This window comes from Panthera leo, chromosome B2 (genome assembly GCF_018350215.1).
Source record: "Panthera leo isolate Ple1 chromosome B2, P.leo_Ple1_pat1.1, whole genome shotgun sequence".
NCBI classification, from domain to species: Eukaryota; Metazoa; Chordata; class Mammalia; order Carnivora; family Felidae; genus Panthera; species Panthera leo.
In genome coordinates this window covers 103,780,130-103,902,025 of record NC_056683.1, presented here as the reverse complement: position 1 = coordinate 103,902,025, position 121,896 = coordinate 103,780,130, and the positions used below count along the sequence as shown (strand labels likewise).

At 37.6% G+C, this 121,896-nt stretch overlaps 1 protein-coding gene across 1 annotated transcript; it reads left to right on the top strand.

Moving 5' to 3' along the window:
* Nucleotides 1-274: 274 nt before the first annotated feature.
* Nucleotides 275-105,408, top strand: FRK (fyn related Src family tyrosine kinase). The gene is made up of 8 exons (XM_042939652.1): nt 275-1,139; nt 49,906-50,027; nt 86,020-86,183; nt 87,856-88,024; nt 92,561-92,719; nt 102,457-102,638; nt 103,739-103,904; nt 104,293-105,408. Exons 1-8 carry the CDS (start codon nt 769-771, stop codon nt 104,502-104,504), a joined length of 1,545 nt encoding a protein of 514 aa, XP_042795586.1. The 5' UTR covers nt 275-768; the 3' UTR covers nt 104,505-105,408.
* Nucleotides 105,409-121,896: the final 16,488 nt, after the last annotated feature.

Sequence of the window (121,896 nt, the reverse complement as noted above, 5' to 3'; positions counted from 1 at the left end):
GGGAACATAGCAAGACAAAAACCTCCCTGGGCTAGTCTGTTTGTCCAAGAGTATGGATTTTGGCAGCTGCTTTAAGAGTTGGGCTCCCTGATGAGGGCGCTGGTCTCTTTTGGGTGTGGGAAAGGAGAGGTAGAGAGGCCGGGAATCTCTTTTAAATCACAGACGAAAGGAAACCAGGAAGTAAGGAGAAATTATTTCAGTCTGCTCATAGCTCAGGATGTTAAAGGCAGTAACCTCAGCTGGTTGGTTAATCATTAGCAAAAAGGAAAGAGCAGCGGAGGTCAGGACTGGCCAAACCACAGAGACGGACTTGAAGCAGGGAGAGAGCTCCTGGAAGAGGCAAGATGTGATCTTACCTGGTGTTAACCTCTTTCTTGTATTAACTTTTCCTTGGGACGTAAAGCAAGATGACTCTTTTCTGTTCCCAGACATTTGTCTAAATAAAGCCCTCTTAATTTTGTTTTTGCTGTGGGATTCCTAAGCAGACCAGAAGAAAAGGCATCTTCCCTGAGCGGCTGCCCAGCTCCTGCTCAGTTTTGCTCTAGGGCAGCTGCTCTGGCCACAAAAAGCAAGCAGGTGAGTGTCCCCAAGCGGGGCTCGCCGCAGGCAGATCTGCCCCATTGTTGTGAAACAGGGCTTTGCACGCTCTCCGCAGCCAGGGGAATTGGTGCTGACTTCCAAGTTGCCCCGTGGAAGAAGAGAAAGTGGATCTGCAGAGACTGAAAGGAGAGGGAGAAGCCCCTCTCCTCTCCTCCCTCCCAGGGCACCATGGGCAACATTTGTGTGAGGTTCTTGACGTACTTGAAGCCCTGTCTCCCATGCCTGTTCCAGGAGGCCGACAAGCCGGTGGTGATTGAGAACCCAGTGGCCCGCTGCTCCCCTGATGCTTGCAGGTCACAGAGTCAGGAGCTCAGGAGAAGCGGTGGTCACTACTTTGTGGCTCTGTTTGATTACCAGGCTCGGACTGCAGAGGACCTGAGCTTCCGCGCGGGCGACAAGCTCCAAGTCCTGGACACTTCCCAGGAGGGCTGGTGGTTCGCCAGGCACTTGGAGAAAAGGGTAGATAGCTCTGGCCAGCTGCTGCAGGGCTATATTCCTTCTAACTATGTGGCTGAGGACAGGAGCCTGCAGGCAGAGCCGTGAGTAGTACAAACCCATACTTTATTTCTCAACTCTCTGAGGGCGGGTAATGAGTTTTCCTTCTTATCTGCAACCCCCTAATTTCCAAAGAGCTACCCAGAAAGTATGAGGAAGTACTGGCAAGAACCTTTTAATTGAAACACACGTCTACTGTTAAGAGTGAAACTGGCAGGTAATTGTTGTTGAAATGACTTCTATTACCATATGTATACCCGTGGGCCCTGGGTGTTCATCAACATTAACAAACGGTGCATCTAATACTCTACCTTTTCTTTGGCTGTAAAATATGTCTGACTTTAAAAAGAGAACTGCATTTCATTTGTAGGTATATCATATATATAAATCACACCTTCAAATCTAAAGTTCAGCTCTCTCTCTTTTAAAACTTTTGAAGCATCAACGCCCAACTCTAACTCTAATTTTAATCCCTTTTCATTCTGTTAGACACACAGAGAGCCAATTAACATCAGGGTAGCATTTAGAAGGTGGTAATTTTTCACTGCATTTTCCCAGTGAAATAATGACTAGACGTTTTTCTTTGAGTTCCAGATATGGACTTAGGCTACCCAAATTGTGATAGTTTGGGGTTTTATTATGATTAGAAACTGACCAGCTATAGATATTTAGTAAGTTTTAACAACAACAAAAAAAATATAATGGCTGTATTTCCCCAGAGGAGGAGATAATGACTAATCTGATATTTGGAAAAAAAATTCTATGATTATGGTGGACCCACAGAGGAAAATTTTATATACACCCATCCATCCATCCATGCAAGTGCCAGGCACAGCAGAGGCATGGTAAGTGGAGGAGGGGTAGGTTATGCTAGTGGTGGTTGAACATAAAGTAGATAAAGCACAGTCTTGACAATGGATACTTGAGGTTTGGTGGGTTGAGAAGCAATTGGGGACTATTACTGGCCCTAACTTTGTTACTGCCTGGTTCCAGTGAAACCCAAGACTGGGAATGTCTCCCAGGACTTATTTTATGGAATGTATCTTGGTAGAGGAACCACTGAGGATGCACTTATTTTCTCATATGTTTCTCTTTTTTATGAGAATTGCAGCATCCTTTACTGACCTAAGGAATAAAATGGCAAGGAAGTGCCAATCAGGCAGTATTGCTGCATCCCAAACTCAAATACAAATACAAAAGGAAGGTTGGTAATTTTTGAGATTCTTTCCAACACTAGGAACCTATATGTGTTAAAAAAAAAGGGGGGGTCTTATTTTATGCCTAAATAGAAATGAATTGAAATCTAGACTTTTGATGAATGGAATTGATCAATTCTCAAATGAGAAAATCATCTGTTTGAACATGTATTTTCTGTGATAATCTATAGGAAATATCTTTATTTATTCACCAAATGCTTGCTTATGTGCATTTATGTTTTCACTACTATATGATTTATGGATATGGTATGATAATGTATGGTATTATGTATGTTTTAAATTCAGCAAAACATATGCATACTAGACAAATAAATACTAGAATATTAATACTAGAGCCTTGAATTCATAATCTAATATTTTTATCATTCTATTTGTTTATTTTTTTCATCATGATAAGTGGACTCTTTAATTCCCATCTCCTATTTCCCCCATCTCCCCATCCACCTCCCCTCTGGTAACAACCAGTTTGTTCTCTATAGTTAAGAGTCTGTTTCTTGGTTTGTCTTTCTCTTTTTTTCTTTGCTTTTCTCTTCTGTTTCATAAATTTCATATGAATGAGATCATATGGTACCTGTCTTCCTCTGACTGATTGCACTTACATTATACTCTCTAGCTCTATCCATGTTGCAAATGGCAAGATTTCATTCTTTTCATGGGTGAATAATATGCCATTATATAAATGTATGAGATATATGTATATATACATATGTACATGTACATATGTATATATATGCATATACATGTATATGTATATATATGTATATATATACATATATCTCAGATACATATATCATATCTTTATCCATTCATTTATTGATGGATACTTGGGCTGCTTCCATAGTTTGGCTATTATAAATAATGCTGCAATAAATAAAGGAGTGCATGTATCCCTTTGAATTAGTGTTTTTGTGTTTTTTGGGTAAGTACACAGTAGTATGATTACTACATTGTAGGATAGTTTTATTTTTAGTTATTTGAGGAAGCTCCATACTGTTTTCCCAGTGGCTTCACCAGTTTGCATTCCCACCAGCTCTGCAAAAGAGTTCCTTTTTCTCTACAACTAGGCCAACATTTGTTGTTTCTTGAGTTTTTGGTTTTATCCATTCTGACAGGTATGAGGTAATATCTCATTGTAGTTTTGATTTGCATTTTCCTGATGATGAGTGATGTTGAGCATCTTTTCATGTGTCTGTGGGCCATCTGTGTGTCTTTTTTGGAGAAATGTCTGTTCATGTTTTCTACCCATTTTTAATTGAATGATTTTTTTGGGGGGTACTGAGTTGTATCAATTCTTTGTATATTTTGGATACTAACCTTTTATCAGATATGTCATTTGCAAATATCTTCTCCCATTCACTAAGTTGCCTTTTAGTTTTGTTGATTTTTTCCTTTGCTGTGCAGAAACTTTTTATTTGATGTAGTCCTAATAGGTTATTTTTGCTTTTATTTCCCTTGCTTCAGGACACATATCTAGAAAAATGTTGCTAGGGCCAGTGTCAGAGAGATAACTACCTGTGGTCTTTTCTAGGATTTTTATGGTTTCAGGTCTCACATTTTGGTCTTTAATCCATTTTGAATTTATTTTTGTGTATGGTGAAAGAAAGTGGTCCAGTTTCATTCTTTTGCATGTGGCTGTCTAGTTTTTCCAACAATATTTGTTGAAGAGACTGTCTTTTTCCCATTGTATCTTCATTTCTCCTTTGTCAAAGGTTAATTGACCACATAAATGTGGGTTTATTTTTGGGTTTTCTATTTGATTCCAATGATTTATGTATCTGCTTTTTGCCAGTACCATATTATTTTAATTTTTGTTTTTCTTTTTCAAGACTTCTTTGGCTATTCGAGGTCTTTTTTGGTTCCATACAAATTTTAGAGTTGCTTGTTCTAGTTCTGTGAAAAATGCTGTTGGTATTTTGATAGGGGTTGCATTGTATGTGTAGACTGCTTTGGGTAGTAGAGATATTTTAACAACATTTGTTCTTCCAACCCATGAGCGTGGAATGCCTTTTCATTTCTACATGTCATCTTGGATTTCTTTTCTCAGTGTTTTATTGTTTTATATTTGCAAATGACATGATACTATATATAGAAAGCTCTAAAGACTCCACCAAAAAAACCCCACTAGAACTGATAAATGAATTCAGTAAGGTCGCAGGATACAAAATCAATGCATAGAAATCTGTTGCATTCCTATACACTAATAATGAAGCAGCAGAAGGTGAAATTAAGAAGACAATCCCATTTACAATTGCACCAAAAACAATAATATATCTAGAAATAAACTTAACCAAAGAGGTGAGAGACCCGTTCTCTGAAAACCATAATGTACTAATTTTACATACATTCAATTCATATTAATGCTTAGGTTCTCTGTTTGCTCATCTGTAAGGTCCCTGATTTCACACAGATCTCTGGATTCTCTGATTGTCTGGAAACATGAGTTTTTTTTTTTTTTTTTTTTTTTTGTGGAACATGAGCTCTTAATATTTCATATGTAGTGGTTTAGCTACATACTTGACAGACAATGCTGAGGAAAGCAAGTAAACTGAAATAAAATAAGCAATTCAAAAGTGATAACTTTCTGGGTAACAGGCTCAAACACAGTGTCCTTGCTTATTTGGATTCTATTTGCCTAACAAACACAAAATAAGACAACTAAAATATTGTGACTATTTTTTATTCTTATGGGCTATCTGTAACCAAGAATACTTTTCTTTGATGCACATAATTCCTGACCTCATTCCTCTTGGAATTTGTTCTCAGCAGTGTTCCAATGTGTCACTACCAACCTGTATCTTGGGATCTTCATCCACTGGAATAAAAACTTGTTGCCCAGATGTTGCCACTGGGCCTCCTGCTTAGTTCAGGCCATTTCTTTTCTTTCAAGTGTACACCATGGCCTTCATCTATGATCCTAGGTTGTTAATGAGGGTGCTTGCCACCAAAAGGCTAAATTCCTTCAATACTTTTAGTGCAGGGAGCTGTCACCTCTAGAATTCTAGTCCATTTCAGGTAGTGGTGATTTTAACTTAACAATTAAGCAGTTAACAGTCTTATGAGTGAAAGTGTCCGAGTGGCCCACACAGTGCCTTAATACTTGGGGAGTTGCACAAAGATGTCTTTTAATGTCTTTTTTCATTGAGTTTTTCAAAGTTATACTTCATTTTTTACTTTCAAATACTGTGGAAGTTAATGTAGGTTTTTTTGTTTTTTGTTTTTTTTTACGATGAGCTCAGAATATAGTATTAACATTATTATTTACATTTACATATGTGAGATTAGAGGCAATGGGAAACCAGTGAGAATTAAGTCATCTAATTTCTAATTAGATTAGTTAAACACAATGCCTATTAGTATTCATTTGTTTGTGTCTTTATTCTTGAGTTGTCATAATAAGAAAACAATGCAAATACTTTTGGAGTTATTAGTGTCAGGGCAAACCAGTTGAAAGTTTTAGCATTTGGCTTTTTTTTTTTTTTTTTTAATACTAAGAAGTAGAGATGTTAAAAAAAGAACTATAGTATTGTTAAAAGATAAACCAATTTAATACTTGGTTGTTATTCAACTTAGAAGTGCTTTACCTTTTCTGAATATCTTACGTTAAGTGATATAATAAACCCGTTCTTAATGACTTATTTTGTCTCTAGGAAGAATCATTGTATTTACCTCATCTTCAGTTTGAATTCCTATATTCTTTCATAGATGAGTGTTTTTCTTCAACATTTCAACATGGAATTTCTCAAAACCCTTACTCTTAGTGTCTGATTACTCAGAACTCCCTTTATATTTTTTATTCGCAGTGTTTTTAGAGATATAAAGTTCATCCAGAAAATAATGGTATGGAAATTACACATAAATCTTCAAGCCAAGAACAATGGCTTTAAGTTCTATGACTTTATTGTAAAAAAGTTTAATGCAATATAGTGATGAAAAGCAAAATAATCAGCAATTGTGTAATTTACACGTAGCATCATTTATCTACAGGGGGTTTAAAAAGTTGTTTGCCTGATTGTTAAGCGTATATAAAAGTGTGGGAAAGCATTTAGTGAAAAGTTTCTTCTCCTTCTATTATTGCCATGTAAAGGCAGATTATTTCCAGTTCCTCTCCTATTCATCATGCTATGAACTGCTTTGAAAAAAAATATTTGTAATTTATAATTTTGTTGGTAGTTTATGCTATGAAATAAAAGTGTTAGAATTTTATGAAGTATAAAGGTAAGAGAACTTCTTTCTATCCATTTAGGACATATTTTCCTAATTGTGCTCCTTTTTAATGTGTCAACTAGAGTTATGTCAAAATTTCATCTAACTTACGGTCATTGCCATTGTTTGGCTTGAAGAAAATACTAAGAAATAAAATGGTATGTTCTTAGGAAGAGAATTCTTTTACCCCACCATTTAAAAATAGAATTGGAGCCTCATTATTTGGTTATTTGAATACTGCTAAATTTAATAACTATCCAATACAAGTTGTACATAGTGTTCCTAGTTATTTTCAAACTAGGTATCCGTAGACTTCTTTCTCAGCTGAGAAATGAAGCCACCTTTTGATCTTGTTAGTTAAAGGTAGAGTAACAATGTGGTTTAAAAATTAAAATTATTATAAATAAATACATACATACATACATACATATATACATACATACATACATACATAAAGGCATCAGAATATATAGATTTTGAGTATAATTTGGCATACAATGTAACATTAGTTGCAGGTGTACAAGATAGTGATTGGACAAGTTTATATATTATGTTCTGTTGACCACAAGTGTAGCTACCATCTGTCCCCATATGTCCCCATTTTAATACCATTTACTATATTTTTATGCTGTGTCTTTTATCCCCGTTATTTATTCATTTCATCACCGGAAACCTGTATCTCCCACTCCCCTGCACCCATTTTGCCCAACCCCTATCTTCCTCCCCTCTGGCAGCCATCAGTGTGTTTTCTGTACTTATAGGTCTGATTCTGTTTTTTTATTTTTTCATTTGTTTTTCATTTTGTTTTGTTTAGATTTCACTTATGAGTGAAATCATGTGGTATTTGTCTGCTTAGTCTGACTTATTTCACTTAGCATAATACCTTCTAGGTCCATCCATGTTGTCTCAGATGGCAGGATCTCATCTTTTTATGACTGCATAATATTTCATTATATATATATATATACACACACACACACACACACACACACACACCCCATAATTCTTCTCTGTTCATCTATTGATGGACACTTAGATTGCTTCCATATCTTGGTTATTATAAATAATACTGCAATAAACATAGGGGTGCATATCTTTTCAAATTAGTGTTTTCATTTTCTTTGGGTAAATACCCATTAGTGGAATTTTTTGATAATACAATATTTATATTTTAATTTTTTGAGGAACTTCCATACTATTTTCCACAGTGGCTATACCAAAGGCATCGTAATATTCACAAACCAATCTGACATATCTACTTTGAGTAGTTTAAATCACTAGAAAATCACCGACAGGCAATTCATCCTATAATTGTTCTTTTTTCCAGATCATTTATTTCTTTCCCTTTGTGATAGTTTTCAGGGAAGACTAAATGGATATATGTGGAAAATGAAAATTATTCATTTTCAGTTTCTCCCCAATAAGACAAAATATATTTAAATACCATCCTTTTAGAAGCTAAGTGAAAAAGAGGCTTCCATATAAAAGTAAAATGCATTATAAGAATACATATAGCTGTTTATCAAAGTAAATGTTTCAGATAAATCCAAAATAAGAATTTTAGGACAAATAATTTAAGTTAATTAGAAAAATGTATTACTAAGTGACTGTATTACCAATAGAATTATGATGTTTTCTCTCCTAATCCTTTATTGTGAAATAAAAATATGGTGCCAAAATAATTAATTTATAAAACATTACATCTCAGATATAATATGGTTTTTCATGTTAGTATAACTATTATGTTTATGTTAACATAACTGTGTTTCTCATAATTTGTTATGTAACAAATTTTTATGTACATTGTCACCATTTCGGGGACGAATGATAGGTAACTGCTAAATTAAAATAAATTTTATAAGAATAATGGCAAAGTTATAGAAGTGAGGAAAAGAGGACCCAACTAAACTGCATTAAAATCACAAAATTTAAGTGTAATTAATAGTTTAAAGTAATTGATAGTAATATTTGATTACAGTATTTCAAGTTATCTTTGAGAAGTAATCAAGTGACATGATATGGAATCATTAAAGTTAATAGGAATAATTCTTAATCTTTTAGTTTCTTTTAATTTATTTTATTTATTATTATTTTTTTTTTTTTCAAGTAAGCTTTTTGCCCAGCCTGGAGCCCAGTGTGGGGCTTAGACTCATGACCCTGAGATCAAGACCTGAACTAAGATTGAGTTGGAGGCTTAACTAACTGAGCCACCTAGGCACCCAATTCTTAATCTTTTCTTTTATATAATATATATATTAAAAATTTTTTTAATGTTTATTCATTTTTGAGAGACAGAGAGACAGAGTGCAAGCGGGGGAGGGGCAGAGAGAGAGGGAGACACAGAGTCCAAAGCAGGCTCCAGGCTCTGAGCTGTTAGCACAGAGCCCCATGTGAGGCTTGAACCCACGAACCATGAGATCTTTACCAGAACTGAAGTCGGACCCTTAACCTACTGAGCCACCCAGGCGCTCCTTAATCCTTTCTAAGAAAATTGATAATACTTTGAAAGTTTCAATTGCAATATGCCATTCAAACTCTTTTCTAGTAACAGTATTGATTTTTCTTTTCAGGTTTTCAACAAGTTAATAATGATGGAAAAAATTTTATGTGAGTGAAATAACGCATAAGCTGCTATGCTTCAATCCTAAAGATTAGAACCTAGATTTCAACTTAATCAAATTCATTTTTTGAAAGAAAAATATTCTATTGGTTTTTCAAATTGGTTTTTGTTCAAGAGAATTTCTTCAAATGTTTAGTTTGTCTCTGTAGATACATCCTGATGTTGTTTTTATTTTATTTTATTTTTAATGTTTATTTACTTTTGAGAGAGGGAGAGAGAGAGAGAGAGAGAGAGAGAGAGTGGGGGAGGGGCAGAGAGAGAAGGAGACACAGAATCCAAAGCAGGCTCTGAGCTGTCATCACAGAGCCTGATGTGGGGCTCAAACCCACGAACCATGAGATCATGACCTGAGCTGAAGTAGGGTGTTTAACCAACTGAGCCACTTAGGTGCCCTTCCTGGTATTATTTTTTTGATAAATGAAGGTCAAGCTTCTCACCAAATTGACATTGTCAAGGTAGATACAAACTTCTATATAGTAAAGTAGGGCTAACTTTTGTTAAGCTGCTATTATGTCTTGTCCCCTAGGTCTTGAGGCTCCCAAGAGAAAAACAAACAAACAAACAAACAAACAAGGTTTTACTTCAACTAACTCTGCCTGATTATCAGCTCAGAAAATTCCCTTTGGGTTTTCCAACTCTCAGTACCACAATGAGATACCACTATGTCACAAATAAAAATCAGAGCAATCTTTGGACTTTTCTGCTGGATATTTTAACTAGGTCCAAATGTTAGTGGCACAGAGTTTCAACTGAAATATAATGTTAATTGCCCTTTTTATGTGCTTAAGAACACAGGCTGTGCAACCAGTTGATCTAGATTGGAGTTTGGCTCTGTCATGACTTGAGCAAATTATTTGACCCCTCTGCCTCAGATTTGTAAAATAGGAATGAAAATGACATCTATCTTGTAAGGTCATTATGTAACATAAATGAGATTATTTGTGCAAAAAGCATACACCACAGAGAACCTGACATATAATAAGGGCTTCATAAATGTTACCTATTATCGAATTGCATGGCTCCCCATTTACTTCTGTCTAAATAGATCATACTTTGTGCATCTCCACTCTAGCCTCAGGTCACAATATTCTTTCCCTAGAACAGGTTTCATATGCTGAACATCTTTTAGTCTTTTTTCCATACTTTCTATCACCTGCAATCTTGGGCTTCATCCACTGGTCAGACTTGTCCTGCCTGCAAACCTCTCCCTCCTCTTGTCCTGAGCAACTTTCACTCATCCTCAGTCTCACTCTGTTTGTCCTTCTCTCCCTGAAGCCTTTCTTGACGTGTTGAACTAGGTTTGGTGTTCCTGCTTAGAGCCTTTAACATTTATCATCATTGCTTATCCATTTTCTGCGAGACTATGCACTTTGGGTGTGGGAGGTGGAGAAAGGAGCCATTGCCCTGGGTCCCAGAGCTTAGTGTGGTACCTGTGCACAATAAGCACTCATGAACATTGGCTGGGTAAATGAATAATTAAATGAATGTTTGCTTATCTATAAATCTCAGATCTTTTAAAGAACAGCTGACAAAGCCAACTTTTTTTCTTAACAGTTGCTCTCTGAGTTGTTTTTTTACCTACCAGAAATATCTAATGAGTTTCCTCACTCATGCATTGGCATTTTGCTTTCTTTTCTCAATGAATTTTTCATGTCTCAATTTTTGGTTAGACTCATAGTCATAAGAGTATAATTTCCAGGTCCCAGAAATTAATGACTCTAATCTACTTCTGGGGGAAAAATACTTAGGGGTCACAAATTGATTTGAATATTGTCCATAGTGTAGAATGACTATCAAACCAGAAACAGATTATGAGTCTCATTGAAATGGTATTCTAAAATCACAGACATGCATATTAAACTATACTGTGGTTATATTTAGAGTAAAGGAATTATTGGCCTGAGCTCTTAAATGGATAGAAAACCAAAACCCAATTTACAAAATTAATGTTGTAGGGCCAGACTTATAATTTCAGTTTTTATGCTTAACATACATAATTTCAAATTATTATGTATATGAAATATTTTTCAGTTTGTGCATGCTGAAAGTTTGATGCTTTTACTGAATATTAATAGATTTTCTCTGTCACATTCTAAAACATTATCAAACGCAATAATTATATGTTCTTTTTACTGGTTTTCTTACTAATTAACTGCTGATTTCTCTGCAGCATTTTCTGATTCCCGTTTTTAATGGGAGTTCTTAACACTTGTTAGTACTGGAAAGATTGGACCAATTTTTCTGGGGGAAGATAGTTATGCAGATTGATAGTAGCTTGAATGCTATTTTAGACCTCCTTATGGAGCTATTTTCCTGAAGCCCATAACTTTAGTATTAGTTTATGTGGATTTTTTTTTGAAGATCAACCTAACAAGAATTTTGCTAAACTTATAGATATAAATGTAGATCATGTGATCTGTATTATACCCCTTCTTGCTTTTTTGACTAATTTCAGATTCCATATGGACTGTCTCTTGTGTGTGATCTTGTCATGATTTCATTTTATTCTCCAAAGGTTCTCAATTAGATTTATTTGCTATTTAAAAATTGAATTAATTTTAGTGTTAGATTATTTAGTGTTTTTAAAAAATATTTATTTATTTTAAGACACAGAGAGAGTCAAGCGAGGGAGGGGCAGAGAGAAAGGGGGAGAGAAAATCCCAAGCAGGCTCCATGTTGTCAGCACAGAGCCCCTTGTGGGGCTTGATCTCACAAACCGTGAGATTATGACCTGAGCGGAAATCAAGAGTTTGGCACTTAACTGACTGAGCCACCCAGATGCCCCAAATTCTTTAATGTTTTTACTTATGTCTCCTTTTTTATTTATATGGAATATTTTGTAGTACCTTTAAATTCAAACTAAATTTCTCAGTTGGAGATTTTTTTATGAATTATTTGCTTTTTGAAGGGCAAAATGAGAATGCAATTCAAGAAGTGCTGTAACTAAAAACTTTTGTAATTCAAGAAATGCTAATACTAAGAGCTTTTAAACTTTATATTAGGTATCTATTTTGAAAGGCATTTAAAATCTTATATCAAAATAAGTATTTCCATTAACACAAATGTTGCATACCACATTGGCAGCATGATTTGGGCGATTCGGAAGAATCCCATATGGTTCCTATGGAAAGCCAGTATTGTTGGTAGATTTAAAGTCACTTTAATGCTCTTCCAATCTCACATATATCTTTTTTCTATTTATGAATATTAATCAATTACGACATACCAAGATTCTCATTGCAAGAGGGACATCATCCTGCAAGCTCCAGAATTGTCCTGCTTGCAAAGTCGCTTCCAGGAAGTCATCTCTGGGGGATGCCTGTGTCATTTCTGTGAAGTAGGACTCAGAACATTTTCTCCAAAATCTTCTGAGCATTTCTAGTGATTGAGAAAGATGAGAATGTATAGTGCCCGTCAGCCAAAGACCACCAGGAATACACCTGTACTGGTTTATTACTCATTGCAGGGAAGGAGAACACAGCATGGACACCAGTGGAGCATCTCAGTAAGAGCATGTTAGGAAGGATACATTATAGAGTCTGGGGTGTAATTTTGGACAGAGTTTAAAGAAGCAGGGCTTTGCTCTGGATTGACTGCTGTCAGGAGGTAAGGATAACTATATGATTGGGTATTTTAATAAATTTTGTTGAGAAGGAGGGAGACTAGTTTAACCTTAAGGCTACAATTGGTAAAGAAACAATAGTTATTTGTATTAGCCAAGATAGGTAGATATTTGGTCATTTTTGTGGTTGGACAATGTCCATGCTTTTGTGGGTATTCAGATGTGATTAAGAGTGATCTGATCTTGTTTTTGACTTGATCCATCATGGTTACAGGGTGGCCTCGTCTGATGTTGATGTTCTGTGAGACTGTTTATGTTCAACAGAAGAACACCAAGGCCTAATTATAAGTGCCAGGCCGGCTCTTGGATGTCAGGGGGCTTTTATTTCTCTTTCTCAGCTAGTATAAGACAGATGCTGATACATGCCATAAGGGCAGCACAGACTGTCATGTAGCTTGCACTTCAAAAAATAATTATTTAATGGAATGAAGAAGTAAATACGTGGATCAGTACTGCTTTGGGAAAAAAAAATCACACCATTCTTTTAGGGTTTAGCTGATAAGACCCTTTCCTAATTTTTCCTACCTTCATAGGAAGAATTCATAATTTGTTCTTCCTATAATTTTGTATTTCTTGTTAGTAGAATAATGGATGTAAAGATGGAATTTTGCAGGCATTATAAGAGGTGTTATAGATGTGACAGGAATAAGAATCGCAGAGTATTATGGACTTCACAAGGGTTATAAGAACCAGACAGTGAGAATCTAACTAACAGGAGAATGGGCTGAAGATCAATTCTTTAGAAATGCTCATGGTTTTGGTTAAGTGCAGTGAGTGTATAGATTACAGTAATGGTTCCATTTGTTCACACCCTCTTGCGTCCACATTCTTGGGAAGTCTCCTCCCACACAAGCTCTCAATTTGGCCAATTAACTTGTTTTGGTCAATAGAACAATAGGAAATGTGACAAATACAGAGATTGAAAAGTGCTTGCTTGTTGGGACTTGCTTTCTTATTGCCCTTGGAGTTCTGCGGCTACCTTGAGAAAATCCCAGGCAAAAACCCTGGAGGGTGAGAGACCAGGTGAAGAGAGGCCTTATTTGTCTCACCTGACTTTCTAGCTGACTGGAGACTCATGGTCAAGCCTAGCTAAGATCAGCCGAGCCTGTTCCAAATCACTCCCAAATTAGATTTGTGAGTTAACTATATAGTTGTTTTGAAGCAACACCTAACTAATCCAAGGAAGAAGAGCCCCTGAAAGAAGCAGTCAAGAATTCATGAAAGTAGAAAAAAAAAACAAAGGGCATATTTTTCAAAACAGGGAGATAGAATGTCAAGAAAGAGATTTGGGGCCAAATGCTAAAGAAAGATCAGAGTAACAAGAAAGGGGTAAAAACTATTAGAATTGCTTGGAGATTACTGATAACACTAACACGAAGTTTTATAAAGTAATCATGGATGATGTCATGAGATAAAGAGAGTTTAATGAGGAACTTCATGTTCTGTCTAGGACTCTGCTCTGGGAGGGTTAGGCTGGGCTGAGCCATAGGAAAGAGTATTATATTATATGGCTCTACACACGTGACTTGGGTACATCCTGAAATTCAGCGAAGGGAAAGCAAAATCAAAAGAGGCAGTGGAACCCAGCTGCCTACATCTCTGAACAGAGCATGTATGGTCCTAAGGACTGTGTCTGATTGGCTGGGACTTACCGAAGGTTTCACCCTCCATAGGGCATCAAAGTTAGTGGTAGCTTTTCAACATCCTCTGGTGGGTTTGGATATTTGGCATTTGGAGGGTAGGGTAGAGTGGGCATAGGCTGAGGGTTCATCTTTAGTGTGGTTGGTTTGGCCTTCTCAAAATTGTTGGAAAAATTAATGAGTTTTTCTCTTTGGTGCCACACACCTAAAGTTTTTGGGTCATGTGGGAAGATTGAACTAATTCTAGGTCTTAAAGTAGAGGCAGCAAATATATGTAACTTTTAAAGAAGTTTGTGAAGGAAAGGAGAGATACAGAATAGTGTGTTAAGGAGGCCTAATGAGAAGAACCTACTTGGAAATACTGAGTCAATTTAACAGCTCCTTAAAAATGCTTCAATACTTAATTATATACCTTACATCTACATTTTTATTTTATTTTTGCATCTACATTTTTAATACTCACTTTCTATGGCATAGTAGTAGTACTATTTTACAAAATAAAAAGAATGACTCAGATCCATTTATTCCAGTAATGTTTTATATACAAAAAGCAATACGTGGTCCTCTTTGCATTTTTCTAGAAGACAGATGGGGATTGTGTTAGGTAAGCCCTGACTGTCTTCTATTGTATATTACAGTTGTAGGATAGTCCTCTGTTTAGCTTCAGGCTATTATAGTACAGTGAATACAGTGATGTTTCAGATAAAAGCAATACAAAAGTGACTCAATGTCTTTTATCTGTATTATGCAATAGTTTATAGGAAAACAGGTAGATACTGGGTTTGCTCCTGAATCACTTTGAACTCTGTGCTCTCTCTCATTACAATCCTAACTTAAGGGGTGCCTGGGTGGTCAGTTGGTTGAGAGGCCGACTTGGGCTCAGGTCATGATCTCATAGTCCGTGAGTTTGAGCCCCGCGTTGGGTTCTGTGCTGGCAGCTCAGAGCCTGGAGGCTGCTTTGGATTCTGTGTCTTCTTCTCTCTCTGACCCTCCCCCGTTTGCGCTCTGTCTCTATTTTGAGAGAGACAGAGAGACAGAGCACAACTAGAGGGGCAAATAGAGAAGGAAACACAGAATCCAAAGCAGGTTCCAGGCTCTGAGCTGTCAGCACAGAGCCTGATGCAGGGCTTGAACCCACCAACCTTGAGGTCATGACCTGAGCTGAAGTTGGACGTTTTACCTACTGACTGAGCCACCAATGTGCCCCCAAATGCCTATTAATAAGAGGGGATAATTTGTGGTTTATTTATTCAGTAGAGTATTAGACAATAGTGAAAATAATGAATTAAGTGGCATGTAACAGCATGGATGAATTTTGGAAGCATAATGTTGAGTGAAAAGAAAATTTCAAGAGATTGCATATAATAAGATTCTATTTTATAAAGTCTACAAATAAGGAAAAACAAATAATATATTGTTTGGGTAGGCATGCAGGTTAGTAAAGTATAAAATAAAGTAAGGGAATGATAAACAGTAGCTATTGTATTTTCTCATCTGAGTATTATAAATTCCATACTTCTGCAAAACACTTAAATGCTTAGAAGTCACTTAGGTCATGAGACATAAAGGGTAGCAAATATGCTGGCCAAAAGGCCACATACAAATATTGTGATTGAACATATATAGTTCATGATTTACCTTCCTCATAAAACTACTTTCACTGAATTATCCTTTAATATTACCCCCCTAACATAAATAAGAAAGATATAAAAACATATAGCTTTTGCAATTTCTGTTGTCATTATACACTATGATTTTGAAGATACTCTTCCCTCAAATTTCAATGACAAGAATCCTTAACTTGTAGACTATAGACTCTTAGAGATAGGCTTAAGACAATCATGAATCCTCTGAAACGCTGTGTAATATTTGTGTGATGTAGGGGCACCTGGATGGCTCAGTTGGTTAAGCATCCAACTCTTGATTTCGGCTTAGGTCATGATCTCAGTGTCATGAGATCAATCCTTCATTGGGCTCCACATTGGGCATGGAGACTCCTTAAGATTCTTTCTCTCCCTATCCCTTTGGCCCTCCCCCTGTTCATGATCTCTCTCTGTCTTAAAAAGAAAAGAAATTTATGTGATGTATATTTGTACATTTTCTAGGATAAGGGGTTATAGGTTTTATAATGTTCTAAAAGGAACCATGTTAAAAAAGCATACAAATCTGTATTATAAAGTTAGCAAAGGCACAGTTTGTTTGTTCCTCTTGAAAAATTGATTTACTTCCTTATAGGAGATAAGAATTTTATTACATATCACATTTTTTTTAATTAAGTACCATGAAGCTCAGAGTCCAGTTAAATGCTTGTTCACAATAACCATATTTGACCTTAAGTCTGGCTTATTTTCTTCCTTCTTTTTCTCTCTCTCCTTTTTTTTAGAATCCTTTGGTTCTTATACTATAGAACAAGTACTGAGTTTTGTAGGGGTCTGTTATTATAACCTACTTTATTACATAAATAATAATTATCATTCTAGACATGTTTTATATTTTAAAACCTTAACTTATAAAGAAAAAGTAATTTTGTATCTTTATATACTAATTAAGAATACATTTTTAAATGGTCTTTCTGAGTTTAGTTGAGAGACTAATTCTAAGGCAACATGACAGGTTATTGGGTAGATTACAATGAACAACTATTGGCCGAAACTCTACCTAGCCACTCCTTTATCTTGCTCCCAATTTTTCCCCCCTCATTCTAACACTAGTTGGTGGTGTCTCTCCTGCCTCTTACCTTGTTTGTTTCCTTCTCTGTTTCAACCAGGCATACATCTTTGTTTGCTGGAGAATTTCACACAATTTCCCTGCCCTTTCTACTTGTTTCCAGAATTGTAGTCAGTGTGTGTTTGTGCACATGTAATTCAATCTGGTTATCTCTTGATCTGCAGAGTGAGGCAGGAAAGTGCCCTCAATAGGGGCTTCAAACCTGTGTGAGACCCACATGCATTTGAGGAGAAACACACAAGGAACAAAGAGAAGAATTGAAACAAAGGGAAGGAGGGGACTCAGTGGTTTAAAATGTGGGTAAAAAGAGCAGATGAATTTTTAATAAACATCGCAAAAGAAGATGTAAGGAACAAACAGAAGATCCCATGAGCAAAAATGAGCAAAGATAAACACCAGTATAAAGCTGGTGTTTAAGGAAATTAAATGAAGTGAGACTGTGAGAAAGTAGGAGAAAGGAAATTGGTGAGCAGGTCGATAATAGCATGGCCTGGTTTGTAGTTGAGGGAAGACTAGATACAGATACCTTGCTGAGAATGGAAATAAGTTGGACAAATGTGGGCACGTAGGAAAGTTCATGATTCTAGGCTTATGTTATTTTAACTGTGTTTAAAAAATTATCCCTGTGCTTTTACATTTGTGTTACATAAACATTTATACTGAGGAGACTATATAATAAGATGAGGTTTTTCAACTCAGGCTTTACTTTTGGGTCCACAGTGAGAAAAATAAAATGCCAATTACTGTCAACCAAAGTGACTTAAACCCTTTTCTTCATTCTACCCTCTTTTTGCCATCCAGTGATATAGTACACTTCAGTGTTGATTATCTTTCACAAGGCAAAAAGAAAACAACTGACAAAAATACATACATTTATTGTACAAAAAATAAAACCAAGTACACGACTTCTGGGACCTAAAAATGAATTGACCTCCTGTACTGTGGACAAATTGGGTTAAAGCAACTTCACAGTGATATAAGAAGGCTTTCACATTCAGTAATGGAAAATTAACTGTATAGGCAAGGTGGTAAAACAAGGCTTTTGTAGGGAATTAAAAGAAGTTAGTAGCCTTCCTTGGCCCCCAGTGATTTAGAAAGTCTCACAAAGAAAGGTACTGACACATTTGGGTGTGTCTGACATCCCCCCTTAGGGAAACCTGAAGGCTTGCTTTGTTATTTACTGATTTAATAGTTTTTAAAAAATGCTGTGTTCATAATAATAAAAACAACTTTTTTTTTTCTGATGACGTGTTCACAGGCAGAATATGAAATCGCTTTTGAGGAGCTAAAAAAAATAAATAGGTGAACACATACTGAGAAGGCTTACATAAACTCCTGCAGAGTTCCTGTGATGACTTTTCCTAGGACAGAGCTCACTTTATTTTGTTCACCTTATCTATACATTTACATTTACAGTTAAGTAGACTGGTATTTATCTAGTGAAAACTATTTCATTTATTTAATGGACAAAGTACCGTTTAAAAAAATCTTTTTCAAAGGAATATTTTCAGTTTATTTGATTTTTGAAAGTAATTTGACAAAAATTAATCTTCAAATGCAAAGAAGGAGTATCTCCCAGGAATCTTTGCTCAATGGTTCTGGGAATATAAAATATGTCAATAAGCATTTTGGTTTAACATTTTAAACACATTGTCATACCTGACAGAGATCAGTCAGCACACTTCATGATTCAGTTTAGTGCAGTGGGTATTATGAGAAAAATGATCTCAACCTGTTTTTGAAACCTATGTTTTTATCCATTTGACATTAATTTTAGCAACTTTTGGTTGCTATAATTTTGTGCCATTGTAGAGAAGTACGAGTATAAGTAATGAATGGTTTAGTTTGATCCAGCAGAAAGTAAGTATATTTGCAGAGGGCAACCCAAGGAATTGGCAAGGTTCACTGCATTCCTGGAGCTTACCTTATCTAATGGGATCTCAGCCACTGCTGAAAGAGGGAAGAAAACTATCCCTGTTCCTCGAGGATTTGTCATGGAAAGAGGCTTTGTCCCAGCAAAAAAGGAAACTTTGTTATTTCTTCTTAAATTGCTGATCTATTTCCGGAAACTCAGTATTTGTTCAGACAAACTTATTAAAAAAGAGCAGATAGATCTCCTGCATGTTCCTTTTCTATCCAGACACTTCCTAGAATGGAAAACTGAAATGGAATCATGTGTGATGAAACTTAGAGGTAATGATCCTTGAGAAAGAGAGCCAGAAAAAAGGAAAGAATAGTTCAATTGAGGACAAGATGGAGAAAACTAAGGATATGAATAAGGGAGGAGAAGACAATATTTAAATTTCTATTACAAAGCAAAGTAACAAGTGTCAAAGATCAATGTGAATGTTCTCTACTGTAAACAGAAACCATAGAAACAGATATTCACCTGCTCACTATTTATTCACTAGTTGTTGCAACACAAAAACTCAGTACCTGTTAGCTTAACCACCAATATTGGAAAAAAATAATCAGTAGAGTGGAAAATTAAGGAAAACATTTAACAATAATTCTATTTAAAGGTCGGTGAGTCAGAAAATTTGATTTTAAGGAGTAGCTACATGAATTATATGACAGTTTTCCGTTTCTTCCTTTTTTTGATTTAGACATTTGTTACATTTAATTCAAGTTTATTAACTATTACGCACAATAGTTTGCTAATAAAATGCTATCAGATTATAACTTTGAAGCAGAATTTTCAATCAATATTATTAGGTAGAAGTTTTTTGTAAGTTCTTTTGATGGGTGTGTAGGACTGAGTAATGACTGTGGTCATATTAGAAAAGAATGAAAACATTAGCAAGTGTAGAACATGCCTGATTCTTCTTTTTTGTTTTGTTTTTTTTATTTTTATTTACTTTTATTTCAAAAGACTCATTTTTTTTTAAAGTTTTAACTTTTTTTTGTTAATTTAATTTTTTAAAATTTACATCTAAATTAGCATATAATGCAACAATGATTTCAGGAGTAGATTCCTTAATGCCCCTTACCCATTTAGCCCATCCCCCCTCCCACATCCCCTCCAGTAGCCCTCTGTTTGTTTTCCATATTTATGAGTCTCTTATGCTTTGTCCCCCTCCCCCTTTTTATATTATTATTGTTTCCCTTCCCTTATGTTCATCTGTTTTGTCTCTTAAAGTCCTCATATGAGTGAAGTCATATGATTTTTGTCTTTCTCTGACTAATTTCACTTAGCAGAATACCCTCCAGTTCCATCCACGTAGTTGCAAATGGCAAGATTTCATTCCTTTTGATTGGCGAGGAATACCCCATTGTATATATATATACCACATCTTCTTTATCCATTCATCCATCGATGGACATTTGGGCTCTTTCCATACTTTGGCTATTGTCGATAGTGTTGCTATAAACGTGGGGGTGCATGTGTCCCTTCGAAACAGCACACCTGTATCCCTTGGATAAATACCTAGTAGTGCAATTGCTGGGTCATAGGGTAGTTCTATTTTTATTTTTTTGAGGACCCTCCATACTGTTTTCCAGAGTGGCTGCACCAGCTTGCATTCCCAAGAACGTGCCTGATTCTTTTTTTTTTTTCCTAGGTTTTTTAAATTTTTTTATTTTTATTTTTTTTAATATATGAAATTTATTGTCAGATTGGTTTCCATACAACACCCAGTGCTCATCCCAAAAGGTGCCCTCCTCAATACCCATCACCCACCCTCCCCTCCCTCCCACCCCCCATCAACCCTCAGTTAGTTCTCAGTTTTAAGAGTCTCTTATGCTTTGGCTCTCTCCCACTCTAACCTCTTTTCTTTTTTTCCTTCCCCTCCCCCATGGGTTTCTGTTAAGTTTCTCAGGATCCACATAAGAGTGAAAACATGGTATCTGTCTTTCTCTGTATGGCTTATTTCACTTAGCATCACACTGTCCAGTTCTATCCACGTTGCTACAAAGGGCCATATTTCATTCTTTCTCATTGCCACGTAGTACTCCATTGTGTATATAAACCACAATTTCTTTATCCATTCATCAGTTGGTGGACATTTAGGCTCTTTCCATAATTTGGCTATTGTTGAGAGTGCTGCTAAAAACATTGGGGTACAAGTGCCCCTGTGCATCAGTACTCCTGTATCCCTTGGGTAAATTCCTAGCAGTGCTACTGCTGGGTCATAGGGTAGGTCTATTTTTAATTTTTTGAGGAACCTCCACACTGTTTCCAGAGTGGCTGCACCAGTTTGCATTCCCACCAACAGTGCAAGAGGGTTCCTGTTTCTCCACATCCTCTCCAGCATCTATAGTCTCCTGATTTGTTCATTTTGGCCACTCTGACTGGCGTGAGGTCATATCTGAGTGTGGTTTTGATTTGTATTTCCCTGATGAGGAGCGACGTTGAGCATCTTTTCATGTGCCTGTTGGCCATCCGGATGTCTTCTTTAGCGAAGTGTCTATTCATGTTTTCTGCCCATTTCTTCAATGGGTTATTTGTTTTTCGGGTGTGGAGTTTGGTGAATTCTTTATAGATTTTGGATACTAGCCCTTTGTCCAATATGTCATTTGCAAATATCTTTTCCCATTCCGTTGGTTGCCTTTTAGTTTTGTTGGTTGTTTCCTTTGCTGTGCAGAAGCTTTTTATCTTCATAAGGTCCCAGTAAGAACGTGCCTGATTCTTAAGCATGCTGTGGGTTCAACTGAAATTGAATAATGGGTATTGATTTCTTATAAAAATTATTGACCTCTCTTAAATTCACCAATATAATTTAAATTCTAGTTAGTAAAGAATTAAATGATTTCTTCTTGGAAAGCTATGTAGCAGCAAACAAAATTAACATTCTTAACTCCTGAAAACAACTTAAAAAAATTTTTTTAACTTTTTAAAAACTTTTTAATGTTATTTTTGAGAGAGAGAGAGAGAGAGAGGCAGAGAGAGAGGGAGACACAGAATCCAAAGCAGGCTCCAGGCTCTGAGCCATTAGCACAGAGGCCTACGCAGGGCTTGAACCCACAAATTGCGAGATCATGACCTGAGCCAAAGTCAGACGCTTAACTGACTGAGCCATCCAGGTGCCCCGAAACAATGCTTAACTCCTCTTCCACTCTGGCTGTTGTACTTTAATCTCTTCTGTACAGCAGACCTTTGAAAAAGTTGCCTGTACTTAGGTCTCTTTTTTTCTTTTCTCTATCTCCCATTTTTAATTTTTTTTAAATTAAAAAAAAATTTTAATGTTTATTCATTTTTGAGAGATGGAGAGAGACAGAGTGGTGGAGGGGCAGAGAGAGAGGGAGACACAGAGTCAGAAGCAGGCTCCAGGCTCTGAGGTATCAACACAGAGCCCAAATCGGGGCTGGAAGTCATGAACCATGAGATCATGACCTGAGCCGAAGTTGGACACCTAAGCAACTGAACCACCCAGGTGCCCCTTTAATGTTTTTACTATGAAAATTTTCAAACATTTACAGAAGTATAAAAAAACAGTATCCCCTTCCCCTCTTCCCACCCATGTCTCATCACTCAGCTTCAGCAATTACCAACACATGGCAGTTTTATCTCATCCTTATATTCCTTTTTCCTACCCCTACTCCCACCCCACCACTGGGTCGTTTTGAAGCAAATCCTAAACGTCATATAGTTATTTCTGTAAATTCTTCTTGTAGATACCTGTAAATGACATGAAAAACTCTTAACAAATGAACTTAATTACGATATAATGATCACTCCTAAAAAAAAAATCCTAATATCATCAAATATTCAGTCACTGAAATTTCCCTTACTCTTATAAACCTTTTTTGATCCTTTGTTTGAATCTAAATTTTTGTGGATTTATTTTATGGTTTGTTTATGAATCCAAACAACATCCATCCATTATAGTTGGTTAATTTGTCTTACTTAATCTCTTTTAACATGGATCCCTCCTCTGTGTTTATTTCCTTGAAATTTATTTCCTTTGCCTGTAGAGTTCCCCACAATCTGAATTTTGCTGACCATCTCTTGAGCTGACTGCAATTAGACTTTTACTCTTTCCACTCTGGGAAGCTGCTCTTATCAAAGAGCTCAACTGAAACATTTCTGCTGGTTCCTTCTCTTCTCCCTGAACACTAAGAATGCCAAGTCCTCTAACCTTTACTCCTCTTCCCTGTCTGTCCTGACTTTCTTAGTCATCTCATTCAATTTGAGAGACATGCATTCAATGGTCTAGTTGATATCACTGTATCTAAATGTGACTCTCCAAATTCTAGCCATTTCTAACACCTCCAAGACTGAGCTCCTGCATTCCATTGATGAACCTGCCCCATAAAGCCTTCCCCTGCTCTGTCAATTGCCTCCATTTGCTCAGGCCAAATATCTTGGATTTACCCTGACTCCCATTTTCCCTTCATACTTCACTTCTAGTCAATCAGCACATCATTTTGTCTCTACTTTTAATATATATCCATGAGTCAACCATCACTCACCAACTCTTGCCACCACCTAGTCCAACCCACCTTAATCTTTCAATCTGGGTTAGTGTGAGAGTCTTCTAACTGGCCTTTCTGATTTGACTATTGCTCTAAATATAGTCTGTGCTCAACCCAGCAGGCAAATGCTGCATTTTGTTTAAATGCCAAAATATTAAAATTACTTCTCTGCTCAAAATTCTCCAGCAGCTTCCTATCTCATTGAGAAGGATCCCCTATTTCCATTATTACTTTAATGACCTCATTCCTCAATTGTCTCTCCTTGGCTTCTACTTCTGCCACAGAACTTTTTAAAAATATTTTCACTTAGACTTTGGAATTGAAAAGTAGCCTTTTAATTAGCTTGTGTTGATGTTTCATCTGTGTCTGGCATTTCAAACGCATTGTCATTAGTAAGTGGTAGCCTGTGTTCCATTGCATGGTCTTGAGAACATAGTCTTTCTTGCTCAAGGATGTTGAGTGCAAGAAGGGAAAATCTGGGAGTTGAACAAAATAGCCTCTGGTACTTCTAATAACATCAACAAAAGTCTGTATTATTAATAGACAGGTATCTAGATTTCAGTTCTAGACATTTCAAAATCCTTGACATTGCATTTATGTTTCTTTTATTTATATTTTTAAAGAATATTTTTCTTAATGAATTCAATGAAGTATATGCACATCTAAAAATAGCTCTAAACACACACATGCACAAATGAGTTAACTCTGTATTGTCATCATGTAAAATTACCCTCTGCACCTCAAATGTTTCCCCCTCCCCTAGAAATTAAACACAGGCGTGAAATATAAATGAATATGTGTTTGCTGTAATGCTACTTGACATTTTAGTTGTAATTAACAGGATTTCTAATATTAACCAACATTAATTAACAATGTAAAGTGCTTAAACATGGGATGTAATAACAATGCTGAGTAGGTTCGGCATATTCATCAATACACCTCATGCCTATTAAAGATTTCTTTTTGAATGCTGCATCATTAAACAAGTTTATTATGCCTACTGCCATGAATTTCGAGTTTTCTGCTGTACTTGTTCTGTAGATACTAGTTCTTCCTTAAAATATGGTGGTATTGAGAATTGGCTCCATGGTCTGAGTCAGCAGGATTGAGACAGTACCACCCCAGGGAGAGAGGTTGATTGGAGATGTGGTTCTGGGAGAAGCAGAACGGCCTTCTGGTTTTTGGGATTTTGTTTTGTTTTGTTTTTGTTTGTTTTGTTTTTTGGCCTTCTGGTTTTTGTTTGGTTATGTTAGTATTGTTTTTTTTTCAAAATGGACATAGGTTTACTTTTTTTCTGATTGTGGGATTTTTTTTTTTCTCCTATGGGAACTAATAAATGCTCACTGCAAAATATTTCAGACAATAATGAAAAATATGAAGAAAAATTTCCTCTCATCTAAACATCCAGAGATAGTAACTCTCCACATTTTTGATGTGGATCTTCTTTTAGAAATTTTTCCTTTGTTCCATATCAGTCTTTTAGGAATTCTCTCTCTTCTTTCTCTCTCTCTCTAGCTATATTCTATGTCTGTATATATCTATACAAATCCACTTGCTACATTACATCTCCTCTTAACCAGTACAGCTAGATGTGATTTTTCTCTTCTTGGAAATTCTCCTAAGGATTTTTGGCACTTAATCATGTTTTGTCTTATGCTGGTAATCTTGAATATTATTAAAAACATTTGCCAAGTGATATACATATATAACAAATATCAAAATATCTTTTAAGTTTTCATATACACAGGTCTTTTGTTTTTAAAAGTAATAGTGTATATATTCTGCTTTTTTAGTACTATGCATTTTAAGGTACTATTTAGTCTTTATATTAATTTTTCAAATTTCTGTAATATTCTTGTCAATGAATGTACCATAATTTATTTAACTCTTCTCTTTTTAAAAAGATTTTTTTAATGTTTATTTATTTTTTTAGAGAGAGGCAGAGTGTGAAGTGGGGGAGGGGCAGAGAGAGAGGGAGACACAGAATCTGAAGCAGGCTCTGAGCTCTGAGCTGTCAGCAGGGAGCCTGATGCAGGGCTCAAACTCACAAAACATGGGATCATGACCTGAGCCAAAGTCAGATGCCCAACTGACTGAGCCACCCAGGCATCCCAATTTAACTCTTCTCTTAATAGCACTTAGGTTTTGTTCCATTTTAAATTTTTATAGTGTTTTGAATAGCATAGCAATAAGTATTTTTCTATATAAAGGTTTTTCCAGATTTTGTGTCATTTCTTTTGGATAGATTCCCAGAATCAAATCATGGAGCCAAAGGTAATGAACAGTTTTAAGACTGTTCATGTTTACTACCAAATTTCTTTCAAAAGGATTCAAAGGATTCCACTGACACAACACAGAGTGCTTATACTCTCTTAAAACCATAGTCACTACTTAGTATCATCTTTTCTAGTAACCAGAAATCACAATTAAAAAAATTTTTTTTCTCCAGTAACAAATTTTTATTTTATTTTTATGAATTATATTTTCCTCATGAATTTTCAGTCCTTTGACCATTTAAAAATTGGATCTCTTTTGTTTTCCTTGACATAGTGTACGGGCTCTGTCAGAAAAAAACGTTAATTCAGTGTATTCGCTTGCTAGGGCTGCTGTGACCAAGTACCTCCAAGTGGTTGGTTTAACCAGCAGAAATGTAGTATTGTCTCACAGTTCTCAAGACTGAGATGGATATCTTGGCAGGTTGGTTCCTTCTGACAGTTATCAGGGAGAGTATGTTTTATGCCCCTCTCCTAGCTTTTGGGGGCTTGCTGGCGATCTTTGGTTTGACTTGTAGAATCATCACCCCCATCTCTATCTTCATATTCACATGGTATTCTCCCTGTGTGTGTGTCTGAGTCTCCACATTTTCATTTTTTATAAAAACAATAGTCTTATCAGATTGGGGTTAACAGGATTTCTAATATTAACCAACATTATCCTGCTCCATATGACATTTTAATTATATCAGAAATGACCCTGTTTGCAAATAAAGTCACATTCTGAGGTACAGGCAATTAGGACTTCAACATATGAAAGTTAGGGGGATAGAATTCAACTCATAACGTTCAGTAATTCACTTATCAATATATTTATTGATAGTATTTATTGATAATTTAGGCAAGTGCGTTTATGTAGTGATTCCTGCTATGTTAAGCCTTAGGCTAATCATTGCAAGTAGAGATGAAAGATATAGTTCCTGCCCTCATGGAGCTGAAAGTTTAGATGTGGACCCTACTAGTCTCTGTTTCACCGACTTTGCAATGGTCTCCTGCATGTTTTGGGGCACATTGGGCATGTTCCTTCCTTAGGGACTTTGCATTTTCTTTTTCCTGTGCCTGGAATATTCTTTGACTGGATGTCTGTTGAGCTTGCTCCTTCCCTTCCTTCAATTCTCTGCTCCAATGTCACCAGCTCTGTGGGGTCTTCTCTGACTATCCTATTTAAAGTGGTGACACCATGCATTTCACATGACTTATTGTCATGAGACTTATTGCCTCTCATCTTCTCTTTCTTTTTTTACTTTGCCAATATATGTTATTTTTGCTTGCTATTGAGGTTATGTTCCTTGAGATTAGGAGGAGCTCAGTTACAACTAATAATTTGATTACTTTTAATTTCTTGTTTTTAAATGTTTATTTATTTATTAAAAATTTTTTTTGAATGTTTATTTTTGAGAGAGAGAGAGAGGCAGAATGTGAGCAGGGGAGGGGCAGAGAGAGAGGGAGACACAGAATCCAAGGCAGGCTCCAGGCTCTGAGCTGTCAGCACAGAGCCTGACACAGGTCTCAAACTCATGGATGGTGAGATCATGACCTGAGCTGAAGTCAGAAGCTCAACCAACTGAGCCACACAGGTGTCCCTGATTACTTTTATATAAGCCACAATTGACATTTTGGCATCTGGTGCCATACTAATTTGTAATCGCTACAACCATTAATGCTTGCAGCATAGATAAAATAAACCTAATTTCTTCTTTCTTCCTCTTTTATTTCTCAAACAAAAAAGCACATTGAAATATAATCAAGTGGGATAACTGATTCCACTCTGAGTTTTAAGAGAGTGAGCAATTTGTAGACATTAGTGCCTTTTTTAAAATTAAACTTTTAATTATGAGATAATGGTAGATTCACATGCAGTTGATAGAAATAATACAGAAAGTTTTGGTATACCCTTTACCCTTTTGCCTTATGATAGCATCTTTTAAAACTATCCTGCAATATCAGAACCAGTGTTCTTAATAGTAAAGATACTGTAGGCATTCTATTACCACAAGGATCTCTCTTTTTACTTTTTTTCCGTTTTACTCTTTTATAGTTAACCACCACCCTGCTTCTCACCACCCCATTACCCCAACCCCTCCAGTCCTGGCCCTGACCCCTGACAATTACTAATTGCTACTTTAATTTTTTTTTTTTTACAAGAACCTTATATAGAACGTTCTATACAGAAACGTTCTAAATAGAATCAGACATTTTGGGATTGTTTTTTCCCCCCCACTCAGTATAATTAATTTCCTGGCAATTCATTAAAATTGTGCATGTATCAATATGTTCCTTTTTATTGTTATTGCTGTTTATTTATTGCATGGAGTAGTATTCCATGATATGGATTACACAATTTTTTTACCATTTTCCCCTTGAAGGGCCTCTGAGTCATTTCCGTATTTTTGAATATTACAAATAAAGCTTCTGTGAACATTCTTATACAGGTTTTTGTGTCAATCTAAGTTTTCATTTCTCTGAGATGAATGCCCAAGAGTGCAACTGCTGAGCATATGGTGGCTGCACGTTTAGTTTTATAAATCTGCCAAACTGTTCTCCAGAGTGGCTACACCATTTTATATTCCTACCAGCAATGTATGAGCAATCCAGCTTCTCTGCATCCTCACCAACATTTGGTTTTGACCTTCTTTTTTATTTTAGCCATTCTGATAAGTGGTAATAATATCTCATGATTTTCATTTGCATTTCCCTAAATGGCTCATGATGTTGAACATCTTTTCATGTGTTTCTTTATCCTTTGCATATCCTCTGCCCTGAAATCTCTTTATGTATTTTGCCCATTTTATTTCTTTTTTAAGTTGATTTATTTTGAGAGAGAGCATGAGCAGGAGAAGGGCTGAGCGAGAGGGAGAGAGAGAATCTCACGCAGTTTCCACGCTGTCAGCACAGAGCCCAATGCAGGGCTCGATCTCACGATTCATGAGATCATGACCTGAGCAGAAATCAAGAATCAAAAGCTTAATCGGGTTCTTTGCTGCTAGCCTGGAGCCTGCTTTAGATTTTGTTTCTCCCTCTCTCTCTACCCCTCCTCCACTTACACTTTGTCTCTCTCAAAAATAATTAAAAACATTAAAATAAAATAAAAAAAAAGAATCAGATGCTTAACCAACTGAGCCACCCAGGCACCCTTGCCCATTTCCTTAATGGATTTGTTTTTCTACTGTTGACTTTTGAAAATTCTTTATTTATTTAGACAACAGCCCTACATATGTGGTTTCCAGATACTTGACGTATTTTTCTCTGTCTGTAGATTGCTTTTGTGTCCTCTTATTGTGTCCTCTTAATAGGAGTTTTCACAGAGCACAAGTTTTGAATTTTGCTGATGTTCAGTTTAACATGTTTTCCTATTATGAATCATACTTTTGGTAAAAAGTTTAGATTTCTTTGCCTAGCTCTAGATCCTGAAGATTTTCTCCTTGTTTTTTTTTACAATAGTGCATTTTACTTAGGAATTGCTTGCTGCACACTTCTCAACTGAAATCAGTTGTCTTCATTTCAATGTTAAAAACTATGTAAATAAATACATGGATGAATTAGCCATAGTCTCAATAGCTGGGATCTTTAAAAAGTATTTTTTGATGGCTCTAGCATTATAGAAAAGCACAAAGTGCCTCTTCTGTAGGTACTTTCACGAAGGAAGGCAGAGCATGGAAAGATAGGACTCCTGTTCTCCATGCCTTGGAGCGTTATTGGTAGATTACTAGAATGAGGGGCATCCAACAGAAATGTCAAGGAGGAAATGGAGGCCAGAGGTCTTGTGACATGTGAAACATACTCATGTACAGTGAATAATTGGCATACTTTGGAGTCAAGTATAAACAGAACTCTAGCTTATTCTCATAAGAGTGTTTACCATCCTGGATGGAACCAATGGTAGATGACTCATATTAACAAAGGATTATAACACATGAAAGGTTAGTAATAGGTGAGGACACTTTTGAGAAATAGACAATAATAAGGAAAGATGTAACCACATACCTTGGGTATTAGGGTCTTCTACTGAGTCTGGTCTTTTTAAAGGTCAAACTTATAAGTTAAAGTTAATTATAAGTTAAATTTACGTAATGTATTGCAGATTAGATATTTACATTCTCTACTCCAGGCTTTGAGCTTTAGCTAGTCATCTGAAAATTATGTCAGTCTATATCTTTTTAAAAAAATGAAGCAGTGGCAGTCTGTGTGGTATCATTTGACAGATGTTCCGGGGCCTCACTAACTTTAATTTCTCCTGTAAAATTTTTGCTGTCCTTCGAGTGAAAGTCTTCTCTTCAGAAGATCTTTCTAAAGAGGTAAATATCTTACTGGGAAGCAAATATTCATATCCTCAGGTGACTCACATTTCCACACCCACTCCTTAAGTGAGAATAGGACCTAAAGGAAGCAGTTATATTCAAATGCAGCAGTCTAATAACAGGGGAAAGGATTGGAGGACATTTTCAGGTGCCCCCTGACAGCACAGACACAAACTTTATGAAAGGAAGATTTCTGAGGTTAGATCTTCCAATTGAATGTTTTTTGCAAATGCCAATCTAGTTATTTTCAAGTCTAACTAAGGAGATAGTGGGGCTATAAAAGCCACATAGTATAGTTTTTTAAAAATTAATTTTATGAAGTACAGTTTACATACTGTAAAATATGCAGATCTTAAGCTTACATTTTGATGAAATTTGGGAATATGGGATAAATATTTATGCCCATATATTGAACACAGCAATTAAGATGTAGAACGTTCCATCACCTCAGAAAGTTCCCTCATAGTCCCTTTCCAGACACTCCCCCTTTTCCTGCCCCTGGACTGTAGCTTTGCCTATCCTGACACTTAATATAAATGCAGTCTTACAACATTTACTTTTCTGTCTTGCTGCTTTTGCTCAATGTAATGGTTTTGAGATTTAGCTTTGTTGTCGAGTCTTATCATTAGTTTGCCCTTTAGCGCTGAGTACTAGTTTATTTTATGACCATATCAAAATTTGTTTTTGCATCTTCTTGATAGGCATTTGGGCTGTTTGATGTTTTTGCCCATTATGAGTAAAGCTGCTATCAACATTTTTGTGCGAGTCTATTTGTGGACATATGTTTTCATTTTTCTTAAGTAAATACCCGAGTGGAATTGTTTTGTCATAGGGTTAATGTGTGTTTAACTGTGTAAAATATTGCCACATAGTTCTCCAAAGGGTTTGTACTATCTTGCACTCTTACAATAACATACGAGAGAAGCTTTACAACTTGTCAATGCTTAATGTTCTCAGTCTTTTATTTTAGTTATTCTCTTAGGAATGATATATCTCACTGTAATTTTAATCTGCACTTCCTTAATGACTGATGATGTTCAGCCCCTTTTCCTGTGCATATTGGCCAATCCTAGGTCTCTTTTTGTGAAGTGTTTGCTCAAGTCTTCTGCCCATTTTAAAAATCCAACATCTGGGCCTATTTGGAGTTATTTTCTATTGACTGTATTTTTTCTTGGGTTTGGGTCATACCTCCCTGTTTCTTTGCAATACTGCTAATTTTTGGTTGTGTGCAGGGCATTGTTGTAGCTATCCTCAATTCTATTACATTCTTCTGAGAATTACTGGCTTTCTGTTTTTGTAGATAGTTTAGTAGATAGTAGCCTGGAGTCTAAAAGCAAACTTTGTCTCCTTTAGGATATATAACTGCTAGTTATCTTTGTTCTATTTTTATTTTGCCTCTGAGTGTGACTTTAGGTGAAGGTTTTTCATTGTTGCACTTTTTCAGATTGAGGAAGTTTTTCTTCTACTGCAAATTTGCTAAGTGTTTTTGTTTTTAATAGCAAATAGATGTTGAATTTTTCAAGAGCATTTTTTGCATCTATTGATTTGATTATGTAGTTTTTATTTTTGATCTATTAACATGGTTAATTACATTCATTTTAAAATATAAATCAACTTTCTTCCTAGGATAAACATCATTTGGTTAGGATATATTTTTATTTTATGGATCCTTAGATTTGATTTACAATACATTTTAAGGATGTTTATATCAGTGTTCATGAGAGATATTCATCTGTAGTTTTCTTGAAATGTCTTTGCTTTTGATACCAGAGTAACTCTGGCATAATATAAATTAGAACATATTCTTTTTCTTGAATTTTCTGGGAAAGCTTGGGTATAAGATTGATTTTTTTTTTTTCCTTAAAAGTTGGTAGAATTCATCGATGAAGCACAGAGATGTGAGGTTTTCTTTCTGGGAAGGTTTTAAATAGTGGATACAATTTCTTCAACAACCTTCTTTAAGGTTATTAAGATTTTCTATTTCTCCTTGTGTTAGTTTGTGTAAGACGTATTTATCAAGGGACATGTCTATTTCATCCAAGTTGTCAAAATTATTGGCATATAGTTTTTAACAACATTCCTTTATTGTTACTTTAATGTCTATGAGAATCTGTGATGGTCCCCTCTTTAATTGAAGATATTGATCACTTTTTTTTTTCCTTAAATAATGTTGCTAGAGGCTTATACCTCTTATTAATCTTTTCAAAAAATCAATTTTTTGTCCTTGTGGAATTTTTCTATTTTTTGTTTTTTATTTGAGCGATTTCCACTGTTGTTTTTATTGTTTGTTTTCTTCATGTCTTTTAGGTTTAATTTGTTCTTTTTTTTTTTCTATCCTCTTAGAGGGAATTGCTTTGGAAAGCAATAGGAAGATTTGCATTATTGTATACAGATTCTGCAATCTTAGTTTTATTATGAAGGGAGTTTTTTAAAAAAAGTTAAAGGACAATTGTTGTAAATTTAATCTCAATTAATTACATATAAGGGGCATGAAGATTGAGTCAGCGTAGAGAAATCATGAGGCAGAAAATCCTTTAGCACTTTAATGTGGAGCATAGTTAAATATTTCAGGTAATTACACTGCATAGGCCTTTTTTTTTGATAGTTTCTGCCTTATCAGACATTATATGTGAAAGTTTGCACCATTGACATATTGATCGTAATGTCAATTATAAAACATTTCCTCACATTTCTTTTAAAATATGTTTCTTCAGGTGTCTGACATCAAAATGATGTATGGTAGGGATAGGTAGCTTATATTTTTTGACTTTTGGCTTTTTTTCTTTTTATATTAGCCTATATGTGTGTTTTTCCAATTTTAATATAAACTTTAATCAAATAGTCTTTTTTTATTATTATTCCTATAGCTTATTGTAGACTTCAGTAAATGTTTATTTTAGTGTTTTCCCTTTTAGGTGTGATGTTTCTCAACATTTGAAACATTTTAAAATCCATCCTTTTAATTTCTAAAAATTTTTTTTTAGCGTTTATTTATTTTTGAGACAGAGAGAGATAGAGCATGAATGGGGGAGGGGCAAAGAGAGAGGGAGACACAGAATCAGAGCAGGCTCCAGGCTCTGAGCCATCAGCCCAGAGTCCCACACGGGGCTCGAACTCACGGACCATGAGATCGTGACCTGAGCTGAAGTCGGACGCTTAACCGACTGAGCCACCCAGGCGCCCCCATCCTTTTAATTTCTAAAGAATGAGGATCTGAGGTTAAAAATTAATTGAACAAAAAAACTGAGCATAAAGTATTTTAAAAAACGAACATGAAACTATTTAGTCGTTATTTTTTTTTTTTTTCACTCCACCTTTCCAACTAAATTTTGGAAATCATTTGAATTCTGACCAGTTAAATATATACTAAGAAATAAGATCAGAAAAATGTGGATAATTACTGAAGTTGAGTGTGTGTTGCACAAAAGTTGGTCATTATGCTATTCTCTCCACTTTGGAATATGAATGGAAAGTTTCAACATGTCTATTGCCAAGTGCACATATTGAAACTCAAGCAGATGGAAAAATTCTGTCTTATTGAGATTTTCTAAGAAAATATTTCGAAACATGGATGGATCTAGGTTTCATGAGTCTACAGCTAATATGGTTTGGAGGAGAAGGTTCTCTTTAAGAAAATAAGTACAAAACTATATGGACAGAATTTGGTAAGAAAGGGAATACTTAGAACAGAAGAAGAAATCATTAACAATTATTTAAAGAAGGTGACAAAAAATAAACACAATTGTGAAATATTGAAGAACTACCTTTTATAATTTGTCCTCTATATTTCTGACTCATTTTCTTTGATTGGCTCCCCATGTGACACTGATTTAGTAACACCATTTTCTGTAGAAAGAATAAATGATAATTTGATCTACTTTTGAAATGTCTGATCACATTTTTTTGTTGCAGTTTAGAAAAACTACTTTAAGCTTCATAATTCATTATTTGTAATATCATCTACAACTCTAGGATTGTTTTACTTATTTAAATATTTATTTGAATCTTATTTTGCTTTTAATTTTCAAATTTTGATCCTTATGCAACTAAGCCTATATCTAAATAACAAACAGTAACTAGTGTTTAACTTCATAAAAGTATATTTTGTTTTTCTATGGGAACAGTTTTAGAAACAAATTAGGCTCTTACTATGTATTGAAAGCGATCCATCCTTTGTGTTTTACATAAAATCTTTTCAGACAAAATGCTAAAAAGAATAAAGGCAAATCTTCTGTGTGATTTTCTTTTTTTTTTTCATGAAAATCAATGAAGTTGAAGAGAAATTTAAAAATGAGAAATGAAAATATATGACTTGTTACGCTAGTGCAAACCAATGGTTTGCTCTGTTTAGCATTCTCTCTGAGAGATATTATAAAAGAGAGCTTATCTACTCACAGTGAAAGGGGTATGCCCCCCAAATCCTATTTTTTTCTTATGGTCACATTGTGGGGTGGTTTCTATGAAGTTAGGTGAAACTATTTTTGATACCTGTTTATAATGTTTTCACCCTGGTGTTCCTTTTTCTGCAATGGTTTCTTTATATTTCTGACCCGCTCTGTGGAGTGGAATTACAATGTGAGGACAAGTCCATATTTCCCACTGCATATTCTGCACAATTTTGGAGAGGTCACACGTAACTGCTTTGCACATTTGCGCACTGGCACTGCTTGTTCTGTTCTCTCGGCTCTAGTTTCTAACTCCAGAGATGGAGATATTGAAGCACCTGCTCTGATTGCCTTAAGATTTGCAGTGAGAATGAGTGCCGTAATGTAGATGATGACCCTGTGAATTATAAAGTGGAATCCAAATGTTATTCTCACTGTGATTGTTATTGTCACTTTCCTTATAGGACTGTGATCGTTTGATTGGCTATGAGGATATTCATGACTGATAAAATCTTACTTATTCTTTTGCTCTGTTTCAAACCTTCAGATGATTCGCTTTACAATCTTGTCCTATTTTTTGAAGTTATTTGGTCAGCCTTAATGTTTAAGACTCACATCCCCAAGCAATCATTTGTTCATTTGTTCATGCATTCATTCAAGGGTATTTGTTGAGAGCATATTAATACCAGGTACCACACTAGACTCTGAGAATTACGGTGATGAGCAAAAAGATAGGGTTTTGCTCTCTTGGAGCTTGCAAGTATAGTGGGAAAGTAGGAATTAATCAAATAACGCCAAAAATAGGAAACCAAGGAAAGAGATGTGAAGGAAAGGAATGGGGTGTTCATCTCACCTGTTATGCAGACCAGGATTTTCCTGGCACAAGAGTTTTTGTTTAATGTTTATTTTTATTTTTGAGAGAAAGAGAGAGAGAGAGAGACAGACAGAACGCTAGTGGGGGAGGGGCCGAGAGAGGGAGACACAGAATTGGAAGCAGGCTCCAGGCTCTGCGCTGACAGCACAGAACCCAACGATGGGCTCGAACCCACAAACCGTGAGATCATGATCTGAGCTGAAGTCAGACACTCAAAAGACTGAGCCACCCAGGTGCCACTAAGGGAAGGGAAGCTCTGTTATGTAATGAATCTATCATTACTCATCTTAGGAAAACCTGCTTCTCAGGCCTGCTTGGGGGTCCCAATTCCAAGGCTCTAGGGTGTTCCTGTCCTGGGCTCTCATTCCAAAAGCAGTCTTTTCAAATCTATAAGATTTAAAAAAATCTCTGAGTCACAACTTGACAAGTCAGAATTTACTATACTCTATGTATTTCATTGAGTTCTTTCTTCCATTAATCCCAGGCAAAGAAATTAGCATGATGCTTTTGTGCTTTCCTAACTGGATAATTTTTTGTATCACCAAAATTATGGAACAAAACCTTACTTAATTGCAATTTGCTAATTAGTAAGGTGGCCATCTGGGCAGGACTTACTTCAGTTTCTTTGAACACAGATTTGCATACAAATAGTTTATGTGCTATTTACAAATGATATTTACCTTGTATATCATTAGAGTTTATCCTCTTATGAAGACACTTTGAGAGAGCAAATATTTCAACCTAGTTCAAGAAATTCATAATTTTAATAAAACTGCATTCTTTTTTAAAAAAATTTTTAATGTTTTTTATTTATTTTTGAGAGAGAGAGAGAGAGAGAGAGAGACAGAGCATGAGCAGGGGAGGGGCAGAGAGAGAGGGGGACACAGAATCCGAAGCAGGCTCCAGGCTCTGAGCTGTCAGCACATAGCCCGACGCGGGGCTCGAACTCACAGACCGTGAGATCATGACCTGAGCCGAAGTCGGACGCTTAACTGACTGAGCCACCCAGGTGCCCCAAAACTGCATTCTTTAAAACATAAATATAACTGAAAAAAAAAGAAAAAAACTCTGCCCCTTCACCCTTATCCTCAGATGTGTACTTGTTCTTGACAGCAAGAATATGCGTAATTTCTTTTGCTACCCTCTGCTGTGGGGAGTGGTTTGAGAGGTGCTCTGCCTAAGGATTTAATTTGCTAGAGAAAATTTTATTTTCAAAGCTCTGGTTGTTTGTGCTGTTGAGAATCAGGACTTGGAGTGGATGGGCCTTTATGGAGCAGAACAATTTAATGTCTGATAGAGTATATACACAGAAGGATGCTGAGAATGCTAGTTTGGAGTCTGAGTGGGATAAGGAACTCAATTGCTTTGCATATAAAACCAGGGATGTTTTGTTGTAAAAGCCTGGTCCAGAGGAGAGAGGAAGGGAAAGTAGACTTGGCAACAACACAGGGAGCTCTGGACCTGAGGGAAAAGAAGATTTGGGGAAATTCCCTCTTCAGGGTAAGTGATACTAAATTTCTAGGAAGAGAGATTTTTGATGTTTTTGAACTTGTTTTCCACTCTAAACTGTACTGAAAGCTTTACACTTCACAAATTTTACACAAAGTTTGGACTGAATTTATAATATTTTGGTCAGGTTGAAAATAAGAGAGTGGGGTCCAGTGTGGGGCAGAAGGGACCAGAGAGAACAAAGGTTTTGGGTGGGAGACATGGCAGTCATGAGAGAATGTCTTTCCTTTCAAAGCAGAGCTGTGCTTTTCAAACGCAGTACCAGGTTCCCAGAGAATTGTGAGGCACTTGAAAAGCTACAGCACCCAGAGCTCCACCTCAGACCTGAGAGCATTGCCTTGTATGCACTCTTCCTGTGCTTTCTTAACAAAGTTTGAGAAACAGGCCCCAGAGGAGGTTGAGAAGTGATGGGATGTGTGTGGCAGGGTGGGTGGGGAGGGACTGTTTCCTTTCTCTTGGGCAGCCTTTCCCCGTGTACTTCTGAGGAGTGGGGGATGTACTTGGGCAATTGCTCTTTCCTCTAATTTTAAGTAAAAACAAGTCGGAAACTAATTTTTAGGTTTCAGAAAAATCCACCAGTACTGGCAGAGTCTTCCGTTTGTTTCCTGACAAATAGCTTGTTGACACTGAAAACAAAAGGTGTATTTTTCTGGCACCATTTCTGGCTCTCCTTTTGTTAAGAACAAGCCGCTTTGTGGATATGTTCAGCTTCTACCATTTCTAAGTCCACTGGGTGGCATTTATGTGGCTTATAAACAACCTTCAGTTATTAATACTAGGGTTATTATTGGTAATTATTAATTATAGCAATGTTTAGTTGGTAGCTGGGTGCCCAGGAGTAAATTATTAAAAAGAAAAGGAAAGAAAAAGAAAATGTGTGTGCCCATTCTGATCTTTGTGGACCCTGTCCCACCTCTTGTCTGTCTTGGGGCACCTGCTTCATTTAAACCCCTAAAAAGTCAGTGGGACTAGTGCACATCTGTGATGGTAACTGTGGACACACACACACACACACACACACACACACACACACACACACCCATACATCCTCATCCACATATATGTGTATGTCTCTGTGCCATGTATGAGTTAAGACAATAGAGATTTTTTCATTGTACGTTTGCCAAACGTGGAAGACAATTTCATTTAAGCATTTTGATTTTTGTATGGACTTAAGAGATATCTATAAAGAAATCCTACCTCAACTATTCCTTTATAATCAGAAATACTATTTCTATTCTATGTATAGTTATTTTTAAGAAAAGAATGCTCTTCCCGTTAAACAGATTGCTCACTTTTCTTTGGCTAAAGAGCCATCACGCCCAAGGAGAGCCTTGGAGGATACTTGTAGCTTCTGGTGTTTTGCATTTCCATGAACATCAGAGATAATCAGTGAAATTGATGGATATTGTTTATTTCTTAACTAGAAAAAAATGCTAATAGATATTGGCCAAGCTGCAGTTGGGAAATCTGAATATTGTCTCAATCCTAGAGTGGATTACTATCCTCACTTGTCTACTCCTTTCAAAGATTCTATCCAATTTTTCTCCACAGCTGAATCTATCCTGATTACTTTGACTTTAGGAACACACAGAAAAACCCTCTGGAATTCCCCCTGCCACATATTGCTGCTGACTAAGAGTGAGCTTTAAAATATAGTCTCTTTTCTTCTTACTTTGCTTCATTGTTTTTCTCTTTTGCACTTATCACCTTCAAACACACTGTATAATTATGCATGTTTTTAATTCATTGTCTATGTTTCCCCATTAGTATCTGAGCTCCATAAAAACAGGACTTTTTGTTTGTTCCATTCACTGCTATATTTCTACTAACTGGAACCATGCCTGGCACATAGTAAGTGTTCAATAAATAATTGTTGAATGAAAAATGAATGAGTGGAGGGATTTTACGGTGGTAGGCTGTGGTTATAGCTTTGTTACCAGCTCTTTCGTGAACCAGCAAAAAAACCACTTAGCCTTATTGAAGGAGATGGGTAGTTTCTGTCACAGGCGTCACTGAGAATTTAATGAAACACGACTCTTCCCAGAGAATGCACATGCTCAGTAAAACACATTTACAATAAGTTTCAGAGGCTTACCCAGGGACCCTCATAAAAATTTATTTCTAGCTCTAAAATTCTGATCACCTCTCTTGTGTTCCTTCCATAGAATAATTCTTTCTTGCTCTCCCTTCCTCACCTTCCACATTTTCACCTCTTAAATTTGTTCACTAAACAATTTTTTAAAGAAGAGGTCAGATTTCCTGTCATTTTTGCAGGTGTGCCCAGAACTCAAAATTCTTTACTGTTAAATCTTCGATGGACTATCTTATCTTGCTGAAGATCTAATTCCCACATAGAGTTGGTTGTTTCTACATGGAATTGCCTATAAACATTAAAGAACTGGTTTTGTTTCTTCTTCATTTAATTGACCCTCCTCACCCTCATTGCCCTTCAAGCCAATCTACTCGCGAACATGTTGCTGGTTCTTCACCTGTGACATACCCTTGCCCTTCATTTCTTTGGATTTCTCATCTTTTCTGAATCCTTATTTTCTTTAAGATGTCTTCCATTATTGACACACTGTTGGTTGTTTATTTCTTGGATTGTAGTTCCCTTAGCACTTAAATGCTTTTGTTTCTGTCACTTTCTTTTTTATTTATTACTTAGTTGAAATGATCTTTTATCCCTCCCTTGATACTCTAAAATTTTCAAAGGAAAAGAAATATACCCTTCTTTTGTTTTTATGATTCTTCATCTGTTCTCCATACAGTTAGTATGAAATGAATGTTAATGACATATTTTAGCATATGAAGCATTTCGAAAACTATATTAATATCACTTTGTAGGGTAATAAGAAGGTTAAGATACCTTCAAGATGTTTACTATCTTATTTGGAGTAAAGGATTTAATGGAAGTACATGATGATATAGAGTATATAATTTTTTTTAATTTTAATTTTATTTTTTTAATTTACATCCAAATTAGTTACCATATAGTGCAAAAATGATTTCAGGATCATTTATTCCTGAATGCCCCTTAATGTCCCTTACCCATTTAGCCTATCCCCCCTCCCACAACCCCTCCAGTAACCCTCTGTTCTCCATATTTAAGAGTCTCTTATGTTTTGTCCCCATCCATGTTTTTATATTATTTTTGCTTCTCTTCCCTTGTGTTCATCTGTTCTGTGTCTTAAAGTCCTATGAGTGAAGTCATAAGATATTTGTCTTTCTCTGACTAATTTCACTTAGCATAATACCCTCTAGTTCCTAGAGTATATCATTATTAACCAATCATGAACAAGGTAGGCACATGAACTATTGGCTTACTAGACTCAACATTTGATCTTGTTTATTCTATGAAAAATCCCAAAGAGCAAGTTATTTTATAGATCTTTATTTTTTATTTTTTAAAATAAGCGCTATGCCCAACGTGGGCTTGAAAACACTACCCCGAGATCAATAGTCACATACGGTATTGGCATGTGAACCAGCCAGGTGCCCCATATTTTGTAGATCTGTCAAGAATACTCAGTGGTTTAAATGAAGTGGGATGAGAGAATATCATTCATGACACTGGGAAATAAATTCTTTAAAATTAAGTGAATTAAAAAGTTCCTTTCATTTTTTTTTATCTTGGAAGTGAGAAACGAAGTGTTTCATGAGAGGAGATAACTAGTGGGGTTTTTTTGGTAGGAAACTAAGTGGAGCAGTCACCACTGAAATCAGTCCTCCCTGTAACTATTCAAAAGTCATACTCCTACCCAAAAGCTTATTCAAATAAAGAATTGCAGTGAACATTTGTGGTGTTTTGTGAAGTAAGGCATTTTCCTAAGCATTATAAAATCAATTGCATTTACTTTCTTTGGATGTGACAAAGATGGAAACTTCTTAATGATTAATGCTTTTTTGTTTGAAGTTTATTTATTTATTTTGAGAGAGACAGAGAAAGAGAGACAGAGAGAAAAAAGAGAAAAAATCCCAAGCAGGCTCTGTGCTGTCAGCACGGAGCCTGACACGGGGCTTGAACTCACCAACCAGGAGATCATGACCTGAACTGAATTCAGGAGTCAGACACTTAACCAAGTGAGCCACCCAGGCGCCCCATGACTAATGTTTTTTTTGACTCTAATCCATATTTCTCTAGTTTCTAGGACAAACTATCACAAATGTTGTACAAAAACAAAGCTGACGGGTTAAAATTTACACTTACCTTTCAGGCTTGATGATTGGAAATATCATTATATATGCCCACACTTTATTTTTTATTTTAAAAGAGAAATCAATGTCAGCTTCCATTTCCTTTCACACAAATAGAAGACGGTTGTGAAACCAAAGCAGTACCTTGAGATTGACTCCCTATTTGAACTTTTGTTATGTTCTTTATAAAAATTCAAGTGAGTCATTAAAAGTTTTTGATTACTAGTACTAGGAAGTGGGTTCAGGTTATAATCATATCCTTACAAACACATAGCACTACACTTTCCCCACTGGTGAAAGTACCAATTAGTCCATCTTACTTCCTCTCTAAAGAGTTCCTTCAAAATTCCCCTTTTATGATGACTACACAGGTGAACAATAGCAACAACAACAACAACAAAGCTTTCTCATATGATCCACGCAAGGAGCTTCCTGGTTTCCATGTGACCGCAAGTCCTACCTCAGATATTGGAGGCGGCATTATCACTTTGTCACGCATTCTTTACATGTGTGCAGCCCTGATAGGCTTGTGTTCCGGAGGACAGAAAAATAAGCTTCATTTTCGATCTTTAGTTTCATAGGCAAATGTTTTCTTTTGGAGAAGACTGTGATCAGATTGGAATTTGTGGTGTGTGGCCAATTAACATTCGAATCTGGCCCAGAGCAGATAAGGCTTCTCCCCTAAGCACTTAACACTCCAGAACTATGTGGCAAGCACAAATAAAAGATTACATGAACACACAGGCTTTATCTAGTTCAACATTCAGTATAAACCGAAAGACATATAAAATCCCCACATCGAGGTACAATGTATTAATTGTTTCATCAACAGGCATTTATTTAACTATTCTAAAAGGCGTATGTGATGTTCTCAGTTAGGCTTTGTGCCCAGGAGGTCGTCAGCCTCAAGTGAACACAGAATAATCTTTAAAAAAAAAAGGAGCTATAGCTTTTGTATGCTACATGCAAAACCACCAGAAGGGTAGTCAGTGAATACTGTGGGGATTCTGGGCAGGCAAATTTAAGTGATGCCAGTACAAATAACCGTAAGAGTAGAAGTTTAGCTAGATCTAAAGAATTGATGGTGGGGAAGATACTGTGCAGGAAATGGCTGGTGTCCTGATGACAGACTGAAATTCCAAATCAGTAAGGATTTTATTCCAGAAGCAAAGGGAACCCTTAAAACTTATTATTTTTTTTTTAATTTTTAAAATTTATTTATTCTGAGAGAAAGAGAGAGAGAGCACACCTGCATGTGCAAGTTGGGGAGGGACAGAGAGAGAGGAGGGAGAGGGAATCCCAAGCAGGCTCTGCGCCGTGAGTGTGGAGCCCAATACAGGGCTCGAACCCACAAACCATGAGATCATGACCTGAGCCAAAGTCAGACACTCAACCAACTGAGCCACCCAGGCACCCCCCCGCCCCAACAACTTATTAATGTGTATGCATTGGTGAAATGTACCAGGTCATATTATCAAATGATTAATCTAGTGGTGGGGGCGTGAGCAAGGGGGAAGAGTCTGAGATAATGCATGCAACACTGTAGCAGCAGTTCCTGGCTCCCTGTACCTGATCAATAAGCAAAAGCTATTAATATTAAAGAGAACAAATAGTAAAATATTGCCGTAATCTAAGTGGTGATGACAAATTGGACAAAGGTTGTGATGAGGGAAATTAAAAGGAAGGAATGAATAACAAAATACATATGAGCATTATTTATGTTTTTCTTTGCCCTTCTCATGCTTGTGAGTGGGAAGAGAGTGTCAGGGCTCACTTGCTGTGAGCCAAGCGGGATGCTGAGCCTAAGGAAGGGGAGGGATGTGACTACCTGGAGAGGAAGGAACCGCACAGAGGCTTTCCTGGCAGTGTTGCTGAAACCCAGATAGATGCAGGTGAGTCCTATGGAACTGCCATAACTCAAGGGACCATGGATCCAAGCCTTACGTTTAGACACAATAAATGAATAAATGTGATTATGATTATACCCTGCAAACTGTAGGTGTTTTGCAAAAATGTCAGTGTCGCTGATGTCCCCCAAGCCACACTGGTGAAGATGATTGCTGGTTTTCTCCATTGTCACATGTGTAACTGTGAGGACAACAAAAAGACAGACCTAACCACGAGTTCCCACCTGGGCAGTCCTTCCAGGTGACTTTCCTCATGGGTGGATAGGCCAAGCTGATCTACCCATTTCCTTTTCTGCAGTTTCTGGGAGGATACCAGTAGTAGTCTGGGGCTGGTTTTACAAACTTGTTTTTTTCAGGGTCTGTTTACTGTGGTGTGAGGCCAGCTGTCTTGGCTGTAAGGGAGGCATTGGGAAAAGAAATTATATGTTAAATTTTGTAAATGTTAGCCAGCAGTTATTGGGAATAGGTTTTCTCTTTTTCCAAATATAGGAAGAGTGGTGCCTGACTGGCTGAGTCTGTAGAGTATGTGACTGTGGATCTTGGGGTCATGATTTCAAGCCCCACACTGGGCATAGAGCTTACTTAAAAAATGTAGGAGGAAACTATCACCATTTGATTGGAATTATGAGTGTGCTAGATACCTACTTTGTGCTAGTCACTAAGGCAGCAGAGTGGACAGAATAAGACTACTAGAGGAAATGAAGAAATATTGACGGAGGCACCACATCTGTTTACATGTTGATTTTCTTAAATTTTGATTGACATCTACATTATCTAATATGTTGATATTAAGTAACAATGCATAAATTCTGTTTTTTTAAGCCTAATTTTGTCTTTTTTTTTTGTAAAATAAAGAACCTCCAGTTATCACACTATAGCTGTAGCCTTTTTGACTTAGTAAAATGGCCTACTGCCACCTGGTGGCAGCGTGTCCTAATCCAGAGAGGACAAGCAGGACAGAAAAATCACTTGGGAGGAAACTTCCGATACAAACACATCTAGAGAAGTGAGATCACGTTCCCATATTTACTCATGTTTCATCATGACCTCAAACCTAACATGTCTAAAGCCAAATAAATAATTTCTCCCTTAAATTAGTTTTCTTAAAATGGGTGCTGTTTATCAAGCAAGAATGCGTCCAGGCATCAAACACTCTACATACATCGTTTTTCTTACTTTCAAAACAAACCTACAGGGCAGTTACTATTATTCTCACTAACAAATGAAGAAATCCAGGCATAGGGAAGTTAACGTTCCCAGTGAGATGCTGTAGCTCTTAATCATTATCGTCTTGTGCCTTTAATGTGTTGCTGGGCGCATTGTTCTTCAGCCATCCATATTTGGAACCCTGGGGTCATGTTTGCTCCTCCGTTGGTCTCACTGTTCATCCGTAAGCACTTGTCTCATACCGATTTGAGATTTTTCTGCTATCAGTTCTAACTGCCAAAGTTTCTGCTTCAGATCTTTTATAGTATGTAGTTTTTATAGCATGTTCCTGAATGACTTTCTTAAATTTTTAAAGTGAATTACAAAATAATATAAAACAATATATTATTGCAAATATCCAAATTATGGAGAAGAATGAAGAGTAAAAAGTGAAAGTTTTTTTCTTTTTTTTTGCCATCACTTTTGTTATTGTTCACTCATCTCCAGAGCAGTAAGCACATGTAATTTTTGTTTTTTAATTTTTTTTTTTAACGTTTATTTATTTTTGAGACAGAGAGAGACAGAGCATGAACGGGGGAGGGGCAGAGAGAGAGGGAGACACAGAATCTGAAACAGGCTCCAGGCTCTGGGCGGTCAGCACATAGCCCGACGCGGGGCTCGAACTCGCATACCGCGAGATCGTGACCTGAGCCGAAGTCGGCCGCTTAACCGACTGAGCCACCCAGGCGCCCCTGGTTTTTAAGATATAAATAAAACTAATATTTTGATTACTCTGCAGTTTACCCTTTTTCACCCAGTAGTATGCCTTGCAGATCTTTCTGTGTCTGTGCTACAGAATTTACACACCATAGACACTGGATAAATGTTTACAAAATAAACCTTAGACTTCAATCACATACTCCTTTCATCCAAAATAGACATCATGCTTTTCGCTCCATTTTCGTCTCGTTGAAGCATTTCCTTCCCCTTTTTGGTTATTCTTAATCAAGGTCTCTTTCATGGCAAGTATGGCATAGCAATACACGTTAGTTGCATTAAAGATCAATGAAATGTGTGTGCCTGACTGTGTGTAGTGTCATTTTATTGGGTAATTTTCCCCATGTAAACCAAACTCTAACTTATTATTTTCAGCTGTCTCATATAAATTTTTAATTTTTTTTACTATTCCTATAACTCAGTAGTTCTCAAATTTTACTGTGCATCAGCTGCACCTGGGGATCTATTAAAACCCAGATTGCTGGGTAACATCCCACTGTCTCTGAATCAGTAGATACGGGACGTGCTTGCAAATTTCCTTTTCTAACAAGTTTGCATGCTGATGCTCCCGATCCAGGGACCACACTTGGAGGATTGCTGATTTGTAAGACTCTCCCTGATCCGTCCTAGGGTATCCTGATCCCTTCTCTGCACTCACTGTTTACTGCACACAAGAACTACAGCTGAAAGCGCTGAAAGTGGCTGTGGCGGACACGCAGGGCTGGGGTGTGCGTGACCTTCCAGGATGGGGCCAACAGGGACTCTAATGTGCAGAACGGAGAATGACAGTTCTGCCATGGGCTCAAACCACAAATTAAGGAACAATTCTCCCATGTGCAGATGGTGGAAAGAACTATCGTTTTCCCATTAGTCTGTGCTGCAGCACATGCTCTTATGATTCAGTTTATAGTGGTTGCGTCACCACTGAGTATGAAAGGTGGCATTGTAATGCAACTACATGCAGAAAACAATTGTTTTATTTATATTCACTTCCTGATGGTAGCCGGCCAAGTAAAATTCCAGGTATTAACTGAGTTGATGCGTCCAATCAAATATTTACATGCATTTCATTGTTACTGTGGATTCAGTGCTTGTGTGATTTGCCTTGTAAAATGAGTGTACCGAACTATTATTCAAGAATCTAAAATTGGTGACATATAAAAGGATTTTTCAAAAAAAATTACTGCAGAGTTCCTTTCTATAAATGGTGTAAAATTACTATATCTTTAACCATTTGATTTACAAAAACTGCTTATTTGTACATATATTTTTTATTTTTAAAAATTTACATCCAAATTAGTTAGCATATAGTGAAACAATGGTTTCAGGAGTAGATTCCTTATGTTTATACATATATTGGGCAGAGAAAATACATCATTTACAGAATTAATTATCCAAAATACAAATGTAATGTATGTATCTAAAACATATAATGGAATATTTATTCTTGAAAATAATGAGATATATGAGACATAATCATACTTCTAAGAATTTAATCTGCTAGATAAATTATAATTCTTGTAAAGGTTTAAATATTTACATTTAGAGCAAACATTTTAATGTTGACGCCATAATTAATGCACTCAGAATCAGGAAAATGCATTGGGGTTGATCAGTATATTTGACCTATGTTGCTAATGTGCTTAAGATATTTGTGCGAAGAAACATCACCATTTCTGGAAATGGACTAAAAAAATACTATTACTTATTAACTATTAGCTTTCATTAAGCATTCAACTGTCCACAAAAATATGTAGTGTTTTTTATGTGTTGACTTAAACTTTATGTAAATGGCATTGTAAGAGTATGTATCATTCTTCAACTCCCTTTTGTCCCTGAACAATTTACTTGTTTTAATTACTGTGTGGTATTCTGTCTTATATCTATAACCAAGTTTGTTTTTCTATTCCCTTACAGTGGACATTTAGATTGTTTCCAATTTTTCAATGCTAGAATTCTTCAGTGAATGCTGTCATGATTTATTTCCTTGAGCACATATGTTGTGTAATCTAGAAGTGAAATTGAATAGTATATGAATATGTAGCCTTATTAGATATTGTCAAATTGCTCTCTGGAGTTGTTGTACCAGAGGATATTGCGTCTAGTACTGTATGAAGGTTCTTGCTTCACATTTTTTCCAATACCTGAATGTAAAAGTTTTAAATTTTGTCCAGCTCGAAGTGTGACATTTCATTGTTTTAATATTTAATATTCCTAATATTCCTAATTATTGGCACCGATAGAGACTGTGCTTCTTTTCTTATTTTTATTAGTAATTGGGTTTTCCTTTTCTGTGAACTGTACAATTATGCTATGCCAATTTTTCTACTGTTTTGTCTCTTTTTTTAAAAATACTGATTATAAGTCTCTATGTAATCTGACCACTATCCCTGTTCTTGGTTATATACTTTGCAAATATTTTCTCCAGGTCTGTGGCTTGTATTGTAATTTTGTTTCACGGTAATCTTTCAGTTGTTGAAGTTTTTGTAGTGTAAGAAATATTATCAATCTTTTCCCTTAAGGTTTTTATGTCTTTTTGTTTTTCTCTTATCTAAGAAAACTTCCTTAGTCTGGTGTCCTCAGAGAGTTTTAAAGATTGCTTTTTACACTAGGTCTTTATGTAGGACTATGTTGTATGTTGTAGGTAGCATCAATTAATTTTTTCCATATGGATTATTTGTGGCACTGGCATTTGTTATTGAATAATCCATTCTTAAAAAAATTTTTTTTAATGTTTATTTTAATTTTTGAGAGAGAGAGACACTGCGAGCCAGGAAGGGTCAGAGAGAGAGGGAGACACAGAATCCAAAAAGGCTCCAGGCTCTGAGCTGTCAGCACATAGCTCGATGTGGGGCTTGAACTCATGAGTGGTGAGATCATGACCTGAGCCGAAGTCGGACACTTAGCCGACTGAGCCACCCAGGTGCCCCTGAATTATCCATTCTTTTACCTCTAATTTGTGTGTTTGGGTCTGTTCAAATTTTTTTAAATTAATTAATTTTGTTGTTGTTGTTCCATTATTCTATTGACTTATTTCTGCAGTTGTAGAAAAGCATGCATTTTTAAATTTTTCTATGAATTCATTACATAGCCCCTTGGAATGTTTCCATGCCTTCTATAATTTCAGTCAGGTAAACAATAGTCTGTGGACATCAATTTGGTCCTTGCTGTTGAATCAGTGTGGCAGTCATTAGTGTAGTCTACCAAATGATTCCAGCTCTCTTGCCTTCTGGGAAGCAGTGGGATTGCATTTCCTACTCTCTTTGCATTTGGGCACAAACATATGACTTGTTTGCAATGGCTTCATTCTTACGTAGAAGCTTTAAATAGAAGCTCCAGGAACCAGCCTGTGATTTGCCACATGTTTTATCTCCTGCCTCAGCAATCATGGAAGCATGGAGATGGAAATGCCCTGGTAGACATAGAGATAGACACAGAGTAGAGCCCCAAGTGACCTTTGGTAGACATGCAGCTGAATGAAAAACAGATCTTTGTCATCTTAAGCCATGGAGATGTTTTGGCATTGTTCATTACTCCTATGAAGCCCGGTATATCCTGACTGATATAATTAATACTGTGTAATTAGAAACTTGATTGGCAAAATGGTAAACAAATACCTTGGCTTTGTCAGGTAATGATTATAGTTTAAGGTCTCTCTTTTCACTTCCTTTCCCCTCTTCCTTCCAATTGTATCACCCTCAGTGCACTCATACTCCCCAATATCCATGACATGTCAAACCAATTGGAGCCAATTTCTGATGGCCTGCATATCCTCTAACAGGCTACAGTTCCTCACACAGCCTGTATTTCTTCCTTCAAGCCTATATTTTCTCTCTTTGAGTGTCTACATTTTAGAAGATGGTACCTGAAGGGGTGCCCGGGTGGCTTAGTCGGTTGGGTGTCCGGTTTTGGCTCAGGTCATGATCTCACAGTTTGTGGGTTTGAGCCCTGCCTCGGGGTCTGTGCTGACAGCTCAGAGCCTGGAGCCTGCTTCGGATTCTGTGTCTCTCTTTCTGCTCCTCCCCCACTTGCACTCTGTCTCTCTCTCTCTCAAAAATAAACATTAACAAAAATAAGAAGATGATACCTGAACAGATAAATGTTTTATCTAAAATCTGAGATGATAAAGTTCAACTTTTTGACCCTAGAGTGGGAGGTCATTAGTGAAAAGCATATTTTCTCAGCTTCCTCTTAGTATCACCTTGGTGTCTACCGACTTGATATACATCTTAGACTGGCTCTCATGTTAAAATCCATAATTCTTTGCCAGGGTTGCTCACATTCACACATTTGTGTGTTCAGTATCGGACTCATATTTCTGGAATGTTCAGGATAGGAGGGTAAAGATAAGAAGTGGGGGTGGCACTAAGAAGACACTTCCCAGATGGAAGTATCTTTTTCACATAATCTCTCCACCAATGAAAATTTCCTTTATATTTGGTAAATTACTCCTAAACATGCAAAATCATTGCATCTTATGGTAGGTTTAGGTAGTAATGGATGAGGGGAGGGAATTAATGTCCAGAAAACTACATTTTTAATTGTCCACACTTTAATATGAAGTGTATGAATCCTTTGATTGGAATGTTTGCCTCCTAACACCTAGAAAGTGTTGGGTGAGGCAGCGAAAAGTTTGATGGTGATGATGAGTAATTGTAGAGCATGGAACCCAGCGGGCTCAGATGGCAGGCCCACCCTGGAGGCTTTGGATTTGACAGAAGGAGGACACATGACCTCTCAGACAGAATGCAGATGTGAGTAGGGACGTGGTAGCAGGCATCAGCCAAATTCCTAGTTTAGAATTTTTAAAAGAGTCCTGGTGAGGGTTACAGACATCCAGAAAAATCATCTCAAGTATCAAAAGCTACCATTTATACCTGTGATAGTTTCACTAAAGAATAGTAAACATTTCTGATGTTAGAATACTTCTTGCCAAACTTCCTGTTCTTTAAAAAATAATGGTTGACTGGTTAACTAAAGTTTCCATCTGTTTCTTTTTAGGTGGTTCTTTGGAGCAATCAAGAGAACAGATGCAGAAAAACAACTATTATATTCAGAAAACCAGACTGGTGCCTTTCTAATCAGAGAGAGTGAAAGCCAGAAAGGAGATTTCGCCCTTTCAGGTATGGGCATTGTTTGTGTGATCTAAATATGGGTTTGAGAGTCTGTAGTCATGAACCTGCTGTATGAACATGGACAGGTTAATTTGAAATTTGCCTTATTTCTTATTTTCATAGTAAGTACCAAAATTAAATCTGAACTACCCAAGAGCAATATAGAAATTAACAAACAGTTTCTAACTATGGATAGAAGTTTCCATATGAAATGAAGATTAAATAGGTCTGGCTGCATTTCCTCACTTTTGTATTATCTAGGGGTTTCTCCTTCTAGGGAAATGATAAGCAAAAAGTAGAAACTACATTGTTGTCAAATTTGATCTTTCCACAATACAGTTTCAATTTTTGCATTTCATTTGTCTTAGCCTGGTCGATAGAAAATGAATTGAAATGTTGGATACAAATGCATTTGGTTAATCCCATGACTTGTAAAATTTGGTCAAATGTAGTTTTTCAGCTAAAGAGTCAAATACATGTTGACTTTACATTGTCTTAGGAAGGAGGAAAGGCCTGAGAATTATCTTTAATAGTTACAGGTGCTAATATGCATGTTTCTGCTTTCATGAATCTGTCTCTCAGTGTAGGTTGCAAAGCTATTGAATGTCCTTTCTTAAAGACCATTTAGACTCATCTGTCACATGAGACTTTTTCTCTCCTTGCTGTGCTCTGACCTCTGTATTGTCTGGGCCCATTGTATGCTATTATCCCCTTTAAAGTGTGTACTCTGTTTCTCCAGCTAGACATAAACCTTTTGGGGGAAGAGATTTTGCCTTCCTTTATCCCTGTTGGCCCTGTGGTAAATGTTTATCATATCTTATTGTGTCTGCCTGGCTCACTGAGCTGGAAGTCAGCATGGCCTTCGTGGTGCAGTAGTGAAGCAGGCCCCGAGCCCACGTGTCCCGGGAACTTTGATTGGACCTGAACTCAGGCCAGACTATATGTGTTTGGTCCCCAGTTTTCTTCCTCACACCAGGAAGTCCCAAATATTAGGGCAGATGGATTGGAGCTGGAAAGGATTAAGGACAGTGGTGTTGAGGCAGTTTTTTTTTCAGAGGCTCCATCCTTCAGCCCCTGCCTATTCCGGCATCAAGTTAATATGGTGTTCTCAAATCGTTTGGTTCCAGCTCCACCCCTACTTAGTTAGAGGATGCTCTTCTGGTTACTATTTTTGAAATGTACCCAAGTAGGATGAGCCTCTGACCTTTCCAATCTTGCTTATATCTAAGGTAATAATCAAAGAATTTAATGACTGATATAGGTTGGGCATTAGCCACTCAGAATTGATGCCCTATCAGCCTGTGACTTCTTACCAGTGCACACCTATATATACCCAGGTGACATAAGTGAATATTTTATTAGGTATAATAACTTTTTTCTTTTTCTTTTTTTTTTTTTAATGTTTATTTATTTTTGAGACAGAGAGAGACAGAGTGTGAACAGGGGAGGGGCAGAGAGAGAGGGAGACACAGAATCTGAAACAGGCTCCAGGCTCTGAGCTGTCAGCACAGAGCCTGACGCGGGGCTCGAACTCACAGACCGTGAGATCATGACCTGAGCCGAAGTCGGCCGCTTAACCGACTGAGCCACCCAGGCGCCCCTAGGTATAATAACTTTTTTCTGATCATGAAAGCAGTATAAACACTTTTATATGAACTATCTAAAATAATCTAAGATATCATAATCTAAAATATCACTTTCTGAAGATATATTTTTAATATTTGAATAGCTTTTCTGGCAAGCTTTTTTCTGTGCTTAACCTTTAAACATATTTATTTAAACAAACACACACACTCATATTCAGAAAATAAATTGAGATCATCTTGTACAGAAAAATATGTATAAATATAAATATGTGTGTGTATATACACACCTATTTGTATGTGTACGAACGCACACAATGGTTCTAGGCTCCATTTTTCTTATTCTTTCAGTATCCTTGAATATTTTTTGCACGTCCTTTAATATTTGTCTATATCATTATTTTTAGAAACCCTGCAATCTTCCATCGAATGGGTATCTATTGAATGGGTATTAATCTATTTCATATTTTGTATATTTTCATTATTTTTAGTTATTTTGCTGTTATGAAATACGATATAGTGGACATCCTTATAGATAAATATTTGAAAATTTCCATGAGAATATTTACTCAGAGGAAGAAAAACATGTCTTTTGGAAATCTCTGTGCTTAATGATAAGAAGAGATATAAGAGGATTTCTCATTTAAATGTATCCATGTTTGTTTATTTGGCTTTCCCAATACTTATATGTAAAATTAGGTAATCATTATTTGGCTAAAAGCGAGATTAAATGTTTTAGATTAGCATTAAACACAGAGAAGAAGAATATTTCTATGAGGAAAACAAACTAAAAGTAGAATTGCCTGAGTCATATCTTTGAATAATGCCCAGACTACAGTGACTATTCTGAACACTTTCTAAGTAGAATATTATGGAACAAAACAGCTTTACGGGCTTAGAACAAAATTACAAGGATATTGGCTGTTATGTGCTGAGAATACTCTAGCGCTTGCTTATGGATTGAGGAAGCTTTGTAGGCCTTGCTCGGAAACCAGCATATCATTATGGATTCTTTTTGAATGAAGTCAAACAATTTAGAGTCTTTCAAATGAATTATCTGATTGCTGTGTATTCACTGGGGGACAAAGTAAATGCAGGCCATTATATTCTACTGAAAGGAAAATTTTCTTATTAGCCAGAAGGAGGGCTATCCAAGAGAAAAATGGAAAGAAAAGGTCTTCAATATGTCTACATTAAAACAAACAAACAAACAAACAGCCCAACTACTGACTGTTGATTACCACTAAGGACCTTCAGATATACCCGTCATAGATTTATTTTCTAGTGCAGTTGTCCCCTTAATCAGCCTGAATTGATGGTCTTCAATTTTGCTGACTGCTATGCTGCCAAAGGAGGGCCAATAATACCCCTTTTCTATCTCTGTCTTTCCTACGTGAGTTTTCCTTAGAAGTATTGTCTTTATTCCTTGGGCGGCAATGGCTTGCAGCTGTCAGAGAAGAGCTTCATGAAGAAGCATGATTTATTGATGCTGGGGCGGGCTTGAAGCAGCGGCCCAAGGTTGGGGTGGGTGCTAATTGGTTTGTTGTGATCCTTGCATGGCTGTCGGCTCTGATGAGGTCTGAGTAGATCTGGAAAGAGAGTTAGGGCCATGACACTTCTCCTAACAGCAAGGCACTAATTAGCTGTGAATTACAGCTGCACTTTTGGATATTACATATTATATGTGGTAGCCAGAGAATCTGTCTTCATTAGATGCATGACAGGTAGTTTTAGTAGCCCTACTGTTATTTGTCATTGGTAGTGAATTGTTTTTCTGATGAAAAATATAAATTTTCGATTGCATGTCAACTTGTTGGGCTATCTTTTGACTTCAATCAAGTACTTCAGAGGAATTATTATTGTTATTACCATTAATATTAATTTGCTGTTTGGAGTTCTGTAAGCATTTATATTACTGTTTAAAGTACACTTTAAGGAAAATACACTTTGAAGGCTAAAATTGAGCTGCAGGTGGGTTTTTCAGAAGAGATTCTGCATTGCACATTGTAATTTTACCTTAGGCAACTCTGCATATAAAAACCTCTAAAGTTGTAGAGAGAATTCCAGATTCATTGTCAATGAAACCCTTTTAAGAGCAAACGATAACAGATTGGAGATAGTTGAAAAATGCCTACATTGAGGACACGAGGCAAAAAAAGCTCATCAGCAATATTCAGGGAGATGCATTTAGAAGTTGATATCATTTATTTATACATTTGCTTATTTCTTCAACAACATTCGAGTGCCTACCATGTGCCAGGCCTCTGCTAGGTGAAGGCAGCAAAGGCAGCAAGGCACAGTCCCTGGACCCAGTCTTCAGGAAGGTACAGCGGTCTAGTGAGAGGAGTGGAGACAGGGGTCCAGTCTCTGAGGGGGAGCAAGAAGGTTTCACAGAGGAGGAAGCATGTGTGTTCTGGACCAATGATTGTTACCAGGTAGCAGTGTGGGAATGATTATTCCTGGCAAGGCAAGTGAATGGAGTTGTATGTCTGGTGTGTGTGTGTGTGTGTGTGTGTGTGTGTGTGTGTGTGTGTGTGTAGCAGGGATGGAGAAGAGGAGAGAAGGAATGGCAGAAAATGAACCTGGAAAGGAAGGTTGGAGCTAGACTGTTCAGGGCCTTGTAGACCACGTGAAGAATTTGGATCTTATTCTACAGAGGGAAATTTTAGACAGAACGTGACCTGGTCTGACCTTTCTGACCAGGGATGAGGTTTGCAGGTGATAGTCTGAGGAGTGTAAGGGCAAATACGGTGGCATCCCTTGCAGCTGTTTGCAATCACAGGTGCAAGGCAGCAGAGTTCATCAGCATTCGACACAGAGGACCGATGGAACCCAAGCTCAGCTGGTCACACCAAGGTTCTGCCCTGGCACAGGGTATCCCCAGAAACCACAGGGCCCCTCTGTTGCTCTCCTTTTCTTATGAGGCAAGTGTGGGAATCACTGAGGACTCACAACAGCAGTCTTTGCTTTGGTGCTAAGCAATCTGAGTGTGGGTATCAACTACTTGCAGGGCTATTTGGAAATCCCAGCACGTATGGGCTTTGAGCACTGTGGGAAACTGCAGCTCATTTTTTGTCTGAGGAAACCATGGGGCCTGTTGCAAGTTGTGGTCGGGTGCAGTCCCTCTTGCTGGCCATAGGGGGTGATAGTGAAACCGACTCATTGGGCCCTTACCACACAATCAAGAAACAGCTCCTAGGGTTCTTTACTAGAGAGTCCTCCTTATCTCCAATGATGACAGCCTGAAGCAGGGCAGAGGTATGGCGAATGGAGAGTAGGAAACGGAAGTGAGAAATATTTAGAAGATGGAACCGACGGGAGTTGGTAGTTGATCAGAAGTAGGGTACAATCAGGATGCAGAAAATTAGGATGACTCTTGTACCTCTGACTTGAGTAATGGGGGAACAATGTGACTTTAGTCAAAATGAGGTATATAGGAGGAGATGGCTTACAGGGAGAGAGGGGAGAAGACCAAGGGAAGAAAGCTTAGAGATGTTTGAAGCAATGGACATATGGTGGACATACAAGTAGCCGCTATCTCTTTTTTGACTTGTTTTTGAATTTGAGCAGAGTGCTTCTAGGATAAATTTCCATTACAGTGAACATGTAAGTCCCATGGAATATGCATGACTTTTATGATACTTTGTGATTACTATGAAGTCCCTTCTTCAGAATATAAAATAGGTCTCTGTAGGGACATATTTTTAATTTTATTTATTTATTTAAAGTTTTATTTATTTGTTTTGAGAGAGAGAGAGAAAATATCCCAAGCAGGCTCTGCACTGTCAGTGTGGAGCCCGATGCAGGGTTCGAACTCACGAACTGGGAGATCGTGACCTGAGCTGAAATCAAGAGTCTGACTCTCAACTGACTGAGTCACCCAGGCACCCTGGGATATATTTTAATTTTAAAGTAAATATACTGAAATACTTAGACCAAATACATGTTTTGCCTTTCAAAGTAATACATTTTTTAGAATTTATTTATTTATTTTGAGAGAGAGAGAGAGAGAGAGAGAGAGAGCAAGATGGGGCAGAGAGAGAAAGAATCTTCAGCAGGCTCTGCATTGTCAGTGCAGAGCCCGATGGGAGTCTTGAACTCATGAACGGTCAGATTCTGACCTGAGTGGAGATCAACAGTCAGAGGCTTAACCAGCTAAGCCACCCAGGTGCCCCACTCTTCAAAGTAATAGAATGCCATTACTTAAAGTATTGCACAGATGGTAAAAGTGTCTTACAGAAAGGGTATCACTTTTGTTAAAGGCCCTTAGCTGGGGCAACTCTGTGTTCATTCACTGAGGGCAACTTTGATACTTGAAAGTGGACAGAATTATCTCAAGCAACTTTCTGAATAATATGGATGAGTAACCTGAGTGATACCATGGATACAAAGTGCTGTAACTTTTTCAATATTTCTGCATGTCTTATAAATTAATTCTGATGGTAATTCAAAAGGTAATGAGAACAACAGTGGCATCATTAGGGAAGATGCGTACCCTTTCATGTTGACCTTGCGTGTATCCTTCACATTGAACTTACGTATTCAAAGATTCATCTATATTTATGAGTAACTCTTACACTGTAGGTAAATATGTGCTTCTCACACTAGATTATAAACTCGTTGGGCAGAAGACAGACACTTTTTTTTTGCTTTTGGTACATTCTTCTCCTCTATCTCCATAGTTGCCACATACTTTGTAAAGCCAGTAGAGGCTCAAATACTTACCTCTTTACGCTATAGTCTACCAGGAACAAAGACAAGCAAGACCATTGTCACTTTCTTAAACTTCTAAAATCTGGACCACGCAAGATCACAAATAATCCTCTTATTTGCTGTGCTTCAGGCTTATTTTAGACAGACTATTTCTAACCTTGACAGGTTAGTTGTTTCCAGGTAATAAGACTTTTGTAGAGCAGACAAAATTGGAAAAGGACATCACTTCTATTGTGGCCTCTGTCTCTCTGCTGGCATAGGGGTCAGACCCAAACTCACTTCCATTGACCACTGAGATGCCATTATTGCACCCAAACTTTTTGAGATCTGCTGACTCGTTCTAATGTGTTGCTGGCCCAATGGCAAAAGGCTGTGTATTTTGTTACCAGTCCCCTGAGCTATCCATACATTCTTCATTTAAAATTAATGTGGACATAGTGGCCACAAGAGTGTGTCAACAGTTCTATTACTATTAACCATGAATGTAAATACAATTGTATCTCCCAAGTAGGAGCCCATATTAAATGGTTAGAAAAGATTGCTCCTTGAATTTATTATGCAATGAAACTTCTATGGATTCTGGGAGCATTTTGATATTGGTTAAAGATGTTTTGCTTTTTAAAAAGTGCACATGCTGCAGAAAGAAATTTTTATGTTAATAACTCCAGTATCTCATATAAAATATATTAAATTTTAAACATGTTGGTGCCATCTTGGAAAATGCCTTTTAATTAAAGTCATAATTTAGTTGTATCCAGCTTAATTGCAAATATCATTGCCTGTAGTAGCAAGTGGCTTTTTTTGTGAGTTATGATATTTCTTAACATTTCCTTTTCTTAACACTACTACTGATAAATTATATTTCAAATGTTTTAAATACTCTATAAAGTTAAATTAACATTTTATTATCTAGTGCATATATCTGTGTTTATGTCTGTACATATACAGACACAAAGAGATGCATAGACAAAGAATCTTTTCTCTAGAGCACTGGCTCATGGAAAAATCTTGTCTATTGAAAATCTATGACTAACATTTCTAGAAGTCACAGTTCTTTAGCATTCTTCTTTCACTTGTCTGTGAATACTACATACTAACTTATCTACATTTTCTTTTCTGGTTTTGCTTACCTTGTTTTATTTATTTAAAAAAACCCTCTCTGTATGAATATTTTGAGCTCTTTGGAGGAAAACACAATAAAAGAAATGATGCATATTATTGCTTTTTGAATGTAACCTTATAATAATACATTTCAGATATTAAATAAATAAGTAGGAAGTTGATAAGTCATGTGGAGGTCGGTGAAATTGTTTCCTTTTTGTAATTCATGAAGTCTTCCATTCCGTTATTTTTTTTTTTCATTTTATTAGTTGCCACATTAAATGTATTCTTATTTATATTTTGTCCCATTTTTATACTTCTAGATGGAGGTAGTGGCTAGGTAAGAATTATTTGAGTTAGCAGTCTCCTGTTTTCTATTCAAGAACATACATAAGCCAGAATCAGAGCGGCTCTGGAAACTGAGTCTATCAATCGATAATTTGTCAGACTCTGGGTAGATATTCTCCCGACTTCAGTGTGACTGTAGATGATCTGACATAAGTGGCAGGAGCAGATTTTGACTTTCACATCAGATCAGGGCTAGCGACGAAGGAGGAGGGGGGATGATTTGACCTGTGCTCAGTGTGTGTTTCTGTCTTAGAGAGCCAGGACATGCAGCTACCAGGAAACCAGGCAGCCATTGCCCTCCTGAGTAGAATGACAGGGGATTCGGGGCTGTCCCTTGGCAACCATGTGTAGTCCCCTCCTTTTCTGCATCCAAATGGGACAGCTGCTTGCAGCACAGCAAATGTTGTACAGATGGAAGATGACAATGATAGCGTGTTGCAAACTGAGTGAATTTAACCTCATAGAAAGAAAGAAATGAGAACTTTGCTCTCTCGTGATTGTGTTTTTCACGCATTCTTCTGGTTAAACAAACAACTCAGCATTACTGTCTTAGTCGGTTTTGTGTGCTATCACAAATTACCATAGACTGACTGGGTGGTTTAAAACAGCAAGCATTGATTTCTCACAGTTGTGGAGGCTGGACGTCCGAGATCAGGCTGCCAGCAGATTCGATGTCTGGTGAGTGTTCCTGGTTTGTAGCCGGCTGCTTTCTTGCTATATTCTCACATGGTGGGGAGAGAGAAAGGGAGAGAGGCTTTGCATGTGAGCTCTCGTCTCTTCCTCTCCTTTATAAGGGCGCTATCCCTTCATGAGGATTCTACCTTCATGGCCTCACCTATACCTAATCACCTCTCAAAGGCCCATTTCCTAACACCACCACAATTGGGGATTAGGGCTCCAATGTACGAATTTGAAGAGGAGACAAGCATCAGTCCGTAATGATCACAAAGGACTGAATTCTGTTCTTTGTCAGCAGGAATGGCAAGGGGGCAAGAGGAGATCCACCTTTCTTCCAGCAAAGCCACGAGGACTGAACAATTGATAAACACTGGCAATATGTTCACAGGCTTGGTGCTTTAGCAGCCTTCCTGTGTGTGCTCTAAGAGAAAGAAATGTACACTCATTGAATTGGATGGAGAGGAAGACCAGTGCATATGTTTTCTGCTGAAATGCCAAGCTTTTTTTTCTTTCAACGATGAGTATAATGGGAAAAATAAATAGAAGTAATGAGATTCTGTATATGCAATAACAACCTTTCCCAACTTATGTTCCAGAATGTGAGGTCTTTGATAGGCCAGAAGTGGTCCATAGAACAGAAGATTTAGGAGTTAAATGCATTTGAAAAACATTCCCTCAGCCCTGACTCGACAAAGCACGTAAAAGTCTTAGAAGCTCTACAGCAAAGAAATTTAACTTTTCAACCCAGAGTTTCCAAAAATCACTTGATTAGAGAACCATTTCTTTTTCTATAAAACATGGTTTAGGAAAAAATGATAGTATAAGAGATGATAAACAATAATCAGAAGATGTAGAGAAAACTCATACTCATGAGATATTCACTAAAAGGAACAGAAAAATTTTTTGAAAGCATTTGATTTGCAGTTATAAAATTCAAGCAAATAAAAATTCCATGAAATTAGCCATAAAAAGCAGCATGAAAAGGTAATAGATCGGAGATAGCAAACAACAAAATTGCCACTTTAGGAATGTAAGGAGAAAGTTGAGGTGCTCTTGGACAGAGAAGAAAAACAGATGAAAATTTGTGAGGGACGATAATGCACAAACTGGAGACATTTCTTGAAATTTATAAGGATAATGAAATGCAAGCAACAGTTAAATATGTGGTAGAAGAAAATTTTCCTGAGGTGAAGAAAAAAAAATCTGTGCTTGTAAATTAAGAGGACTCACATTGTTGCCGCAAAAAGATCCCTACCTAGTGTATCTTTTCAAAATAATTTAGTATCAGAGATAAACAAAGAATTCTGCCAGCATCCAGGAAAAAAATAATTTCAAAAGAATGAAAATTGAGTTAAGAATTCTTTCTCTGCACTAAAAATCAACATAAAAATTAAAAAGAAAAAAAGAAACAAAATTTAACCACTGATAAAAGACCAAAAAAAAAAAAAAAGAAAGAAAGACAGAAAGAAAAAGAAAACCTCCACCATATAAAGTATTCCTTCTTTCCCCCACCAACTTTACCAATAAAGTTGAAAAGATAACTGTGTACATTTACCTAAATTCACCAGTTTTAATATTTTGTGACATTTATTTTCTCTCCCATCACTCATATCCCTCTTTTTCTTTTTAAATGTTTATTTATTTTTGAGAGAGAAAAGGGAGAGAGAGAGAGAGGATCTAAAGCGGGTTTTGCATGGATAGCAGAGAGCCCAATGTGGGGCTCGAACTCATGAACCATGAGATCATGACCTGAGCTGAAGTTGGACACTTAACCAACTGAGCCACCCAGGCGCCCATTCATATGTCTCTTTATATAGACATATATATAGAAATTACAGAGATCATATCCCTTCCCTTTAAAAACTTTAGTATCAATATGTATGTCTTAGGAATAAGGACACTCTTTTACATTACTATAATACCATTAAACTTGAGAAATTTCACAGTGATAGAACAATATCATCTATTATAGTGTATATACTCAAATCTCTCCAAATGTCCTTGCTACGTCTTTATTTATTTGCGTTTTGATGCAATAAAGGATTATGCATTGCATTTGGTTATTGTATCTCATTAGTTTCTTTTATCTAGCAGAGTCAAAGCCTTTGATAACTCTCCTTTGCATACCCTATAAATTCTTATCTACCTTGACATTTCAGCCCTTCATAGTACGGCTCAAGGCTGTCTCCCAGCCTAATCTTTCATACTCTTTTTAGTCAAACTGTGCTTCCTGCAAGATGAACACCAGCTATTACATGACCATGCCTTATACTTCCTCTCTTCCTAACCCTTTTTTTTTTAACTTTCTGTAAGCAAGGTACTCGGACTTAGCATAGTGTCTTGCATGTAGAAAAATTTTTTTGATAAATGTTTACTAAAGGTTGAATTGTTTTAATAGTTTGCTACTGATTTTTTTCTCACCTCACCTTTTCTTTATGTAGAAAAGCAAATTTAAAAAATATTGGGAGGAATATTTTGAATTTTTAAAAATCATTTATTCATTGATTCATTCATCATAAAACTTTAATTTGTGTATGCTATGTGGCATAATTGTACAGACAGCTAGCTCACACTATCACAAGCATTTGATTATTATGCATAGAAAGTGGTTATATGCAAAATATCTTTAGAACCGAGAGAAGAGAACAGTTATTTCCTGGATTAATAAAGGAGGGCAGGGACGCTTGGGTGGCTCAGTTGGTTGAGTGTCCAACTCTTGATTTCAGCTCAGGTCATGATCCTGTGGTTGAGGGATCAAACCCTGAGTCAAGGCTCCATGCAGAATGTGGAGCCTGCTTGAGATTCTCTCCCTCTCTCCCTCCCCCACTTCTGCTTGTACATGCATGCGTGCTCTCTCTCTCTCTCTCTCTCTCATAAATAAATAAATAAATAAATAAATAAATAAATAAATAAGGGAGGGCATTACAGGGAAATGAGACAACAGTCAACACTACCTAATAGTGAGTAGAAGTAAATGGAAAATACTATGCACAAAATTAATTTTTTTGTTCAGATAATGCGCATTGTTAAGAACCTTCCTACTCTGAAAAAAATCAGATTATGCTCATTAGATTGAGATAGGAATTATTTGAACCCTTTGACAAAAAAGGTAGAGATCTGTAAATTATTCATCCATTACTACCCATATGCTTCAATAACTATCAAGGTAGTAGATTGTATATATTATAAATTTGATCATGATAAATTCAATATGAGTTTTATTTTTGAATAGCATGATAGTGCCAGAACTGAGATTTAAACCTAGGTCTCTCTGGATCTTGGGCCCAGATAACATATAAACTTAATGATCTCAAAGTGGGAAAAAGAGGAAAGATTAAAAGAAAAGTCGAGCAGTGGAAGACAGCAGGAAGGAAAGAGAAGAACATTTGAGAAGAGATGGTGTTGAGTTCTGGATTGAATAGGGAATGAATCTTGGCTTCGGAAATGAGTCTGTGACCCACAGGCCTTCTAATTCTTTCTCTTTTCCACTTGTCTTGAGCATTCGCTTCCAGTTTATACTTCAGGGAAATAATAACTAAATAAATGTTTGCATCTCAAGGCTGCCTGATTCTTAAATCAAATTAAGCATGTAATCAATTTCTTCTAGTTACTCTTAAGTGACAAAAAAGTATTTGAAAAAATCCTGTAGAATTAAGCCCAACCAATGTATTTCATATGGTGTTTATACAAACAAAGACTTTTGTCTACAGTGCTGAATGCTATACCTCTGCCTTTATTTTAAAACCAAAACACGATGCCGGCTTCTATTGTCTGCTTATACTCTTTACAACATTGGGCCATCGGAGGGCTTTCAGTCAAAGCCCCTTGCTTTGGGGCTTTGCTCCCTCTTGTGGCACATCAGGAAATAACATGTCATTATGGAAACAATACAAGAGATTTTTGTTTTGTTTTGTTTTTAGTTTTCAAGACTCATTAATTTATAGGGTGGGAAAGAATACCTGATTTTAGTTGAAAACAAGTTTACAATTTTAAAATATCTTTAGCAATCTATGCTATAAATGAAAACACCCCTGACTGGCAATAATTTTACTTTATTAATTTCAAAAAATTGACCAAGGTTTAAATTTTCTTAATGATTCAGGTATCTGGTTACTATGTGGTGATAGTTACACAAAATGTGTTCATGATGTAATAAGTGAATGAAATAAATACAATCCAATTTAATAAGTTAGTAGCTTTAATTTTAAACTACATATTTAAAATGATATATGTATTTTAGCTACTTTATAACTATTTATCAGCATCACATCAATCATGAAGTCATTTCTAATGCATTTGAGAAACGTGCTTTGCATTAAGTTGTTAGAAATTTTGGCACAGGAGCTACAATTTGAGAAAGTATTCTGTTGTCTTAAAAGCCTATGCATGGCAGGTACTAAATTTATTTTCCTATTTGTGTTAGTGGGGCAGAGACTTTCTTAAATCCCTTCTCTCTGCAGAGTTAGCTCCTTATCACCTGCAGATGCTGTTAAAAATATTTTTCTGGAAGTTAAATACAGAAGAGGCAAAAATGTAAAGGGAGAAAAACAAAAATTATATTCCTGTTATATAATTTTAGTAAGCATCATTTTCTGTATATCTCTTCTGTGTATAATCCTGAACGAAATGATGACCCAGGCCTTCAGGAACTTTTCATTCATTCATTCATTCATTCACTCATTCATTCAATACTTACTTAATGCCCACTGTGTGCATTTAGTATTCAGAAGGCTGAGCTACAATGGCAAACAAGATTGTCTCTGCCCTCATGAAGCATACATTCTAGTTGGCAGTGGAAGGGAGATGCGGAAAGATATCTATATATTTGTTGTGTTACTCTGGTTTCTATAAGAGGAAGCAAACAGTTGAAATCAAGGAAAACACTTTGTTTTCCTATACAGAATAATGATGGATTGGAGTAGAAATGAAAATTGCCTTCTAACACTGACAATTTGAAAGAAATATGGAAGCATAATTTTACATTAAGAATATCTAGGCTGGGAAGATGAGGTCATCAGAGCTTCAGTTGGATTCTCCCATTAAAGGTATTACGGTTTATAATTATGAGCTCTCTAGCCTGGTTGTTTGGTTTGGGTTCTTCCTCTTATACCGGGTGGCTTTTGGCAAATCACTCAGCCTCTCTGTGCCTCTGTTCCTTGTTCAGCAAAATGGAAATTAAAAATAGCATCTACCTCTTGGTGGTGTCCTTTGGATTAGATGAGTTACTACAATACATGTAAGGTACTTAAGACACTGCCTGGTACCAGGCAAGCAATATATATATCTGCCATTGTCGTTAGCATTCAAACCTAAGCAATAATGAGCCTTCAGACTATTTAGCATGTTGTGATATAACAACAGGACCATGAAAGTATGCTAATTGCTAGGTGGGATGGACCTAAGAAGACACTAGTTTTGCTCTCATCTCTTTGAAATTTGCAGTGTAGTTTCAGCATTTTGTTTTGTTAGCTTTGGTAATTTAGGTTGTAAAAAGCAAGGATTAGGTGTGATAATGGAGCTGCTATCAGGGTGGGAGGGATGCCCAGTGAACAGGGCAGAGCCTCAAAAGTCAAGCACATTTATCATCACATATGACCACGTATAACCCACCATGTTGCCCTGAATGGGCCTTTGTCACAATGATCAACCTCCAGAATTCTTAGGTTCCATCTGTTTAAATTTGGGTTTTAGTTTTTCTCTTTCAGAAGGTAGAAATCATCATTTTTCTCCACCACATTCCAATGTTGTGATGACTATATGTATTTCTGTAAAGTCCCTTGCTAGAATAGTAGAGTTAGAATTCGGACAGGAAAGGATTTTCAGATCATCCAGTCAAAATACGCATTGTACAATTGAAGGGATTAGACGACAGATAGGGTAAGTTACTTGTCCAAGGCAACACAAGTTGGTGTGAGGGTGGCTAGCTACAAAATTGGATCTTTTGACATCTTTTAAATATTGTTCATAAATCATGCTGCTTTCTTTAAAATGTCTTCTGTTAGTCAGTTTTTGTCCCTAAACTCAGTGGTTTACTCATTTGCGAGAGGCTTGTTGGTGGGTGAGGCTCTGTCAGAGGTACCAGACCTGGGTTCAACTCCATGTATCTCTCATTCTGGGACTCAGGCCGAGGGAGCAGGGGCAGTCTGGGTATGACACTCTCAGGGTGGAGAGCAGAAAATGGGGTGGAGCAAAGAAGAGGAGGGCAAACTATTCAGACTGCTTAAAGCTTCTGCTAGGAAGTGCCATATGTTGTGTTTGCCCCCACTCCAAAGGAATCACATAGCTGCATCCTAAGCCAGTGTGATGGGGAAGTATGTTGCACCTATTGGAAGCCATTGCAAGGGCCAAGAGAGAATGATTCATTGACATGCCTCGTATCAATAAATGCAGCCTAAAGGCTCGAGATCCAGTAGAAGAGGTACAGTGTAAATATTGAAGGCATTCAGGACAGCTTCCCTCCCCCTCACTGAGTGTGCCACTTTGGCATACGGATTATTTGAGCTGAAGGCACTTTAGACCCTGTGGGCTCAAGAGAAACTTTTGTCCCTCCTTTAAGCATACAGAAGAATCTAAATTAGGGCCTTTCCAGAATAAGGGTTATTAACAAAGACACATTTTATCTGAGTGACCCATCTGTATGGCAGGGCAAACATCTAATTACCAAACATCTGCTCTTCTTATCACCCTGTCAAATGCATTTCTTTCCTCTGCAATCCCAGACCCCAATCCCCTTCTCTTCAGTTCAGAATGACGTATGTACTTGATTTCGCTTGACTGTCTTTGGAATTTCCCTGTCTGTGTGGATTCCCCTCCCCATATGCACGCTTATTTTAAATTTGATTTTCTCCTGTTAATCTGTCTCATATCAACTTGATTCTTAGTCCAGCTAGAAGGACATTTGAAGGGACAGGAATTCTTGCTCCCCAACAATATATAGGAACAATAGTGTGGAATGAATTCAATAACAGAAGTGAGATACAAAGGACCAAGGGAGCTGCTCTGCTTGCTTAGGCCAGAGGCTTAACGGAGTAGGAGATGCCTGGGCAGGGTCTTGAAACATGAATTTAGGTCTAATATATAAATAGAATAGCATTCTAGTTGGAGTTAACAGTTTGTGCAAATGCACAGACAGGAGCCAACATGGTTGGAGGGGGGCAGGGAGGAAAAAACAAACAAACAAAGGAACCAGCATGGTTGGGGAGGGTGGGGAGGAAAAAAAAGGAAACAGTATGGTGCATTCAGGAAACTATAGATACGTATTTAAACCTTGAAGATAGAGTGCAGCAGAAAGCTCTCCTGAGGCATTTGAACTTAGCAATAGGAAACACTTGAAGAGCTTTAAAAAGGAGAATGGCAAGTTCAGATTCAGGTTTTAGAAGGCTACTCGGGTGACTGTGGCAGATGGACAGTGAGGCTGGAGACAGGGAGGGCAGTGTTGGAGCTTGCTCCAATAGTCCAGGAGAGAGAAATCGAGGGGCAGTCCACGAGGTGGTGGTGGTGGGTGCAATGCTCAGTCAGAGATGAGAAGTCAGGAAGAGAGGGGGTACAAGGGTAACCCCCACATCTCTAGTTTAACCATCTGGGTTTCAGGATGGCAGTACCATTCACTGAGACAGAGTATTCAAGCTGGGGTGGAAACTTGGGAAGCAAGATAATGGGAGTTAAAATTTTGACTTGGTACATTTGAGGTGCCTGAGGGATCTAGAAGGCAAGAGTGAAGGCAGCATTGCAGAGAGAGACTGGGAGTCACTGCATATTCATTATAGTCATTGGAAGCTGAATGTCTGCAGTAACATCAAGAACAAGTTGTGACAGGGGCGCCTGGGTGGCTCAGTCGGTTAAGCGGCCGACTTCGGCTCAGGTCATGATCTCGCGGTCCGTGAATTCGAGCCCCACGTCGGGCTCTGTGCTGACAGCTCAGAGCCTGGAGCCTGTTTCAGATTCTGTGTCTCCCTCTCTCTGACCTTCCTCCGTTCATGCTCTGTCTCTCTCTGTCTCAAAAATAAATAAACGTTAAAAAAAAAATTAAAAGAACAAGTTGTGACAGATTATGCGATGTCCTGGGTCAGAGCAATGCCGAAGGAGCAGATGGAGGCTCAGAAGCCTGAGAAGCAGTAAAAATGAGAAATAATCATGGTATTAGATGGAGTGCAATGTTTCAAGGAGGGAATGTTCAAGCTATGTTTCCCTTTAAAAGATGTCAATTGGAGAAATAGGCCTTATCTGCAGCATTATCATCATCTCATGATTAAGAAGTAGCAACAAATTCACTTGCTTCCAGAGCAAGTAAAGTGAGCGTTGCCTTTCGAGAGCTGGCTGGCCATCAAGGGAGACAGTTGGTGTAAGGATCAGTTGGTGTAAGAGTGTGGCGTTCAGGGTTTTATCACCTGCTTCTGAATCATGGCACTAATATTTACCTGCTTTGTATCCAGGGGCAAATTACTTAATCTCTTCGTACACTTTAGTTTCTCCTCAGTAATGTGATGAAAATAATATCCATATCCCACAGGGTTGTTAGGAGGATTAAATAAAATATTACATAAAAAAAGCACTGAGCACACTGCTTGCTTAAGGCAGATGCTCAATAAAAATCCAATTGCTCTTTTTATTATGCACAAAAAGCGCTGCCTTTTGCACGGAAAGATAGAGGCGTTGGCGCACCTGGCCCGGATCATGCGCTTTGAACTTTTTCTGGGAGTAGCGATGGATCATGCTGAGTGTTCACAGTTGTTCACCTGCTTCACCCCTGAGCTTGTGAGTCATTAGGAAGATGACTGACCAGCCTTCCAAGTGCAGCCTGTGACTAGGGGATGGTGTGTCTGTATTGTGGAGTTTTTACCTGAACGTGACCTGAAGTATGTATGCACCGAAGGATGACAAGCGCAATGTAACCAGACAGATCCTTGTGTAACTATCATCAAATACTTATCTGAAGTGCACAGCAGGCACATATCCTATATCCTGGGTCCTCATTCAATATAAAGAAATTTCCAAGAATGAGAGCTATTGTCTCTTGGAAATGTGAAGGAATAATGAGCAAATTACCAGTAGTTGTCATGCATATGTAAGCACCGTGAAAAAAGTGGAAGGAGATCATATTCTGCTATGAGAATAAATAAATCAGCTAATACACAAGAAGTCCTTCCCATTTTCACAAGAAGATACAAATTGATTTCAGGGTATTTTAATTATCATTCACTACATTCCACAGTGACTTAGATGTTCACTCAGATTAATACGTCTGCTACTTACTGAAAGCAGGGAGAAGAGGAGTTCTCCAGCATGGGGAAAGATTCCTGAGGGTTTTGAGAGAATTTTCACAAGGAAGGGAAGGAAAGATACCATTCAGAAACCTTTGAGATCTAAAACATTCTCCTGAGAAATTAGTAAATTACTACTCTGTTAAACAAACAAGCCAGGAAACAGGAAATAAGTGGTTGAAAGCTTTGCTGTTCTACTGTCATTTGCCGACACCCCAGATGACTAGACTTGGCTTCCAGCCCTGCAAACAAGTAACGATTTTATTTTGGAACCTTGGACTTTGCCCAATCAGTACAAGAGGGATTTAGACTAAATCAATTTTAAAATGTCTTGTCTTTCCCATATCACATTCTCTTTTTGTTGACAGACTAGTAGAATTTGCAAAGACTAGTCTAATATTGTTCTTTCTGAGGAGTCTTTTATTATTTATTTATTTATTTAAATTTAGTCTTGAGAGAGAGAGAAAGAGACAGAGTGCATGTGGGGGAGGGGCAGAGAGAGGGGGAGAGGCAGAATCCAAAGCAGGCTCCAGGCTCCGAGCTGTCAACGCAGAGCCCCACGTGGGGCTTGAACCCATGAGCTGTGAGATCATGACCTGAGCTGAAGTCGGATGCTTAACCACTTAACCGACTGAGGTGCCCCTGAGGAGTTTTTTATAATTTGTAAAGGAGCTTCCAACTTCCCGTGATCAGAAAGCTAGAGAATTAGCCTATTCCATTGTTGGACAGTTTTTTTCCATTAGAAGTTCCTTCTTATGTTTAGTAGATGCACATTTCATTTGATTATCATTTCATTTGTGCATGTTTGCTTCCTTCTACAAAAGGTTTTAAGTTGGCTTACACTACCAAAGCACAGTGTCAAACACAGCAAAACATAAAAAAGACAAAACCAATGAAAAAGAACAGAGAAATAGAATTTGCTGAGCCTCTAATGGGAGATAATTATCACAGTTTAGATGTCAGTTTAGCCATGGGTTTTCTGGCAGATAAGGCAAAAAGGGGAACACATTGTGTTTCTCACTGGCTTAATGTAGGAAGAGATGCATTATGATTTTAAGCATTAAGTTCAAAGAGAAATGAATTCACGGGGGTCTTTATATAAAGACTATCAAGTATCAGAATAGACAGTCTTGAGCTAAGTCTTGACTTACAGGGTTAATTCTTGTATTGCCTCTCTAAAAAAGCTGGAAACATTATGTATGCATTTTTATTTTAAAGTCACTGTACCTTTATTTCCGTTGGTTTGGAAAACAGAGGGTGTAAAATACTCACAAATCTGGCAATCTTTTCATGTTGGCAAATTTAATCATCTTTTCCCATATGCAATTATGGTTTTCACAGGGACCTCAGTAGGGTTCCTTTAGCGCTAAAGGCCCCAGGATATGTAAGCTGCCAGATGTATCCTCCTGTTTGCAATTGTACTATTCTCTTAATTTTGTACCCCGTTTATTTCCTTTGCACATTATGTTTCTTCTTGTTCCTTCATAATTTTTGTGATTATATTTTTAACTCTCAATTTTCAGAGCTATTACAATTTAGTAGTCATTTAGTGCTATAAACATGCTGCAGTGAGCATCCTTATACATATAGCTTTTCCTATTTTGGATGATTAACTGCATTTGGTTTCCCATATAAATGCTTTCGTTGAATTTCAGGTTGAAAATGGACCCCCATTAACGGACACTGTCAGAGCCACCCCTTTGCAATGTGTTGGTGTATTTATATTAAGAATGCTGCTGCTGTTGTTACTCATGACAGTTTCTGTGTTTTGTTTGTTTATTTGTTTCTCTTGTTTTGTTTTGTTTGTTTGTTTTTTTCATCTTCTGTGTTTTCTTTGTGAGGACCAAATGAGAAATTTCTCATTTCGATTCCAGGAATGGTTGTGGTTTTTTTGGCTTTGTTTTTCTGTTTTTGTTTTTGAGTAACAGTTACTATTTTCTTCAGGGAATCAGGTAACTGAATTGTTTCCCTCATGGCTGTGAGCTGCCAGAAATGCAGAGTTGAATCTTTGGTGTGTATCTAGCAAACATGGATTGGAATGTAAAAAGCACCTCTTACATAAAGCATACCAACCTTGTTCCTAGAGTATCGTCCTTTCCTTCACCTTTTGTCCTATTTCCTTCATCCACTTATTCTAAATTTATTTTATTTTGATAATTTATGCAAACCTTTGAGTCTTTCTGGAACAAAGCAGGGATACAGTTAAATACATGCATGTCAATATTTGGATTATTTCCTTAGGGTAAGTTTTGAAAAGTGGAAGCACTGGCTCACATGTCATATTAAATCTTACCCAGTGAAAGATTTTTGTAGGAAACTGAGATAATATAATCCGAGCATGTAAATTCCTGGTGATTTATTGCAGATATAATATTGAGTGAGACATTAGAGTCCCGAGAGGAATAAAGAGTCAAGTTGTTTCCTGGAGACTTTCTCTGCAATATCAGATGCTGCAAAAAGCCATTTTCACGTGAAACTGTGGGAGATACTTCCCAGTCATCTGGCAACATATTCAATGTTACAATTATGTACTACTAATTTAAAGAGATACTCATCTTTTTTTAATTTTTATTTTAGTTAGTTAGTTAGGTTTTTCAAGTAGGCTCCACGCGCAATGTGGGGCTTGAACACACAACCCTGAGCTCAAGAGCCATATGCTCTACCAACTGAGCCAGCCAGGCGCCCCCAGATATTCATCTTCTTAAGATGTGTAAACAATAAAATTAGTGTTCTGTTCTGAAAATTTAAGAGCCAGCTTTGAAAGGGAGTTTGGCTTACTTTTAGAAGGATCATAAGGGTCTTGTGGATAAGACCAACATTTTCCTCAAAAATGTCATAAGTATTTGGACAGACATACGGTTTAGGGTAACGGATTATATCGTCTTTGACTTACAAAGGTACCTAGTATTGGGGTGTATCTTCAAATAGCACTTGTAGTAAATTTTTCTGAGTCGGCTAATGAAGACATTTTCTTCATGGGTCTTCACTTAGCTCAACCTACCAGTTTAATAGACTTACTGACCAATGTCCACAGCACTCTGAAATATGCCTGGCTGGAAGGCAAAAGTCCTTGGGGACGCACTAGTTGAGTCATATGCGTAAAAAGTAGTTCCATTTATTCCCTTTGGTTGTATTGTGTGTGTTTTATTTTCCGAGAAAAGAAGATAACAACTCTTCTGCATGATACTTTTTAAAATCTTTTAAGATAGATGTACTTTCTCCTTTCAAAACTGTTCATACTGGGATCCTACTGTATCTGCTGTAGAACAAAATAGAGTGCACAATGAGTGTGTGTCTTGAATTCTGTTTTAATAAGGATACGATATAATAAGTCAATTGAATGTTATTTACTTATTGGTGTGGACCAATGTCAGCATGATTTCTGAGGCAATGGTATAGGAGGAGTTATTGTGATTATCTTCATAATAGTTTTGAAAAGTCCTAATAAGCAGGAGTTTGCAAGAACGGGAGCTCTCTCACACAGATTTAATAACAATTTCTTCACTTAATATGTTTGGTGGTCACTGTGTAACATAATCATTATTGTGCAAGGAGTGGAAAATTTTACTTTCTAAGTGGCTCTCTTTTGTTGACAAAGCTATTTGATAGTACTGATATTCTAATATAGTACTCACACATTGCACATTTAGATATATCTATCATCCCTTGTGAATAATGACACTCAAACGGTCCCTGTGGGGGTCTATAGATAAGATCATTATTCTCATTTTCTAGATAAGGAAACTGAAATGAAATTCCTTGCCTAAGGTCAAAGAACAAATCACTGGTGGAATAAGATTAGGGCAGTGAGTTCTTGATTTTCAATCCTTTGTTCAATCAACTAAGTCATATTGTTTTACTCAGTATGGGAACAGATTATTATCAGTCAAGAGGAATAAGGCTGTGCCCAGATGATGCCAGAAGATCAGCTGAAAAATGAAAATCTGCTCAATCAACCATTTGTTTGCCTGTTAAGATGCCAAACTACTCATTTTACTGGTATTTTTCACTGGGCTTCTAGGTTGTCTTCGTGTGTTGCAGACAGTCTCTAACTTCACGTTCATATTGCATTCTGAAGCTCATTTCTGGAGGTTGTGTCTTTTAAAAAACCTAATTTTGGAATATCTTGGATTTCATAATGATGTAATATGTACTGAATCATGTGTTAGTGGTGTGGTAGAACGGGGACAGAACTCCTTGAAAGTGCTTTTAGATGAAAGCTTGCAGCACTGCTTTGTGTAGCAGCAGACACTTTTCTACCATCAGAGGCCCTATCAACTAGGATCTCGCCATTAGGAGAAAGCTGGACTTCTGTATCTGCCATCCACCACTTAGAAAAGCATTTTAGGGCGCTTGGGTGACTCAGCTGGTTAAGCATCGCTCTTGATTTCAGCTCAGGCCATGATCTCATGGTTTGTTAGTTCGAGCCCCACATCCAGCTCTGCACTGACAGCACAGAACCTGCTTGCGATTCTTTCTCCTCTCTCTCTGCCCCTCCCCTGCTGGTTTTCTCTCTCTCTCTCTCTCTCTCTCTCTCCTTCTCTCTCTCTCTCTCTCAAAGTAAATAATCTTAAAAAAAAAAAAAAAGAAAAGCATTTGAGTCTGGCAAATAGGACTGAAATCATAAGATTCCATCTATATCACACATATTCCCCCACAATTAGTTACTCTGGATGTGAAGGTGGCCAAATAATCATGTGACCTATGCCACAGTCCTTACAGAAGTTAGTGGGAAGAAAGAGTTGAATTCTTTCAACATTCAACAATCCTTTAGTCTGCTCCTCCTACATGCTTACCTACATCTCTGCAATATATCCTAATTCTTGGACATGTTCTGGTAGATTAATCTGTTGACAGGTGAAACATTTTCCCCTAGGTCAAACAGCGTACATGAGAGTCAAGATGTAAACTCAGGATGCCTGGCCTTTTAGCTAAATTCATTCAGTCATGATGCTCCTGAGTTTGTTGATTGATGGCTTCATTATATTTTATAGTTAGCCTTATGGTTTTTGCAGATGAACTACTTAGAATGCTTAACTAGTCTGAACTCCGTCATTCACAGTAAGAATGGCACAAACATTATCATTCACTTATAGTCTCTGGAATTTGAAATAGGTTTGGCTCAATAATAAAGATCACAGCAAACCAGAAAAAGAATAGAAAATTCATTTCTCCCTAGTTCTGAGACCCTGTGAATTCAATCTTTATTGGAAATGATGACTTGGGGCTCACCTAACACATTAAAACCACTTTTAAAAAACAATCATATATTTTGGATTTGATTACTCAAAAATACAATATGAAAAGTGCCTTCATCCAGGCTAAAATGTATTGAATTTTTCTGATGTAGCTTCTGTGGTCTAATTTGTAAATCAGGTATATTATATATATATTCATAACCATATATATATGTGTGTATATATATATATATATATATGGTCTCTTAGTCTTATTTAGGTTGAAAACTTGAATGAACCTTATATAAATATCCATTCTGGATATGGGGGATGGAACAGTTATTTCTGTGTTATGTACAAAAAAAATGGATATAAATATGAATGTCTGTCCTCTAACAGTATGTATATTCTGGGGCCAAGTGTGTTTTCCTCCCTTTAAAAAGAAAATTCCAGGGAAGTCTTATCTTGAAATATTTGTATAATTACCTATTTAATTTTGCAGCAGACATTTCAGAAGCTTATATTTCACTTCAAATTCAAGAGTTAGTGAATCATTTTTCGTTCATTTAGCAGATGTTTATGTTAGTTGTTCCTCTGTGCCAAGCTCTGGTTAGGTTTTGGATCAAAACGGCAGAGTCCCTGCCATCATGGATCTATTCTAAATAAATACTATCACGATTAAACAAGGTGATTAGAGGGATCTGGGAGAGGTACATTCAATAGGGTCGGGGGACAAAGGTGGTTCTGAGGATTTAAACTGAGATCTGAAGGAAGAGGTGGGCTACAAGAAGATTAGTAGGAAAAGCATCCAAGGTGGTGTTAAGGGCTCTGAGGTGAGAATTATTTGTTTTATCAAAGGGCTACAAAAAGTAATGGGAATTCAAGGAGAGAAATCAAGGAGAATGGGAATTCAAGGAGAGAAATCAACAGTCAGATTTGTTTGATCACTAAGGTGGAAACAATTGGAAATTTGGAGATTTCTTAAAGCCAGCTTTTTTATTTTAATGATGGAAAAACCGAGGCCAGGTAAGATTGAGGTGTTTTTGGTCATTTTCAAGTTCAATTGTGACCTGGGTCTCCCATCTCCCAATTTATTGCTTTTTCTTTTTTCTTTTTTAAAATATTTTTATTTTATTATTTTTAAAATTTATTTTTTTACATTTATTTATTTTTGAGAAACAGAATGAGACAAAGCGTGAGCAGGGGAGGGGCAGAGAGAGAAGGAGACACAGAACCAGAAGCAGCCTCCAGGCTCTGAGCAAGCGGTCAGCACAGAGCCTGACGCAGGGCTCAAACCCACAGACTGTGAGATCATGACCTGAGCCGAAGTCGGACGCTCAACCGACTGAGTCACCCAGGTGCCCCAAAATATTTTTTAAAGTTTATTTATTTTTGAGAGAGAGAGAGAGAGAGAGAAAATAGGGGAAGGGCAGAGAGAGAGGGAGACAGAGGATCTGAAGCAGGCTCTGTGCTGATAGCAGAGAGCCCGACATGGTTCTCGAACTCCTGAACCATGAGATCATGACCTGAGTTGAAGTCGGATGCTTAACTAACTAAGCCACCCAGGCGCCCCTCTATTGCCTTTTCTATTAAACAAAATTACTTTTGTTGTGTTGGATCTCTCAAGTATTGGCTTTTACAGCTTCGAGTTGAAACCTTTACAGAGTTGGCAAACATTTATTTAGGCTTTCTTTATAATCAATAACAATTGCCAAACACATAGCAATCGTTGTGATTTGCATCCTTATTAAGAAAATCACAAGGAGTACTTTAACTCTTCAGTCATTTATTGACTTTAGCCTCTAGCTTGGAGATCTTTCAGATTTTTTGTTGTACATTAAGAAGAAATTCCTGTTTACGTTTAATTTCCACATAGTCCACTTCAGTTTGAAACTAGATATTGTCTGTCTTGTTCAGAAGAGGGGAATTTTTTTATTGCTTCCAATCATTTCCCGTTATAGACCTATTGGCTTGCTAGAGGTCTCAGCTATAATTTGTGTACTTTTCTTTTTGATAAATGGCAAAGCTTGAATTTTTGAGGCCAATCATTTATATAAATTTCAGGTATGCTTTATATTTAGCTACCCTTCTACTTCTAATATTTTTATTACTTTGTGGAGAAATGAATTGGACAAATATTGTTGACAGCTCTCTTTGAGTTTTTTTGTTAACCTTTTAATCCATTAATAAGAATTGTTATGAGCCTTGCTCTATATCCTAATAAAACCCTTCTACTTGGTGATGATTATACAGGGTAACTAACATTGTCCCAAGAGTCATGTTCAGTGGGAATGGTAACTTGACAGAGCAGAGGGTACAAGAATGTGTCGCAGAAACTTCAAAAATTGAAATGGAAGAAAACTTACGTGGCTTTGGGAGGACCTAAATGTACTCTGTATTACAAAAAAAAAAAACTAAAACTACAAGATTTTTGTATATGCAGATGACAGGATTCTTTTTCAGTTTTATTGAAGAAAAATTGACAAAACTGTAAGATATTTATTAAAGTGAACAATATGATGATTTGATATACATATACTTTGTGAAAGGATTACTCCCACTGAGTTAATTAATACATCCATCACCTCACATATTTACCTTTTCTGGTTTTGCAAGAGAACGTTGAAGTTCTACTGTCCCAGCAAATTTCAATTACACAATGCAGTGTTATCAATTATACTGACCACGTTATACTTTGGATCCTCACACTTTATTTATCTTATAACTAAAAGTCTGTACCCTTTACCAACCTCTTCCCTATTTCTCCCTGTCCCCCAGTTCCTGGCAACCATTTTTCTCCTCTTTGTTTCTATGAGTTCAACTTTTAAAAAAAATTTCCACATGTTAAGTGTGACCATTCAGTATTTGTCTTTCTCTGTTTGGCTTATTTCACTTAGCACATGCCCTCCAGGTTCATCCATGTTGTTGCAAATGACAGGATTTCCTTCTTTTTTAATGCTGTATACATTTTCTTTATCCATTCATTTGTCAATGCATTTAGGTTGTTTCCATACCTTGTCTATTGTGAATAATGCTGCAGTGAACATTGAGATAATGATTGTGTTTCTTTTGGATATATACCCAGAAGTGGGATTGATGGATCATAGGGTAGTTCTATTTTTAATTTCTTGAGGAAACTCCATAGTGGCTGCACCATTTAACATTCCCACCAACAGTGCACAACACAAGAGTTCTCTTTCTCCACACCCCCCAGTGTTTATTATCTCTTATCTTTTGGATAGTAGCATTCTAACAGGTGAGAGGTGATGTCTCATTGTCATTTTGATCTGTATTTTCCTGATGATTCATGATGCTGAACACCTTTTCTGGTACCTGTTAGCCATTTTTTTTTTTAAATAGTTTTTTTTTTTTTAAATGTTTGTTTATTTTTGAGAGAGACAGAGAGACAGAATGCAAGCAATGGAGGTGCAGAGAGAGAGGGAGACACAGAATCTGAAGCAGGCTCCATGCTCTGAGCTGCTAGCGCAGAGCCTGATGCAGGGCTTGAACTCATGGACCACGAGATCATGACCTGAGCTGAAGTCAGAGGCTTAACCAACTGAGCCACCCAGGGACCCCTGTTTGTCTTTGTCTTTTTTTTTTTTTTTTGGATAAATGTCTGTGCAGGTCCTTTGCCCATTTTTAAACTGGCTTTGTTTTGTTTTGATGTGGCTTTGTAAGAATTCATTATGCATTCTGAATATGTAGTTTGCAAATATTTTTCCTGTTTTATAGGCTACCTTTTAATTTTGTTATTAATTTCCTTTTCTCTACAGCTTTTTAGTTTGATATAGTCCCACTTGTTTATTTATGCTTTTGTTGCCTTGCTTTTGGTGACAAATCCAAAAAATCATCACCAAGACTGATGCCAACAAGGCTACCCTGTATGTTTTCTTCTAGTTTTATGGTGTCTGGTCTTACATTCAAGTCTTTCAGCCATTTTTGAATTAATTTTTGCTATGGTGTAAGGTAGGGGTCCAGTTTCATTCTTTGCATGTGCCTGTTCATTTTCCTAGCATCATTTATTAAAGAGAACTTTCCTCATTGTATATTTTTGGCTTCTTTGTCTGTCATAAGCTAGTTGACCATTTCTGCATGGGTTTACTTCTGGGCTCTCTTTTCTGTTTCATGGATCCTTGTGTCTATTTTTATGCAAATGCCATACTGTTTTGATTGCCATAGCCTTGTAGTATAGTTAGAAATCAGGAATTGTGCTCCAGTGCACATGGAATGTTCTCCAGAATAGACCATATACTGGGACACAAATCAGCCCTAAGTAAGTACAAAAAGATTGAGATCCTACCATGCATATTTTCAGACCACAATGCTATGAAACTCAAAATCAGCCACAAGAAAAAATTTGGAAAGGTAACAAATACTTGGAGACTGAAGAACATCCTACTAAAGGATGAATGGGCTAACCAAGCAGTTAAAGAGGAAATTAAAAAGTATATGGAAGTCAATGAAAATGGTAACATCACAACCCAAAACCTCTCGGATACAACAAAGGTGGTCATAAGAGGAAAGTATATAGCAATCCAGGCCTTCCTAAAGAAGGAAGAAAGATCTCAGATACACAACCTAACCTTACGCCTTAAGGAGCTGGAAAAAGAACAGCAAATACAATCCAAAACCAGCAGAAGACAGGAAATAATAAAGATTAGAGCAGAAATTAATGCTATTGAAACCAAAAACAAAACAAAACAAAACAAAAAAACAATAGAACAGATCAATGAAACCAGAAGCTGGTTCTTTGAAAGAATTAACAAAATTGATAAACCCGTAGTCCGTGTGATCAAAAAGAAAAAGTTAAGGACCCAAATAAATAAAATCAAGAATGAAAGAGGAGAGATCACAACCAACACAGCAGAAATACAAACAATAATAAGAGAATATTATGAGCAATTATATGCCCATAAAATGGGCAATCTGGAAGAAATGGACAAATTCCTAGAAACATATACACTACCAAAACTGAAACAGGAAGAAATAGAAAATTTGAACAGACCCATAACCAGTAAGGAAATCAAATTAGTAATTAACAATCTGCCAAAAAACAAGAGTCCAGGGCCAGATGGCTTTCCAGGGGAATTCTACCAAACATTTAAGGAAACGTTCACACCTATTCTCTCAAAGGTGTTCCAAAAAGCAGAAATGGAAGGAAAACTTCCAAACTCTTTCTATGAAGCCAGCATTACCTTGATTCCAAAACCAGACAGAGACCCCACTAAAAAGGAGAACTATAGGGGCCTGGGTGGCTCAGTCAGTTAAGCGTCTGACTTCGGCTCAGGTCATGATCTCATGGTTTGTGAGTTCGAGCCCCTCGTCGGGCTCTGTGCTGACAGCTCAGAGCCTGGAGCCTGCTTCGGATTCTGTATCTCCCTCTCTCTCTGCTCCTCCCTTGTTCATGCTCTGGCTCTCTCTCTCTCTCAAAAACAAATAAACATTTAAAAAAAAAAAAAAAGGAAAACTATAGACCAATTTCCCTGATGAGCATGGATGCAAAAATCCTCAACAAGATATTAGCCAACCAGCTCCAACAATACATTAAAAAAATTATTCACCATGACCAAGTGGGATTTATACCTGGGATGCAGGGCTGGTTCAATATCCGCAAAACAATTAACGTGATTCATCACATCAATAAAAGAAAGGACAAGAACCAAATGATCCTCTCAATAGATGCAGAGAAAGCATTTGACAAAATACAGCATCCTTTCTTGATAAAAACCCTCAAGAAAGTAGGGATAGACTGATCATACCTCGAGATCATAAAAGCCATATATGAACGACCCAATGCTAATATCATCCTCAATGGGGAAAAACTGAGAGCTTTCCCCCTAAGGTCAGGAAGAAGACAGGGATGTCCACTCTTGCCACTGTTATTCAACAGAGTATTGGAAGTCTTAGCCTCTGCAATCAGACAACACAAAGAAATAAAAGGCATCCAAATCGGCCAGGAGGAGGTCAAACTTTCACTCTTCAAAGATGACATGATACTCTATATGGAAAACTCAAAAGATTCCACCAAAAAACTGCTAGAATTGATTCATGAATTCAGCAAAGTTGCAGGATATAAAATCAATGCACAGAAATCGGTTGCATTCCTATACACCAACAATGAAGCGACAGAAAGAGAAATCAAGGAATCAATCCCATTTACAGTTGCACCAAAACCCATCAAGTACCTAGGAATAAATCTAACCAAAGAGGTGAAAAATCTATATGCTGAAAACTATAGAAAGCTTATGAAAGAAATTGAAGAAGACACACAAAAAAATGGAAAAAGGTTCCATGCTCCTGGATAGGAAGAACAAATATTGTTAAAATGTCGATACTACCCAGGGCGCCTGGGTGGCTCACTCAGTTGGTTGGGTGTCCAGCTTTGGCTCAGGTCATGATCTCGCGGTTCGTGGGTTCCAGCCCCATATAGGGCTCAGTGCTGGCAGCTCAGAGCCTGGAGCCTGCTTCAGATTATGTGTCTCCCTCTCTCTCTGTCCCTCCCCTGCTCATGCTCTGTCTCTCTCAGTCTCAAAAATAAACAAAAGATTTAAAAAAAAATGTCGATACTACCCAAAGCAATCTACATATATTCAATGCAATCCCTATCAAAATAACACCAGCATTCTTCACAGAGCTAGAACAAATAATCCTAAAATTTGTATGGAAACAGAAAAGACCCTGAAAAGCCAAAGCAATCTTGAAAAAGAAAACCAAAGCAGGAGGCATCATAATCCCAGACTTCAAGCTATACTACAAAGCTGTAATCATTAGGACAGTATGGTGCTGGCACAAGAACAGACACTCAGATCAATGGAACAGAATAGAGAACCCAGAAGTGGACCCACAAATGTATGGCCAACTAATCTTTGACAAAGCAGGAAAGAATATCCAATCGAATAAAGACAGTCTCTTCAGCAAGTGGTGCTGGCAAAATTGGACAGTGACATGCAGAAGAATGAACCTGGACCACTTTCTTACACCAGACACAAAAATAAACTCAAAATGGATGAAAGAAGCCATCGAAATCCTCGAGGAGAAAGCAGGCAAAAACCTCTTTGATCTTGGCCACAGCAAGTTCTTACTCAACACGTCTCCGAAGGCAAGGGAAACAAAAGCAAAAATGAACTACTATTTTACTCATCAAAATAAAAAGCTTCTGCACAGCGAGGGAAACAATCAGTAAAACTAAAAGGCAACCGACAGAATGGGAGAAGATATTTGCAAATGACATATGAGATAAAGGGTTAGTATCCAAAATCTATAAAGAATTTATCAAACTCAACACCCGAAAAACAAATAATCCAGTGAAGAAATGGGCAAAAGACACGAATAGACACTTCTCCAAAGAAGACATCCAGGTGGCCAACTGACACATGAAAAAATGCTTAACTTCACTCATCATCAGGGAAATACAAATCAAAACCATAATGAGATACCACCTTACACCTGTCAGAATGGCTAACATTAACAACTCAGGCAACAACAGATGTTGGCGAGGATGCGGAGAAAGAGGGTCTCTTTTGCATTGTTGGTGGGAATGCAAACTGGTGCAGCCACTCTGGAAAACAGTATAGAGGTTCTTCAAAAAATTAGACATAGAACTACCCTACGACCCAGCAATTGTACTACTAGGCATTTATCCAAGGGATACAGGTGTGCTGTTTCGAAGGGACACATGCACCCCCATGTTTATAGGAGCACTATCAACAATAGCCAAAGTATGGAAAGAGCCCAAATGTCCATCGATGGATGAATGGATAAAGAAGATGTGATATATATATACAATGGAGTATTACTCAGCAATCAAAAAGAATGAAATCTTGCCATTTGCAACTATGTGGATGGAACTGGAAGGTATTATGCTAAGTGAAATTAGTCAGTCAGACAAAGACAAAAATCATTTGACTTCACTCATATAAGGACTTTAAGAGACAAAACAGATTAACATAAGGGAAGGGAAACAAAAATAATATAAAAACAGGGAGGGGAACAAAACTGAAGAGACTCATAAATATGGAGAACAAACTGAGGGTTACTGGAGGGGTCGTGGGAGGGCTAAATGGGCTAAATGTGTAAGGGGCACTAAGGAATCTACTCCTGAAGTCATTGTTGCACTATATGCTAACTAACTTGGATGTAAATTTTAAAAAATAAAAAATAAAATAAAATAGAAAAGAATGTTATATTAAAAAAAGAAGAAATCAGGAAGTGTGATGAGTCCAGCTTTGTTCTTTCTCAATTGCTTCGGCTATTCAGGGTTTTTTATGGTTCCCTACAAATTTTAGGATTGTGTGTTCTATTTCTGAAAAATGCAGCTGGAATTTTGATAGGGATTGCATTGAATCTGTGGAAGACTTTGGGTAGAATGGACATTTTAATAGTATTAATTCTTCCAATCCATGAGCATGAAATATCCTTCCACTTATGTGTATGTTCAAATTTCGTCATCAATATTTTACAGTTTTTGGAGTACAGATCTTTCACCTTCTTGGTTAAATTTATTTCTAAGTAGTTTATTCTTGCTGATGCCATTGTAAACAGGATTTTTATTTTATGTTATTTATTTATTTATTAACATTTATTTATTGTTGAGAGACAGAGAGAGACAGAGTGCAAGCGGGGAAGGGGCAGAGAAAGAGGGACACAGAATCCAAAGCAGGCTTCAGGCTCTGAGCTGTCAGCACAGAGTCCGAAGCGGGGCTCGAACCCATGAACTGTGAGATCATGGACCTGAGCTGAAGTTGGACACTTAACCAAGTGAACTACCGAGGTGCCCCAGGGGATTTTTATTTTAATTTCTCTTTTTGATAGTTTATTATCAGGGTATAGAAAAACAACAGGTTTTTTTTTTTTTTTTTATATTGACTTGTATCTTGCATCTGTACTATAGTTGTTCATTAGTTCTAACAATTTTTTGGTGGAGTCTTCAGATTTGTTATATGTAATACTAACACAACAGATGACATGATTTTACGGTCATGAACTGGATGTGTCTTATTTGACAACTAGATCTACTATCTGAAACTCTCCAGTTATAAGGAATCTTAGAATCACAAGTCCCCATGTTTGAATCCTGGCAATATCACTACTTGCTTTTACGAGTTACAAAACAGGCCTATTAATGTCTACCTTGTATGGCTATTATGAGGATAAAAAGAGATAATGTACTATAGTGCTTAGCATAGCATTTGGTTCAATGAATGTGAGTATTACAGAATGCTAGATGGAATTTTTGACTATAGCTGTGAAGATACAATGGAAGTAAAATCCAATGCCAAATCACTGTACCCAGAGTTTACCAAGAAGTTGGTCAAAGACAGGTATTGCAGCTATTGGATCCTTCAGCTTGTTAGTGATCTTAAAAGGGTGCTAATAGTAAGAGGGAGGAATGCTTTGATCAAGGCATTTTGCTTTTGGAAAAAGCTATGAGTCCCTCTGATCTTCCCAGGGAGATGAGTGGAACCCCAAACCTAGCGAGAAGTCCACTGTGAGAGTTTATTCTCTGCTCTCTCCAGTTGGTCAGATACAACACTCGAGCCTGACTCCAATGGCTGACTAGGCTAAAGCAGCCTGTAGCAGTAGGATGGAGGTGCCACATGGCATCAGTCAGTCCCCAGCAACTGTCGGGGTAAAGGATGTGTGAGTGTTATCTTAGACCATAAGTGGACCTTGTACATGAGCAAAAGTGCCAGGGAGCTGTAGATAAATGGTCTGGAGGAGTTTTGGGTTCTGCTCAAGAGGACTTCTGCCAGAAAATGAGGGGGGGCCTGTAAGCGTTGGAGTGGAGGGTAAACTGCTAAAGAAGCAGAAGCTGAAAAGCAATTAGGGCAGAGGTGGCTTAGCAGACACCTGCATCTTAGGAGGGAGGGGGCTACATAAGTGTTCTTGACAGAAGAATCAGCTTGAACGTCTGCCAGGCTGAGAGTTGAAGCTGATTTAGACTCTGCCAGACCAATAAGAACTTCCTCATTCTTTATCTCCTCCTCTCTATGCTCTTACCCTAGATACTCAAATCCTGGCTGGCAAGGCCATGAGGAAAGAACACCTGTAGGCAGAGAAAGAAAGACAGCCACCCACACCTACCTTTCCCACTGCTGCCTTTCAGCCTGATGTACACCTGAACAGACAGATTAGCTATTAAACTGAATAGCAGAGTGTTTTGATTAATATCTTGGACTGGGCAATCTAAGCTTGAGTTGAGACTACATTTGTGATTTTAAGTGAAAGCTGAACCTATAATTAAGTGTGATCAGAAAAGCTCTGTTGGAGCTTTCATCTAGGTGCAGGGAACTGTCTTTCTTATTCAATATTATTCAAAAAGCATTGAACAAAAGATATTATTACATTATTAGTTGTGCTTGTGTGGTGTGTTGGTTACATTATTAGTATTGTTGATGTAATAGAAAGGCTACCTTCAAATTCAGCATCACACACTCAAAAAAATTTTCATTTATGTTTGATATTCCTCTGTATCTTTCTGGCTTATAACCTATATTCTTATATCAAAAATTAACTCAGTTATTTAGGAGGACATTTTGTAACCAGGTTTTTCACAATGCTTATCAGAAAGTTATTTTGCTTAAAATTAGTGTTCTTTGAATACTTTACTGAGAAAATTTGATATCCAAAATGAGAATTAGGTAGCATTTACCTTAAAAACTTTCTAGACTGAAATAATTCAGCATGTGCCATGAAGTAGCACTTTGGGGACTTGATGTTCTATTTGTCCATGAACTAGAGCAAATAACCATTAAAAAATTCTTTAAAAATTTTTTTGTGTGTTTATTCATTTTTGAGAGAGAGAGAGAGAGCGAGAGCAAGAGAGAGCATGAGTAGGGGAGGAGCAGAAAGAGAGGGAGACAATCTGAAGCAAGCTCCAGGCTCTGGGCTGTCAGCACAGAGCCCGATGTGGGGCTTGAACTCACGAACTGTGAGATCATGACCTGAGCCGAAGTCAGACACTTAACCGACTGAGCCACCCAGGTGCCCCTAAAATTATTTTAAATTGATGTATGACATGTGTAATAAAAATACACAATTTATAAAAGTTTGGTTTGATGAGCATTTATGAGGTGAACACATGCATGTAAACCAGCATCCAGTCAAGAAAGAGAACTTACCAACATTCCAGTCTGACTCCTAATATCAATAGTTTTGCTAGTTTTTAAATAAGGGAACTATATTTTTGTGTTTGTGAGATTCATTCATGTAGATGCGTGTATTTATGGTTTGTTTATTTACAAATCTGCATAGGATTCTCTAGACAAACATAAAATAATTTATTAGTCTATTCTATGGTTGATGGACATTTGGATTGTTTCCAGGTTTAGACTCTTAGAAATAATACTGCTAAAAGCATTCTTATACATGTGTTTTGGTATATGTATTGTACATTTTGTTGGTTATATGTTGGAGTGGAATTACTAAACTATAGGTATGACTGTGTTCAGTTTTAGTAGAGCATGACGGTTTTCTAAAGTGATTGTAAAAATTACACTTCTATCATGTGTGTGTGAGAGTTCCATTTACTCGACTTCCTTGGCAACGTGTGATATATTGTCTGTTTTTTATTTGAGCTATTGTGATGTGCGCCAATTCTCTTGTGAGAAAAACTTTGTCCTAGTCATTGGCATGCCCTCAGTAAACTTCCAAACTAGGATTGAGCTGTTTTCTTAGTCTTCTTTTCTTTCAAGAGAGCATTGCTCTAGCATGATCCATTATTAAAGTATAATTTTTATATTTAGCAAGGAATTAAGAATATCTGTATCCTGGTAAATGCTGCTCAATACTTACCAATAACTTGGCTAAGTGAAAGAATAGCTTATGAAATGTATTAGTCAATATTTTTGAATGCAAGTGCAAAAACTAGTTTAAGTAAAAAAGTTTTAAGTAAAGTTTAAGTAAAAAATTTACTAGTTCAAGTAAAAAAGGTGACTGAGTCTTCAAGCTGAAAAGCCAGTGTAATTGGCTCCAGGGTCTAAGCTTCACTTTCCATATCAGGGAAAGAACTTCCCAGGCAAAGCTTTCTCCCTGCCTGGGGCAAGATTTTACCTGTAGGTCCAATCTCCTAGCAGTTAAACAGAAACAAAACCAAAACAACAATCATAACAACTTCTTCCTGTTTTCCTGCAGCTCTGTAGCACAAGTCCTGGAATTGAGTCTTCTTGGCTCTGATTGTACATTCCTTGGCTCAAGGTTGGCAATGATAATCTCTGGACCACATGCTCTCAGAGGAGCAACGATTCTCTGAAAAAAATTGGGGTGCTATTACAAGAAGAAGGGAGAATTGTTGGTGGCAGGCAAAAGCAAGAAATCTGCTATAGTCAGATGATTTGAAAAAGGGTATGCAATCCGTTCATTCCACTGGCTGTTACGAGACTTGCCCTTGGATCAAGCAATAGTGCTGGGATGTTGTATACATGGATTGCATTATTTTGGGCCCTGTAGAATAGCTTTTATTGAACTGTGCTTGGACATTCTGTTATCACCCTGCATTAAGAGACAGAATAATAAGCGACCCTGCAGAATTCCTGATGCTATTGTCGGATAGTCCTGAGGACACCGTTTTATTCTATTTCAGTGTCCCCTTCATAGGATCTCATGGGAGAAAATTCTCCCTGGTCTCTGTGCCAGGAAGAGTTGAACTATTTTTAAACAACTTTTGTGATTTTATCTTATGAATGCTGTGATTTCTGAAACTGACAATATTTCCCTCTTTGCATTGCCAGAATGATAGAGTCAAATTTTTTTTTATAAGTGGGACTTGAACTCACGACCCCAAGATCAGGAAACACATGCTCTACTGACCGAGTCAGGCAGGAACCCTTAGAATGATAAAGTCAATTTTATGGCTTGTTTTAATCAAGTTCAATAGGCCTCAAAGCCTAGATTTTTAGTGGTGACCTCACTCCGTTATTTTTATCTTCTATTTCCTTTAATGTGGTTTCCCATTTCTTTTCCCTTTTTATTTTGCTATATATCCTTTATAAACTTTCTGAAGTCTTTTCTGAAACAAAGTTGAGAAATGAACAGAATTTATGAAAATTTTATTCCATGCATTGAAACTATCACCACAAAGTAAGTAGATTTGCTTGGTTTTGGCAAGAAGTATATTAATAGGACTTATTTTGGGTTCCAGTTTTAGATGAAGGGATTGTGAAACACTACAGGATCAGAAGACTGGATGAAGGGGGGTTTTTCCTTACCCAGAGAAGAATCTTTTCAACACTGAATGAATTTGTGAGCCATTACACCAAGACAAGGGATGGCCTGTGTGTCCAGCTGGGAAAACCATGCTTAAAGGTAAAATGCTTTCAAGCTGTGTTGATTTTGAGGTTAACTCTTTCCCTTCAGATACTGGAGTATTAGTCATGTGATATGTCCTTTCAGGAAAAAAAAAGTCATTTGATTACCTATGGCATGGATAGAGAAACCATGGCCTATGAGCCAATACTGTCCCACACTTACATTTTAAATATTAAGTTTTATTGGAGCATAAGCATGCTTATTTATTTAAAAATTGCCTTTGATTTTTCTCTGTATGAACAGCACTTAATAGTTGCAACAGAAACCTTATGGCCCACAAAGACCTAAATATTTACTATCTCATTCTTTTCAGAAAGTTTGCCAACTCCTGACCTTAGGCACTCATTGAAGCCAGAAAATATTCATCCTTTGCTCCAAGAAATTAATCTGGTATCTTGACACTGGAGCACTTACTCATATGGCTGGAGGGAAAAAAAGTGCTGGAATGTAATTCTTATTTAGCTCTGTCTTCAAGGATATCAATATGAAATTGCTAGGCTCATTATCTGGCTGAAATATCTATATAGAAATATCATTTAAGTAACTGTTATAATAGTTTGGCCAGGCCGAACAACATTTATAGAGTTTATTAAATCTATCAGTATTCAATTATTGCATGTTTTACCTAAGTTGATTTAAAGTTATGTAGTGGACTTACATGGTAGGGGGGCAAAACCTCAGCTCCTCGTCTGAGTTCAGGTCTCATGTACTGTCCATGGGACAGCCAGCCCTATGGTTTATGCCTGGATGTCCACTGAAAGCTTCCTGGTGATGCCTGACCAAAATATTATGGACAATTAGAAGCTGAAGACTTTTGTCCAGTATGTAGGGAATTCATTGACTTAAATCCTGCCCAGTGAACATGCAACTTTGGTGTAAGTATTACATGTTGGATGGAATAGGTATGAATGACCCCACAAGAATGGTTAAGCTCATGCTAAGAATAGCTTACCTGATACAAAAGTATGGCTTAGAAAATACTCTGTTTAACCAGTATTGTTGAAAAGTGTTCACAAAGAAGCATAAATGACCTTCTGTGTACTCAAAATGCTAATGACTTGGCGGAGGGGCTAAGAATTTCCTCTGGTAGATAGTAGATTATGAACTCTCGGAGGGCAGGGGTCTTGCCTACTTTGTTTACAGAATGGCACTTTGTTGGTGCTTGAAAAATTATTATTTATTAAATGAACAAGTACATGAATGAATGAACAAATAAATAAATGAATTCAAAATAAGATGAAAAATTTAATTATGCAAAAGTATATGATACATATGGTAAACGCTATAGGCCAAAGAATTTGGGAAGTAATTGTGGATGAAGTGGAACTTCAAATGGGTCTTAACATTGGGAGGATTTAGCTTGGCAGAGGAAGGCAAAGAGGCAGAGGAAGACCATGCCAGACTCAGGCAGGCATGGCATTGGGTGTGGGGTGGGGCAGATGGACAGCAAGGTGCCTCATGTAGCAAGATTTAGGGAGGAGATCAGCTCAAAGAGGTAATGATACAGATTCTGCCATAATTGCTTTCCATTTTAAAGTAATTAGAATAAAATTTACAATATTTTGGTTTTAAAAATGGTTTCTCTTTTAAAAGTGCTTAGACTATTATTTTCAACCAAAAAATTGTTAAATCTTTTTCTTATAGTTTTTCTAATTATTCTGTGAAACAGGTACAAGTACCGGCACCTTTTGATTTGTCTTACAAAACCGTGGACCAGTGGGAGATAGACCGCAACTCCATACAGCTTCTGAAGCGATTAGGATCTGGTCAGTTTGGTGAAGTATGGGAAGGCCTATGGAACAACACCACTCCAGTAGCAGTAAAAACATTAAAACCAGGTATGAGAATGAGAATGTCAAAGGTTAAATGGCATATGTTAATTAAAAAAATTATTTTGAAGTTTATTCATTTTGAGAGAGACAGAGACAGTGTGAGTGGGGGAGAGAGAGAGGGAGAGAGAATCCCAAGCAGGCTCTGTGCTAACAGCACAGAGCTTGATGTGAGGTTCGAACTCACAAACTGTGAGATCATGACCTGAGCCGAAACCAAGAGTCAGATGCTTAACCGACTAAGCTACCCAGATGCCCTAGCATTTGTTAATTTTTATAAGCTCAACTTGCCACTGTGAATGTCTGCAAGGTCACAGGACAGCCAATGCAGGCACCAAGCAAGTACTGTAATCATGTTTTCTGGCCCAGGTGACCATAAAGCATAACATGCTTCAGATTCTAAAGGCAAGAGCATGTGCCTGGAATCAGCTAAGTCTTAAAATATCCCCAATGCAAGATTTCAACCAGGCATCTCTTCTCTGGAGTTAGGATTGTCCCTCTCCACATTTTTTCCTAGCCTTCGTTAAAAATGCTAACTTTAGGGGTGCCTGAGTGCCTCAGTTGCTTAAGTGTCCAACTCTTGATTTTAGTTCAGGTCATGATCTCACGGTTCTCGAGCCCCGCATCGGGCTTCATGCTGACAGTGCAGAACCTGCTTAAAATTCTCTCTCCCTCTCTCTCTGCCCCTCCCCCACGCATACACGAGTTTCTCTCTCTCTCTCTTAAAATAAATAAAATAAACTCTTAAAAAGGTGACTTTACTCGAAGTACTTAGAACAATACTTAAATCAATAGAACCTTGGAGATCTTCAGGGAGAAACAATTTTATTAAATACTAATTGTTTATGGTTAAAAGATAAAATGGTCCATCTAAAAGACCTCATATTTGGAAATGTAGGAACTATTTTTTCTTCCATCTTCCTTTTTCCTATCAGGGAAATTAAAAGTGAGTGTACTAAAATAATATTTATTCAGGCAGGCATTATCTCTTCCATTTTAAAAGTGAGATAAGAAAATTTAAAAAGATTAAGTAACTTTCCTGAAATGTACTAGTCATATGATCTTGAGTAAATTTTAAACTGCTCTGTGCCTCAGTTCTATCATTTGCAAAAAAGGGATACTAATAAGGCCAACCCAGCAGGATTATTATGAAGATTAAACTGGGTCATTAGTGGAAATGCTTTGAATAATGTCTGGTAAGTGACCAAGAAAAACTTTTTATTTTAATTATTATTATTACTGTTATTATTATTATTATAAGGTCAGTAAATGGAAGAGCTAGGATCTGAACTCACATCTATCACTATTGCATCACACCCCAGGGGAGAAAGTACAGCGTTACTGTAGTCGCCTCATATCTACATCTAATAACATAGGTAAGAATAATAACTAGAGGCTAGAAATTAGTTCTTTAGGGGACCTTCATTCTTTACTTAACCAGAATTCTTAAGGGTTTTGAAAGCCTCCTGATGGCAGAACTTGAGCACCTGCTGGATAGCACCATTCCTTTGGTGACATCATATCTTTGTGAAACTGGGTTTGTGGTGGTGACTGGGATCACATTCAAGAGCCACACAAAAATTTCTCTGTATTACTTTTTTAAATGGGTATTAAGTTGTTAGAACACAAATACTTTTAAAGTTGCTTTGATTTAACCAAATAATCAATAGAACTCTTAGGTATTCATTTTGGCTTAAGGGCATATCATGAAAAAAGTTACTGAGACAATGAGGATGCCATGAACCAAGAAAGTCTGGGCCCCTCTGGTGTAATAGTAAGAGCATAAAGTTTAGTATAAAATAGAACTGAGTTCAACCTTGCCTCTGCCCTCTGGGACACTGGACAATGTATTAATCTTTTGAATCTCCTCATCTGGAAGTGGGGATTATAATAGTTCCTACTTCATAGAGTTTTATGAGGACAAATTGAGTCAACGTACATAAAATATATGCAGTGAGTTCTTAATGAATGTTAGCTTCAATGGGGATGCTGACAGATGTCCACGGAAGTGCAGATTTGCTAGTGCAGGACGTCTGTCAGGCATTTACACCTGCCTCATGAAGTGATGGAGAAGCACTTTTAAGTGGCTGATGCCGTGTGAGCACTCCAGGTGAGAATGATCTATTCCAGCACCCGAGATTTTCACAATCACTGCATATATATTATTTTGAATCGTAATCTCGTTGACACTTGAGCCTAAACTTTATTGTTCAATCTAATCATTCTTTTCTCAAAACGAAGTAGCTAGCTATTCATCCTAACACTGCTCTCCAAGGAAGGCCTTCTGGAGGTCAAAAAAGAACAACAAAAAAAAAATCACTTTTCTTATATTAAAAAAAAGCGCCACGGTAGTTTTCTCTCCAACAGGAATAATTATTATTGATTTACAGTGTAATAGCAGCAAACAGCTTTGGTGATTGGTTAAATGTCTTCACTTCACTGGGGCCATTAATCAATCTTAGCGGCTATTTATTGCTTAGCAGACTACCACGCAATAAAGACGAGCCTGAAATCAACTCCCATAGTAGCTTTGACAGGCAAAAATTAATATTTAATGCTGCATTACTAGCTGACTTGAAATTGGGTCTCTGCTGTGTAGCTGGTCAGCTGCAACCAGCGTAGCCATGGAGTGCTCTGAGCATCCTTCACCTGCAGAGGCTCCTGATGTACCGTGGTTTTTCAGGTCTTGTGGGTAGTCTGATTTGGCAATGATTCGAGTGTCCTGCATTTCACAAATCTGATGGCTACCAAAGCATTAGAGTAGAAACATATTGTGTATATAAATTGCCTGAATGGCGACTATTATCACTGGAAACTTAATGAATCAGATTATGTTGAGAGTGTGGTGGGAAGAATCCCACTATATCCATATTTGACCATAGGCCAAACTAAATTTAACAAGAAGAAAGTCCTTCATTATGGTTTGGGTGCCTCTTTTATTCTCAGCTCCATTTTGCCACTATGATTCGAAATTTTAATCCTCTTTGATTATGTAGATAATTCCAATTCCAATGATAGGGATGGAATTGAGGAAGTACAGAAGATCATGATGGAAATGAGAATAGGTCATTTTTCTCTATTCTTCCTCAGTAAGTCCTTGCCCCTTCCTCTCCTCAGTCTGTGAAAAAAATACAGTTGATCTATTTGGTTTTTCCTAGAATATGCTTATTAATAATAATTACAAATAATGGCCTACAGTCATTGAACATATATGTTCCTGTTATTGCAATTTCCTGATAATGATTTTACGGTATCAGTAGGGTTATTAGCCATGTTATACAGATGAAGAAGTGAAGTTTGGAGATGTTTGGTAACTCGCTGAAGATTACCCAGTGAGCTAGGATTTGACCAGAATCTGGAGTTGAATCAAGCCTGTGTTCTGAACTTCTAGACTCTCAGGGGAATACCAAAGGCTAGACTGCCTAAATGGTTTATGTGAAATGATCTGCAAGTCACATGGAACTCGTCTTGACTTCGTATTAATAAATAAGTCAGACTGCTATTTTAGAATGTCAAAGCTTATCCATGCCTGGGTTCAAATATCAGTTGTGAAGTCTTCATCATGAGATACTGATGAATGGGACAGTCTCTTTGAGCATCAGTGGAAATGATATTTGCACTATCCATAGTGAATACTGAGATATGAAATGACAGTATTCCTTCAATTACAGCAATACTTCTGATACATCACATCTTTAAAAATAATGAAAGATTTTTGAAAATTATCAGTAAAGTGTAAACTCCAGGTATCCTTCCTCTTCTTAGATTTTGTTATTAACTACGTGGCACTTTGCAAGGTAAGAGTTGAACCATTAAAATACAATTTAATTGTAGGCGAGTCTTCAAAATAGGTCCCAATACTTCTCCCTTATCATTTGGTTAATCTATTAAGAGTCTGACTTATGGAAGTATTAACATAGGAGAAAATGTTGAAGATCAATTTCAAGTTAGACATAAAAGACTAGTGCAAAAAAACACTCAGTTTTGGGTGTAGCCCTTGAATATTTTCTATTTGGCCTATACCATATGTCCCTACAGAATTAAGGACATAAATATGGCAGAATGTCATGGCTTCAGGATTGTTATCCAGCTGTTCCCACAGTGGGTACCAAGGACAGGGCAGCTATCAGTCTTCCCTGGATCCTGGACCAAAAAGCTCTGGCTGCAGTAATTAACCATTCAGTGTCCTCCAGCATTCATGTTAATAGAATGCCTTCTTTTCGTGCTCTTAATTTGCTTGCCTTGTTTTATCAGTTAGACTGCCAGTCTCTCCTTTTTCCTTCATTTCTCATATGGACCTGAATCAACCTCTCCTCACCTACAGGTCATAACACATAAATTACACACCCTTGATGCACCAACACATCAGTTATTAGGTTGCCCTGGGTGGACTGATTCTCTTCTTTGATAAATCTGAAGATTTGTGACACCAATGCTCTTATTTTACTGAGAAGCAGGAAGCAATCTTGGTGATTCCCACCAGACTGCTGTGAGGATAGGAATGCCTCAATAACAGAAAGTGATTTCCTCCTCTTCTTGTTTCAGGTTCAATGGATCCAAATGACTTCCTGAGGGAGGCACAGATAATGAAGAACCTAAGACATCCAAAGCTTATCCAGCTTTATGCTGTTTGCACTTTAGAAGATCCAATTTATATTATTACAGAGTTGATGAGACATGGAAGTCTGCAGGAATATCTCCAAAGTAAGCTAAAGACTTAATAAAAGGAAGAAAGGAGGGATTTAGTTTAACTAGTCCTATAAATGTCAATTTAGCAAGCCTTCTATAACCCAAAGGATATTTACTATGTGTATATCTGTGAGAATGAATGGCTCAACTAGTTTTTAATAGGATATATACCGTGTGCTCAAAGGGAGGGAAAATATTTATGTAGTGAAGAACAAATTGTTCGCAACAGACATATCAGAGTACGTAAATGTAATGTAGAAAATTGAAGAATAGGTGTTTGGCGTGATGCTTTGTTTCCTGCAATAACTAATGGAACATTATCAGTCACGGGCCAATTTGTTCTATGGCTCAGAATTAGGGAACATGGGATACTTTTGGGGAAAGAGAGGGAGAGGTACCCTCATTCTTTTTCCTTTGCCAGTGTTAACATCATACTTGTTGGTGTTTAATATACTTCCACTGCTGGGCAGCATTAGAAATTTCAGACTAAAAAGCAGAAATATACAATTGCTTTATTTCTACATCTGCTTCCTGTAGTCAGAGAAGACTTAAGGGCATTGTGAAATTTTGATGTTTATTGCAAATGAATAATTTAATAAGCAACAATATAATGAGTATTAAAATGAGATGTTCAAAGTAGTGGAGATCAAGTACTGAGAGAATAATTCATGCTTAAAAAAAGAGACTTTTTCTATTGCTTTCCTGAAATGTCAGAGTGGGATTGATAGAACGTGCAGAGGTAAAGGGAGGTGAGAATAATGTAACAAAGATATTAGAAAGATAAGAGTATTCTCTGATTTCAGGGTGACTTGTGAAGCTGGCGGTATTAAATTGCAAAACTGGGGAAGAACAAAGGACCTGGGCCTGTTAAATGCTGTTAAAAATTATGCCTAGCTCCTTTGCATAAGGATTTCAAATTTAACAGTATCAGAATATGTTAGCCACCGTGGAAAAACTAACCTCAGCCATTGCCCCCTTTGCCTTATTCCCTGGGACAAAAGTACAGTCATTATCTTGGGTCCATCTTTAACAAAAATGATTTGTCAAGGGCACAGTTTCAATTCTAATATTCAATTCTCAGTCTTCAGACCTGTTAGCATTTATTTCAACGGACACTCTTTCCCTTTGGAAATACCTCTTCATTTGGCCTCCAGGACACTTCACTCAATGGCTTTTCCTCCTATCTTTTTTGTTGGTTCTTCTCCCATCTATGTGATTTCTCTTATCTCTCAGACCTCTTGGAATTTTGTAACATCACCAGTTACTTGCTAAGCACAGTCAGTTTCAATGTTAAATAATATTTATGTATCAAAGACTCCTGAAACCACATCCCTCCATTACTTCAGAATCATAAATCCAACTGCTTTCTTGACTACTCTACTTGAACCGTTCTCTGGATAACATAGGTATGATGCAGCAACACTCCCCTCTCCCAAATCCCAGAGGCACTTATTTCTTGCTCATGCTATGTGTGCAAAATAGATTGGTTGGTCGCTCAGGTGTTTTGATCACCTTGGCAGGGAAAGGGATGGGACTAATCCCATTCTGGCTCTTCGAGTTCCAACCAGGAGATGCAGAGATAACTTCTGTGCCCTTTTTCATTTGGTCAAATCAAGTCAAAAGGAATAGGGAAGTACAATTCTTTAAAGTGGTTGCAAGGAGGAAAAAAAATGTTTGTGAACAGCTGGAATTTTCTACTCCAGGTGTCTATTAAAAAGTCTCAAAACAGCCATGTCCAAAACTGATCTTATGTATCCCCAGTAATCTGCTACTCTTGTGGTCTTCCTGTCTTTGACAATGTCAACACTCAGGCCTAATCTCTTGATCATCTGTACTTCTCACAGTTTCTATCTAACTAATCTGAAAACCCCATTGGCTTCTTTCCAAATATATCCAGGATTTTGTCACCTCTCAGCACTCCTACCCTGGTCTAAGCTGAATCAACTCCTTCCTGGATTAGGCAACAGTCTCTTAAATGGTCTCCCTTGTTTAGTTCTTGCTCCCTTCAGTCTCCACTCAAAACAGGAGGTGGAGAGAGCCTGTTAAAAGGTAAATCAGATTGTGTTCCCCCCTCAGCTCAAAGCCTTCTGTGACTCACTGGTTTTCTCTATATAACCCATAAAGTCCTACATGGCCCAGCTTTCCATTACCTCACTGACCACATCTCTCCCAGTGTCTCCCTTGTTCAGTCTGTGTCAGCTGCACTGTCCTTTGCTGCTCTTCATTTCTTCCAGGTGCGCTTTGCTTCAGGCCCTTCGTGCTTTTTCCATCCTCTATCTGAATTCCACCCCCCTCCCATTACTTACCCATGTACTCATTTCCTCACTTCTGAAAAGTCTTTCCTCAGACATTCCCGTTACAGTGAGTCTTTCAATGGTCAACCTCTGAATTCTAAAATTTAATCTCCCTCTTCTGTCTCTTTGTATTCCTTTTTTCTGCTTTTTTGTTTTCCTTTTTCTTAGCTGTTAATCATCATATAGTGCATTGCTTTTTTAAAGAAGTTTATTTATTTATTTTGAGAGAGAGAGAAACAGTGCACGAGTTGGGGAGGGGCAGAGAGAGAGAGGGAGAGAAAGAGAAGCCCAAGTAGGCTCTTCACTGCCAGCGTAGAGCATAATGTGGGGTTTGAACTCACAAACTGTGAGATCATGACCTAAGCCGAAGTCAAGAGCCAGATGATTGGGGCACCTGGGTGGCTCAATTGATTAAGCATCCAACTTCAGCTCAGGTCATGATCTCACAATTCATGGGTTTGAGCCTCACATCGGGCTCTGCACTGCAGAGTGTGCTTGGGATTTTCTTTCTCCTCCTCTCTCTCAAAATAAATAAACTTAAAAAAAAAAGAGCCAGATGCTGAACTGAGTCACCCAGGCATCCCAATGCATGACTTTTTAATATGGCTTATTGTCAGCATCTTCTCAAATACAACTCCCTGAGGACAGAGATTTTTCTTTATTTTAATGATAGAAGAGTGTCAGGCACATAGAAAGTGTGCTCTGATTATGTGTTGACCGAATAAATGAAAAAAAAAATTAATGGATAGATTAACTGGGGCTATTCTAAACCTAATATGATCAGGACTTGGGGTTGAGCTTGTCTTGAGACTCTTGGTGTCAGCTTGACAAGATCCACTTATTAATTACGAACTCCTCTGGCACTGAGAATTTTTGTGGTTTGTTAATGTGTTTTACTCAGGGGTGAGCACAAACCCTGTCATATTCTGGATTGGGCTATCAGGGTCAAGTTTACCAAGGCCTTCTTTGCTAAGATACTTAGTAGCCATGAGAAATAATGAAGAGATGCTCATTACAGACAATCCCTTCCCAATCAAGAGGGCTTAAATTCAACAAAGTGATCTTAAAATGAATCTGCCACGTTTAAACAGCCCATCATGATACATATTATAAGCTGAAAGACTCAAGTGATGGAACATAGTTGAAAATATTTTCTTGTTGCGGATGTAAATTGTCACAGAATTGTGAACCTTTATATCAGTTTTGACAGCTGACTGTTGCATTAGAAGTGTGTTCTGAGGTTCCCCTGGGCAGTTCCTAGGCCATTCTACTCTTTCAGGGTAGAAAATATGTTAGTACTCGATTTCCTTCACTATTGTGCTGGTCAGTGAAAACTTTATATCCACTGTAATAGAATTAGATGTTGAATTTGATAGCTGAAATGACATACATAGTTTTCTATGGAACCATCTTTGTAGACCCTAAGCTTGGCTGAATATTTTTTTTGTAATAAATTTCTCCAAAATAGAAGAGGCTTACCAAAAAACTTTAGCATTGAGGGTAATTGATGTCCAGTATTTCCTGCTGAAATTTAAAGAGAATAAATATCTGCATTTTTTTTTGCATATATACATACTGTTTAAAATAAATCAAGCTCCAGCATCTTGTTCATCATTCTCATGGACCGTTCACTAAAGTGGACTGAGGTAGACAGGAGCGTTTTTACTAAGATACCCTTCAGCTGGCTACAACTGTAGCCCCAACATTCAGGTCCTCAGGAATCATGTGTAACGTAGGTTTTAGGGAGGAGTATAGAATAGTTTTTAAGAGCATGAGATTTCAACCTCAAACATGCCTGAACTTGAATCGCCACTCTACAACTTATTACCTGTTCTTCTAAGTAGCAGAAACTCCTATGAAAGGGGGCAAATAGTAATAACACTTACTTCATGTAGCTGTGAGTATAAAATGAGGTGATGTACTAAAAAACCAAATGAGACAGTGGTAGGAGAGGTGCATATATTTACAATTTATTTTTCTAAAAAAAACCCACACTGTGTAGTACTTACTATATGCCAGGCATTTTTGTAAATGTTGTACAAATATTAACTTAGTTCTTTCCTCTAACGACCTGATGAAATGAGTATTATTATTATTATCATTTCTATTTGATAGTGGAAGAAACTGAAGGATGGACAAGTTTATAACTTATCCAAGGTGGTTGAACCAGAATTCAAACCCAGGAAATCTGGCTCCGTAGTCCATGCTTTTAACCGTGTGCATAGCACTGACATTATTTTCTTAACATGAACCTGTATTCGTTATCTATCGTGCACAAAAAATTACCCAAAACTTAGTGGCTTAAGTCAGCAAGCATTTATTATCTTACATTTTCTGTGGTCAGGAATCCAGGTGCAGCTGAGCTGGGTCTTCTACCTCGGGGTTTCTTACAAGGCTGCAGTCAAGGTCTTGGCAGGTGCTTCAGTTATCTGAAGGCTCTAGGGGAAGTTGATCTATTTCCAGGCTCACTCAGGTGATTGTTGGCAGGAGTTGGCTTCTCCAGGGCTGTTGGATTGAGGAAGTCAGTTCCTTGCTGGTTGTTGGCAGGAAGCTACCCTATGTTCCTTGGTACATGGACCTCTCCATAGGGCAACTTTCGCCATGACAGTTGGCTTCATCAGACTGAGCAAGTGAGAGAGCAAGAGAGAGGAGAGTTCTTGCAAGATGAAGCCATAGTCTTTTATAACTTATCTTGGAAGCGATACCCCATCATTTTGGTCATATTTTATTGGTTAAAAGTGACTCAGTAGTCCAGACCACATTAAACGGAAGGGAATGTCACAGAAGCCCAAATACCAGGAGGTAGAGAATATTAGGGGCCATTTTAGAAACTGTCTACCACTTGGCCTAGGACTAGTCACCAGTTTATCTTGGCTTTTTCACATTTCTTTTCGTATCGAGTTAATTTGATATCAAAAGGCATAGCTATTTTGGCTGTCATGGCAGCAATGCTTTGCCATTATGCTGCACACTAAGTTATGTTTTGTTGTTTTGCTTACATCTCATTTTACACTGAAGAATCAATGTTAGCTGCTATAACATACAATTCAAAAAATTTAGTGATGTGACAAAGATATGCATTTAAAAAAATTTAAATCCAAGTTGGTAAACATATAGTATAATAATGGTTTCAGAAATAGAATTCAGGGATCCATTATTTACATATAACACCCAGCGTTCATCCCAACAAGTGGCGTCTTTAATGCCCATTACCCATTTAGCCCATCCCCCTACTCAACACCCCGCCAGCAACCCTGTTTGTTCTCTTATGGTTTGTCTCCCTCTCTGTTTGTATCTTGTTTTTGCTTCCTTTCCCCTGTGTTCATCTGTTTTGTTTCTTAAATTCCACATGAGTGAAATCCTGTATTTGTCTTGCTCTGACTTGCTTAGCGTAATACTCTCTAGTTCCATCCACGTCATTGCAAATGGCAAGATTTCATTCTTTTTGATCACCAACTAATATTTCATTGTGTATATATATATATATATATATATATATATATATATATATATATGCCACATCTTCTTTTTTTTTCCCAACGTTTTTTATTTATTTTTGGGACAGAGAGAGACAGAGCATGAACGGGGGAGGGGCAGAGAGAGAGGGAGACACAGAATCGGAAACAGGCTCCAGGCTCCGAGCCATCAGCCCAGAGCCTGACTCGGGGCTCGAACTCATGGACCGCGAGATCGTGACCTGGCTGAAGTCGGACGCTTAACTGACTGCGCCACCCAGGCGACCCTGCCACATCTTCTTTATCCATTCATCAGTCAATGGACATTTGGGCTCTCCCTGTAATTTGGCTATTGTTGATAGTGCTGCTATAAACATGGGGGTGCATGTGCCCCTTTGAAACAGCACACCTGTATCCCTTGGATAAATGCCTAGTAGTGCAATTGCTGGGTCATAGGGTAGTTCTATTTTTAATTTTTTGAGGAACGTCCATACTGTTTTCCAGAGTGGCTACACCAGTTTACATTCTCACCAACAGTGCAAAAGGGTTCCTCTTTCTCTGCATCCTCACCAGCATCTGTTGTTTCTTGAGTTGTTAATTTTAGCCATCCTGACAGGTGTGAGATGGTATCTCATTGTGGTTTAGATTTGTACTTCCCTGATGATGAGTGATGTTGAGCATTTTTTCATGTGTCAGTTGGCCATCTGGATGTCTTCTTTGGAAAAGTGTCTATTCATCTCTTTTGTCCATTTTTCACTGCACTATTTGTTTTTTGGGTGTTGAGCTTGATAAGTTCTTTATAGATTTCGGATACTAGCCCTTAATCTGATATGTCATTTGCAAATATCTTCTCCCATTCCGTTGGTTGCCTTTTAGTTTTGCTGATTGTTTCCTTTGCTGTGTAGAATTTTTTTATCTTGATGAGGTCCCAATAGTTCATTTTTGCTTTTGTTTCCCTTGCCTCTGGAGACACATCAAGTAAGAAGTTGCTGTGGCCGAGATCAAGGAGGCTGTTGCCTGTTTTGTCCTCTAGGATTTAAAAAATAAAAAAAATTTTTTTTCTTTTTTTGAGAGAGACAGAAAGTGACAGAGCATACATGGGGGGAGGGGCAGAGAGGGAGACACAGAATCTGAAGCAGGCTCCAGGCTCTGAGCTGTCAGCACAGAACCTGACACAGGGCTTGAGCCCATGAACCATGAGATCATGACCTGAACTAAAGTCGGACATTAAACTGATGGAGCCACCCAGGCGCCCGCCTCCTCTAGGGTTTTGATGGCTTCCTGTCTTATGGTTAGGTCTTTCATCCATTTTGAGTTTATTTGTGTGTGTGGTGTAAGAAAGTGGTCCAGGTTCATTCTGCACATTGCCGTAAAAATATGCATTTTTGATATGCATCACACTGCTCTTCTGAGTGGCACTCCTTAGATGGTGACGTAGGGATTTAGACTCCTTTCATCATGTGGCTCTGCCATTTCAAAATGTATTTCTTCTAGTTACAAAACTGCGGGAGATTTTAAGGATTAGGCCTGTAAGTGACGGACATCCTCTCTTGCACGCATTGCAGTGCACGGAACTAGTGGCATGATCCAATTTAACTGCTAGGGAAGATGGGGAATATAGTCCTCTGTGTTTGCCCAGGAAGAAGAGGACAAATGGATCAGTGAGAAGTTAGTTTCACCGCATATCCTATTTAAATATACTGCTTGCAGGGGTGCCTGGGTGGCTCATTTATTTAAGCATCTGACTCTTGATTTCAGCCCAGGTCGTGATCTCATGGTTGTGGAATTGAGCCCCACGTTGGGCTCCATGGTGAGTGTGGAGCCTGCTTAAGATTCTCTCTCTGTCTTCCTCTACCCCTCTCTCTCATTTGCGCGTGCTCTCTCTCTCTCTCTCTCTCTAAAAAATAAAATAAAATAAAAATAAATAAAAAAAATATGCTGCTTGCATTAAAAAATAAACATGTATTTACCGACACATACACATACACACACTGTGCTTAGGTCTTCACCGTTAAAAAAAAATCTCCTCAACTCTGTTTATTTCATTTTTTATTGAAAAGATAGCATACATTATGGAAAGAGCACACATCATAGGGCATAATTTATCATTACTTAAGAGTGAGCAAGTAAATAATGGTATAGCCACTGCATAAATCAAGAGTGAGAACATGGCTAGCACTCCAGAAACTCCCTAAGTCCCATATCATTGACAGCCGTTCACAGTCATGAATTTCTTGATAATCACTTTCCCATGATTCACACTTTCCTCTGCCAACTGCCAACTCTTTTGTTGTCTTCCTTTCTTGACTAGGGTTTGGAAGTTGACATCTCCTCCTGCTGTCTCCATGTCCTCAGTTTCTGTTCTGCCCTCAACCCCTTGTCCCCCATCTCCAGTGAAGTTGTTCATCCTGTCACTAAGGCATTCAGTTCTTACCTTGCTGGACTTACTTGTGGAATTTGGCAACGGTGGTGACCTTCTCAAAACCTTTGACTGTTAGGGTGTTCTCTTCTGGTTCTTCTTTCATTCTTTTAACTGATTCCTCTCAGTTTTCGTGCAGATTTATCTTCCTCTGCCCACCCTAAATGTTGATGTTTCTCATGATTCTGTCACTTCCCAGCAGTCTCGCCCACTTTTAATGTTTAACTCCTACTCATCAACTGTGATTGTTAAGTTGACATCTTTAGCTACGTGCTCTCTCCTGAGCTCCAGACCCTTGTGCATGTCTTCATTTAGACATTTCCGTTTGAGTAATCCATATGTATCTCTACCGTGACAAAGCTTAAACTGTTTAATTCCAGTTAGGCAGCAGCAATGAGAATAAAAACAGGTAGGGTTTACCTGGTTCTTTCTAGGTGCCAGGCTCTGCTTTAAGTGCCTTACATGTATTAACTCATTTTAACAACCAATACCATAAGGTAATTACAATTACCACAACATAGATGGAAACACTGAGGCACAGGAGTGTTAAGCGGCTTGCCTAAGGTTAGGAAGAAATGTGAGCCCTGTGAAAGCCCTGATCCAGATTCTGGTACTCTAACTTCAAGCCAGTTTTTCAACACCTGAGCTATAGTTGCCTCTCAAGTCAGAAGTTGTGCCTAAGACTCTTGACCATGAATCCAACACACTTTTGGTAATATTTGGCTTATTCGGTCAGGGATGATGATAGTTTGGATTTATATGAGACCTTTTAATTCTCCAGAAATCTGAAGACATCTACTAACCAGTAGAGCAGCTAAACAGTATCCAGGATGGCTGACCGCATTGCACAAAGTCCCCACATAGTAAAACTAACCTCTCTACTAATGGCCAAACTGACTCTCCTGCATAATTTTCTGATTATGAGTAGTGGGAGAAACTGTGTCTATCAAAGGCATGTCCATGCCTGGAGAGATGAGCAAACCATCTCTAGGATTAACAGGCTTAAAAAGGGAAACGAAAAAAGTGCATCAAGCTTAATGAAGTACAAATGTAACACACACATTTTATAACTACTGATAGAGTCTTCATTTTTGTTACTGAACTGATTTCTAAGAACAATATGATGGAAGAATGAGAAATTTTCATTGGCTCAGCCATGCAAATTAGTATTATTTTATAGCGTCAAGGACTAAAACAAACTGTGCAATGTTTGAAGGAAATCTAGAGGCAACCAAGTAAATAATTTCCACGAAGAGATGAGTCAGTGGTGCGTGCTATGGAAAATGACAATACCTGGACTCTTTCAGGTATTTATAGCTGTGTTTGAATCATGTGATACTGCTGTTTCTTTCTCAGTGTAGTGTTCCTTTAGGGGAGGGAGGGCCACAGCCTTGGAATGTGTTTGGACTTTGAAAATTGTTGCCCTTCACAGGAAATGAATAGTTTGTATTATGTTTCTTGCTCAACAGATCGGTGCTATGGCACTTAAGCCCACTGGTAGCTCATTCATCGTCATTCTCAGAATTCACTTTAATAATTCAAATGTTCTCCAAAGTAAACCTTTGACTTTCTCTTATTGCTCAGATGATGCTGGAACAAAAATCCACCTGACCCAGCAGGTAGACATGGCAGCACAGGTTGCCTCTGGAATGGCTTATTTGGAGTCCCAGAACTACATCCATAGAGATCTGGCTGCCAGAAATGTCCTTGTTGGTGAACATAATATCTACAAAGTTGCAGATTTTGGACTTGCAAGGGTTTTTAAGGTGAATTTTGTTTTGTTCTATTTAGGTTTTGTCATGGGTTAAAAGACTAACAACATACTAGTAGTCTAATAGATTTGCTGTTATTCTTCAAAATAATCTTTGTCCAAGTTGTGTGGTCCACAATCTTTGTCCACAGTTGTGTGGTAGCCTAAAGCCTTACAGATAAACTACCTGCTGTTTCTATTTCTTCACCAAGGAGAAAAAAACAGAGAAAATGATGCCCACCCAGATGGGAAAGTATGTGATTAAGTTTGTGGCTGAAGTAATGATCCATTTTTCAGTACCAGTAAGCCTCTGGCTGTCTGTCTCTGTTTTCCTTACAAAAGGCATCACATTTTCTATAGTTACCCCATCCCCCTTTGCTTACTTTATGCCAACTAAAATTTCATGCTGCCAGAATTCTTCAGTAATCATTGGCTTTTTAATTCCGCCCCTCCCCTCATTTCATGACATCAGGCCAAAAGAAACTTATATAAGAGATATAGTATTAGGTGTTTTTCTCCTCATTTTCAATTTCTACATTGTGCCCTAAAAATATGGATGTGGAACATGAAACACAACATATAAGTGATTCTTTTTTGATCTTCATGAATTCATCATCTCTTTTCTTGATAAATTAATTAGAACCCCAGTGAGTTGATATATTAATTTAAATCATTTGGATCCTACTTTTCAGTATTAGAAAGTGGTAATGTGGTAATTATTAAACTCGGCTCTTCAATACCAGCAGTAAGTTTGAAAACAGACAGGCTTTGCTTTCATTATTTTTTTGTTGTTCTTTTTTTATTTGCTGAAGACCAGTTGCTAAATACCATCACACATGAATTCTCTCAAGTGTAGTAGAGTGCTCCTGCCAATGCTATTTTTAGCACATAGTAGGCCCTTATATGACATTGCATTAATAACTTCTCATAGATTCCTCAGTCTTATAAGCCAGATTTGGAATTTGCTACTGTAATCATCAATTGACCTAAGCTCATTTTGAATCTTTTCCCACTAAATTTTAATGTGAAGCAGGTTACAGATCAATGAGGGTAGAAAAAAAAAATATATATATATATATCACTGGAATGTGGCTTGATTCCTAAATGCATTAACAGGTAGATAACGAAGACATCTATGAATCCAAACACGAAGTAAAGCTGCCAGTGAAGTGGACTGCACCTGAAGCCATTCGTGCTAATAAATTCAGCATTAAGTCCGATGTGTGGTCATTTGGAATCCTTCTTTATGAAATCATTACTTATGGCAAAATACCTTATAGTGGTGAGTAATTAATCCTGAAATGGGCCTTTCTGCTGCAGGTCACTTACTTAGGTGTGACTTTAACTGCTTTGGCCAGGCTTAGCGGGCAGAGTTATGAGGCTGACCACACCATGTGCCTGTGGGAGCATAATAGATAAAATTTGATGATGATGATTTGCATTAATGAGGTGGTTTATTGCCTCTGTATCCTTTGCTCTTAAATTGCAGTCTTATAGACATTATTTGCTGCAAGATTTAGTTTAATCTCTGCAGTCTGGGAAGGGGATGGTAGACCTCATAGTCTCACCAAGGAAATCAGTTTGCTTTGTAATCTGGAGTATAATTATCTCTGAATTTAAGACCCTGATCTTTAACTTGTCTTTTGTTGGTCCCATTCTGTATTATTTAGGCATGACAGGTGCTCAGGTAATCCAGTTGTTGGGTCAAAACTACAGACTCCCTCAACCACCTAACTGTCCACAAGAATTCTACAACATCATGTTGGAATGCTGGAATGCAGAGCCTAAAGAACGGCCAACCTTTGAGACATTGCAATGGAAACTTGAAGACTATTATGAAACAGAATTTTCATATTCAGAGGCAAATAACTTCGTAAGATGAACACGGAAAGGAACATTAAATAATGAAGTAGCAAAAAAGTTCAATAATCAGTCCAGAAATAAAGCTTATTAATCAACTGTGAAAAGAGCTTACCTTGACACATTCAAGTGATAGGGTCAACTTGGCCATGTATTATGAAAAAGATTATATGTTCATTTTATCGACTGGCCCACACTGCTGGACAGTCTATGATGATATTTTATCACTGTCTGGCAAAATCAAGCACACTAAATCCAGTTATTTTTCTTTTTTAAAAATACTTACATTTGTATTTATTGTTTGAATCACCTATCAAGAGGATCAACAGATGATAGTCAATTTTTACTCAGTGACTGTTGTAGCATTTTCCTGTTTACTGATTAAAGTGGTTATTCATTATTCCTCGGTTTGCTGAATCCCATCAGGATGTTATTATGAAGGAATCTGATTGCTTTGCTGCACAGCAGGACCTGTGCTTTGAGATTTTTTTTTTCTCTTTTAAAATATCCTGTAACTACAATGATGGTAAAGCCATGTTAGATGACTTGATTGTACTTGGAGTAATTGCACATATTTTTTTTTCCTATGCATAAAATAATGAAGCAGCTGTTGAGAAAAAGAATTAAAATTTCTCACATTTTGTAGAAGGAAATCATGGGATTTTTCTTTACCTCAGTATGTGTCATCTGAGAATCATCTACGTTAGTTTTAATCTCCTAATGTTAAGAATCAGATTGCAAGGCAGATGAGTTATTATCTCTGGAAATAGGTGAAAAACATCTAATAGCCCGCGAAATCAAGAAATGAGTATAAAATAGTTTAGGAAAATGAGAAGAGAGTAGTAGGATTGCTATAGCTTGGGTTTCTGAATAATTTTTAAAAAATGGGCCTATGACATATAGGCTGGAGTTTTAAATTGACTACAATATAGGTCAAGCTTGGTTTTAGATCTAGAGGCTAGAAATAATGTCTGACCTTGGTTATGAAACTGTATTTTTGTCTGGTAAGACAAATGGGTTTTTACTCATCTTAAATGGCATTAACCTTTGTAAGAATGTTACTGTCTTCTTAAGCAATGGGTGTATCAAATTTTGTGCTTCATTAGATGATGAGGGAGGGTTCTCAAAGGTAGTTTCAAAATCAAGGAGATATACAAAGATCTTCTGCCATAAAGTAATATGAATGAAACAAGCCATGAGGAAACAGAAGATTTCGAGTATATTTTCTCATCTTTAAAGCAGAAGAGGAGCATATTTAAACCATCACAGAAACCCACATTCAAAGTGGATGAAGCACTATGTGTGAGCTCCGACTGGAAGGCTGGAGGTAGAGAGGGCTCTAGGTACCTGACCGCTAGCACTTTAGCGATGTTGACAGGACTCATGTTATTCCCATCCTCTCCTGTGTCACCAGCGTTGTCCTCATTCTCATAGTCACAGATGGCTTGGTAGCAGCTGGGGCTCCCTGCTCTTTTCTCCTCATCCAGAAAATGGGAAATATCTCTCTATGCATTTTTAGCGTGCATAAAAACCATTCTTTTTATGTTCAGGCAAATCGGGGTCATATGCCCTTCCCTGGATGAATGATAGACTTAACGTAAATGTTATGTGCTGATTGGCTTGGCAGAAGTTGTGCCACTCAAGCTGGGAATGTGACCATTTTTTCTGGAGACAAGTTGGGAGGTTGACTTATCTGAATAAAATTAGATGCTGGGTAGGTATCCATTAAGGAGAAAATCCCCTGAGATTTAAGTAGGTGTATATACAGACATTCAAACTTCTCTGACTAAAATGGGTCATGTAGAGCTAACAATAATAGAGGCTTTTGACTTTTTTATAAATAGAAAATAGTTGTAAGCTAAGGTCAGCACTAATTATTTAAATCAATTGACTATGTATAAGACAACTTTATTTAAAGTCAGAGACTAATTGTGAAAATTCAACTACTATATAATTTGTCTTATATAAATTTCTAAGTAAGATCTGATTTTGAAACATATAAAGAAGGTTATCCTCTCGTTTTAATAACACCTGAAACCCATTTTACTTACTACATTTGATTCTTAGAGACATTTATGTTCAAGGTTCTGTCAAAGCAATCTATTATTCTTGTTTTTGCCTGATGGATCATAGAGAAAAATAATGGATTCAGTTATGAGAAGCAGTAATAGATTTTTTTTAAGCTGACATAAATTTCTTTTCCTGTATAGAATAAAAAGATCAGGAAAAGATAAGTTGAATTTTCCTACAATGAGCCAGTTCTTGTTAAATTTACCTCCCATAAATTGTAGCAAAGCACTTTCTATGTAATGTTTTATTTATGTAATTCAGTTATTTGGAGGTGGTGGTGAGGGATGTGAGTACATCATTTCATGTGGTATTTCAAATCTCCTTTGACAAAAGCCTAAGAATTTTTGCAATAGGAAAAATTCAAAATTCCATTAAACGTCTTTTAAGAAGGTTAGAAAGGAAATAGGTTTACATTACCTTAGGTCAAAAGAGGCACAGAATGGATTCCTAATAGTTGTGGAACCTGAATATTGTATCATCAAAAAAAAGTAAAATCAAAGTGACCAGCAATCTACAAACTGGGCTGTGGGGGAGTCTTAAAGGACACTGAAGAACAAGTGTGGGGAAGTTATCAGGCTAGGCCAACTCACAACATGTACTCACAACACATGTCTGCATGGGACTACATGGGTCAACTCAACCACAAGGGGCCTACACTCTTTTGATTCTCTGATGGCCCAGAGGGAACCCTTGCCCTTGGAAGGATGCCATAATGTCACACAGCTAGAGCTTCCTTGAGGAAGCAGGGCCCAGCTGGTGATCCATGGCTTTGTCAAACATATGCCCTATCTGCAATAAGGTTTCTCATAGTCTGGTTGAGCATATGGTTTCTGGACCAAAAGCCTGTCTTATAGTGTGTTTGTGATGACTTTTTAGGACTCTTTGCAAAGACACATTATGTGAACTGGAATGGTGATAATGTAGGTACTTACTCAAATTGTGTTATTGTGTTCTCCCGTTGGAAAAGTCCACTCTTAAAAAAAATAATAAATGAGGTTTATACCTGGATATTGGAATTGCCTGTGGGCTCATCTGGAGATGTTTTTGTATTTCCTTGGCATCATTATGGAGAAGTTCCGGTCTATAGTCTCCAACATGATCCAAAATTTTAGTGTTGTAGGATTAAAAAAAAAAAAAGCTGGTGGGAAGCTTGGTGAAGAGAGAATACTTATAAATCTTTTAAATCCGTGGCTCCAGCAATATTTTAATTTTCATAGTGTCATCTTTTTACTGCCTACACTGCCCCATTAAACTCCTTAAGATTCTTCCTTTTTTATATTAAGGAAGTGGTGGTAAATCTCTTAAATTATTTATTATATTTAGACATAAATTGAAGAATAAAAATAGCACACAAATTCTGAATATCAGAGCCTGTTACAAGTTTAACTTCAGTCTGCACTCAGATGGTACTGTCTACATAGGAGTTATAAGATTAAGTTATAAGGAAAGAAACACCCAATTATTTCCATTTTCTCTTCTTGCCTGGGTAGTTTATCTGTTAGTCATCTGAAGTAACAGACTTCAATGTAACATCTTTTTCATCCTCATGGAAAATAATTGGCTCTTCCAGAAAAGGGTAACAAATCTCAAACATACGTTAAGGATCTAGTTATGTATATTTCTGTGCAGGGGATTCAAGTCATATAACATAATAGCCCTGAAATCATATGTTAGGGAAAAATGGTTAAAAGCAACTAAAATTGCTTGGCTTGGAAGAAGCTAAACGTTGTCTTGTAATAATTCTCTGAGATTTTAGAACAGAGCTTATGTTGTACTATATGTGAAAGGTAAAGTTGTTTGATATTAACCAAATCACATTTAACTTTTATGGTCCACACAATTTCAGAGCAAAGGATATTATGGCTTTTAATTGTTTTTCAAAATCTGCATTTAATAATAGATTCAGAAAGTGGTAAACAAAGCCGATTAGCCCGATTCTATACTTTGAAGGTGCCACTGTGAGGTATTTGTCTCTAAAGAAATGAGTATTTCTATATTATACCCTTTAATAATACTTATATTGCACAATTACATGTGAGTGTATTTATACATGATTCATTTATGTATGCAACAAGAAGGATAAAAAAGACTTCTTTTAGCAGTGCCTGACTGGTTGAGTCAGTAGAGCATGCAACTCTTGACCTCAGGGTCATGAGTTCAACCCCCACATTGGGCATGGAACCTATTTAAAAAGAAAAGAAAAATTAAAAAAAAAATACCTTCTTTTAATTGTGCCACTTGTTACAATGCCGTTACTTATCTTGATTCAAATGCAACTAATTTTTTTTAAATTTCTATTTCTCTGTTCTTTAAAATATTAAGGCAAAGGCTTTTCTTGAAAATATATTTTAATCTAAGTGTTCTATCTTTATGTACACTGGAAATGACTATTATTTTTTTAAAATGTTTATTTTATTTCTTTTGAGAGAGAGAGAGAGTGTGAGCGGGAAAGGACAGAGAGAGAGGGTGAGAGAGAATCCCAAGAAGGCTCTAGGCTGTCAGTGCAGAGCCTCACGTGGGGCTTGAACTCACCAACTGTGAGATCAAGACCTGAGCCAAAATGGAGAGTGGGAAGCTTACCGACTGAACCACCCATGCACCCCTGTAACTGATTATTTTTAACTTGACTTTTAAAAATTGACTTCACTGTTTCAGAGGTCAAGCTGGTTGTGGACCCATGACATAAATTTAATGTGTTTTATAGTATTTAAAATGTTTCCTCAGTCGGCTGCATTAAAAGAGCTTACGTTTATATGATGGGGAAAGTAAGTCTATGAATCTAGGAAATAGACCTTGCTTATGCCACATACTCACTGCAGGTCAGCTGCTTCATGTGACCTTTGTCAGAGACTCAGGCTGACGGAGAGGCCCCCAGCTCTGACGCTGTCAGCTGTACTGGCAGTGGAAATGAGAGCCCTGGTGGGTCTCATGTTGGCAATCGAATCCTTGTACCCAGAAGATACACTTGTCACTTCTGTTCACAACTAACTCATTGACCATAATCACATGGCTTCACCGAGACACAGGGCATATTGGATGTGTCATCCTACCATGTATCCAGAGACAGAACACCAGAAATACTCAGTAAGCAGCACTAATCACTGTCATACCACAAAAGAACATCAAGCAAATTTTACATGGTACTGAGTGGTAAAAGGCCATGTATTCTTATTTACCCATTCCCTTAATTATTTTACTCATTCAATAAGCAAATGTAGATTGCCAACGAGTAACAGACATTGGGCTACATAACTGAATAAAACTGTGAACAAGAGAGAAATAGACCCTGCTTTCTCTAAGGTTACAATCTATCAGGGGAGACAGATTGGAGTATGTGACTCTCAGCTCACAAATCTATGTGCACAATTTACCTTTCTATTTTCTCCCTGAGAATAAACTTATTGTCTGAAAGCTCCTGTCCCATATCCATTCTCTCGCTGCTCCTTAATAGAAGAAACTGTTTTCTTGGAGGCCAGCTAAAAGATTACATTTCTTAGACTTTTCTGTAGCTAAGGGTTACCAAGGAGATGTAAGAGAAGATTGCTCAGAAGGACTTCTAGGAAGAGTCCATAAGAAGTGGAGAGACAACTGCCATGAGCTCTTTCTTGTCTTTCCCTCTTTTGACCACTTTAGGGCTAAAATTCAGGAACCATCTTAGATCATGAAGAAACCTTATAGTTGGGTCTGAGTAGGGTCTGGGTTCTTGATAAGAGTGCAGCTGCCATACCTGCCTTGGATGGCTGACCTCAGAAATTCTACTATAGGAGAGAAAAATAAGCCAACATTATGCTGTTTAAGCAATTCTTATTTCCAATTTCTCTTTCTAGATATTGAGACAGCCAATTTCTGAATGGCACATTGTCTACTGAAAACCTCCATTCTACCAGGTATTCTACCAGGAAAATAACTTTTTAAAAAAAAAAAATTTACTGTTTTATTTATTTTTGACACAGAGAGAAAGAGAGTGAGCATGAGTGGGGGAGGGGCAGAGAGAGAGGGAGACACAGAATCTAAAGCAGGCTCCAGGCTCTGAGCTGTCAGCACAGAGCCCGATGTGGGACTCAAACTCACAGACCACGAGATTATGACCTTAGCTGAAGTCGGATGCTCAACTGACTGGGCCACCCTGGCGTCCCAAGGAAAATAACTTCTTAGTCCGTTCTTTCTTTCTTTCTTAAGTTTATTTATTTTGGGGGGTGGGGGAGAGAGAGAGAGTGCAAGTAGGGAAGGGGCAGAGAAAGAGGGAAAGAGAGAATCCCAAGCAGGCTCTGCACTGTCAGTGCAGAGCCCGAGGAGGGGCTCGATCCCACAACCTGTGAGATCATGACCTAGCCAAAATCAAGAGTCAGATGCTTAACCAACTGAGCCATCCATGTGCCCATCCTGCTATTTCTAGGAGTTTTTCCTAAGTACTGGGTGCTTATGATATGTTAAGGTTTTGGAGGAGTTGGAATTGTCTAGTGCTGGTATCAGGTTATCTCTTGTCTACGTGGCCATCCCCTGTAATGTCTTTCCTCTCATCTGAAGTGATGTCTTGGTCTTAGCTCTTTCTCATCTATTTTCATGTTCTTCCTGGGTCCAAAAGAAGCATTTGACCCATCTTTCCATTTGCTTCCACCTCCGGGAGCTGTTCTCTCTTGAGCCAAGACATGTGTCAGGAAGTACTCCAACGCTTTCCTCCTTTCTGGGCTCTACTTAGGAATACTTCTCCCGGATTCCCCCTCCTCACATATCAGAATAGGGTCCTACAAACCTCACGTATATCGTACATCCCTTTGGCTCCATTCTTCCCCTGTCCTTGGAATCTTTTGTCTTTTAAGGTAGTAGAGTTGGATGGGGTGGACCAGAAGGCTGATTGCTTTCAAAAGCCTTGGATTTTAAAAGAAAAGAATTTGACCTTGTTTTCCACTGTAATAATCTTTTTCTTAGATAATAAGTGCCTCATGGTCTAGTTGCCTGATATGGGAGGACCAAAATATAATAAAAAGGGGCGCCTGGGTGGCTCAGTCGGTTGAGCGTCCGACTTTGGCTCAGGTCATGATCTCATGGTTTGCGGGTTCAGGCCCCTCCTCGGCTCTGCTGACAGCTCAGAGCCTGGAGACTGCTTCAGATTTTGTGTCTTCCTCTCTCTCTGCCCCTTCTTCCCTCATACTCTGTCTGTCTCTCTCTCAAAAATAAATAAACATTGGGGTGCCTGGGTGGCTTGGTCGGTTAAGCGTCCGACTTCGGCTCAGGTCATGATCTCGCGGCCCGTGAGTTCAAGCCCCGCGTCGGGCTCTGTGCTGACCGCTCAGAGCCTGGAGCCTGTTTCAGATTCTGTGTCTCCCTCTCTCTCTGCCCCTCCCCTGTTCATGCTCTGTCTCTGTCTCAAAAATAAATAAACGTTAAAAAAAATTATTAAAAAAAAAAAATAAAATAAATAAATAAACATTAAAAAAGTATATAAATAAAAGAAAATACCTGGGAAAAACATCAATCAATATCTTAAAGTAGTATCTTGCCACACATGGAAATTCAACAAAAATTACACAAGTAATTACTCAACTGTGGTTGTGCTGAGTATCATTAAGGAGGAATGTGGGGTGCTGTGGCAGTGAATAAAACACATCCCCATCACTAGATCTGGGGGGGGGAATGCAGAACATGATGTTTTACTGCGCTCTCAAAGACAAGAAGGTGTTTGCTAGCTCCAGGGGAAAGGTAGGCACAGCAAAGACAAAGAGCACAGGACAACTGAAGAACTAAAAGAAATCAAGTTTGCCTGGAGTATATGGAATGAGGGGGAAAGATGCAATTTATGGCTGGCCTGGAAAGTTCAGTTCCAATAATGGGGGCTGTGTAGTCCAAGTTAATAATATTATTATTAATCCTAATGGGCAGACGTTGAAACTTTTAAATTGACAGCATGACCTAATTTTGATTTTTAAAATATTCTTTTCACCAGCATATGGAGAATGGATATGAGGGGACAATTTAGGAGGTCCGATTGTACAGGAGAGAGACGATAGTGAGTCAGATGAGCGGATGGCAGGAAATCTAGAAAACTGAACACATGGGAGACATTTGGAGGTTGAACCAACAGTTCCTTATAACTGGTTATGCGGGTGAAGAATAATTGGGTCTCAAGGATGACCTCATGTGTCCTCTAGGAGCAACTATATATGGAACAGTGGAAAAGAAGCAGTTTAGGGGAACAATGATCATAGAAGCTGGTGAGCTGATGAGTTGTCATGAAACACCCAACTTGAGATATTAATTGAAGAGTTGAATATTTGTACCTGGAGCTCAGAAGTGACGTACGAAGCCAAACGTAAGTTGAAGACGACTTGTTACAAGGAATCCATGCAAAGGTAGGGAACCACTCAGGAAGAGAGCAGAGCATGAGAAAAAAAGAGGACTAGTTCAGAGGAGATGGGGCATTTGAATTTGGGTGGAGGGCACCTGGGTGGCTCAGGCGGTTGGGCGACCGACTCTTGATTTCTGCTCAGGTCATGATCTCGAGATTCGTGGTATCGAGTGCTGTGTGGGGCTCTGCACTGACAGCACGAGGCCTGCTTGGGATTCTCTCTCTCCCTCTCTCTCTCTGCGCCTCCCCTCTCTAAAAATAAATAAATAAACATAAAAAAATTTTTTGGGCAAAGAAAAAGGAACCAGAGAAGTGGATGGGAAATCAGGAGTGTTTTATCACAGAAAGTCAAGAATTAAGGAGTGCCAATCTACTGAATGTTTATGAGAGCTCGGAGAAGAGGGAAAGTGAAAGTTTCCATTAGGTTTTAGAAACACAGTTGTCCTTAGAAAGTGTAGTTTCACTGGAGAAGTGGTATCAAAAGTGGGACTGTAGTGGGCTGAGGCAGAAGCATGAGATGGGTGAGGACATTTAGGGCCTGGATGGTTTTTCTCCATAGGGGAGTGTGCATACAGGAGGAGAAGTGAATGTGGGATTCAGAGGCGGGTGTGTGCAATTCCAAAAGTCAGCTCTTGGAGACTAGATCTTATTTGAATGCTGTTAGGATGGTTTTTGGAGGTTATTTTAGGAGTAGGAGTATGTAGGAGCAGGAGTAGGGTAGTACGTAGTGTGGGAACATGTTGCAACTCAAATAATTCTGAAAGAATAACTCTGGCCTTGCTCACTGAATTTGTGTGCATTATATAATATGGATATTTAGTTGTTAAGCTAAATATCTTTACCTTAAGGGAATTAAGTTCTGGAATGTAGTAAAAATATTTTTGAATGGATACATCTCTTATGCCAGAACCACTTAACTTTGTTTTCATGAAGATTTCATGATGAAATTTTCTTACTTGTTTCCCCAAGATTGATTTAGTTTGCTAATATTCTGTGAGTAGATAGAAGGCTTTTCTTTGGAAACGTAAGTTTTAACTGGATTAGAGAAACAAACAAACAAAAAGAAAGAAAGAAAGAAAGAAAAATTCAAGTAATCCCAAGAAAATATCTATTCATTTTCCTTGAATATGAATGTTTGGTCTAATTGTTCAAAATGAAACACTATGGCTCATTGCAAATGAATTATGAAATCCATTTCAGAGCACGGTACAATAATGTCAAGGAGGTGATAAGAAGCTGGAGTTTTAATATTTCAGGGGGAGGACATTTGAACCACCCGAAAGAATATAATCATAAGAAAGAATAAAAGGAAAAGTGAAAGAAAAATAAAATAAAGGAAGCCAAGGCTGTTTTAAGAAAACATGCCATCAAAATCTTAAGAGAAATGTTTCTTCATTTATCTTGCTAATCAGCTTATGAATAATGCAGAAATGTACTTATTTGGCTTTAAAATATCCTTAGTTCAAACCCTAAGTTTTGGGACTTGAGTCAGACAGACGTGATTTTGCAATAAAATCTTTTTTAGGCATTATCTTCATCAACCTATTTTCATAAAACTGCAGAATTTTAGAGCTGGTAGGCACCTTGGAGATCATATAGCTGGTCTCGCAGGAGTTCTTTCCTTCTTTTGAAATGAAAACTCAGAAGCAAAAATAATAAAAAGCAAGGGGTATTTAATCATTCGAGAGATAGTTTTCTTCAAATGAAACTGCTTCTTAGACTCTTTAAATCCTTGCAGAATTATTTGCAAATCTTCAAGAAAAGACTTGGCATAAATAAAATTGCCTCAAGTTAATTGCCTTTCCCCTGTATTTTAGAGAAACTTATAGCTCTTAATTTAGAGAAAAACCAAAGATAAAATTCAAGATCTGATTTTGTGGCTGCATATTAAAAATATTTTAAAGCTTGCAAGATGTGCAATGTTGCACAAATGGGAATGGGTGCCAACATCAAGTAATAGCAGAAATCAAAGCAACAGGATAAATGAAGTACACAAGTTCTCAAGCTGACCAGCAGATGGGGGCCCAGCTTGCTGCCGAAGAGCTATGATTGGGGAGGAAGGGGAAGAAAAGAAAAGAACCTTAAAAATAATCTAAATTCTCATCTAATATTTAATTTGTATGAAAAAAATAGTAGAGGTAGCTCACTTGATCATAGGTACCTAGGCTCAGACTTGCAATGAAGACATTGACTGTGGATTATAACACAGTGCCCCACAGTTTCAGAGAACTGCACAATTATGCAGTTCACTCCTCCCCAAACTGCTAATTATCAAAATAACTTTGACTGCTCACCAAAATAGACTTAATAGCAAAGTAAAGAGCCCTCATGAATGCTCCTTTTTTGATATATAGATTTTGATATTTCAGTTATTTTTATATGTATTTTTATGGTATACCCTGAATATCTTCCCACATGCCCAACTATATTCCAAAAGCATTGACATACTCTTTACATGTCATTGCTTGCTTTCTTTGCTTATTCACTCTTGTGACAAAGAAGTATGAATAGACTTCTGTGAAATTAATTTTAAAAAATTATAGGCATATTGTTACTAATACGAAAAGTAAAACATTTTCAATACTACCTTGCAAAACTGACAACGAATCATAGTTCATTTTTTGTTCAATCATAGGAGAGTTAAGTGATTATTATGCAAGTGAAAAATTGCACATTTTCCCCCCACTGTGTTTTAGAACTTTTAGTTTAGGAAACAGTGAAAATGATATGTTGTTTGTGGCATTAACTCCACTTAATTTGGAAACTTAGAATAATTTTATTTCTTCCATTAAATCTTTAATGCACTTTCAGCATAATATTTAAATATATTACTATGTCAAATATTGATTTTGTGTTAACATTTTAAGGCTACATAAATCACATTGACACTTTTTGGTGGATCTGAAAGCCAGTTGATGTGTACTTTATTATCTGCTCAATATTATGATTTTAAGTTAATTTGTTGACTAAAGAAGAATTATATCTTTCAGGTTCATTCTATTATGATAATCAGATTTCTAATACTGTGAAGAAGACTTAGAAAGAATCATGTACTTTTTCTGCATAAATGATACAATTATATTTTCTTTTTCATTTTTTTAAACAAGATTATTTTTTTTTTAATGTTTATTTATTTTTGAGAGGGGAGCAGGGGCAGAGAAAAAGGGAGACACAAAATCTGAAACAGGCTCCAGGCTCTGAGCTGTCAGCACAGAGCCCGATGCGGGACTCGGAACTCATGAACTGAATGGTGACATCATGACCTGAGCTGAAGTCAGATGCTCAACTGACTGAGCCACTCAGGAGCCCCTTCTTTTTCATTTTGACATTACTTAGTTAAACTCTGGTGGTCTCTTATGTGGTGAGAAGGTTTTAGGAAAGGAAAGCATTACTCTATTAATGCTGCAAAAACTCCAGTGGAAGGTTGACTTCATATCTTGTTGGTCTTATTGTTTCTGGGGTAAGATGTATGAAAAAAATATAGAATGTTAGAATCCCAGTACGGTTCTGACAGACTGCTGTGCTAAGAGAAAATCTGCCTCTGGGACCATTTAAGAGAACACTTGATTTACCTACAGAGCAAGTTCAGTAACACCTTTATAAATACTAACTAGTTTCAGGAAAAGACAAGGGTAGCAGAAAGGAAAAGGGTGGATGTTCTCAAAGAAATTTAGGAATTTTCTTCTCTATGCATCTCACAGGGGTTGTCCTATCTTTCCCTACTTCATACTCTGTGTTTGGCAGAGGGTGAGAATGAGATAAGAGGGAAAGGAGAAAAAAGGGCATTAGAAAGAAGGAATAATGTAGTGAAGCATTGAGATGGTGAGCTAGTGGGAGAAAACTAACTCTTCCCTCTTGAGACTATATAGTCAGATTTATAGTACCCATTTCAGTCTTAGCCAGAGATTTACGGACAGATCTTTGCCAAATCAAATCACTTAATTTTATAAGCCCTCCCCTTTTTTTTGCTCATTTAAAGGTATTATTGTTAGTATTAATGAATTGCAAAGAGGGTTTCATAAACATAAAGCTATGAATATTTCATGAAGATCTTGAGATTTTTAGATCTGAGTATAGTTACCAAATACAGCCAACTCTCAGAAACCACTTAGTGGGTTATGTGTGGAGAACTTAGTTCTGGACTGATATCTTCTTTCCACATAACATATTTCTGAGCTTGTCTCCTTTTACAAGTTAGTCACTATGTAGTTAAGGAAAGCCATCTAATTTAATTTCCGTATTGGCAGTAAATCTTGTGCTATGAAAGTTTGCGCTATGAAAGGTGGGGGAGTAGTGGAGGAGGAACTGCTTTGGGCTTTCATTCAATCATTATTTCAACACTTAATGGGCATCTGCTCCAGCTAGGGACCACATGAGGGTTTGGGAATAAAAATATGAGTGATAGAGGAAACCTTGTGTTGTTACGTGATAAGTCTTTGGAGCTAGACTTACTGGGTTTGAATTCTAAATTTGGGTTAAGAGTTGTTAGCCTTGAGCATGTTATTTAACCTCTGTTATCTCCTTTCTTATCTGCAAAATGGCGATATTACCCAGGTCACAAACTTGTTTTGAAAATTAAGTGAAGAGAGCAATTTGAACAGTATCTGGCACATGGTTATGTACTCGCTACATGTAATCTATGAAGATCCAGTCTCTGTCCTCTAAAACAGCCATCTGAGGGGGAATATGGGTAAGTAATGAATCACTAGAACATAGTGTGGTAACCCAGACTTGCATAGGCCTTTATGAGGCCTCAGGAGATGCAGAAAAATCAGACTGAATGGTTGGTCTAAGTTGGAAAAGGATGTTAACACCAGGTTTTGAAGGGAATTGCATGCCAAGGACCTATACTATAGTCTGAAAAAATATTGGTATATGAAAGGGCGGGCCTACACCAGCCGACTCCATCTTGTTCTGTGTCCTTCACCTTGACCACACCTCCTCCCCTTGAGTAACCCCCCCCCCCACCTGCCTAACAGGACTCAGACCCTTCCCCAGCCAATCGGCTGAGGCCACAGCCATTACCTCACCAACTGCCCCTAGGCCCCAATAAAACCTTTGTCCTTTTGAAACTCGCTCTCTCTCCCCGGTATCTCACCTCTGCATAGGTGCAGGTAGGGGACTGAGCTCGAGCTAGCTCCAATAAAGGCTCTTTTGCTTTTGCATCGGACTCGGCTCCCTGGCGGTCTTTGGAGATCACGAATTCTGGGCATAACAGTATACAGCATATAGACTTCTAGTCTGAGCTTCAAGCTCAGGAGATCTTTGTCCAAGAAACTCTAATTAGGGTTTTCAACCTCTAACCCCTCTCTTAAGACATGAAAGAACTTAGTTTTACATCTTTAGCATTTGACCCTTTTCGTCCATCAGAGATTTGGCTTAGTTCTTATGGGGGCCTTTATCTCACCAAAAATTTAAAAATTAGTTTTATGTTTAAACTATTTTTATCTACCTTCATTAGCCATATTTCTCAAATTACTACTAATTCTTAGCATTTCATCCCTATCTTACAATTTAGTCTCTTTCTTTGGACAATTTTGGAATTTCTTGGCCTTTACAAAATGTGTTTATTTGCCCCAGATTTTTCTTCAAGTCTGGCATATATTATAGAAGAGAAAGCACTGGTTTAGGAGAGCTGGTTCTAGGGTAGTAACTGCAGCGCATAATCAGGTTTGGTACAGAGAACTCTGTATGCGGAGGAGGAGGCCTGTTCCTTAACTCTGTGACCTTGAACTGACTAATTAATGACTCTAACTCATTTTAAAATTTTTCTAAAATATGGGTATCACATGGAATAATGAGTATGGAAATGGCCAGCACACAGCATATTCTGAACAATCTAAGCTGCATCTAGTTCATGCTCATGAACAGAGCCCATCCCCCATCCTGCAGTTGACAAGGATTTCCTTGTCTCAAGGGAGCTGGCTTCTACATTGCAAATGCCTAATGTTAGCATAGTGCTGATACTTAGTAGGTAATCAGTATATATTGTGTGCACGAATAAATAAAAGAATGGGATAACCCAAACCTCCACAACCACAATCACAGCTTCTGTCTTCTCAGCAGGTAACAAGTTAATCATGTCTGTAAGAGCACACCAAAGATCGCATGGTTTACTGACACCCAGATCAGCTAGTGGCTGGTGGTCAAGTGGGGTAACCGCCTGGTAACCTCCAGGAGGAGCTGGAGCCATTTGGTAAATGTGAAGAATGTAGCCTGAAGCCGAGTCCAAAGGTTCTCCCCTGGTCATCTCCTCACAACTCTGTTTCTACAAAATGTCACATGGTACTGAATCTTCCCTGGAAAGCTTTCTGCAGAGAAGCACAGGATAGGGTTCCTGATTGATTCATTAGGATACCTGCTTCCAGAAGGTACCTTCCAGATATCTTCCAGATAGATACCTCTATCTCAAGGTAGAATCACGAAGTTACCTGTGATTGGCATCAATAGAGACCAAATTTAATATTGTTACGCCCAGAATTCGTGATCCCCAAAGACCACCAGGGAGCTGAGTCCGATGCAAAAGCAAAGAGCCTTTATTTGAGCTGGCTCGAGCTCAATCCCCTACCTGCACTGACGCAGCGGTGAGATGCTGGAGAGAGAGGGCGAGTTTCAAAAGCACAAAGGTTTTATAGGGATCTAGGGGCAGTTGGTGGGGTAATGGTCGTGGCCTTAGCCGACTGGCTGGGGAAGGGTCAGAGTCCAGTTGCGCAGGTTGCCGGGCGTGGTTTGAACAGGAAGTTTGAACAGGTGAGAGGGAAGTTACTCAAGGGAAGGAGGCGTGGTCTGAGGTTTGAGCGGGAATTTCTTTCTGCTGTTTTCCCGGAAAGGGGACCATGTCGGGGACATAGTCACTCAAGATAGAGGACACAGAACAAAATGGAGTCAGCTGGCCTAAGTCCGCTCTTTCAATATGAAGATGGATCATCTCATTTACATAAGCCAGGTAAAAAAAAATTTTTATTGTCTCAATTTTCATCTGTGCTGAGACAAAAATTAAGTACACATACATGAAGACTGCTATGGCTGATATCAGTTTGTCAGGCTTGTGACAAAGGCTTAATAATTTGAGGAAACTGGAATGTGACAATAGGAAATGCTTTGTCAAATCTTGGACTGAGGAGTTTCCACACTATGGGCTGGTCCTATAAGAAGAGCTTCCTGAACCATAAAGGAAACTTTGGGTCAAACAAATGTTATCATTATAATATAATTCAGCTACCCTCAGGCTAAGTCTTCTTTCCAGGTCCCAGCATGAGTCACTTTTAGTGCTTTTCTCCATCCTGGGGATAGATATTTTAGGTCAGGTTAATGTGACTATTCATTTATTCATTTTCATTCAGCAACTATTTATTGAGTGCTTATTATGTGCTGGGTGTTTTCTAGGCCCTGGGGATAATGGAACAAACAAAAATGGAACAAGTCTCTGTCCCATATTCAAAGTATGATTTCACCCTTACCCTTATTCTGACCCAGTATTTTTGCCTGAATCCTGCAGTTTCCATAACCAGAAGGACAATATTATGGGCATATAAGGGTGAAATGGAGCTAAAGTGCTTCTAATTATAGTTAATCTTCAAAGTTCTAAAATTGTTTACTTACACTGCCATATAGTTGAGCTTTTTTTTGAACTAAATTCCAAAGGTTTGATGATTATTTGAAACCAGTCTTGACTGCCGTATGCCTGGAAAACAGAGAACTAATAATCCTATCTCTTAGTTCAATAATAATTCCTAGATTTTTTTTTTTATTCTAGAAACTTTCTAGAGATATTTTAGGTAGAATTTATATGAAATTATCTAAGTGCCTACATTTTTGTAAAAAATGTAATGTTTCAAGCTTAGATTATCATGCTTTACATTAGGGTACCTACAACAGGGTACTGTTGACAATGGTAAATCTTTCTAAAGAGAAACTGAAAATATAAGTCCCATTGATGTCTGGACAAACATTTCACTCAGTTCTGCTGTGAAGATCTATCTGAGTTTTGTCAATTGCAGTGTTTCTGTAGCTGTAACAGCAACAACAGCAACAAAATCCCTATGTTCTTTTAAACATCTGATCAGTAGACCAAAGCTTGGAAGAGCCTTATGAGACTTCTTGTTGCCAAGAAACTTAAATCCTACCATGGACTGTGGATTTTCAGACCTTTACAAATGTCCTAATTAACTCTGTGTTGGTATTCTACTCTAGGTAACAACTGTACTCCATAGGTATGATTCCCTTCGAATGACTCAGTCTAAAGCTTACTCCTTTGTGTAGAGAAGCATTTCCTTTGTGAAAATTAATAAAAAGAAACCTCATTTAGAATGGAGTTGGGAGGCCAGCAGGCGGAGCTCTTACCCCCTACCACCATTGCAAATCCAATGGGAAGAGAGGGAAATTGCTCTGGATACTACTTGATTACCTCAGCAGGAAGAAGGAAGTTTTCTGGGCAATAACCCAGCCAGTGAGAGACAGTGGCAGCTAAGCCAATGAAAAACCACTATACTTCCAGCTCCTAGTTTACTCTTAATGGACTTTTAGTTTGTAACAGCCCTTCCTAACTCCCTGCTTTTCTCTAGAAAAGAGTGATTCTCTCTTTTGGTCTCTGGACTTGCCTATGGTTTTCCCTGTAGCTGGCTTGTCCTGGATTATAAGTCTCTGCTATTCCTGAATAAACCCATTTTTTGCTGGTAAAACAACTGGCAGGGTTTTTTTTTTTATGTTAAAATTTTCAGGTTTAGGGGCACCTGGGTGGCTCAGTCGGTTAAGCGTCTGACTTCAGCTCAGGTCATGATCTCACAGTGTGTGAGTTCAAGCCCCGCGTCAGGCTCTGTGCTGACAGCTCAGAGCCTGGAGCCTGCATTGGATTCTGTGTCTCCCTCTCTCTCTACCCCTCCCCTGCTCATGCTCTGTCTCTCTCTGTCTCAAAAATAAATAAAAAAACATTAAAAAAAAATTTTCAGGTTTAAAATTGATATCCATCCTTAAAGAAGACGTGGCATATATATATGTG

Coding starts and splice junctions, on each gene's coding strand:
- FRK (XM_042939652.1), top strand. CDS start 769: ATGGGCAACATTTGTGTGAGGTTCTTGACGTACTTGAAGCCCTGTCTC. Junction 86,184..87,855: donor TGGGAAAACCATGCTTAAAG/GTAAAATGCTTT, acceptor TCTGTGAAACAG/GTACAAGTACCGGCACCTTT. Junction 103,905..104,292: donor TGGCAAAATACCTTATAGTG/GTGAGTAATTAA, acceptor TGTATTATTTAG/GCATGACAGGTGCTCAGGTA.